Genomic DNA, 144,179 nt, shown 5'->3' with positions numbered 1-144,179 from the left:
TTCTGAGGTTCCAATTGGGGATAAAAACGTCGTATATACCCCGGCAGTTTCCCGAATATATACTGACATCTCTGTGTTGTTATCCAATCACAAACCTCGAAACATGTGTAATCCGTAATATTGGGTTATATCATAGTGCTCTCTTAGAATTTCGAAGCAGTTAACATTTTGGCGGAAAGAGTATTTCCTGGCTTTATCAAATGATCTTAGTTTTATCAAGAAATTCATAGAAATTAATATAGGTTTTATTTTAAGACAAAAATGTAGAACATTATAACAAGCCCTTGCATACATTTGATAGACGAATTTAAACATATTAAAAATACACTGCTTTACAAACCTTTTAATGCATTGTCTAGGAATATAAAGATGTAATATAGATACAATATGATAACAATTGAAATTATCAGAATCCCGGATTGTTTACTGAATACTTATTTAATGAATGGCTGTTATTTATTTTAAATTTATTGAACCATAAAATTAATTTTTGACTCTTCACATTGAATAATCCGCGAAGCGGATTATGTTAAATGTGAAGAGTCAAAAATTAATTTTATGGTTCAATAAATTCAAAATAAATTATTGCCATTCATTATAAATAAATTTCTATAAAAAAATAAGGCTCAAATATATACATTAATATGAATAACAACGTACACAGATGTTTGCGTATGAATACACAACGTTAGAGTGGGCGTGTCTTCATAAAAATTAATAACATTGAAAATAAAGCTAATTATTTTAACCAATCAGAAGACAGTAAATACACCAAATTTATTTATTAGACTTTAAAAAGTTAGAAAACGAAAATACCAGTCTCCAAGGAAAATTCAAAATCCCTTATCAAATGTCAAACCTTCAAGTGTTAATGGTCATGGTTACAATATATTTCACAATAAATACACCAGGAACTAGGTTTGATCTTAAATGGCCATTTTGATCTCACTATAATTGACGCGCGTATAGTGTGAACATGCTCATACGTATTAACTTAGATATGAAAACGCCATACGATGCTATGGAACAGAGGGTGTGTTCCTACTGAAAATTAGAAATTAACAATCTGAAAGTCAAAATAATCACGTTTGTCATATATTCTAAAAACATTTTAATTATGTCATCTTTGGTAAATTTGTTCTTCACAAAGCAAGACATTAAACAAGAAAAAGTCCTACTTAAAGAAAAGGTGATGTCGATCTTTCAAACGAGCACGGTGGTGAAAATTGAAAGGACTTGCAATTACCAGGTACGGGACATGGGGACGAATTACATTGCAATGTTATGCATTATATTACAATTACTTTGACAAAACCATGCATCCAATTATAATTATTTATCTAAGTAATGCATTATATTACAATTACTTTTGCAAAGTAATGCAATGAACTACACATTACATTTGTAAATGTTATCATTAAGTGAAACAAATCAATTATTTTGAAGAAGAAAAATGAAGTCACAAAAGATTCTAGCATATGCAAAAACTGTTCCGTATACATATCGAATTTAAGAATCAAGTAAAATGTCTATTCAATACAACTATTACGTTTGACCATCATTGGGGTTTCAATGTATACATTTCTGTGTTTTTTCTAATGAGAAGTTATAGGGATAAAGTTTACATTCACGGCGATGTTTTTCTTGCAAAAATGAAAGAGTACTCCCATGAGATCGTTTGTGAGAAACCAAAAGAATTACAAAGTTGAAGAGCATCGAGGATCCAAAATTAAAAAAGAGTTGTGCCAAAGAAGACTAAGGTAATCTATGTTTGGGAAGAGAAATTCCTTGGTATTTCGAATAATTCATACTTTATAAACAACAAATTTATAAAAGTTACTAAATAATTGACATTCATGTAAACACCGAAGTGACGAAACCTGGCTGGGGTTACCCTTTGGGACGAAACGTCCAACATCAGTGGCATCGACCAAGTAATGTAAATATTCATCAATGGTACCAGGATTCAATATAATTTGATTCGTCAGACCTGCGTTTCGTATACATAAGACTAATCTTTGTCGTTACAACGGCCATCATACGTCTGACCAATCTATGACTTATCCACGGAAACATTCGGTCAATTCAGTTATCGGTAGTTTTTTTTTTATTTTTCGTCATTCAACTTTTCGTTAATTTATGCCTTTTATTAGCCTCAATGTTATTTCCCTCTTCCTAACAATGGCTTACTATAACAATAAAAAATTATGTTTCATATGGACACGAATAATGAGTAATGGAGATTGTGTCCTTCATTGAACTAAAAGTATTATTATTATTTCAATAGATATTTTTTAACGAAAGCTTTAGTAATATGTTTTTTCTAAAGCTATGATACGGATTTTTCTTCTTTAATTAGTCATAAAATAAATAACCTCGAAATAAAATAAACAATCGTCATTCAAAAAACTAAAATACATTATCAGCTTATAAGGATTAGATATATCTTTGATTTTTATGATTTTTAAAGTCATATTTTATGAGGAAACAATTCCTGTTTAGAAAGAAAAGATTAATTTCTGTAACTTCATACTGTGTATGTATGTGTAGTAATTTGCTACTTTTTGGATTTAGGTTGGATATTTTTGTATTAAAGCGAAAAGTTTTTATGTGTAGGATTGAAATAACCTATTCTTTACACCACTTTGACCTGTACTTCTTCCGCCACAAGCCAATGCTTCTGTCCTGACCACTACAATTTATTCAACTGAATTGTCCTTTCAGTTTTTATATAAATGCATACGTTTCCATATGTTTTAGTTATCAAATTTGTTGAACTTTCTGAAAGTTTATTTTCAATAGTATCTAACAACAACAATACTTGTTGTGTTACATGGGAAGCAAAATTTGCATACTCTTTCGAAGAACGTTACATAAAAAATTATTTATCCATCAGGTAGGTTATGTGTTCTGTAAGACAATAACATTCAAAACCAAGGAGTAACCAAAGACTCACAAAAATGGCTAGCCAAACCTACCGCTTTCGTGTAAATATTCCGTTTGTGTCCAAATTCCTATCGTGGCATTTTTCGCATTACGAGCGATGAAAACATAGTAGGAGATACTTGGAGCATCTGTAAATTAAGGCAACAGTGTTATACCGCTATTCGAAAGTCATAAATCGATTGAGAGAAAACAAATCCAGGTTTCAACTAGACAACCACAGTACACATGACACAACATAGAAAACTAAATATTAAGCAACACGAACCTCACCTAAAAATTTGGGATGATATCAGCTGCTCAGGAAGGGTAGGCAGATCCTGCTCCACATGTGGCACCCATCGTGTTGCTCATGTTATAACAAATCCGGTAAATAGTTTAATTCTGAAGGTCGCATTCATGAAAGGGAAGGGGATTGTTGTAACGACGTAAGGAACAAATCCGATATCATCTGTGAAACGGGTTTACCATAATGGTCAACCAGCTCGTGATGGCGTCCGTAAAATTTACGAAGGAATGATTTCAACTTCACCATTTGAAAATATTGGTTCAATAGCTTTCTTGTGGGCAGCAACCCTCTATCAAGAAAATCATGATAGGAAATACAAGCACGGAAATATCAGGAAATATATATACCCCGTATGCAGGTGCAGCTAGAATATTGCTTAGAAATGGAAAGTTCACAATTAGAAAGCCGAAATCATCTCTTTTGTTTTCAATCGACCCTCATTGTCAATTTCAAGACTAAGTCAAGATATGACGCCGACTGAACTGTATATGTTGTATCCTTTACTTTGACTTATGACAAGATCTTCCCCAAAGAAGTGTACAGATAAATAAAAAAAACTTGATAAAAAATTACATGGCATAACATAAAAATGTTATATAATAAGAAATTAATGTTTCTTTTAGTAATTTATTTGGTTGTTAGAGTGTTGATCGTACACAAATGGAAAGAATGAAGCGCTTCCTCATACACAAAGTGTTTATAAACTGAAATAGTTAACAAAGGTACCAGGATTATAATTTAGTACGCCAGGCGCGCGTTTCGTCTTCATAAGACTCATCAGTGACGCTCATATCAAAATATTTATAAAGCCTAACAAGTTCAAAGTTGAAGAGCATTGAGGATCCAAAACTAAGACTCGAATTATAAACTGTTTTTCTCAGATCAGAAGTTCAGGTTTTTGAACAACCATATTTTTGGTGCTTTCTTACATGCATTATTTTTAAATAAAGTCACATATGCTTGTTATATATATATCGCCTCTTGTCTGCAACGGAAATGTACAAGAATCAAACATATATTTTGATATGAGCGTCACTGATGAGTCTTATGTAGACGAAACGCGCGTCTGACGTACTAAATTATTATCCTGATACCTTTGATACCTATTTGAACAACCATATTTTCGGTGCTTTCCTACATGCACTGTTTTTAAATAATGTCACATATGCTGGTTATAAGATATCGCCTCTTGTCTGCAACGGAAATGTACAAGAATCAACTACAATATAGAAGACAAACTTAACTAGGCGATATGGGTTCTACTTAGTGTTGTGTTGAAGAGGGACGAAAGATACCAGAGGAACAGTCAAACTTAACTAGGCGATATGGGTTCTACTCAGTTTTGTGTTGAAGAGGGACGAAAGATACCAGAGGAACAGTCAAACTCATAAAAAAAAACTGAAAACGTCATGGCTAAAAATAAAAAAGACACGCAGACAAATAATAGTACACAAGACACAACATAGACAACTAGACTAAGCAACACGAACATTACCAAAACAAAATTGGTCTCTTGTGGGGAGTTGTCTCATTGGCAATCATACCACATATTCTTTTTTTTTATTTAAAATAGTATAAAACATTAAACAAAAAATTAATAAACAACATAATTGACTAAATAAGAGATCTACCAAAAAGGCAGGACTGAACAGCGTAAAAAATAAAAAAAGGCAGGACCAAATAGAGTGAAAAATAAAAAGGCAGGACCAAATAGAGTGAAAAATAAAAAGACAGGACAGCATTTTTCATCCTAGTTCTATATAAAAGTTAAATGAAAGCTCCCTTAATCATAGAAATATCGATCGTCCGTCTTTCTTCCTGGTTCATTCTATCCATCTTCAAACTGAATTAAAAGTCAACCTAAGTATCATTATACGAAATTTGATTTCTTAAAACAATGATAGTCCTGGTGAAGACGTAACATTATAACACTGTCTGGCGTATTTACAAAATTTAGTCCTGGTATCTGTGATGAGTTTATTATAACAGACTGTCTGAGGATACATAGATTGGGATTTAAAGGTGAAACTAATGAACTAGTATAAATCTTATATGTTTGTTTGGTCGCATTAGCAGATCTTAGCAATGGATGTCTTTTTCAGGTTTTGCGTTGTTCATTTGTTCAGTTTTCTTGCTTGCTTCAAATTCACCCGATCTCAAGTATTTTCCTTGGTTCATGCGTTTTCCTCGGTTATTTTCTTTCCATTTTTTAAGTTCAAAATGAATTATCAATCTTCTGTTGTGATATTGCTAGTATCTGTCTGCGATGATTTACTGGCGCGTTTTCTTTTCCCTGAATCTGGAAAAGTCCTTAGAAAAGCGCGTGTCGTGTGCAATTTGATCGTTTTTATGGGTATGTAGCTATACAAATTAGTAATACTTAAAAATAAAGCAACTTTTCGAAGCACCTGAAATGTTTTTTGTTTGGTTTGTTTATCACAATTTTTGTATTGATCCTGCATAATAATAAATGTTTGTCTTTGACTTTAGTGGCACCTAAGGTGCTGTTACTTTTTTTTAAAATATGATGATGAAATATGTTTTTCTTTTTGTTTCAGAATATAACACCTTTATAACCATTATGCTCAACATAGTATATATTTTTTAAAGGTTTTCGTGGATGAAATTGTTAATATGATTAATTAGTCTCCACAATGATTTCTTCATTTCGCTTAAACAATGTCTGTCAAGATTTATTAAGTACATGCAGTATCAATGACTAATAATGAGGAAAAAAAAGTCAATCTGATATGATTTCCGTTGTATTACTCCCTTTTCTGGAAGAAACCTTCAGCAGGTACGCTCAAACTAAAAGAACTAATCTTAATAAACATCCTGTTCTGTCTCAAATATCACATAATTTGCTGCTTTTATAGTTCCTGGTTTCTATGTCTTTTGAAAGGTTAGGAATTAAATGTGATCATTGTGAATTAATCTGTTTGCCAGAAGAAGAAAGAATTGTTAGCTAAAAATTATTAAGGTTAAAGTTATCTAATTAGAGCACAATTCTCCTTGAAATGTTTAATCTTGAAGTTTAGAGGATTCAGCGTTTCGTTTTTGTCGTGTTTTTTTCGTCTTACAGAAGATGTGTTTCCCTCCGTTTTAGTAGGTACACCGGATTTGTTTTCTCCTAATCAATTTATGACTTTTGAACAGTGGTATACTACTGTTGCCTTTCTATATTCTATAAATGTGCGAGTTTTTCATCTGAAAATAACTTCTCAATGGAACAAAACTGCTTCACTTTCCTAATCACCTGACTTTGTACACGATGTTTATCATTTAGCGATATGTGCACTCAAAAGTCATAACTCAAACACATAAGAATACAACATTATGGCCAAAATCATCATGTGAAATTTTTTTGAAGACCTACATTGTACCTATTTTATTTATTAATAATTATTAAATAAACTCATCACAGATACCAGGATCAAATTTAGCATACTAGTATACGCCAGACGCGCGTTTCATCTACTTAAGGTAGATTGATGGTATACCGCCATCTTGGATTGTACAATCACAGTACAATATCGGTCTAGTTATTTGCCTAAATCTGCAAGAGACAGATTTGCAATTCAATAGTTAGACTGATTTTTCTATTTGAAGAAAACCTGTTAATTAATCGTATAATACAAAATATTTTAACAAATATCATTTTTTCTTTGTTTTAAAATCATTTTATACAAATGAGCCATTTAAGGGGAGATAACTCTTTTAGTACAAAATTTATACTGGACTAATAGGGATTTTTTTTATTTTTACTTGTAGCAAGAAAACAAGTTCGGTGACACCATGTTTTCTTCTTATTTTCATAAAACATATTATGAAACCTTTCTTCTCAGAATTTATTTCAAAATTCTATCTCATGGAAATTTTTTTATGCACACTAATGTGTTTTTTCATGAACAAACTAACCAAATTTTGGCAATTTTCAACGACTCATTGTTTGAAAAATAGCACGGTGACCCATATTTTTTATTTAATTTTTGAAAAGAGCATAGTAAAATCTTCATTTTGGCAAATTATAAAAAAATTCTTTCTCAAAAAATATATACTGGTGATCTACCTTAAGACTCATCAGTGACGCTCGAATCCGAAAAAGTTAAAAAGGTCAAATAAAGTACGAAGTTGAAGAGCATTGAGGACCAAAATTCCTAAAAGTTTTGCCAATACAGCTTAGTTAAATTATGCCTGCGATAAAAGATTTTTGTACTAATTGTGTATTAAATATCTACCGCTGAATTTAGAGCAAGCAAAAAATTGAACAAATGAACAACGCAAAAACAGAAAACGACATGCATTGCTAAGATCTGCAAATGCGACCAAACAAACATATAAGATTTAAACTAGTTCATTAGTTTCATCTTTAAATTCCAATCTAAATATACTCAGACAGTGTTATAATGTTACGTCTTCACCAGGACTATCATTGTTGTAAAAAATCAAATTTCGTATAATGATACTTATGTTGACTTTTTAATTCAGTTTGAAGATGGATAAAATGAACCAGGAAGAAAGACGGACGATCAATATTTCTATGATTAAGGAAGCTACCATTTAATTTTTATGTGGGGCTAGGATGAAAAATGCTGTTCTGTGTTGGATCGAAATGTAACACACACAGAAAGGTATAAGCAGTAGACAAAATCCTATGAGAATAACAAATATAACATTATATTATAGTTCGTTTATGTATGTTACATTTTAACGTTGTGTTTCCGTTGTGTCGTTTATTTTCTCTTATATTTGATTGTGAATTCACATTACTATAAGACGTGTCACGGTACTTTTCTATCCCAAATTGAAGTATTTGGTTTTGATGTTATATTTGTTATTCTCATCGGATGTTCTCTTATGCTTAGTCCGTTTTTGTGTTTGTTACATTTTAATGTTGTGTCGTTGTTCTCCTCTTATATTTTATGCTTTTCCATCAGTTTTAGTTTGTTATCCCGATTTTGGTTTTTGTCCATAGATTTACGAGTTTTGAACAGCGATATACTACTGTTGCCTTTCTTTATACATTATATAAAAAATACTGCATGTGAATCATAGTGACCAATATGAGACTTTTCCCATTATAACCAGTTCTAATCATTGTTAATATAACATAATTATGGTTGGATAAGTCTTGTTTCTCAATGGGTTTAAGAGTTGTTCACGTGTTTTCAATATATATTTTATATTTTTTATTTATCTATTTTTTTATAACTTATTTGGACATACTGATTCAAGGGTACTATTTTTAGAAATGTAGAAGTGTTTTTTCGTGGCACCCGTCTGATGTATGCCCAATGCTTCATGATTATATCCATTTATAGCATTTGTCTCATTTTCCCTGCTTGACATTGGCATTTCTGTCTTCTTGATGTACATCCTACATTTTTCTTGACGGGATGACACTTTCATCTTTGTATCTCAGCATCCCCTTAGTGTGTTTCACACTCTGGTCATCACAGATATATTATCAGATTAGCAACAATTTGGTGAAAAATCAGAACTCAATATCCATCGTCTCAACAAGTGTTAATTGTTGATGATTTGTATGTGTTGATCAGTAGGCGGTTACAACAAATTCAAAAACACTTGAAATTAAGCTTTGTCATCAGTACAGATACAAGTACATTCTACTTACAAAATAAGTAAAGAAGATAAAATTGAGAATGGAAATGGGGAATGTGCCAAGGAGACAACAACCCGACCATAGAACAGACAACAGCAGAAGGTCACCAACAGGTCTTCAATGCAACGAGAAATTCCCGCACCCGCAGTCGTCCTTCAGCTGGTCCCTAAATAAATATATATACTAGTTCAGTGATAATGAACGCCATACTAAACTCCAAATTGTACACAAGAAACTAAAAGTTAAAATAATACAAGACTAACAAAAGACCAGAGGCTCCTGACTTGGGACAGGCGCAAAAATGCGGCGGAGCTAAACATGTTTGTGAGATCTCAACCATCCCCCTATACCTGTAGCCAATGCAGAAAAGAAAACGCATAACAATACGAGTATGTTATACAAACGTGTGTTATGATACAAGCAACAACGAACGAAGCTAGTGAAAATAAATCAAAACGTTAAAAAAAGAAAAAGAAAAGATAAAGAATATAAATGAATATATAGTAAATCAGGAGTCCTTTCCCCCAAGCGCCTGTGGTTTATTTGTAGATATATTGGTCACACGAAACGACAACGTTCATTAGAATTAAAACACCTTCAAATATAGCTTTAAGTAAGATGGCATCTGTTATGTTACACAAATCATTCGGATAATGATGAAATAAGGACCATAAATAGAATGTTTATTTTCCATCGTGTAACTTTATTTAGTTGTTTTCGCCACGATAAAAAAATAATCCAATGGGTTGTGTACTGAAACAAATCGGATGCCGATCAGAGGTGTTCTGCTTTTTTCAGGAAATACACAGCTACTTTTTCATAGGTACTATTTTTGTACCAAAAATCTGTGGTACTGGAAATCTCCTTTTAATACTCAGTACTATTTTGTTACTTAAGAATTTTTGTAATATTTAGGTACCTATATTTTATAATACTTGATTTGTACTTGGAATTTAAGTACTACAGATTGTTGGTTGCACGGTTACATTTTTAGCATTTTGAAAGTTTGTCTTTTTTCAAATCTCATAAAGTTATGATCTTCAAACATGTAATACTGTGATCATTGTTGGTATTATTTTTGTACTAATACTTTAAGTACAAATCAAGTACTGAAAAATACAAGTACTTAATTATTACAATAATTCTAAAGTAAAGAATTAGTACTTAATATTAAAAGTAAATTTCCATTACTATTGATTTCAAGTACTGAAATAGTACCTATGCAAAAGTAGTTGTATAGTTTATAACTCCATCGGAAAACCCAAAGGCCTTGTTTATATATATATTTGTTTAGTTATTTCTATTTAGTGTCGCATGTAAAATATTAATCAATTGTCCTATGATTTATCCGAGTTTGTCTAGGACACGAGGCTTCATTGTCACGTGGTAGTATCGACTCTTATATCTGTCATTCGTGTATTGTTGGACTTGTTCAGGGAGAAGATGATAGATTAGATTGATTGTCAATCCCGTATCTCTGCGAAAAGTTAAATCACAAAAATACTGAACTCCGATGAAAAATCAAAACGGAAAGTCCTTAATCAATTGGCAAAATCAAAACCACATCAAACGAATAGATAAGAACTGTCATATTCTGGACTTGGTACAGGCATTTTTATGGTTTTATAGCTAGCTAAACCTCTCACTTATGTGAAATTCGGCGCATCAAATTCCATTCTATTGACAACGATGCGTGAACAAAATAAAGAGATATAATGGTAAAAATGGTCAAAAATAGGTATACAGCAGTCATCATGTTTTATTATTTTAATCGCTAAAAAACGAACACATATGTAACAAAGAAACACACAATGGATAAAGACCAAACATATTCTCTAAATTAAAGACAAGCATACACAAATAAACCATATACAAGTACAGAGCCACCTCGTATATGTATCAAAGAAACATAAAAATGCTTTATAGACAAAGTACCTAGCAAAAATGAAAGACAAGCATACAAACATGTTTTACAATAGCACAATAACGGGATATATAACTACAGAACCACGCTATGTGTATTGAAATAACACCAAAAGGCATATGGAAAGATGTTTTTACATATGTGTACATGAAATTGAGAAATAGGAAATGAGTCAAAGAGACAACAACCCGACAAAAGAACAGAAAACAGCACATGGCCACCAATATTGAGTCTTCAACACAGCGAGAAAATCCAACACCAGGAATATCTGTAATCTGTAGAAAATGCCATTTGATTTTATGTTAATATTGAAATATAAAACATTCTCTGTTTTAGTTTTAAATCCTCTTTACCCTCTTTCTATCTTTGGCTGAGTAGTCAAAGAGACGAAGACCCTGAATTTTTTTCCTTAAAAGGAGGCCAGGTGGTGTTGAATAATCTTAAGTTATTCGTACTTTATTTGGCCTTTTCAACTTTTCTGGATTCGAGCGTCACTGATGAGTCTTTTTTAGACGAAACGCGCGTCTGGCGTATATGCTAAATTTAGTCGTGGTATATATGATGAGTTTGTTTATAACAAACCTAATGAAAATAATGAGGTGATAGTTCGAAGAGTGTAAAGACAATATATGGTTTCATGTTAGTATTATATTAGTATTCCTGATATCTGAATAAACTATTTCGTCTAATTTGAATTTTTCGAATAAAAATAAGGATTTTCTTATCCAAGGTATAGATTACCTTAGGCGTACTTTGCAAAACGTTTTGGAATTTTGGGTCCTCAATGCTCTTCAACATTGTACTTGTTTGGCTATAAACCTATTTTTATCTTAGCGTCACTGATGAGGTTTATGTATCTACGCAACGCGCGTCTGGCGTATTAAATTATAATCCTGGTACCTATTGCATAGAAGTAATAACAGTAATGAATAAATAATATATTTTTTTTTCTTTCTAAAACTGTTGTTTTGCTCTTTGTATCTGCGTGTATTACTTCGTAAAAAATTGATATATATTCCAATGACTAATAGACTTCTTTGTATTAACGGATGAAAAGTAGGGGGAACCCACACACAGCTTTGAAATTTGATGCAGGAAAATGTTCGCTTTGCTACTCTAACCACTGCGCCACTAATAGAGTAATAACATTTTCACAACGCATCTTAAACTGGAGAAAAACATGTAATCAAACATATCGTTATATTAATTCTTCAGTTTAAAACGGTTAAAGTCGTCCTAAATATATACATGCAATATTTTCCACTGGACGTGTTGTACGAAACAATCTTGAGCATGCTTACATTAAATATTACTAACAAGATAAACATCAGTCACGTTTTTATGTCACAATGTTTCGATGACCACAAGTTCATGTAATACATAAAATATTTTGTCCATATCTATATAAAATAAAATGTTGTAATAATGGTCATTGTTAACTCATGCAGGTAAAATATGCGATTAAATCTGTACCTCAAAGAAAATAGTCCATAACTGACCATCGTGGCCGGAGAAAATGAATGTCCATGTGTCAAAAGACATGACAAGAGAGGTCAGCTTACATGATAACTACTAATATTAAACTTTTCCGCCAAGTCATATTAAATCATAGCTTACCATTGGTCATTTTTACATCAAAGACAAAAAATGGTGTAAGGATGTGTATTCAGGTCGCCTATTAATTCTTAATGATAAATATATTGCCATTTAGACGTTCGGACGCCATGAATTTTAGTTTAATGTGACAACTGGACAAATGTAATATTTTATAATTATCTGTTTGGTAATAACATGTATGTTTTGCCTTTCCTAAAGCCGTACTCTTCAAGGACATCATGACGGACCGTGAATGTTTATATTACATTATATAAGTACAGTTATGTCAAAGGGACTCGAGTTCACAGTTTACTGGTGTCTTTTCACTTACAATAAGTTCTAGACAAAGTTTAATCCAGAGGCGGATTTAGGAGAAGGAGAGGAGTCTCAAACCGCCCACCTCTTTTTAGAATATCAGAATATGATTATATTATACATATTGGTGGATTCTTAAGTTTAAAAAAAATGGTTGAAAATATATGGAATCACTAAAGCAGGTCTGTAGCGGGACCCCCTATAATGGCAGTCAGTGACTTCCCGAACCCTTTTTCTAAAAGGTTCTCGATTCGCCACAGTTACAATGCATAGAACTTTTACAAATCCTACCTCTAACACCGGTTATTGTGTTCGTAGGTTCTCCCTTTTTCAGAATCCTGGATCCGCATCTACATGCATGGAATCATATTCATGCATGCATTTGGGTAAATTCGTGAATAGGTATATTGGTATTTGGGACGAACTGGACTGTCAGACTGCCGTGCTATAGACTTCCATTATCAATTTGATGAATAGTTAAGAGTACATTGTAAAGTATACAGATTTGATGTAATTGTGGTCGACAACCTATAATTGGGTTTCCTGTTTATTCGGAAGGGGAGAAACATTTATTGTGATTTCCGTACGCAAGCCATTGTTTACAAACAACAATATATATGTTCAATGATTTTTATTTCGTATTACATGTTGACTGAACCATAAACTTATTTATCTGAAGAAAAAAACCCTGGCGAAAGTCAATAATATCAGAAGAAGTTAACACATGAAATAAATAAATCAACTTCATTATTCATATTTAATATATATCTATAGTTTGAACATGTAAGCCTCGTTGCATCTAGTAGTTTTGTCATTTCGTGTCGCAGTCTTTTATAGCTGACTATGTGGTATGGGCTTTGCTCATTGTTGAAGGCCATACGGTGACCTATAGTTGCTAATGTCTGTGTCATTTTGATCTTTTGTGGATAGTTGTCTCATTGGCAATCATACCACATCTTCTTTTTTATATTTTGTAGCTGACTTTACGTTTTGTGTTTCTGTAAGCGTTTTATGTGGTTCGGTGTCCTAAAGTTGCTTAAACTCGTTTGTTATATCATAGTCTCAATGCTGATCTTATAGCATATATCTCTTCATTTTTATATTGGTGGACAATTTGCATAAAACTCAGTTTAGCCAGGAAAGTCTGTTTCAAAGACCTGATGTCATCCCAGTTGATTTTATGTGGAAAACATTGAGTAGGTTTTCGACTTTTTTCATATTTTTTGTGTTTTGGGATGTAAACTCATAGTCGTTTAATCCGCCTTATTTTTTCCGTTATCCTGACATCTTCAGTACATCATCACACCCACAACCTTTTTATACCTCTAAATTTGTACATACTGTGTCTGTTAGTTTTGTTCACGCATTGTTGTCAACATATTTGAAGCGACTGTCATATAAGTGAGAGGTTTAGCTAGCCATAAAACCAGGTTCAATCCACCAGTTTCTACATGGGAAAATGCCTGTACCAAGTCAGGAATATGACAGTTGTTACCCATACGTTTGATGTGATTGAGCTTTTGATTTTCAATCATTTTGCCATTTGATTAAGGACTTTCTTTTTTGAATTTTCCACAGAGTTCAGTATTTTTAAGGTCTTTCCCCTACGTGAGGAAAGACCTTATTGTTAAGGTCTTTCCTCTCCGTGAGGAAAGACCTTATTGTTTTTCGCATGTTTTTTTTTTTTTTTTTTCATCCAGCATTTGTTTGACATGGCCTCCCCTCGTTTCTATTGGAGTTATCAAAACCAAATATGGACCATCGGTAGACCTCATTATGAAGTATTACCAGATGAGGCTGTGTAGGATTTCATCATCCCCTTTAGAAGTTATCTCCCTTTTATTGATTTTTTTCAACATGACCCCCCCTCGTTGTTTTTAAAGATATCATGATCTTATTTTTACAATAGGTACATCTCATCATGATGTATTACCATATGAGGCTGCATAGAATTTCATCATCCCCTTTGAGAGTTATTTCCCCTTGAAACAATTTCTTTCCTTTGCTCATTTCTCAAAAAATGTTAGAGATAGAATCGATTTGAAAACGGCAACATGTACAGGAACAGATGGCAATGTTAATGAACATATACAATCATTTTGTTATTAACCCTTATAAGGAGTTATTCCCCTTGAAAAATTGTATACAATTTTAGAAAAAATCTATTGCAAGAACTGGAAGTCGTAGAGACTTGGGACCTTCACCAATAATCTTTAATTCATGTGACCTTCAATATGCACCCAAGGTCAAAGGTCACAGAGTGCAAAAAAAAATTACGCTGCAATTTCAAGCTTACATATTAGGAAAACGATAAGACTTTGCTGCCTACATACAGCGTATAAAATGTTCCTCTCGACGAACTCTACAATTTATGTAATAAGCCCAAAAATGTCCGACCGTCTGTTCAAAAGTTACAACGGGATGATTATTAAAAGTATAGTATTTTGTGTATATCTTTTTAAAGGTAACAGATATCAACCTACTATAAACTTAAAAGATGATCAGTAGTTCAAGACCTTCAATTTGAGGTCAATGTCAGGTCATGATGAAATTTCACCTTGACCTTCACATTATACTATGACCTTGACCTTGTGATATTTAAAAGGTCAAGTGGTCCTGAGTTGAATGGTGATAGTCCCATGTCTTTACGACTTCCGGTTCTCAAGTTTTGTATTGCATCATATATTTGATGATTAATTGTGACCTTAGTGAACTTTAAAATTGTCTTAATTCTTTTTCTATAATGTTGTCCTTTAACTGTAGATCATTTATCATTTAACAGATTTGAGATATCTATTGTCGTTTTAGAGATAATGCAGTTTTAAGTTTTGCGAGCGGAGGCATGTATTTCTGAATCATCAAGAGCTTACCACTTAAAATGTTTAAGAAATTGAAGAGGTTGACATAGTTATATGTTTGACAAAATACCAAAAACATTCCATTTAAAAAAACACTAAAAAATTCAATTTGAAATTTTCATGTTTTGCATTGACTTTGTAAGTTTCATAATTTCTATTTATATAGTTGATATTGCATCATTATTTGCACTTTGTCAAATGGGGTCATCTGATATATCAAATTGAAGGTCTTAATAAACTCTACTTAAAAATGAAAATTTGAAACCCCCTTTTCATCCAAGGGAGACGGGTGGGGTCATTTAGTGCAAACATTCAAATTTCTCAGATGGTAAGGTTGTCGCATATCAAATGAAAGAACATAAAGCGAACATTTCAAATTTCAAATTGACGTCTCCCAAAAATGAGTTGGATGGGGTCATTGAGTGCAAAAAATAAATGTTCTTTTAAGGTAGGGTTGTTGTATATCAAATGAAAGGTCATTATGTGTACATTTCAAATAGCAAATTCCTGACCTTCAAAAATTAGTAAGATAGGGTTATTGAGTGCAAAAATCAAACTTTCTAGAATATGGCGTTGTCGCATATCAAATGAAAGCTCATCTACTCTATGTTACATATATAATAATTCCGATATCAAAAATGTAGGCGGATGAGGTCATTAAGTGATAAAAGTAAAAAGTTTCAGAAGGTATGCTTGTCGTATATCAAACGAAAGGTCGTACAAAGTACATTATGAAAGCATCACTTTTACAGGAAAGACCTTTCAATTGTTTTACAAACAATTGAGATACTAGTTAAGGTCTTTCCTCTCCGCGAGGAAAGACCTTATTGTTTTTCGCATGTTTTTTTTTTAAGGTCTTTCCTCTCCGCGAGGAAAGACCTTATTGTTTTTCGCATGTTTTTTTTTTTTTTTTTCATCCAGCATTTGTTTGACATGGCCTCCCCTCGTTTCTATTGGAGTTATCAAAACCAAATATGGACCATTGGTAGACCTCATTATGAAGTATTACCAGATGAGGCTGTGTAGGATTTCATCATCCCCTTTAGAAGTTATCTCCCTTTTATTGATTTTTTTCAACATGGCCCCCCCTCGTTGTTTTTAAAGATATCATGATCTTATTTGGACAATAGGTACATCTCATCATGATGTATTACCATATGAGGCTGCATAGAATTTCATCATCCCCTTTGAGAGTTATTTCCCCTTGAAACAATTTCTTTCCTTTGCTCATTTCTCAAAACATGTTAGAGATAGAATCGATTTGAAAACGGCAACATGTACAGGAACAGATGGCAATGTTAATGAACATATACAATCGTTTTGTTATTAACCCTTATAAGGAGTTATTCCCCTTGAAAAATTGTATACAATTTTAGAAAAAATTTATTTCAAGAACTGGAAGTCGTAGAGACTTGGGACCTTCACCAATAATCTTAAATTCATGTGACCTTCAATATGCACCCAAGGTCAAAGGTCACAGAGTGCAAAAAAAAATTACGCTGCAATTTCAAGCTTACATATTAGGAAAACGATAAGACTTTGCTGCCTACATACAGCGTATAAAATGTTCCTCTCGACGTACTCTACATTTTATATAATAAGCCCAAAAATGTCCGACCGTCTGTTCAAAAGTTACAACGGGATGATTATTAAAAGTATAGTATTTTGTGTATATCTTTTTTAAGGTAACAGATATCAACCTACTATAAACTGAAAAGATGATCAGTAATTCAAGACCTTCAATTTGAGGTCAATGTCAGGTCATGATGAAATTTCACCTTGACCTTCACATTATACTATGACCTTGACCTTGTGATATTTGAAAGGTCAAGTGGTCTTGAGTTGAATGGTGATAGTCCGATGTCTCTACGACTTCCGGTTCTCAAGTTTGGTATTGCATCATATATTTGATGATTAATTGTGACCTTGGTGAACATTGAAATTGTCCCAATTCTTTTTCTATGATGTTGTCCTTTAACTGTAGATCATTTACCATTTAACAGATTTGAGATATCTGCTGTCGTTTTAGAGATAATGCAGTTTGAAATTTTGCGAGGGGCAGCATGTATTTCTGAATCAACAACAGCTTACCACTTAAAATGTTTAAGAAATTGAAGAGGTTGGCATAGTTATATGTTTGACCAAATACCAAAAACATTCCATGGGAAAAAACACCAAAAAAATCATTTTGAATTTTTCATGTTTTGCATCAACTTTGTAAGTTTCATAACTTCTATTTATATCGTTGATATTGCATCATTTTTGACACTTTGCCAAATGGGGTCAACTGATATATCAAATTGAAGGTCTCAATAAACTCTGCTTAAAAATGAAAATTTTAAACCTCTTTTTCATCCCAGGAGGAAGGGTGGGGTCATTTAGTGCAAACATTCAAATTTTTCAGATGGTAAGGTTGTCGCATATCAAATGAAAGAACATAAAGCGTACATTTCAAATTTCAAATTCACGTCCCCCGAAAATTGGTTGGATGCATGGGGTCATTGAGTGCAAAAAATATTTTTTTTTTACGATAGGGTTGTTGTATATCAAATGAAAGGTCATGATGTGTACATTTGAAATATCAAATTCCCGACCTCCAAAAATTAGTTGGATGGGGTTATTGAGTGCAAAAATCAAACTTTCTAGGACATGGCGTTGTCGCATATCAAATTAAATCTCATCTACCCTGTGTTACATATATCATACTTCCGATCTCAAAAATGTCGGCGGATGAGGTCATTAAGTGTAAAAAGCGAAAAGTTTCAGAAGGTATGCTTGTCGTATATCAAACGAAAGGTCATACAAAGTACATTACAAAAACATCACTTTTACAGGAAAGACCTTTCAATTGTTTTACAAACAATTGAGATACTAGTTTTTTTTTGTTTTTTTTTTTTTTCATCCAGCATTTGTTTGACATGGCCTCCCCTCGTTTCTATTGGAGTTATCAAAACCAAATATGGACCATCGGTAGACCTCATTATGAAGTATTACCAGATGAGGCTGTGTAGGATTTCATCATCCCCTTTAGAAGTTATCTCCCTTTTATTGATTTTTTTCAACATGGCCCCCCCTCGTTGTTTTTAAAGATATCATGATCTTATTTGGACAATAGGTACATCTCATCATGATGTATTACCATATGAGGCTGCATAGAATTTCATCATCCCCTTTGAGAGTTATTTCCCCTTGAAACAATTTCTTTCCTTTGCTCATTTCTCAAAAAATGTTAGAAATAGAATCGATTTGAAAACGGCAACATGTACAGGAACAGATGGCAATGTTAATGAACATATACAATCATTTTGTTATTAACCCTTATAAGGAGTTATTCCCCTTGAAAAATTGTATACAATTTTAGAAAAAATCTATTTCAAGAACTGGAAGTCGTAGAGACTTGGGACCTTCACCAATAATCTTTAATTCATGTGACCTTCAATATGCACCCAAGGTCAAAGGTCAAAGAGTGCAAAAAAAAATTACGCTGCAATTTCAAGCTTACATAATAGGAAAACGATAAGACTTTGCTGCCTACATACAGCGTATAAAATGTTCCTCTCGACGAACTCTACATTTTATATAATAAGCCCAAAAATGTCCGACCGTCTGTTCAAAAGTTACAACAGGATGATTAATAAAAGTATAGTATTTTGTGTATATCTTTTTAAAGGTAACAGATATCAACCTACTATAAACTGAAAAGATGATCAGTAATTCAAGACCTTCAATTTGAGGTCAATGTCAGGTCATGATGAAATTTCACCTTGACCTTCACAGTATACTATGACCTTGACCTTGTGATATTTGAAAGGTCAAGTGGTCCTGAGTTGAAAGGTGGTAGTCCCATGTCTCCACGGCTTCCGGTTCTTAAGTTCGGTATTGCATCATATATTTGATGATTAATTGTGACCTTGGTGAACTTTGAAATTGTCCCATTTCTTTTTCTATAGTGTTGTCCTTTAACTGCAGATCATTTACCATTTAACAGATTTGAGATATCTATTGTCGTTTTAGAGATAATGCAGTTTGAAATTTTTCGAGCGGCGGCAAGTATTTCTGAAACAACAACAGCTAACCACTTTAAATGTTTAAGAAATTGAAGAGATTGACATAGTTATATGTTTAACCAAATACCAAAAACATTCCATGGAAAAAAAAACACCCAAAAATAAATTTGAAATTTTCATGTTTTGCATTGACTTTGTGAGTTTCATAACTTCTATTTATATAGTTGATATTGCATCATTTTTTGCACTTTGTCAAATGGGGTCATCTGATATATCAAATTGAAGGTCCCAATAAACTCTACTTAAAAATGAAAATTTTAAACCTCTTTTTCATCCCAGGTGGAAGGATGGGGTCATTTAGTGCAAAAATTCAAATTTCTCAGATGGTAAGGTTGTCGCATATCAAATGAAAGAACATAAAGCGTACATTTCAAATTTCAAATTGACGTCCCCCAAAAATTAGTTGGATGGGGTCATTGAGTGCAAAAAAAATAATTTCTTTTACAATAGGGTTGTTGTATATCAAATGAAAGGTCATGATGTGTACATTTGAAATATCAAATTCCCAACCTCCAAAAATTGGTTGGATGGGGTTATTAAGTGCAAAATTTAAACTTTTTAGAACTTGGCGTTGTCGCATATCAAATGAAAGCTCATCTACTATGTGTTTCATATATCATACTTCCGATCTCAAAAATGAAGGCGGATGAGGTCATTAAGTGTAAAAAGCGAAAAGTTTCAGAAGGTATGCTTGTCGCATATCAAACGAAAGGTCGTACAAAGAACATAACGAAAACATCACTTTTACAGGAAAGACCTTTCAATTGTTTTACAAACAATTGAGATACTAGTTAAGGTCTTTCCTCTCCGTGAGGAAAGACCTTATTGTTTTTCTAATGTTTTTAAGGTCTTTCCTCTCCGTGAGGAAAGACCTTATTGTTTTTCTAATGTTTTTTTTTCTTTTTTTTCTTCCAGCATTTGTTTGGCTCGCCCTCCTACCGCTTCTATTGGAGTTATCAATACCAAAATTAAACCATCAATAGACCTCAACATGAACTTTTACCAGATGAACTTTTGTAGAATTTCACCTTCCCCTTAAGAAGTTATCTCCCTTTTGTTGATTTTTTTCAACATGGTCCCCCCAAAATGTGTTAAAAGATATCACGACTTTATTTGGACAAAAGGTAGATCTCATCATAATGTATTACCATATGAGGCTGCATAGGATTTCATCATCTACTTTGAGAGTTATATCCCCTTGAATCAATTTCTTTTATTTGCATTTTTTTCAAAAAGTATTAGAGATAGAATTTAATTGAAAATGACAGCATGTATTAGAACAGATGGCAATGTTTATAAACATAAACAATTTATTTGTTATTAACCCTTATAAGGAGTTATTTCCCTTTAGAAATTAAAAATATATTTTCAAAAATTTATATTCGAGAACCGGAAGTCATAGAGACTTGTAACCTTCACCAATAATCTTAAATTCATATGACCTTTAATATGCACCCAAGGTCAAAGGTCACCGAGTGCAAACAAAAATTACGCTGCAATTTCAAGCTTACATATTAGGAAAACGATAAGACTTTGCTGCATACATACAGCGTATGAAATGTTCTTCTCGACAAGCTCTACATTTTATACAATAAGCCCAAAAATGTCCGACCGTCTGTTCAAAAGTTACAACGGGATGATTCTTAAAAGTATAGTATTGTGTGAATATCTTTTTAAAGGTAACAGATATCAACCTACTATAAACTGCAAAGATGATCAGTAGTTCGAGACCTTCAATTTGAGGTCAATGTCAGGTCATGATGAAATTTCACCTTGACCTTCACATTATACTATGACCTTGACCTTGTGATATTTAAAAGATTAAGTGGTCCTGAGTTGAATGGTGCTAGTCCCATGTTTCTACGACTTCCGGTTCTTAAGTTTAGTATTGCATCATATATTTGATGATAAATTGTGACCTTTATGAACTTTGAAATTGTCCCAATTCTTTTTCTATAATGTTGTTGTTCAACTGTATATCGTTTATCATTTAACATATTTGAAATATCTATAGTCCTTTTAGAGATAATGCAGTTTGAAGTTTTGCGAGCGGAGGCATGTATTTCTGAATCATCAAGAGTTTACCACTTAAATTGTCTTAGAAATTGAAGAGGTTGACATAGTTATATGTTTGACCAAATACCAAAAACATTCCATGGAAAAAAACACCAAAAAATCAATTTGAAATTTTCAAGTTTTGCATTGACTTTGTAAGTTTCATAACTTCTATTTATATAGTTGATATTGCATCATTATTTGTACTTTGTCAAATGGGGTCATCTGATATATCAAATTGAAGGTCTCAATAAACTCTACTTAAAAATGAAAATTTTAAACCTCCTTTTCATCCCAGGGGGACGGGTGGGGTCATTTAGTGCAAACATTCAAATTTCTCAGATGGTAAGGTTGTTGCATATCAAATGAAAGAACATAAAGCGTACATTTCAAATTTCAAATTGACGTCTCCAAAAAATTGGTTGGATGGGGTCATTGAGTGCAAAAAATAAATGTTCTTTTAAGGTAGGGTTGTTGTATATCAAATGAAAGGTCATTATGTGTACATTTCAAATAGCAAATTCCTGACCTTCAAAAATTAGTAAGATAGGGTTATTGAGTGCAAAAATCAAACTTTCTAGAATATGGCGTTGTCGCATATCAAATGAAAGCTCATCTACTCTATGTTACATATATAATAATTCCGATATCAAAAATGTAGGCGGATGAGGTCATTAAGTGATAAAAGTAAAAAGTTTCAGAAGGTATGCTTGTCGTATATCAAACGAAAGGTCGTACAAAGTACATTATGAAAGCATCACTTTTACAGGAAAGACCTTTCAATTGTTTTACAAACAATTGAGATACTAGTTTTTTCTTTTTTTTCTTCCAGCATTTGTTTGGCTCGCCCTCCTACCGCTTCTATTGGAGTTATCAATACCAAAATTAAACCATCAATAGACCTCAACATGAACTTTTACCAGATGAACTTTTGTAGGATTTCACCTTCCCCTTAAGAAGTTATCTCCCTTTTGTTGATTTTTTTCAACATGGTCCCCCCAAAATGTGTTAAAAGATATCACGACTTTATTTGGACAAAAGGTAGATCTCATCATAATGTATTACCATATGAGGCTGCATAGGATTTCATCATCTACTTTGAGAGTTATATCCCCTTGAATCAATTTCTTTTATTTGCATTTTTTTCAAAAAGTATTAGAGATAGAATTTAATTGAAAATGACAGCATGTATTAGAACAGATGGCAATGTTTATAAACATAAACAATTTATTTGTTATTAACCCTTATAAGGAGTTATTTCCCTTTAGAAATTAAAAATATATTTTCAAAAATTTATATTCGAGAACCGGAAGTCATAGAGACTTGTAACCTTCACCAATAATCTTAAATTCATATGACCTTTAATATGCACCCAAGGTCAAAGGTCACCGAGTGCAAACAAAAATTACGCTGCAATTTCAAGCTTACATATTAGGAAAACGATAAGACTTTGCTGCATACATACAGCGTATGAAATGTTCTTCTCGACAAGCTCTACATTTTATACAATAAGCCCAAAAATGTCCGACCGTCTGTTCAAAAGTTACAACGGGATGATTCTTAAAAGTATAGTATTGTGTGAATATCTTTTTAAAGGTCACAGATATCAACCTACTATAAACTGCAAAGATGATCAGTAGTTCGAGACCTTCAATTTGAGGTCAATGTCAGGTCATGATGAAATTTCACCTTGACCTTCACAGTATACTATGACCTTGACCTTGTGATAGTTGAAAGGTTAAGTGGTCCTGAGTTGAATGGTGCTAGTCCCATGTTTCTACGACTTCCGGTTCTTAAGTTTAGTATTGCATCATATATTTGATGATAAATTGTGACCTTTATGAACTTTGAAATTGTCCCAATTCTTTTTCTATAATGTTGTTGTTCAACTGTATATCGTTTATCATTTAACATATTTGAAATATCTATAGTCCTTTAAGGAATAATGACGTTTGAAGTTTTGCGAGCGGAGGCATGTATTTCTGAATCATCAAGAGTTTACCACTTAAAATGTCTTAGAAATTGAAGAGGTTGACATAGTTATATGTTTGACCAAATACCAAAAACATTCCATGGAAAAAAACACCAAAAAATCAATTTGAAATTTTCAAGTTTTGCATTGACTTTGTAAGTTTCATAACTTCTATTTATATAGTTGATATTGCATCATTATTTGCACTTTGTCAAATGGGGTCATCTGATATATCAAATTGAAGGTCTCAATAAACTCTACTTAAAAATGAAAATTTTAAACCTCCTTTTCATCCCAGGGGGACGGGTGGGGTCATTTAGTGCAAACATTCAAATTTCTCAGATGGTAAGGTTGTTGCATATCAAATGAAAGAACATAAAGCGTACATTTCAAATTTCAAATTGACGTCTCCAAAAAATTGGTTGGATGGGGTCATTGAGTGCAAAAAATAAATTTTCTTTTAAGGTAGGGTTGTTGTATATCAAATGAAAGGTCATGATGTGTACATTTGATATATCAAATTCCCGACCTCCAAAAATTAGTTGGATAGGGTTATTAAGTGCAAAAGTCAAACTTTTTAGAACATGGTGTTGTCGCATATCAAAAGAAAGCTCATCTACTCTGTTCCATGTATCATAATTCCGATCTCAAAAATGTAGGCGGATGAGGTCATTTAGGGTAAAAAGCGAAAAGTTTCAGAAGGTATGCTGTCTTATATCAAACGAAAGGTCGTACAAATTACAATACGAAAACATCACTTTTACAGGAAAGACCTTTCAATTGTTTTACAAACAATTGAGATACTAGTCTTTTTCTTTTTTTTCTTCCAACATTTGTTTGACATGGCCTCCTCCCCTTTCTATTGAAGTTATCAAGACCAAATATGGACCATCGATAGACCTCATCATGAACTTTTACAAGATGAACTTTTGTAGGATTTCATCATCCCCTTTAGAAGTTATCTCCCTTTTATTGATTTTTTTCAACATGGCCCCCCTTAAATGTTTTAAAAGATATCAAGACCTTATTTGGACAATAGCTAGATCTTATCATGATGTGTAACCATATGAGGCTGCTAAGGATTTCATCATCCCTTATGAGAGTTATGTCCCCTTGAATCAATTTGTTTCTTTTACATTTTTCTCAAAAAGTATTCAAGCTAGAATCGATTTGAAAACAGCAACATGTACAAGAACAGATGGCAATGTTAATGAACATGTACAATCATTTTGTCATTAATCCTTATAAGGAGTTATTCCACTTGAAAAAATGTACATAATTTTAGAAAAACTGTATTTCGAGAACCAGAAGTCGTAGAGACTGGGGACCTTCACCAATAATCTTTAATTCATGTGACCTTTAATATACAATCAAGGTCAAAGGTCACTGAGTGCAAAAAAAAATTACGCTGCAAATTCAAGCTTACATATTAGTAAAACGATAAGACTTTGCTGCATACATATAGCATGTAAATTGTTCCTCTCGACGAGCTCTACATTTTATACAATAAGCCCAATAATGTCCGACCGTCTGTTCAAAAGTTACAACGGGATGATTCTTAAAAGTATAGTATTTTGTGTATATCTGTTAAAAGGTAACATATATCAACCTACTATCAACTGCAAAGATGATCAGTATTTCAAGACCTTCAATTTGAGGTCAATGTCAGGTCATGATGAAATTTCACCTTGACCTTCACAGTATACTATGACCTTGACCTTGTGATATTTGAAAGGTCAAGTGGTCCTGAGTTGGATGGTGGTAGTCCCATGTCTCCACGGCTTCCGGTTCTTAAGTTTGGTATTGCATCATATATTTGATGATTAATTGTGACCTTGGTGAACTTTGAAATTGTCCCATTTCTTTTTCTATGTGTTGTCCTTTAACTGCAGATTATTTATCATTTAACAGATTTTAGATATCTATTGTCGTTTTAGAGATAATGCAGTTTGAAATTTTTCGAGCTGCGGCAAGTATTTCTGAAACAACAACAGCTAACCACTTAAAATGTTTAAGAAATTGAAGAGATTGACATAGTTATATGTTTAACCAAATACCAAAAACATTCCATGGAAAAAAAACACCCAAAAATAAATTTGAAATTTTCATGTTTTGCATTGACTTTGTGAGTTTCATAACTTCTATTTATATAGTTGATATTGCATCATTTTTTGCACTTTGTCAAATGGGGTCATCTGATATATCAAATTGAAGATCTCAATAAACTCTACTTAAAAATGAAAATTTTAAACCTCTTTTTCATCCCAGGTGGAAGGGTGGGGTCATTTAGTGCAAAAATTCAAATTTCTCAGATGGTAAGGTTGTCGCATATCAAATGAAAGAACATAAAGCGTACATTTCAAATTTCAAATTGACGTCCCCCAAAAATTGGTTGGATGGGGTCATTGAGTGCAAAAAAATTAATTTCTTTTACAATAGGGTTGTTGTATATCAAATGAAAGGTCATGATGTGTACATTTGAAATATCAAATTCCCAACCTCCAAAAATTGGTTGGATGGGGTTATTAAGTCCAAAATTTAAATTTTTTAGAACATGGCGTTGTCGCATATCAAATGAAAGCTCATCTACCATGTGTTACATATATCATACTTCCGATCTCAAAAATGTAGGCGGATGAGGTCATTAAGTGTAAAAAGCGAAAAGTTTCAGAAGGTATGCTTGTGGTATATCAAACGAAAGGTCGTACAAAGAACATAACGAAAACATCACTTTTACAGGAAAGACCTTTCAATTGTTTTACAAACAATTGAGATACTAGTTAAGGTCTTTCCTCTCCGTGAGGAAAGACCTTATTGTTTTTCGCATGTTTTTTTAAGGTCTTTCCCCTACGTGAGGAAAGACCTTATTGTTTTTCTAATGTTTTTTTTTCTTTTTTTTCCTTTTTTTCTTCCAACATTTTTTTGACATGCCCGCCTCTTGTTTCTGTTGAAGTTATTAGGACCAAATATGGACCATAGCTAGACCTCACCAAGATGTATTACCAAATGACCCTGTTAAGGATTTCATCATCCCCTTTAGGAGTTATCTTCCTTTTATTGATTTTTTTCAACATGACCCCCCCTCGTTGGTTTTAAAGATATCATGACCTTAATTTGACATAATGTAGATCTCATAATGGTGTATTACCATGTGAGGCTGATTAAGATTTCAGCGTCCCCTATGAGAGTTATACCCCCTTGAAACAATTTCTTTCTTTTGCATTTTTCACATAAAGTATAAGAGATAGAATCGATTTGAAAACGGCAACATGTACATGAACAGATGGCAATGCTAATAAACATGTACACTCGTTTTGTTATTAACCCTTATAAGGAGTTATTCCACTTGAAAAAATGTACATAATTTTAGAAAAACTGTATTTCGAGAACCAGAAGTCGTAGAGACTGGGGATCTTCACCAATAATCTTTAATTCATGTGACCTTTAATATACAATCAAGGTTAAAGGTCATTGAGTGCAAAAAAAAATTACGCTGCAATTTCAAGCTTACATATTAGTAAAACGATAAGACATTGCTGCATACATATAGCATGTAAATTGTTCCTCTCGACGAGCTCTACATTTTATACAATAAGCCCAATAATGTCCGACCGTCTGTTCAAAAGTTACAACGGGATGATTCTTAAAAGATAGTATTTTGTGTATATCTTTTACAAGGTAACATATATCAACCTACTATCAACTGCAAAGATGATCAGTATTTCAAGACCTTCAATTTGAGGTCAATGTCAGGTCATGATGAAATTTCACCTTGACCTTCACAGTATACTATGACCTTGACCTTGTGATATTTGAAAGGTCAAGTGGTCCTGAGTTGAATGGTGGTAGTCCCATGTCTCCACGGCTTCCGGTTCTTAAGTTTGGTATTGCATCATATATTTGATGATTAATTGTGACCTTGGTGAACTTTGAAATTGTCCCATTTCTTTTTCTATAGTGTTGTCCTTTAACTCAGATCATTTACCATTTAACAGATTTGAGATATCTATTGTCGTTTTAGAAATAATACAGTTTGAAATTTTTCGAGCGGCGGCAAGTATTTCTGAAACAACAACAGCTAACCACTTAAAATGTTTAAGAAATTGAAGAGATTGACATAGTTATATGTTTAACCAAATACCAAAAACATTCCATGGAAAAAAAACACCCAAAAATAAATTTGAAATTTTCATGTTTTGCATTGACTTTGTGAGTTTCATAACTTCTATTTATATAGTTGATATTGCATCATTTTTTGCACTTTGTCAAATGGGGTCATCTGATATATCAAATTGAAGGTCTCAATAAACTCTACTTAAAAATGAAAATTTTAAACCTCTTTTTCATCCCAGGTGGAAGGGTGGGGTCATTTAGTGCAAAAATTCAAATTTCTCAGATGGTAAGGTTGTCGCATATCAAATGAAAGAACATAAAGCGTACATTTCAAATTTCAAATTGACGTCCCCCAAAAATTGGTTGGATGGGGTCATTGAGTGCAAAAAAAATAATTTCTTTTACAATAGGGTTGTTGTATATCAAATGAAAGGTCATGATGTGTACATTTGAAATATCAAATTCCCAACCTCCAAAAATTGGTTGGATGGGGTTATTAAGTGCAAAATTTAAACTTTTTAGAACATGGCGTTGTCGCATATCAAATGAAAGCTCATCTACCATGTGTTACATATATCATACTTCCGATCTCAAAAATGTAGGCGGATGAGGTCATTAAGTGTAAAAAGCGAAAAGTTTCAGAAGGTATGCTTGTCGTATATCAAACGAAAGGTCGTACAAAAAACACTAGTATCTCAATTGTTTGTAAAACAATTGAAAGGTCTTTCCTGTAAAAGTGATGCTTTCATAATGTACTTTGTACGACCTTTCGTTTGATATACGACAAGCATACCTTCTGAAACTTTTTACTTTTATCACTTAATGACCTCATCCGCCTACATTTTTGAGATCGGAATTATTATATATGTAACATAGAGTAGATGAGCTTTCATTTGATATGCGACAACGCCATATTCTAGAAAGTTTGATTTTTGCACTCAATAACCCTATCTTACTAATTTTTGAAGGTCAGGAATTTGCTATTTGAAATGTACACATCATGACCTTTCATTTGATATACAACAACCCTACCTTAAAAGAACATTTCTTTTTTGCACTCAATGACCCCATCCAACTCATTTTTGGGAGACGTCAATTTGAAATTTGAAATGTTCGCTTTATGTTCTTTCATTTGATATGCGACAACCTTACCATTTGAGAAATTTGAATGTTTGCACTAAATGACCCCACCCGTCTCCCTTGGATGAAAGGGGGTTTCAAATTTTCATTTTTAAGTAGAGTTTATTAAGACCTTCAATTTGATATATCAGATGACCCCATTTGACAAAGTGCAAATAATGATGCAATATCAACTATATAAATAGAAATTATGAAACTTACAAAGTCAATGCAAAACATGAAAATTTCAAATTGAATTTCTTAGTGTTTTTTTAAATGGAATGTTTTTGGTATTTTGTCAAACATATAACTATGTCAACCTCTTCAATTTCTTAAACATTTTAAGTGGTAAGCTCTTGATGATTCAGAAATACATGCCTCCGCTCGCAAAACTTAAAACTGCATTATCTCTTAAACGACAATAGATATCTCAAATCTGTTAAATGATAAATGATCTACAGTTAAAGGACAACATTATAGAAAAAGAATTAAGACAATTTTAAAGTTCACTAAGGTCACAATTAATCATCAAATATATGATGCAATACAAAACTTGAGAACCGGAAGTCGTAAAGACATGGGACTATCACCATTCAACTCAGGACCACTTGACCTTTTAAATATCACAAGGTCAAGGTCATAGTATAATGTGAAGGTCAAGGTGAAATTTCATCATGACCTGACATTGACCTCAAATTGAAGGTCTTGAACTACTGATCATCTTTTAAGTTTATAGTGGGTTGATATCTGTTACCTTTAAAAAGATATACACAAAATACTATACTTTTAAGAATCATCCCGTTGTAACTTTTGAACAGACGGTCGGACATTTTTGGGCTTATTATATAAATTGTAGAGTTCGTCGAGAGGAACATTTTATACGCTGTATGTAGGCAGCAAAGTCTTATCGTTTTCCTAATATGTAAGCTTGAAATTGCAGCGTAATTTTTTTTTGCACTCTGTGACCTTTGACCTTGGGTGCATATTGAAGGTCACATGAATTAAAGATTATTGGTGAAGGTCCCAAGTCTCTACGACTTCAGGTTCTTGCAATAGATTTTTTCTAAAATTGTATACAATTTTTCAAGGGGAATAACTCCTTATAAGGGTTAATAACAAAATGATTGTATATGTTCATTAACATTGCCATCTGTTCCTGTACATGTTGCCGTTTTCAAATCGATTCTATCTCTAACATTTTTTGAGAAATGAGCAAAGGAAAGAAATTGTTTCAAGGGGAAATAACTCTCAAAGGGGATGATGAAATTCTATGCAGCCTCATATGGTAATACATCATGATGAGATGTACCTATTGTCCAAATAAGATCATGATATCTTTAAAAACAACGAGGGGGGGTCATGTTGAAAAAAATCAATAAAAGGGAGATAACTTCTAAAGGGGATGATGAAATCCTACACAGCCTCATCTGGTAATACTTCATAATGAGGTCTACCGATGGTCCATATTTGGTTTTGATAACTTCAATAGAAACGAGGGGAGGCCATGTCAAACAAATGCTGGATGAAAAAAAAAAAAAAAACTAGTATCTCAATTGTTTGTAAAACAATTGAAAGGTCTTTCCTGTAAAAGTGATGTTTTCGTTATGTACTTTGTACGACCTTTCGTTTGATATACGACAAGCATACCTTTTCAAACTTTTCGCTTTTAACACTTAATGACCTCATCCGCTTACAGTTTTGAGATCGGAAGTATGATATATGTAATACAGAGTAGATGAGCTTTCATTTGATATGCGACAACGCCATTGTCTAGAAAGTTTGATTTTTGCACTTAATAACCCTATCCAACTAATTTTTTGAGGTCGGGAATTTGATATTTTAAATGTACACATCATGACCTTTCATTTGATATACAACAACCCTATCTTTAAAGAAAATTTATATTTTGCACTCAATGACCCCATCCAACCCATTTTTGGGAGACGTCAATTTGAAATTTGAAATGTACGCTTTATGTTCTTTCATTTGATATGCGACAACCTTACCATCTGAGAAATTTGAATGTTTGCACTAAATGAACCCACCCTGCCCACTGGGATGAAAAGGGGGTTCAAAATTTTCATTTTTAGGTAGAGTTTATTTAGACCTTCAATTTGATATATCAGATGACCCCATTTGACAAAGTACAAATAATGATGCAATATCAACTATATAAATAGAAGTTATGAAACTTACAAAGTCAATGCAAAACTTGAAAATTTCAAAATGATTTTTTGGTGTATTTTTCCATGGAATGTTTTTGGTATTTGGTCAAACATATAACTATGTCAACCTCTTCAATTTCTTAAACATTTTAAGTGGTAAGCTCTTGTTGATTCAGAAATACATGCCTCCGCTCGCAAAACTTTAAACTGCAGTATCTCTATAACGACAATAGATATCTCAAATCTGTTAAATGATAAATGATCTACAGTTGAAGGACAACATTATAGAAAAAGAATTGGGACAATTTCAAAGTTCACCAAGGTCACAATTAATCATCAAATATATGATGCAATACCAAACTTGAGAACCGGAAGTCATAGAGACATGGGACTATCACCATTCAACTCAGGACCACTTGACCTTTCAGAGATCACAATGTCAAGGTCATAGTATAATGTGAAGGTCAAGGTGAAATTGCATCATGACGTAACATTGACCTCAAATTGAAGGTCTTGAATTACTGATCATCTTTGCAGTATATAGTAGGTTGATATCTGTTACCTTAAAAAAGATATACACAAAATACTAGATTTTTAAGAATCATCCCGTTGTAACTTTTGAACAGACGGTCGGACATTTTTCGGTTAATAATATAAAATGTAGAGCTCGTCGAGAGGAACATTTTATACGCTGTATGTATGCAGCAAAGTCTTATCGTTTTCCTAATATGTAAGCTTGAAATTGCAGCGTAATTTTTTTTTGCACTCAGTGACCTTTGACCTTGGGTGCATATTCAAGGTCACATGAATTACAGATTATTGGTGCAGGTCCCAAGTCTCTACGACTTCCGGTTCTGAAAATAAAAAAATTCTAAAACTGTTTACAATTTTTCAAGGGGAATAACTCCTTATAAGGGTTAATAACAAAATGATTGTATATGTTCAATAACATTGCCATCTGTTCTTGTACATGTTACCGTTTTCAAATCGATTCTGTCTTGAATACTTTTTGCTAAAAATGTAAAAGAAAGAAATTGCTTCAAGGGGACATAACTCTCATAAGGGATGATGAAATCCTTAGCAGCCTCATATGGTAACATATCATGATAAGATCTAGCTATTGTCCAAATAAGGTCATGATATCTTTTAAAACATTTAAGGGGGGCCATGTTGAAAAAAATCAATAAAAGGGAGATAACTTCTAAAGGGGATGATGAAATCCTACAAAAGTTCATCTTGTAAAAGTTCATGATGAGGTCTATCGATGGTCCATATTTGGTCTTGATAACTTCAACAGAAAGGGGAGGAGGCCTTGTCAAACAAATGTTGGAAGAAAAAAAAGAAAAAGAAAAAGAAACTAGTATCTCAATTGTTTGTAAAACAATTGAAAGGTCTTTCCTGTAAAAGTGATGCTTTCATAATGTACTTTGTACGACCTTTCGTTTGATATACGACAAGCATACCTTCTGAAACTTTTTACTTTTATCACTTAATGACCTCATCCGCCTACATTTTTGAGATCGGAATTATTATATATGTAACATAGAGTAGATGAGCTTTCATTTGATATGCGACAACGCCATATTCTAGAAAGTTTGATTTTTGCACTCAATAACCCTATCTTACTAATTTTTGAAGGTCAGGAATTTGCTATTTGAAATGTACACATCATGACCTTTCATTTGATATACAACAACCCTACCTTAAAAGAACATTTATTTTTTGCACTCAATGACCCCATCCAACTCATTTTTGGGAGACGTCAATTTGAAATTTGAAATGTTCGCTTTATGTTCTTTCATTTGATATGCGACAACCTTACCATCTGAAAAATTTGAATGTTTGCACTAAATGACCCCACCCGTCTCCCTTGGATGAAAAGAGGGTTTCAAATTTTCATTTTTAAGTAGAGTTTATTAAGACCTTCAATTTGATATATCAGATGACCCCATTTGACAAAGTGCAAATAATGATGCAATATCAACTATATAAATAGAAATTATGAAACTTACAAAGTCAATGCAAAACATGAAAATTTCAAATTGAATTTTTTAGTGTTTTTTTAAATGGAATGTTTTTGGTATTTTGTCAAACATATAACTATGTCAACCTCTTCAATTTCTTAAACATTTTAAGTGGTAAGCTCTTGATGATTCAGAAATACATGCCTCCGCTCGCAAAACTTAAAACTGCATTATCTCTAAAACGACAATAGATATCTCAAATCTGTTAAATGATAAATGATCTACAGTTAAAGGACAACATAATAGAAAAAGAATTAAGACAATTTTAAAGTTCACTAAGGTCACAATTAATCATCAAATATATGATGCAATACAAAACTTGAGAACCGGAAGTCGTAAAGACATGGGACTACCACCATTCAACTCAGGACCACTTGACCTTTTAAATATCACAAGGTCAAGGTCATAGTATAATGTGAAGGTCAAGGTGAAATTTCATCATGACCTGACATTGACCTCAAATTGAAGGTCTTGAACTACTGATCATCTTTTAAGTTTATAGTAGGTTGATATCTGTTACCTTTAAAAAGATATACACAAAATACTATACTTTTAATAATCATCCCGTTGTAACTTTTGAACAGACGGTCGGACATTTTTGGGCTTATTATATAAATTGTAGAGTTCGTCGAGAGGAACATTTTATACGCTGTATGTAGGCAGCAAAGTCTTATCGTTTTCCTAATATGTAAGCTTGAAATTGCAGCGTAATTTTTTTTTGCACTCTGTGACCTTTGACCTTTGGTGCATATTGAAGGTCACATGAATTAAAGATTATTGGTGAAGGTCCCAAGTCTCTACGACTTCCAGTTCTTGCAATAGATTTTTTCTAAAATTGTATACAATTTTTCAAGGGGAATAACTCCTTATAAGGGTTAATAACAAAATGATTGTATATGTTCATTAACATTGCCATCTGTTCCTGTACATGTTGCCGTTTTCAAATCGATTCTATCTCTAACATTTTTTGAGAAATGAGCAAAGGAAAGAAATTGTTTCAAGGGGATATAACTCTCAAAGTAGATGATGAAATCCTATGCAGCCTCATATGGTAATACATCATTGTGAGATCTACCTATTGTCCAAATAAAGTCATGATATCTTTAAACACATTTTGGGGGGACCATGTTGAAAAAAATTAATAAAAGGGAGATAACTTCTTAAGGGGCAGGTGAAATCCTACAAAAGTTCATCTGGTAAAAGTTCATGTTGAGGTCTATCGATGGTTCAATTTTGGGATTGATAACTCCAATAGAAGCGGTAGGAGGGCGTGCCAAAAAAATGCTGGAAGAAAAAAAAGAAAAAAAAACATTAGAAAAACAATAAGGTCTTTCCCATGTAGGGGAAAGACCTTAAAAAAAAAAAACATTAGAAAAACAATAAGGTCTTTCCTCACGTAGGGGAAAGACCTTAAAAAAACATGCGAAAAACAATAAGGTCTTTCCTCGCGGAGAGGAAAGACCTTAACTAGTATCTCAATTGTTTGTAAAACAATTGAAAGGTCTTTCCTGTAAAAGTGAAGTTTTCGTATTGTACTTTGTACGACCTTTCGTTTGATATATGACAAGCATACCTTCTGAAACTTTTCGCTTTTTACACTTAATGACCTCATCCGCCTACATTTTTGAGATCGGAATTATGATATATGGAACAGAGTAGAAGAGCTTTCATTTGATATGCGACAACACCATGTTCTATAAAGTTTGATTTTTGCACTTAATAACCCTATCCAACTAATTTTTTGAGGTCGGGAATTTGATATTTCAAATGTACACATCATGACCTTTCATTTAATATACAACAACCCTACATTAAAAGAACATTTATATTTTGCACTCAATGACCCCATCCAACCCATTTGTGGGAGATGTCAATTTGAAATTTGAAATGTACGCTTTATGTTCTTTCATTTGATATGCGACAACCTTACCATCTGAGAAATTTGAATGTTTGCACTAAATGACCCCACCCGTCCCCCTGGGATGAAAAGGGGGTTTAAAATTTTCATTTTTAAGTAGAGTTTATTGAGACCTTTAATTTGATATATCAGATGACCCCATTTGACAAAGTGCAAATAATGATGCAATATCAACTATATAAATAGAAGTTATGAAACTTACAAAGTCAATGCAAAACTTGAAAATTTCAAATTGATTTTTTGGTGTTTTTTTCCATGGAATGTTTTTGGTATTTGGGCAAACATATAACTATGCCAACCTCTTCAATTTCTTAAACATTTTAAGTGGTAAGCTGTTGTTGATTCAGAAATACATGCCGCCGCTCGCAAAATTTCAAACTGCATTATCTCTAAAACGACAGCAGATATCTCAAATCTGTTAAATGGTAAATGATCTACATTTAAAGGACAACATCATAGAAAAAGAATTGGGACAATTTCAATGTTCACCAAGGTCACAATTAATCATGAAATATATGATGCAATACCAAACTTGAGAACCGGAAGTCGTAAAGACATGGGACTACCACCATTCAACTCAGGACCACTTGACCTTTTAAATATCACAAGGTCAAGGTCATAGTATAATGTGAAGGTCAAGGTGAAATTTCATCATGACCTGACATTGACCTCAAATTGAAGGTCTTGAACTACTGATCATCTTTTAAGTTTATAGTAGGTTGATATCTGTTACCTTTAAAAAGATATACACAAAATACTATACTTTTAATAATCATCCCGTTGTAACTTTTGAACAGACGGTCGGACATTTTTGGGCTTATTATATAAATTGTAGAGTTCGTCGAGAGGAACATTTTATACGCTGTATGTAGGCAGCAAAGTCTTATCGTTTTCCTAATATGTAAGCTTGAAATTGCAGCGTAATTTTTTTTTGCACTCTGTGACCTTTGACCTTTGGTGCATATTGAAGGTCACATGAATTAAAGATTATTGGTGAAGGTCCCAAGTCTCTACGACTTCCAGTTCTTGCAATAGATTTTTTCTAAAATTGTATACAATTTTTCAAGGGGAATAACTCCTTATAAGGGTTAATAACAAAATGATTGTATATGTTCATTAACATTGCCATCTGTTCCTGTACATGTTGCCGTTTTCAAATCGATTCTATCTCTAACATTTTTTGAGAAATGAGCAAAGGAAAGAAATTGTTTCAAGGGGATATAACTCTCAAAGTAGATGATGAAATCCTATGCAGCCTCATATGGTAATACATCATTGTGAGATCTACCTATTGTCCAAATAAAGTCATGATATCTTTAAACACATTTTGGGGGGACCATGTTGAAAAAAATTAATAAAAGGGAGATAACTTCTTAAGGGGCAGGTGAAATCCTACAAAAGTTCATCTGGTAAAAGTTCATGTTGAGGTCTATCGATGGTTCAATTTTGGGATTGATAACTCCAATAGAAGCGGTAGGAGGGCGTGCCAAAAAAATGCTGGAAGAAAAAAAAGAAAAAAAAACATTAGAAAAACAATAAGGTCTTTCCCATGTAGGGGAAAGACCTTAAAAAAAAAAAACATTAGAAAAACAATAAGGTCTTTCCTCACGTAGGGGAAAGACCTTAAAAAAACATGCGAAAAACAATAAGGTCTTTCCTCACGGAGAGGAAAGACCTTAACTAGTATCTCAATTGTTTGTAAAACAATTGAAAGGTCTTTCCTGTAAAAGTGAAGTTTTCGTATTGTACTTTGTACGACCTTTCGTTTGATATATGACAAGCATACCTTCTGAAACTTTTCGCTTTTTACACTTAATGACCTCATCCGCCTACATTTTTGAGATCGGAATTATGATATATGGAACAGAGTAGAAGAGCTTTCATTTGATATGCGACAACACCATGTTCTATAAAGTTTGATTTTTGCACTTAATAACCCTATCCAACTAATTTTTTGAGGTCGGGAATTTGATATTTCAAATGTACACATCATGACCTTTCATTTAATATACAACAACCCTACATTAAAAGAACATTTATATTTTGCACTCAATGACCCCATCCAACCCATTTGTGGGAGATGTCAATTTGAAATTTGAAATGTACGCTTTATGTTCTTTCATTTGATATGCGACAACCTTACCATCTGAGAAATTTGAATGTTTGCACTAAATGACCCCACCCGTCCCCCTGGGATGAAAAGGGGGTTTAAAATTTTCATTTTTAAGTAGAGTTTATTGAGACCTTTAATTTGATATATCAGATGACCCCATTTGACAAAGTGCAAATAATGATGCAATATCAACTATATAAATAGAAGTTATGAAACTTACAAAGTCAATGCAAAACTTGAAAATTTCAAATTGATTTTTTGGTGTTTTTTTCCATGGAATGTTTTTGGTATTTGGGCAAACATATAACTATGCCAACCTCTTCAATTTCTTAAACATTTTAAGTGGTAAGCTGTTGTTGATTCAGAAATACATGCCGCCGCTCGCAAAATTTCAAACTGCATTATCTCTAAAACGACAGCAGATATCTCAAATCTGTTAAATGGTAAATGATCTACATTTAAAGGACAACATCATAGAAAAAGAATTGGGACAATTTCAATGTTCACCAAGGTCACAATTAATCATGAAATATATGATGCAATACCAAACTTGAAAACCGGAAGTCGTAGAGACATGGGACTATCACCATTCAACTCAAGACCACTTGACCTTTCAAATATCACAAGGTCAAGGTCAAAGTACAATGTGAAGGTCAAGGTGAAATTTCATCATGACCTGATATTGACCTCAAATTGAAGGTCTTGAATTACTGATCATCTTTTCAGTTTATAGTAGGTTGATATCTGTTACCTTTAAAAAGATATACACAAAATACTATACTTTTAAGAATCATCCCGTTGTAACTTTTGAACAGACGGTCGGACATTTTTGGGCTTATTATATAAAATGTAGAGTTCGTCGAGAGGAACATTTTATGCGCTGTATGTAGGCAGCAAAGTCTTATCGTTTTCCTAATATGTAAGCTTGAAATTGCAGCGTAATTTTTTTTTGCACTCTGTGACCTTTGACTTTGGGTGCATATTGAAGGTCACATGAATTAAAGATTATTGGTGAAGGTCCCAAGTCTCTACGACTTCCAGTTCTCGAAATAGATTTTTTCTAAAATTGTATACAATTTTTCAAGGGGAATAACTCCTTATAAGGGTTTATAACAAAATGATTGTATATGTTCATTAACATTGCTATCTGTTCCTGTACATGTTGCCGTTTTGAAATCGATTCTATCTCTAACATTTTTTGAGAAATGAGCAAAGGAAAGAAATTGTTTCAAGGGGCAATAACTCTCAAAGGGGATGATGAAATTCTATGCAGCCTCATATGGTAATACATCATGATGAGATGTATCTATTGTCCAAATAAGATCATGATATCTTCAAAAACAACGAGGGGGGGGCCATGTTGAAAAAAATCAATAAAAGGGAGATAACTTCTAAAGGGGATGATGAAATCCTACACAGCCTCATCTGGTAATACTTCATAATGAGGTCTACCGATGGTCTATATTTGGGTTTGATAACTCCAATAGAAACGAGGGGAGGCCATGTCAAACAAATGCTGGATGAAAAAAAAAAAAAAAAACTTTTCGCTTTTAACACTTAATGACCTCATCCGCCTACAGTTTTGAGATCGGAAGTATGATATATGTAATACAGAGTAGATGAGCTTTCATTTGATATGCGACAACGCCATTTTCTAGAAAGTTTGATTTTTGCACTTAATAACCCTATCCAACTAATTTTTTGAGGTCGGGAATTTGATATTTTAAATGTACACATCATGACCTTTCATTTGATATACAACAACCCTATCTTTAAAGAAAATTTATATTTTGCACTCAATTACCCCATCCAACCCATTTTTGGGAGACGTCAATTTGAAATTTGAAATGTACGCTTTATGTTCTTTCATTTGATATGCAACAACCTTACCATCTGAGAAATTTGAATGTTTGCACTAAATGAACCCACCCTGCCCACTGGGATGAAAAGGGGGTTCAAAATTTTCATTTTTAGGTAGAGTTTATTTAGACCTTCAATTTGATATATCAGATGACCCCATTTGACAAAGTACAAATAATGATGCAATATCAACTATATAAATAGAAGTTATGAAACTTACAAAGTCAATGCAAAACTTGAAAATTTCAAAATGATTTTTTGGTGTATTTTTCCATGGAATGTTTTTGGTATTTGGTCAAACATATAACTATGTCAACCTCTTCAATTTCTTAAACATTTTAAGTGGTAAGCTCTTGTTGATTCAGAAATACATGCCTCCGCTCGCAAAACTTTAAACTGTAGTATCTCTATAACGACAATAGATATCTCAAATCTGTTAAATGATAAATGATCTACAGTTGAAGGACAACATTATAGAAAAAGAATTGGGACAATTTCAAAGTTCACCAAGGTCACAATTAATCATCAAATATATGATGCAATACCAAACTTGAGAACCGGAAGTCATAGAGACATGGGACTATCACCATTCAACTCAGGACCACTTGACCTTTCAGAGATCACAATGTCAAGGTCATAGTATAATGTGAAGGTCAAGGTGAAATTGCATCATGACGTAACATTGACCTCAAATTGAAGGTCTTGAATTACTGATCATCTTTGCAGTATATAGTAGGTTGATATCTGTTACCTTAAAAAAGATATACACAAAATACTAGATTTTTAAGAATCATCCCGTTGTAACTTTTGAACAGACGGTCGGACATTTTTCGGTTAATAATATAAAATGTAGAGCTCGTCGAGAGGAACATTTTATACGCTGTATGTATGCAGCAAAGTCTTATCGTTTTCCTAATATGTAAGCTTGAAATTGCAGCGTAATTTTTTTTTGCACTCAGTGACCTTTGACCTTGGGTGCATATTCAAGGTCACATGAATTACAGATTATTGGTGCAGGTCCCAAGTCTCTACGACTTCCGGTTCTGAAAATAAAAAAATTCTAAAACTGTTCACAATTTTTCAAGGGGAATAACTCCTTATAAGGGTTAATAACAAAATGATTGTATATGTTCAATAACATTGCCATCTGTTCTTGTACATGTTACCGTTTTCAAATCGATTCTGTCTTGAATACTTTTTGCTAAAAATGTAAAAGAAAGAAATTGCTTCAAGGGGACATAACTCTCATAAGGGATGATGAAATCCTTAGCAGCCTCATATGGTAACATATCATGATAAGATCTAGCTATTGTCCAAATAAGGTCATGATATCTTTTAAAACATTTAAGGGGGGCCATGTTGAAAAAAATCAATAAAAGGGAGATAACTTCTAAAGGGGATGATGAAATCCTACAAAAGTTCATCTTGTAAAAGTTCATGATGAGGTCTATCGATGGTCCATATTTGGTCTTGATAACTTCAACAGAAAGGGGAGGAGGCCTTGTCAAACAAATGTTGGAAGAAAAAAAAGAAAAAGAAAAAGAAACTAGTATCTCAATTGTTTGTAAAACAATTGAAAGGTCTTTCCTGTAAAAGTGATGTTTTCGTATTGTAATTTGTACGACCTTTCGTTTGATATAAGACAGCATACCTTCTGAAACTTTTCGCTTTTTACACTTAATGACCTCATCCGCCTACATTTTTGAGATCGGAATTATGATACATGGAACAGAGTAGATGAGCTTTCTTTTGATATGCGACAACACCATGTTCTAAAAAGTTTGATTTTTGCACTTAATAACCCTATCCAACTAATTTTTGGAGGTCGGGAATTTGATATATCAAATGTACACATCATGACCTTTCATTTGATATACAACAACCCTACCTTAAAAGAAAATTTATTTTTTGCACTCAATGACCCCATCCAACCAATTTTTTGGAGACGTCAATTTGAAATTTGAAATGTACGCTTTATGTTCTTTCATTTGATATGCAACAACCTTACCATCTGAGAAATTTGAATGTTTGCACTAAATGACCCCACCCGTCCCCCTGGGATGAAAAGGAGGTTTAAAATTTTCATTTTTAAGTAGAGTTTATTGAGACCTTCAATTTGATATATCAGATGACCCCATTTGACAAAGTGCAAATAATGATGCAATATCAACTATATAAATAGAAGTTATGAAACTTACAAAGTCAATGCAAAACTTGAAAATTTCAAATTGATTTTTTGGTGTTTTTTTCCATGGAATGTTTTTGGTATTTGGTCAAACATATAACTATGTCAACCTCTTCAATTTCTAAGACATTTTAAGTGGTAAACTCTTGATGATTCAGAAATACATGCCTCCGCTCGCAAAACTTCAAACTGCATTATCTCTAAAAGGACTATAGATATTTCAAATATGTTAAATGATAAACGATATACAGTTGAACAACAACAACATTATAGAAAAAGAATTGGGACAATTTCAAAGTTCATAAAGGTCACAATTTATCATCAAATATATGATGCAATACTAAACTTAAGAACCGGAAGTCGTAGAAACATGGGACTAGCACCATTCAACTCAGGACCACTTAACCTTTCAACTATCACAAGGTCAAGGTCATAGTATACTGTGAAGGTCAAGGTGAAATTTCATCATGACCTGACATTGACCTCAAATTGAAGGTCTCGAACTACTGATCATCTTTGCAGTTTATAGTAGGTTGATATCTGTTACCTTTAAAAAGATATTCACACAATACTATACTTTTAAGAATCATCCCGTTGTAACTTTTGAACAGACGGTCGGACATTTTTGGGCTTATTGTATAAAATGTAGAGCTTGTCGAGAAGAACATTTCATACGCTGTATGTATGCAGCAAAGTCTTATCGTTTTCCTAATATGTAAGCTTGAAATTGCAGCGTAATTTTTGTTTGCACTCGGTGACCTTTGACCTTGGGTGCATATTAAAGGTCATATGAATTTAAGATTATTGGTGAAGGTTACAAGTCTCTATGACTTCCGGTTCTCGAATATAAATTTTTGAAAATATATTTTTAATTTCTAAAGGGAAATAACTCCTTATAAGGGTTAATAACAAATAAATTGTTTATGTTTATAAACATTGCCATCTGTTCTAATACATGCTGTCATTTTCAATTAAATTCTATCTCTTATACTTTTTGAAAAAAATGCAAATAAAAGAAATTGATTCAAGGGGATATAACTCTCAAAGTAGATGATGAAATCCTATGCAGCCTCATATGGTAATACATTATGATGAGATCTACCTTTTGTCCAAATAAAGTCGTGATATCTTTTAACACATTTTGGGGGGACCATGTTGAAAAAAATCAACAAAAGGGAGATAACTTCTTAAGGGGAAGGTGAAATCCTACAAAAGTTCATCTGGTAAAAGTTCATGTTGAGGTCTATTGATGGTTTAATTTTGGTATTGATAACTCCAATAGAAGCGGTAGGAGGGCGAGCCAAACAAATGCTGGAAGAAAAAAAAGAAAAAAAAACATTAGAAAAACAATAAGGTCTTTCCTCACGGAGAGGAAAGACCTTAAAAAAACATTAGAAAAACAATAAGGTCTTTCCTCACGTAGGGGAAAGACCTTAAAAACATGCGAAAAACAATAAGGTCTTTCCTCACCTAGGGGAAAGACCTTAATAACGAAAACATCACTTTTACAGGAAAGACCTTTCAATTGTTTTACAAACAATTGAGATACTAGTTAAGGTCTTTCCCCTACATGGGAAAGACCTTATTGTTTTTCTAATGTTTTTTTTTCTTTTTTTTCTTCCAGCATTTTTTTGGCACGCCCTCCTACCGCTTCTATTGGAGTTATCAATCCCAAAATTGAACCATCGATAGACCTCAACATGAACTTTTACCAGATGAACTTTTGTAGGATTTCACCTGCCCCTTAAGAAGTTATCTCCCTTTTATTAATTTTTTTCAACATGGTCCCCCCAAAATGTGTTTAAAGATATCATGACTTTATTTGGACAATAGGTAGATCTCACAATGATGTATTACCATATGAGGCTGCATAGGATTTCATCATCTACTTTGAGAGTTATATCCCCTTGAAGCAATTTCTTTTATTTGCATTTTTTTCAAAAAGTATCAGAGATAGAATTTAATTGAAAATGACAGCATGTATTAGAACAGAAGGCAATGTTTATAAACATAAACAATTAATTTGTTACTAACCCTTATAAGGAGTTATTTCCCTTTAAAAATTAAAAAAAATAATTCAAAAATTTTATTTCGAGAACCGGAAGTCATAGAGACTTTGAACCTTCACCAATAATCTTAAATTCATATGACCTTTAATATGCACTCAAGGTCAAAGTTCACCGAGTGCAAAAAAAAATACGCTGCAATTTGAAGCTTACATATTAGGAAAACGATAAGACTTTGCTGCATACATACAGCGTATAAAATGTTCCTCTCGACGAGCTCTACATTTTATATTATTAACCGAAAAATGTCCGACTGTCTGTTCAAAAGTTACAACGGGATGATTCTTAAAAATCTAGTATTTTGTGTATATCTTTTTTAAGGTAACAGATATCAACCTACTATATACTGCAAAGATGATCAGTAATTCAAGACCTTCAATTTGAGGTCAATGTTACGTCATGATGCAATTTCACCTTGACCTTCACATTATACTATGACCTTGACATTGTGATCTCTGAAAGGTCAAGTGGTCCTGAGTTGAATGGTGATAGTCCCATGTCTCTATGACTTCCGGTTCTCAAGTTTGGTATTGCATCATATATTTGATGATTAATTGTGACCTTGGTGAACTTTGAAATTGTCCCAATTCTTTTTCTATAATGTTGTCCTTCAACTGTAGATCATTTATCATTTAACAGATTTGAGATATCTATTGTCGTTATAGAGATACTGCAGTTTAAAGTTTTGCGAGCGGAGGCATGTATTTCTGAATCAACAAGAGCTTACCACTTAAAATGTTTAAGAAATTGAAGAGGTTGACATAGTTATATGTTTGACCAAATACCAAAAACATTCCATGGAAAAATACACCAAAAAATCATTTTGAAATTTTCAAGTTTTGCATTGACTTTGTAAGTTTCATAACTTCTATTTATATAGTTGATATTGCATCATTATTTGTACTTTGTCAAATGGGGTCATCTGATATATCAAATTGAAGGTCTAAATAAACTCTACCTAAAAATGAAAATTTTGAACCCCCTTTTCATCCCAGTGGGCAGGGTGGGTTCATTTAGTGCAAACATTCAAATTTCTCAGATGGTAAGGTTGTCGCATATCAAATGAAAGAACATAAAGCGTACATTTCAAATTTCAAATTGACGTCTCCCAAAAATGGGTTGGATGGGGTCATTGAGTGCAAAATATAAATTTTCTTTAAAGATAGGGTTGTTGTATATCAAATGAAAGGTCATGATGTGTACATTTAAAATATCAAATTCCCGACCTCAAAAAATTAGTTGGATAGGGTTATTAAGTGCAAAAATCAAACTTTCTAGAAAATGGCGTTGTCGCATATCAAATGAAAGCTCATCTACTCTGTATTACATATATCATACTTCCGATCTCAAAACTGTAGGCGGATGAGGTCATTAAGCGTTAAAAGCGAAAAGTTTGAAAAGGTATGCTTGTCGTATATCAAACGAAAGGTCGTACAAAGTACATAACGAAAACATCACTTTTACAGGAAAGACCTTTCAATTGTTTTACAAACAATTGAGATACTAGTTTTTTTTTTTTTTCATCCAGCATTTGTTTGACATGGCCTCCCCTCGTTTCTATTGGAGTTATCAAAACCAAATATGGACCATCGGTAGACCTCATTATGAAGTATTACCAGATGAGGCTGTGTAGGATTTCATCATCCCCTTTAGAAGTTATCTCCCTTTTATTGATTTTTTTCAACATGGCCTCCCCTCGTTGTTTTTAAAGATATCATGATCTTATTTGGACAATAGGTACATCTCATCATGATGTATAACCATATGAGGCTGCATAGAATTTCATCATCCCCTTTGAGAGTTATTTCCCCTTGAAACAATTTCTTTCCTTTGCTCATTTCTCAAAAAATGTTAGAGATAGAATCGATTTGAAAACGGCAACATGTACAGGAACAGATGGCAATGTTAATGAACATATACAATCATTTTGTTATTAACCCTTATAAGGAGTTATTCCCCTTGAAAAAGTGTATATAATTTTAGAAAAAATCTATTTCAAGAACTGGAAGTCGTAGAGACTTGGGACCTTTACCAATAATCTTTAATTCATGTGACCTTCAATATGCACCCAAGGTCAAAGGTCACAGAGTGCAAAAAAAAATTACGCTGCAATTTCAAGCTTACATATTAGGAAAACGATAAGACTTTGCTGCATACTTACAGCGTATAAAATGTTCCTCTCGACGAGCTCTACATTTTATATAATAAGCTCAAAAATGTCTGACCGTCTGTTCAAAAGTTACAACGGGATGATTATTAAAAGTATAGTATTTTGTGTATATCTTTTTAAAGGTAACAGATATCAACCTACTATAAACTGAAAAGATGATCAGTAGTTCAAGACCTTCAATTTGAGGTCAATGTCAGGTCATGATGAAATTTCACCTTGACCTTCACATTTTACTATGACCTTGACCTTGTGATATTTGAATGGTCAAGTGGTCCTGAGTTGAATGGTGATAGTCCCATGTCTCTACGACTTCCGGTTCTCAAGTTTTGTATTGCATCATATATTTGATGATTAATTGTGACCTTGGTGAACTTTGAAATTGTCCCAATTCTTTTTCTATAATGTTGTCCTTTAACTGTAGATCATTTATCATTTGACAGATTTGAGATATCTATTGTCGTTTTAGAGATAATGCAGTTCGAAGTTTTGCGAGCGGCGGCATGTATTTCTGAATCAACACCAGCTTACCACTTAAAATGTTTTAGAAATTGAAGAGGTTAACCTAGTTATATGATTGACCAAATACCAAAAACATTCCATTGAGAAAAACACCAAAAAATCATTTTGAAATTTTCATGTTTTGCATTGACTTTGTAAGTTTCATAACTTCTATTTATATCGTTGATATTGCATCATTTTTGGAACTTTGTCAAATGGGGTCATCTGATATATCAAATTGAAGGTCTCAATAAACTCTACTTAAAAATGAAAATTTTAAACCTCTTTTTCATCCCAGGTGGAAGGGTGGGGTCATTTAGTGCAAGAATTCAAATTTCTCAGATGGTAAGGTTGTCGCATATCAAATGAAAGAACATAAAGCGTACATTTCAAATTTCAAATTGACGTCCCCAAAAAATTGTTGGATGGGGTCATTGAGTGCAAAAAATGATTTTTTTTTACGATAGGGTTGTTGTATATCAAATGAAAGGTCATGATGTGTACATTTGAAATATGAAATTCCCAACCTCCAAAAATTGATTGGATGGGGTTATTAAGTGCAAAAATCAAACTTTTTAGAACATGGCGTTGTCGCATATCAAATGAAAGCTCATCTACCCTGTGTTACATATTTCATACTTCCGATCTCAAAAATGTAGGCGGATGGGGTCATTAAGTGTAAAAAGCGAAAAGTTTCAGAAGGTATGCTTGTCGTATATCAAACGAAAGGTCATACAAAGAACATAACGAAAACATCACTTTTACAGGAAAGACCTTTCAATTGTTTTACAAACAATTGAGATACTAGTTTTTTAAGGTCTTTCCCCTACGTGAGGAAAGACCTTATTGTTTTTCTAATGTTTTTTTTTCTTTTTTTTTTTCTTCCAGCATTTTTTTGGCAAGCCCTCCTACCGCTTCTATTGCAGTTATCAATACCAAATTTGAACCATCGATAGACCTCATCATGAAGTTGTACCAGATGAACTTTTGAAGGATTTCATCATCCCCTTCAGAAGTTATCTCCCTTATATTGATTTTTTTCAACATGGCCCCCCCTCGTTGTTTTTAAAGATATCATGACTTTATTTGGACAATAGGTAGATCTAATCATGATGTATTACCATATGAGGCTGCAAAAGATTTCATCATCCCCTATGAGAGTTATATCCCCTTGAAACAATTTCTTTCCTTTGCATTTTTCTCAAAAAGTATAAGAGATAGAATCGATTTGAAATCGGCAACATGTACAGGAACAGATGGCAATGTTTATAAACATGTACAATCATTTTGTTATTAACCCTTATAAGGAGTTATTCCCCTTGAAAAATTGTACATAATTTTTGAAAAATTGTATTTCGAGAACCAGAAGTCGTAGAGACTTGGGACCTTCACCAATACTCTTTAATTCAAGTGACCTTTAATATGCAGTCAAGGTCAAAGGTCACTGAGTGCAAAAAAAAATTACGCTGCAATTTTAAGCTTACATATTAGAAAAACGATAAGACTTTGCTGCATACTTACAGTGTATAAAATGTTCCTCTCGACGAGCTCTACATTTTATACACTGAGCTCAAAAGATTCCGACTGTCTGTTCAAAAGTTACGACGGGATGATTCTTAAAATAATAGTATTGTGTGTATATCTTTTTAAAGGTAACAGATATCAACCTACTATAAACTGCAAAGATGATCAGTATTTCAAGACCTTCAATTTGAGGCCAATGTCAGGTCATGATGAAATTTCACCTTGACCTTCACAGTATACTATGACCTTGACCTTGTGATATTTGAAAGGTCAAGTGGTCCTGAGTTGAATGGTGGTAGTCCCATGTCTCCACGGCTTCCGGTTCTTAAGTTTGGTATTGCATCATATATTTGATGATTAATTGTGACCTTGGTGAACTTTGAAATTGTCCACATTCTTTTTTTATAATGTTGTCCTTCAACTGTAGATCATTTATCATTTAACAGATTTGAGATATCTATTGTCGTTTTAGAGATAATGCAGTTTGAAGTTTTGCGAGCGGAGGCATGTATTTCTGAATCATCAAGAGCTTACCACGAAAAATGTTTTAGAAATTGAAGAGGTGGACATAGTTATGTGTTTGACCAAATACCAAAAACATTCCATGGAAAAAAACACCAAAAAATCAATTTGAAATTTTCATGTTTTGCATTGACTTTGTAAGTTTCATAACTTCTATTTATATAGTTGATATTGCATCATTATTTGCACTTTGTCAAATGGGGTCATCTGATATATCAAATTGAAGGTCTTAATAAACTCTACTTAAAAAATGAAAATTTTAACCCCCCTTTTCATCCCAGGGGGAAGGGTGGGGTCATTTAGTGCAAACATTCAAATTTCTCAAATGGTAAGGTTGTCGCATATCAAATGAAAGAACATAAAGCGTACATTTCAAATTTCAAATTGACGTCCCCCAAAAATTGGTTGGATGGGGTCATTGAGTGCAAAAAATAAATTTTCTTTTACGATAGGGTTGTTGTATATCAAATGAAAGGTCATGATGTATACATTTGAAATATCAAATTCCCAACCTCCAAAAATTGGTTGGATGAGGTTATTAAGTGCAACAATCAAACTTTTTAAAACATGGCGTTGTCGCATATCAAATGAAAGCTCATCTACCCTGTGTTACGTATATCATACTTCCGATCTAAAAAATGTAGGCGGATGAGGTCATTAAGTGTAAAAAGCGAAAAGTTACAGAAGGTATGCTTGTCGTATATCGAACGAAAGGTCGTACAAAGAACATTACGAAAACATCACTTTTACAGGAAAGACCTTTCAATTGTTTTACAAACAATTGAGATACTAGTTTTTTTTTTTTTTTTTTTTTTTCATCCAGCATTTGTTTGACATGGCCTCCCCTCGTTTCTATTGGAGTTATCAAAACCAAATATGGACCATCGGTAGACCTCATTATGAAGTATTACCAGATGAGGCTGTGTAGGATTTCATCATCTCCTTTAGAAGTTATCTCCCTTTTATTGATTTTTTTCAACATGACCCCCCCTCGTTGTTTTTAAAGATATCATGATCTTATTTTTACAATAGGTACATCTCATCATGATGTATTACCATATGAGGCTGCATAGAATTTCATCATCCCCTTTGAGAGTTATTTCCCCTTGAAACAATTTCTTTCCTTTGCTCATTTCTCAAAAAATGTTAGAGATAGAATCGATTTGAAAACGGCAACATGTACAGGAACAGATGGCAATGTTAATGAACATATACAATCATTTTGTTATTAACCCTTATAAGGAGTTATTCCCCTTGAAAAATTGTATACAATTTTAGAAAAAATCTATTGCAAGAACTGGAAGTCGTAGAGACTTGGGACCTTCACCAATAATCTTTAATTCATGTGACCTTCAATATGCACCCAAGGTCAAAGGTCACAGAGTGCAAAAAAAAATTACGCTGCAATTTCAAGCTTACATATTAGGAAAACGATAAGACTTTGCTGCCTACATACAGCGTATAAAATGTTCCTCTCGACGAACTCTACAATTTATGTAATAAGCCCAAAAATGTCCGACCGTCTGTTCAAAAGTTACAACGGGATGATTATTAAAAGTATAGTATTTTGTGTATATCTTTTTAAAGGTAACAGATATCAACCTACTATAAACTTAAAAGATGATCAGTAGTTCAAGACCTTCAATTTGAGGTCAATGTCAGGTCATGATGAAATTTCACCTTGACCTTCACATTATACTATGACCTTGACCTTGTGATATTTAAAAGGTCAAGTGGTCCTGAGTTGAATGGTGATAGTCCCATGTCTTTACGACTTCCGGTTCTCAAGTTTTGTATTGCATCATATGTTTGATGATTAATTGTGACCTTAGTGAACTTTAAAATTGTCTTAATTCTTTTTCTATAATGTTGTCATTTAACTGTAGATCATTTATCATTTAACAGATTTGAGATATCTATTGTCGTTTTAGAGATAATGCAGTGTTAAATTTTGCGAGCGGAGGCATGTATTTCTGAATCATCAAGAGCTTACCACTTAAAATGTTTAAGAAATTGAAGAGGTTGACATAGTTATATGTTTGACCAAATACCAAAAACATTCCATGGAAAAAAACACCAAAAATTCAATTTGAAATTTTCATGTTTTGCATTGACTTTGTAAGTTTCATAATTTCTATTTATATAGTTGATATTGCATCATTTTTTGCACTTTGTCAAATGGGGTCATCTAATATATCAAATTGAAGGTCTTACTAAACTCTGCTTAAAAATGAAAATTGTAAACCCCTTTTTCATCCAAGGGGGAAGGGTGGGGTCATTTAGTGCAAAAATTCAAATTTATCAGATGGTAAGGTTGTCGCATATCAAATGAAAGAACATAAAGAGTACATTTCAAATTTCAAATTGACGTCCCCAAAAAAATGGTTGGGTGGGGTCATTGAGTGCAAAACATAAATTTTCTTTTAAGATAGGGTTTTTGTATATCAAATGAAAGGTCATGATGTGTACATTTGAAATATCAAATTCACGACCTCCAAAAATTAGTTGGACGGGGTTATTAAGTGCAACAATCAAACTTTTTAGAACATTGCGTTGTCGCATATCAAATGAAAGCTCATCTACCCTGTGTTACATATATCATACTACCGATCTCAAAAATGCAGGCCGATGAGGTCAATAAGTGTAAAAAGTGAAAAGTTTCGGAAGGTATGCTAGTCGTATATCAAACGAAAGGTCGTACAAAGAACATTACGAAAACATCACTTTTACAGGAAAGACCTTTCAATTGTTTTACAAACAATTGAGATACTAGTTCTAATGTTTTTTCTTTTTCTTTTTTTTCTTCCAACATTTGTTTGACAAGGCCTCCTCCCCTTTCTGTTGAAGTTATCAAGACCAAATATGGACCATCGATAGACCTCATCATGAACTTTTACAAGATGAACTTTTGTAGGATTTCATCATCCCCTTTAGAAGTTATCTCCCTTTTATTGATTTTTTTCAACATGGCCCCCCTTAAATGTTTTAAAAGATATCATGACCTTATTTGGACAATAGCTAGATCTTATCATGATATGTTACCATATGAGGCTGCTAAGGATTTCATCATCCCTTATGAGAGTTATGTCCCCTTGAAGCAATTTCTTTCTTTTACATTTTTAGCAAAAAGTATTCAAGACAGAATCGATTTGAAAACGGTAACATGTACAAGAACAGATGGCAATGTTATTGAACATATACAATCATTTTGTTATTAACCCTTATAAGGAGTTATTCCCCTTGAAAAATTGTGAACAGTTTTAGAATTTTTTTATTTTCAGAACCGGAAGTCGTAGAGACTTGGGACCTGCACCAATAATCTGTAATTCATGTGACCTTGAATATGCACCCAAGGTCAAAGGTCACTGAGTGCAAAAAAAAATTACGCTGCAATTTCAAGCTTACATATTAGGAAAACGATAAGACTTTGCTGCATACATACAGCGTATAAAATGTTCCTCTCGACGAGCTCTACATTTTATATAATTAACCGAAAAATGTCCGACTGTCTGTTCAAAAGTTACAACGGGATGATTCTTAAAAATCTAGTATTTTGTGTATATCTTTTTTAAGGTAACAGATATCAACCTACTATATACTGCAAAGATGATCAGTAATTCAAGACCTTCAATTTGAGGTCAATGTTACGTCATGATGCAATTTCACCTTGACCTTCACATTATACTATGACTTTGACATTGTGATCTCTGAAAGGTCAAGTGGTCCTGAGTTGAATGGTGATAGTCCCATGTCTCTATGACTTCCGGTTCTCAAGTTTGGTATTGCATCATATATTTGATGATTAATTGTGACCTTGGTGAACTTTGGAATTGTCCCAATTTTCTATAATGTTGTCCTTCAACTGTAGATCATTTATCATTTAACAGATTTGAGATATCTATTGTCGTTATAGAGATACTGCAGTTTAAAGTTTTGCGAGCGGAGGCATGTATTTCTGAATCAACAAGAGCTTACCACTTAAAATGTTTAAGAAATTGAAGAGGTTGACATAGTTATATGTTTGACCAAATACCAAAAACATTCCACGGAAAAATACACCAAAAAATCATTTTGAAATTTTCAAGTTTTGCATTGACTTTGTAAGTTTCATAACTTCTATTTATATAGTTGATATTGCATCATTATTTGTACTTTGTTAAATGGGGTCATCTGATATATCAAATTGAAGGTCTAAATAAACTCTACCTAAAAATGAAAATTTTGAACCCCCTTTTCATCCCAGTGGGCAGGGTGGGTTCATTTAGTGCAAACATTCAAATTTCTCAGATGGTAAGGTTGTCGCATATCAAATGAAAGAACATAAAGCGTACATTTCAAATTTCAAATTGACGTCTCCCAAAAATGGGTTGGATGGGGTCATTGAGTGCAAAATATAAATTTTCTTTAAAGATAGGGTTGTTGTATATCAAATGAAAGGTCATGATGTGTACATTTAAAATATCAAATTCCCGACCTCAAAAAATTAGTTGGATAGGGTTATTAAGTGCAAAAATCAAACTTTCTAGAAAATGGCGTTGTCGCATATCAAATGAAAGCTCATCTACTCTGTATTACATATATCATACTTCCGATCTCAAAACTGTAGGCGGATGAGGTCATTAAGTGTTAAAAGCGAAAAGTTTGAAAAGGTATGCTTGTCGTATATCAAACGAAAGGTCGTACAAAGTACATAACGAAAACATCACTTTTACAGGAAAGACCTTTCAATTGTTTTACAAACAATTGAGATACTAGTTGTGATTTTACTTTTTGGACGCCGTAGTTTTCTTATCCTTACACCATCACCACCGCAATTATTGAGACGCCTTACTTTTTCCATTCGTACACCCTCGGTACACCACAGTGAGAGAGAATGTAAACGTTTGTGAGGTGCTTCTATATAACTATTTCTAGCTCTATATATAGACATTTACTAATTTGCGCTGAGGAAGACAGAATCTGTCGTCTGAAAGCAATGTGGCATACATTCTAACGGAAAATCGGTCTAGAAATACTGCAGGAGTTATTTGACGTAAAAAAAAGTCCAAGGACATAAAGAAATATCAGTTTAATCCGACTTTAATTGTATCGATTCCATTAATTTTATTTCTATATATGTCTCTTGTCGACAACATCTTATAACAAATTACAATGTTTACGAAACCAGAGATATGATTGTGGTAAACAAAAACATGGCGCAATGTTCGCTTAATCTTACAACTTTCTTTCAGAACAACAACATTAATACAAGAAAAAGAAAAAAAATAGATTGTTTTCTATTTTCTATATTTGTATTATTGTGACATTGTATTATTATTACATTTCATCATTCATTTGTTACATATTGTTTACGTTAAATTTTCATTAGTTATAAACAGTTTAAGTGGCAGCTGAGACTTATGCGTGGAGTAGGAGTGGACTGGATAGTGGAGAAGCAGACGACAAAATTTATGAATGTAACAAGTATTTTTGTCCATCTGATGAGTTAAGCCTTTTTCAACTGACTTTTATAGTTCGTTCTTATGTTGTACTGTTATACCACTGTGCAAGGTTAGGGAAGGGTTGGGATCCCGCTAACATGTTTAACCCTTGCCACATTATTTATGTATGTGCCTGTCCCAAGTCAGGAGCCTGTAATTCAGTGGTTGTAGTTTGTTTATGTGTTACATATTTGTTTTTCGTTCATTTTTTTACATAAATAAGGCTGTCAGTTTTTCATTTGAATTGTTTTACATTGTTTCATCGGGGCCTTTTATAGCTGCCATGCGGTATGGGCTTTGCTCATTGTTGAAGTCCGTACGATGAACTATAGTTGTTAATGTCTGTGTCATTTTGATCTTTTGTGGATAGTTGTCACAATGGCAATCATACCACATCTTCTTTTTTATATAAACATGTCCCCAAACATGTTTTTTTATTTATTCCGGAGGTCTTCTATCGTAACTGACTGTCAGTATTATTTTTAACGAAAAAAAAACCCAAACTTTTCAATCTTACTAAAAACATGAGAAAACCTTTAACATAGCATATCCGAATAAAATTATAATTTATAAAGACATACGCTATATATATATATAAATTTTTCTGTGTGTTTTTTTGTTGTTGCGTGCATAATGTTATTGAAAACATATGTACCTGACAAACAAAAACACACAAAAAAAGGAAATAATTAAAAATGTGATACCCTAACGTAATAATACTATATCTATTTTCGCCTAACTCGGAAGTAAAGCACTACTCGGTAAATATTTGTTTTCTGTGGATTTTTATATATTTCTGCGTGTATTGATTAACTGAAAGGTCTAGCTTTATTTTTTTAATCACAAAAAAAATCAGGAACTAATTAAAAATGTCACAATCAACCTAAATAATTAGTCAATGTTCGCTTTACGCTTGAGTGGAGCACGACTTGTAGAGACAAAAAAATACCCGGTACTTTTGAACGTCTTTGATACTTTGTTTTACAAATTTTTGATACTTTGTTTTACAAATTATGAGGAACAAAAGTGTTCATATAGGATTAGTAAGACACTATTGTTATGCGTTTACTTTTCTAAATTGGCTAGAGGTATAGGGAGGGGGGTTGAGATCTCACAAACATGTTTAACCCCGCCGCATTTTTGCGCCTGTCCCAAGTCGGGAGCCTCTGGCCTTTGTAAGTCTTGTATTATTTTAATTTTGGTTTCTTGTGTACAATTTGGAAATTAGTATGGCGTTCATTATCACTGAACTAGTATATATTTGTTTAGGGCCAGCTGAAGGACATCTTTGGGTGCGGGAATTTCTATCTACATTGAAGACCTGCTGGTGACATTCTGCTGTTGTTTTTTTTCTTTGGTCGGGTTGTTGTCTCTTTGGCACATTCCCCATTTTCATTCTCAATTTTACTAGTATTACAAATTGAGAAACATCTGATGTATTTTGCTGGTACATTTTTTGTATTTATTTTCAATGCAAATAAATGAATGTATGTAGGTATGGTTTTAAATGTCAAATAGATTTCCTATTTCAAGAATTATGCAATGCCCACCTATCGCGAATGATCACCAAATACGTCGAACTTGCATTTTAACATACTTTATATTTTTTTTTTCGAGAAAATATGCTTAATTTATCCCTTGGTGTAAAATTTACGGAAAATGGAAAATTTACAGAAAGTGTCTATGCTAAACTTGCCAGTTTTCGAATGATCAACCTGGGGTAGGTATATAACAGCATATCAGAAAACAACTTCAACAGAAATGTGTTCATAGTACACGGATGCCCTATCCGCACCGTCAGTTGTAATGTTCAATGGACGATGAAATTAGGATCAAAACTCTGATTTGGCATTAAAATTAGACAGGTTAAATCATTGGGTAAAATGTGTACTAAGTTTACATTTAATTGAGCTTCAACTCCATCAAAACCTACTTTGACCAAACACTTTTTTTAACTGAAGCGGGACAGACAAACGAACGAACCGACGTTTGGACGAGCAAACAGATGCACAGACCAACAAACATAATGTCAATAGGTGGTGCATAAAAAAAAAACGTTTAAAAAGGGATTGACAGGAATATATGATGTCTTCCCACACTAAAATATCAATCAGTACACCTTCAAAAGACAAAGTGTGAAGACGTCTTTAGAAGTCAAGTTGTGAAAGCATGCCCTTTGTATGCACGTGTCAATCAGGCCCAAGACATTAAACGTTCGTAAACGGATAGCAACGCATTTTAGTTCTGCATTAAACTTCTGAAAATAAAACCAAAGTTTTTATCAATAAAGTCAAAATATTCAAAGATCATATGATTACAGTATCACAACTTTATAGTTGTTAATGTTTGTGTCATTTTGGTCTTTTGTGGATAGTTGTCTCATTGGCAATCATACCACATCCTATTTTTTATATTTACGTGGATTATATCTTATTCTACGAGCTCTTTAAACATCATTAACGTGAACATTAAAGTGACCGTGTGATCTTCCGTTTATAAATTTCTATTGCATGTTCAGCCAAACGCGTTTTACTTTACCAAATCTTTGTATCGACGAAGGTGTATACTAGTAAAGAATTCAAGTAATTTAAGGAAACAAATTCTACAGCTTATTATTTTACCAGTTTTACACAATATGATTAAAATCAGATGTTTCACTCTGTCCTTGTCATGACAAACAAATCTAATGAAGCAAAATGAAAGATCTGGTTTAAATCAGATTATAGTCGGATCTTTCTTGCCGAGACAAACAGAGTAGAAGATCTGATTGTTATACATAGATTACGTTCATACAAATCCTGATATAATTTCACAACTTAGAAATCAGAATCGAAAAAGAACGGAAAATTAAAAACTAACAAAAAGTAAAAGGAATCACAGTTTAACTACCAAAAATAGTAAAAGTTCTCAATCAATGACAGTCATATTTGGGTGTAGCAAACTCTTTCATTGTTTTTACCTTGAATTTTTTTAAAACAATAAGCGGTCACAACTTTATAAAAACATTTTAGTCTCTATAAGCATATCATAGTAGTCAATACTTTCACTCTGTTTTTAACACATAATTATATACTATTTTTTGAACATCTTTTATCCTTAAAAAAAATAAACAGGGGATTTAGAAACATAGATTTAATCTATGATGGCCTTAAACGAAGTCTGCTTCGCGAATAATTACAATTCTTCAACTATAAATCGAAGTTTTTAGTCGTTTCTACAAAAAAACATGGTTGATATTAGGAAACCTTATCTAAATCATTGACAATTTAATCAGACGGGAATTACAGATCATTTTCTTTTAATTTGAATCTGCTGACAGAGTATTACTACGTCTGGTATTGATTCCGTAAATAAAATTAACTAAAAAAAAAACTCGTTAGATGTTAAGAAATAAAATGATAATGACCTTTCATTGACGATTTTTTTTTCTAAACTTAAATATTAGATTATCATGATTATTATATTTACAAAACAAGTAACAGTTCAAAAGATTATAGGTTCGAGGACGTTAAGTGTTTAAACTCAAATGGCATATTGTCCAGTGGTAAGTATTTCATTGATAAAGTCAGGGCTAGAATAGACAATAAAATAAAATTGGGTATGTTATGCAAGGATGTCCTGGTAGGCAAATTTTCCACTGCTACTTCAAAAAAGGAGAAAGAATACACATTTTGCCTTTCAATAGTTATTGGAAATAGTAAATGTTCTTTACAAAATAAGATGTGATATAATGCCAAGGTGACAACTTTCCTTCATTAACCATCATTATATGACGGTCGACCTTTGCTTTATTGAAGTTAAAAATTTACCACATACTTCATTGGTGGATCCAGGATGGGGTCCGGGGGTGGTGGATGGAACCCCCCTTTTTTTGGGCCGATCAATGCATTTGAATTGGAGCATATAATTGGAACTCCTCCTTTACTCTGGGTAGGGACCCCCCCCCCCCCCCCCCCTTCAAAATGGCTGGATCCGCCCCTGTACTTCCATCTTATCAATTAGGGTAAAAGATTTAAAAGCTGTCTCAATAAAATCGATTCCGTTGCACTGTACACTGTAAAATGGCCCAAGCGCAACCAACCGGATTGAAATGACCAAGACTGATTCATATTTCAATCAACAAAACACAAAAAATTCAAACATTTAAGTGGCTCAGGAAGAACTAAAAACTCTGAATACTTTGAATGGTAAATATGTTCCTGTTCCAGCTGATTAAGATGCCAACAACAATGATATCAGTACCTGACTATCAGTATGAATGGACGTTTGAAGAACATTAGGTTTACTTAGACATAACTTTACATATAGAGCTTACATTCCTTCCAAGGGGCCAATTCACTATTCATTTGTTTATAGATAAGATAAAAAATCGGAAAGCTTGGAACCCTATTGAAGTTGGATAACTATAGGCTTTAACTTTTAACATACTAATAATTCTATAAATAGAGCAATGCAAAGATATTTGAGACCATGTCGATACAGTACTCCATATTACATCTTTATATTGGATGTATACCAAGGGCAAGGGAGATAAACCTTAAAGTCTATAAAAATAAAATGTGATTGCTATTGAGACAACTCTCCACAAGAGTATAAATCATTAATGACACAGAAATTAACAACTATAGGTCACTGTATGGCCTTCAACAATGAAGCAAAGCCCATACCGCATAGTCAGCTATAAAAGCTCCAAAAACGACAAATGCAAAATTTTTGAAAAATAATTTCAATGAGAAAACTTATGTATCTATAATTCTCCCAAATTATTTCCTCAATAATAAATAATCATAATAACAGATTATTTTATTTCTGTATCTGTCCAATGTTTAATAAGGTTACAAAACTGCTTGTAAAGACCTAACTGATTTAAACATATCTCCAATAAACAACACAATAAATATAAAAAAGAAGATGTGGTATGATTGCCAATGAGACAACTATCCAAAAGAGACCAAAATGACACAGACATTAACAACTATAGGTCACCGTACGGCCTTCAAAAGTGAACAAAGCCCATATTGCATAGTCAGCTTTAAAGGCCCAGACATGACAATGTAAAACAATTCAAAAGAGAAAACTAACGGCCTTATTTGTATTATGAAACGAATGAAAAAAAAAAACAAATATGTAACAAATAAACACATGACAACCACTGAATAACAGGCTCCTGACTTGGGACAGGCACATACATAAATAATGTGGCAGGGTTAACCATGTAAAGCAAGACCTTTAAGACATTGTTATAATTTTAGTTACTTGGTAATCCAGTAGGAACTAATTATATATTAATACTGGTCAAGGTGTTCTTGTACTTATGAAGAAGAATTTATATTAGGCCTTCTTTTAAAAGTTAACAATACATCGGACAAACTACATCTATTCCACTTTTTGGTATATAAATGATGGGAAAAATGACTTAAAAAATAAAAAATATGGAAATGGCAGCCCAACCCTACCTTAATATTCTGATGATGGTCTTTAGGAGTCAGTGTACAGCTGACCAGTGTACAGTGCCAGTTGAAGGGCGCCTCTGGGTGCAGGAATTTCTAGCTACAGAAGACCTGTTGCTGACCTTCTGCTGTTGTCTTTTCTATGGTTGGGTTGTTGTCTCTTTGACACATTCCCAATTTCTGTTCTCAATTTTTCAATAATTTGTTAAAAGTTTCTGGTAAATTACAATGTACCTGGAATTGTAAAATTTCACTTCTAGGACAAAAAAGAATGTGTCCAAATTATACGGATGCCCCACCCGCATTATCATTTTCCATGTTCACTGGACCGTGAAATTGGGTAACCAATAGGGTCATATCATAAGGAACATGTGTATTAAGTTTCAAGTTGATTGGACTTCAGCTTCATCAAAAACTACCTTGACCAAAAACTTTAACCTGAAGTGAGACGAACGGACGGAAAGACAAACTAATGAACGGACAGACAAATTGACAGATGGAAGGATGCACAGACCAGAAAACATAATGCCCCTCTTCTATTGTAGGTGGGGCATAAAAAGTGAGTTTAAAAAATCAGGTGAGAGAAAAAGGTTAGCAAATCCTTTATAAAGTTTAATTGATCCTGGTACTGAGCATCATCAGCAAGACCTGCTGGTGACCTTCTGCTGCTGCCTGTTCTATGGTTTCAGGGGCGTAGCTTGGGTCTAATTATAGTGAGGCAATTCGCCGAGCGAAGCGAGGCGAATTTTTTTTTAGGGGTGTTTGAGGGCCTGAAACGCGTTTTCCTGGATTTAAATGTATGATTTGTGATCACAACCTAATGCCATATCGCCATATCGCAACATATCTATATGAGGAAAGTTAGTCTTGATACAACACTGTCTTTTGGGATGACAAGTACTAAATATTAAATAAATAGTGTATTCGTCTCGAAAGTATACCTCTTATGCATTGTATGGGATTCTCTTTTCACATGTAAATAATATGACAGTGTACTATTTTTTGCAATTTTAATAAGTTAACACCTGTGTACAAGTACATGTAGTTATCAAATTATCATTAATGTTAGAAAGGCGACGTTTTTTGGTTTCATCAAATATTCTCATAATCTTCTCTCTACAAACGGTGATATCTCTATGTATGAAGAGACTAGCCAGTCCAGAAAGTCGGTCTTCGGTCATCGTAGATCTGCTCCAATGTTTTAATCGTCTCATCGCAGAGAAAGACCTCTCACAGGGCACGGATCCTACAGGCATTGTGAGCAGCACTCTAAATACTGCATGAACATTGGGATAATAATTGGGGTCTGCAAGTTGAATTGCCGTTTCCAAAGACTGATTACCGGTATCTTTATCTCTGTTTTGGAGTCCGGAACAGAAAATTTTCCACCGTTCAAGTTCTCTAACAAACCCTGGAGTCTGGCATATCCTCCTCATATCTGACTTGGATAACGGCAATTTCCTCCTCAGTTATGTTCTGAAGGCGACATGGCAGCAACTGAAACGCCAAGAAAGATGGGCGTGTTTGTTCAGGAAATCGTTCATTCAACTCATTCAAACAATGATCGACAAACGGAAAGTATGCGTTCACTCTATAATAGCCGTGTACCGAATCGTCGGAAAATGCAGCATTAGCCCGATGACGCATTCGCCCAACTGTTCTTGGTTTACCGAGCTCGATGTCTATGCTCTCGGCGTACGCAGCTGCTTTCATCCATATACATCTGTTGAACACTTCGTCCGACCTTTGATCAGCAACTACCTTTTTACATGTCTGAGCATCTGTGAAGGCCTTGAACACATCACATTTTGCATTCTGCAATGCAAGACTTAAGGGCTTTGTATAACTTAAAATATGATGGGCAATTACTATTGCAACAACAAAAGTGCTCTTCTTCATCATATGTATAAATGCAGTGGCTTTTGTGCGAGCTTCGGTTGCCGTATTCTCCTTTCTTACATCTTCAAGAGATGCAAGAACTGCCTTGTATTTAGCCAAAATAACGGACAGTGTGTCAACTCTAGCAGACCATCTTGTTTCACACAATTTCGGAAGCAAACTCTTGGAAAATGCATTTGCAATATTGATGTTACTCTCAACTTTCTCGTCATCGGTATCCCCTACTAAATAATCAACATGTTTTGCAACGGGCAAGTGTCGCTTAAGAATTGCTGTTCTCTTTGGACTGCCACCAAGGAACCACGTTAATTGATTAACATCATCAAATACGGTTTTTATCATATCAACACTTCTACATGATGACGAAATAACCAAATTTAACGCATGTGCTCTACAATGATGGTATTCTGCACGGGGTCGTAGTTCTTTAATACGGGCACTTACACCAGATTTTAACCCAGACATCACGCTTGCTCCGTCATATCCCTGACCCCGTAAATTTCGCAAATCTAATTTGACGGGCGACAATGTATGTTTCCGTAAAAAAGCTTCACAGAAAAAGACGATGATCTAGTATTTTCTTATTTGAAATAAAACTAAGTGTCAAGTACATGAAAATATTTCATATTTATTTTTTTTTGCCAAAAAAAAAAATAGTGAGGCAGTTGCCTCATTGCCTCAATGGAAGCTACGCCACTGGGTTTGGTTGTTGTTTCTTTGACACATTCCCCATTTCCATTCTCAAAGAAATCTGAATAATACTATTTTTCAATCTTCACATCTTTCTCCCCATATAGATCATAGTAAAGTGTATCAGTAAATTGTTTCCTTACACTCTTGTTCATAAAACTATCATATCAAGTGACATATACTGTGGATTCATTATTATTCATGAGATACCAATTTTCTTGAGATACCAATTTTCGTGGATTTCCAGGGTGAAGATGAACCATGAATTCAAATGGACAAAGAAGTAAAAATCTTCTACAGATTTGTGTTCAGACTTTTGCAAAACCATGAAATTAAATATCTACAAAAAAGAGATTTTCATTTAATCAACTGCAGGTCCTAATTCAAATGCATTGACTGGAACCCCCCCCCCCCCCCCCCCTCTGGATCCGCGCCTGCAAACCAATGTTAACCCTTTAAGGTTTAATTAAGTTTATATTGTATGACTTGATAATTAACATCTTAGCCAGATTTTTCTAATAAAATATAGTAATGGTTCAGTCAAAATGACCATCTTACAAACAGTGATTTACTCAATGATTATAAATGCCATTTTGAAAGTTAATTTGGTTGTTTTGTATCAAAATAGGTTATTACAGTTTAAAAAAAAAACTATTTCCCTTTTAAACTGTCATAACCTTTTGATATTTTAACAAGATTTAAAAAAAATATGGTTGTTTATAACAGATTTATTTTTAAAACTATTTCCTTTTTATGCTGTTAAAATCTTTTGATATTTTAACAAGATTTAAAAACAGTATGTTTGTTTATAACAGATTTATTTTGAAAACTATTACCTTTTTATGTTGTCAAAATCTTTTGATATTTTAACAAGATTTTGTAAATAAGAACTGAAATAGTATGTTTTTAAAACTTTATTACGTAAACAAAAAAATTTGTTCAAGACTGAATCTCAATTTGATTCTTCTGTCATGTGATGTGTTATCTTTAAAAAGCTGCTTTCACTGCCATAACTGTAGCTATGACGATGACCTTGAGAATTTGACTTGTCATATTATGATTTTCCAGTGACATAACTAACTCCTCTTGTTGGAGTTGATGATTTAAAGTCTGATGAAACTCCATGACTGTGCCCGTGACCATGGCTATGACCATGACCTTGTCCATGACTATGACCATGACCTTGACTGTGACTATGTCCATGACCTTCAACATTTGACCTATATCCAGTGTCTAATATTGGTGATGGCCCACGTTGTTGATATTGTCCTGGTGTTAAATTTTGTGAGAATGCTGGACTACCTAACACACTAAAACCAGAAGCCCTTGTCCAATCATCTTTGAATATTTGAATGGTCAACATACTGACCATGCTAGATAGCCTGCTATAGACATGAGCCAGGACCATCTGTTCATCAGCGTCACGTCTTACTCTAACTTGTACTGATCCAGCCTGTAATGGATAATGAAAAAACTTATCACTTTTGCTAGAGTAGATGTGATTAAACCAAACAAAAAATGTAAGAGCTACAATGAAAAACTTTTTCCCCTTCCAGAGAACATCAGTTGACCCCCAGTTTAAGGTGTGGTTTATGTTGCTCATGCTTTGTTTATTTATGTACAGTTTTGTAGATTCGTTCCTTGTCTCATCACTTTTGTTGTTTTTTTTGCCATTGGGTTGTCAGTTTTTCTTTTCCCTTAGGACAGTCTTCACACTGAGTGGCAGCCCAGGCAGTCCAGGCTTTTAAAATTGCTCTTGTGCCTGTAAAAATCATATCTACAAGCCTACAGCATCTAACTAAAAATTTTCAAAAGTTGAGCTCCGGGGCCTGTAGATTTAACATTTCATCGTAAAGGAGTTTCAACATCCAGTATGCATCTTCTGTCATTTATTTAGATGATAAAACAATGTTTTTCTCTAACTGGGGTTAAAATTTAAAAGCCTAATGTCATAAACCCTGAAAAATGGTATCTTTAATGATAAATCACTCATCATCTTTAGTCTGGCTACCATCATGACTCAAATGCACAATGACACTTTTATTAGTTATTCCATAGGTGTGTAGAGAAACTTATTATTGAAAGAAATTTGAAGCAACAGCATTCAGGATTTTTTTTTAAGAACAATTTGAAAATAATATCTGGAAGGAATTTAATCTCATTCCAGAAGATTGTATTTTAATGTCTGAGTATATGTACGGCAGCAATATTGATAAAATAAAATACAAAAGTAAACATATAAACCCAATATAAAACTCTGACCATATCATGTGAGCTATTATTATAGGTGGATCCAGGGGGACCCCCCCCCCCTTTCATGGGAAAAATTTAGTTAATTATATGGGGAATCACTGAAACCTGACTGGACCTCCCCCCCCCTTTTAGGTCAGTCAGCCGGCCCCCCCTTATGAAAAGTTCTGGATCCGCCACTGATTTTTATTAAGGGATGACATCAAAAGATCGATGTAGGATAAAAAACTTAAATCAAATCAGTGAAAAAACTATGTGAATTAAGTTTTTTTTTATCCTACATTGAACTTTTGATGTCATGCCTAAATAGGATGCAAAACTAAACATCAAACTATTATAAGAGTCTCACCAGTGTTCCAAATGATAAGGTCCAGAAATGTTCATGTCTGAACTCTAAGACACCATCTAAAGTGGAGGCTTCACGTATGATTTTGTCTAACTGACTCAGTAAGTGGGAGGGGGTTGTCTGAAAAATAAATAAAACTGATAATCATTCAAATAAATTTTCTATAAATGAATAAAACTCTAACAGATCTGTAAAAAGCATGTGTTGTATTATGAGAACATCACTGGTTTGGACATTCTGATTGGTCAAAATGTTGTGTAGCATTATGGGAATCATCATTGCTTTTTGATGTTCTGATTTGCCATGATGATATGTTATATTATTGGAAACATTTCCGGTTTTATAAAAAAGACTGAATTACTGAATGTTACCTTATACAATTGAGGCTTTACCACTTGTTTATTTACGTGGATTCATTTGTTTTCATCTAGACTAATTTTCCTGGATCTTGCTTTTTCAAGGATATTTTCTGTTTTTTAAACATGAAAGTTATGATTATCTAGTTAAAAAAAACCATACTGAACCTCCAAATGTAATATAAAACAAACACAATTCATCATATTGATATTCTTCTATAATTTAATTTTGGATGTAACAGATCTTCCGATTGGCTGACATTATTGTGTTCTCAGCCCATAGATATAATGTAGTCATGTGACCGTGACGTCAACAACGTTTTTTCATTGACTTCTAAGGTTTAAAATTAAATTAGAAGAAATGTCTGTAATATTGTTTCTGTCTATTCGAAATAACATAAAAAATGTGATGCACTGTTAAATAACCCGCGTTATTCAGTGTGCACCAAATTTTTTATGTTATTTCTTCATAGACAGAAAACATATTACAGTCATTCCTTTAAGATCTTACCTGCAGAAGAATTTTCCCTGTGTATGCACTCATTGGAAACATAGTACCACATGTCATAATAGCTATAGATACAGCTGCCCAAGTGTCGGCTGAGTGATACAATCTATAAATAGAAATCATATCATATGATATCATACAAAACCATATCTAGAGGAAGACCAGCTAAATTACCAAAAAAGATATAATTTAAGTTGTTTGAACATATTTTTGGATGAATAAGGTATTGTTGGATAAACAAAAAATCTTATTTCATTTAAATAAATAATAATTATTTTCTTATAATCTAAAATAATAATGCTGAACACATTACTTTTGGTTTTTATATTGTATTGTGGGAGAGCTGTTTCATAAATATTTGTTCTTTGTCCAAAACCCCATTATATTCATATAAATTCAATTATTATATAACATGAACTGATAACCAAAGAATCAGGATAATTTGTTTTAACCTTGTTTTATTATGTCTAGAGAATAAATATAGAATAACGATAGTTTCGTTTTTGATACTGACTATATCATGTGGAATATCTAGACAAGCCCATTAGGCGAGTTAAGATATTCCACATGATATAGTCAGTATCAAAAACGAAACTACATATTATTCTGTTTATAAGTAATTATGATGTCACACAATGTCTTGCCTAATATTTTCAGTGATACAGCCAGTAGTTGATACTCAAAAATATTAGGCAGTAAGATCAAAGGGAAAATGAATTACCGATAATCCAGCTTACTTACTTTGTATCAATAAGTATATGTGTTATAATAACTGCTATTCCTCCAGTAAACCTGGGTACTTACTTTGTATCAATAAGTATATGTGTTATAATAACTGCTATTCCTCCAGTAAACCTGGGTACTTACTTTGTATCAATAAGTATATGTGTTATAATAACTGCTATTCCTCCAGTAAACCTGGGTACTTACTTTGTATCAATAAGTATATGTGTTATAATAACTGCTATTCCTCCAGTAAACCTGGGTACTTACTTTGTATCAATAAGTATATGTGTTATAATAACTGCTATTCCTCCAGTAAACCTGGGTACTTACTTTGTATCAATAAGTATATGTGTTATAATAACTGCTATTCCTCCTATAAAACCAATCAGAGCCATTGGGTTAATCCTTGGTAACAACAGTTTACTTACTTTGTATCAATAAGTATATGAGTTATAATAACTGCTATTCCACCAGTAAAACCAATCAGAGCCATAGGGTTAATCCTTGGTAACAACAGTTTACTTACTTTGTATCAATAAGTATATGTGTTATAATAACTTCTATTCCACCAGTAAAACCAATCAGAGCCATAGGGTTAATCCTTGGTAACAACAGTTTACTTACTTTGTGTCAATAAGTATATGTGTTATAATAACTGCTATTCCACCAGTAAAACCAATCAGAGCCATTGGGTTAATCCTTGGTAACAACAGTTTACTTACTTTGTATCAATAAGTATGTGTGTTATAATAACTGCTATTCCTCCAGTAAAACCAATCAGAGCCATTGGATTAATCCTTGGTAACAACAGTTTACTTACTTTGTATCAATAAGTATATGTGTTATAATAACTGCTATTCCACCAGTAAAACCAATCAGAGCCATTGGGTTAATCCGTGGTAACAACAGTTTACTTACTTTGTATCAATAAGTATATGTGTTATAATAACTGCTATTCCTCCAGTAAAACCAATCAGGGCCATTGGATTAATCCTTGGTAACAACAGTTTACTTACTTTGTATCAATAAGTATATGTGTTATAATAACTGCTATTCCTCCAGTAAAACCAATCAGAGCCATTGGATTAATCCTTGGTAACAACAGTTTACTTACTTTGTATCAATAAGTATATGTGTTATAATAACTGCTATTCCTCCAGTAAAACCAATCAGAGCCATTGGATTAATCCTTGGTAACAACAGTTTACTTACTTTGTATCAATAAGTATATGTGTTATAATAACTGCTATTCCTCCAGTAAAACCAATCAGAGCCATTGGATTAATCCTTGGTAACAACAGTTTACTTACTTTGTATCAATAAGTATATGTGTTATAATAACTGCTATTCCTCCAGTAAAACCAATCAGAGCCATTGGGTTAATCCTTGGTAACAACAGCTTACTTACTTTGTATCAATAAGTATATGTGTTATAATAACTGCTATTCCACCAGTAAAACCAATCAGAGCCATTGGGTTAATCCTTGGTAACAACAGTTTACTTACTTTGTATCAATAAGTATATGTGTTATAATAACTGCTATTCCTCCAGTAAAACCAATCAGAGCCATTGGGTTTATCCGTGGTAACAACAGTTTACTTACTTTGTATCAATAAGTATATGTGTTATAATAACTGCTATTCCTCCAGTAAAACCAATCAGAGCCATTGGATTAATCCTTGGTAACAACAGCTTACTTACTTTGTATCAATAAGTATATGTGTTATAATAACTGCTATTCCTCCAGTAAAACCAATCAGAGCCATAGGGTTAATCCTTGGTAACAACAGTTTACTTACTTTGTATCAATAAGTATATGTGTTATAATAACTGCTATTCCACCAGTAAAACCAATCAGAGCCATTGGGTTAATCCTTGGTAACAACAGTTTACTTACTTTGTATCAATAAGTATATGTGTTATAATAACTGCTATTCCTCCAGTAAAACCAATCAGAGCCATTGGGTTAATCCTTGGTAACAACAGTTTACTTACTTTGTATCAATAAGTATATGTGTTATAATAACTGCTATTCCTCCAGTAAAACCAATCAGAGCCATTGGATTAATCCTTGGTAACAACAGCTTACTTACTTTGTATCAATAAGTATATGTGTTATAATAACTGCTATTCCTCCAGTAAAACCAATCAGAGCCATAGGGTTAATCCTTGGTAACAACAGTTTACTTACTTTGTATCAATAAGTATATGTGTTATAATAACTGCTATTCCACCAGTAAAACCAATCAGAGCCATTGGATTAATCCTTGGTAACAACAGTTTACTTACTTTGTATCAATAAGTATATGTGTTATAATAAGTGCTATTCCTCCAGTAAAACCAATCAGAGCCATTGGGTTGATCCTGGGTAACAACAGTTTACTTACTTTGTATCAATAAGTATATGTGTTATAATAACTGCTATTCCTCCAGTAAAACCAATCAGAGCCATTGGGTTAATCCTTGGTAACAACAGTTTACTTACTTTGTATCAATAAGTATATGTGTTATAATAACTGCTATTCCACCAGTAAAACCAATCAGAGCCATTGGGTTAATCCTTGGTAACAACAGTTTACTTACTTTGTGTCAATAAGTATATGTGTTATAATAACTGCTATTCCTCCAGTAAAACCAATCAGAGCCATTGGGTTGATCCTTGGTAATAACAGTTTACTTACTTTGTATCAATAAGTATATGTGTTATAATAACTGCTATTCCTCCAGTAAAACCAATCAGAGCCATTGGGTTAATCCTGGGTAACAACAGTTTACTTACTTTGTATCAATAAGTATATGTGTTATAATAACTGCTATTCCTCCAGTAAAACCAATCAGAGCCATTGGATTAATCCTTGGTAACAACAGTTTACTTACTTTGTATCAATAAGTATATGTGTTATAATAACTGCTATTCCTCCAGTAAAACCAATCAGAGCCATTGGATTAATCCTTGGTAACAACAGTTTACTTACTTTGTATCAATAAGTATATGTGTTATAATAACTGCTATTCCTCCAGTAAAACCAATCAGAGCCATTGGGTTGATCCTTGGTAACAACAGCTTACTTACTTTGTATCAATAAGTATGTGTGTTATAATAACTGCTATTCCACCAGTAAAACCAATCAGAGCCATTGGATTAATCCTTGGTAACAACAGTTTACTTACTTTGTGTCAATAAGTATGTGAGTTATAATAACTGCTATTCCTCCAGTAAAACCAATCAGGGCCATTGGATTAATCCTTGGTAACAACAGTTTACTTACTTTGTATCAATAAGTATATGTGTTATAATAACTGCTATTCCTCCAGTAAAACCAATCAGAGCCATTGGGTTAATCCTTGGTAACAACAGTTTACTTACTTTGTATCAATAAGTATATGTGTTATAATAACTGCTATTCCTCCTGTAAAACCAATCAGAGCCATTGGGTTAATCCTTGGTAACAACAGTTTACTTACTTTGTATCAATAAGTATATGTGTTATAATAACTGCTATTCCTCCAGTAAAACCAATCAGAGCCATAGGATTAATCCTTGGTAACAACAGTTTACTTACTTTGTATCAATAAGTATATGTGTTATAATAACTGCTATTCCTCCAGTAAAACCAATCAGAGCCATTGGGTTAATCCTTGGTAACAACAGTTTACTTACTTTGTATCAATAAGTATATGTGTTATAATAACTGCTATTCCTCCTGTAAAACCAATCAGAGCCATTGGATTAATCCTTGGTAACAACAGTTTACTTACTTTGTGTCAATAAGTATGTGTGTTATAATAACTGCTATTCCTCCAGTAAAACCAATCAGAGCCATTGGATTAATCCTTGGTAACAACAGTTTACTTACTTTGTATCAATAAGTATATGTGTTATAATAACTGCTATTCCTCCAGTAAAACCAATCAGGGCCATTGGATTAATCCTTGGTAATAACAGTTTACTTACTTTGTATCAATAAGTATATGTGTTATAATAACTGCTATTCCTCCTGTAAAACCAATCAGAGCCATTGGGTTAATCCTTGGTAACAACAGTTTACTTACTTTGTATCAATAAGTATATGTGTTATAATAACTGCTATTCCTCCAGTAAAACCAATCAGGGCCATTGGATTAATCCTTGGTAACAACAGTTTACTTACTTTGTATCAATAAGTATATGTGTTATAATAACTGCTATTCCTCCAGTAAAACCAATCAGGGCCATTGGATTAATCCTTGGTAACAACAGTTTACTTACTTTGTATCAATAAGTATATGTGTTATAATAACTGCTATTCCTCCAGTAAAACCAATCAGAGCCATTGGGTTAATCCTTGGTAACAACAGCTTACTTACTTTGTGTCAATAAGTATATGTGTTATAATAACTGCTATTCCACCAGTAAAACCAATCAGAGCCATTGGGTTAATCCTTGGTAACAACAGTTTACTTACTTTGTGTCAATAAGTATATGTGTTATAATAACTGCTATTCCACCAGTAAAACCAATCAGAGCCATTGGGTTAATCCGTGGTAACAACAGTTTACTTACTTTGTATCAATAAGTATATGTGTTATAATAACTGCTATTCCTCCAGTAAAACCAATCAGGGCCATTGGATTAATCCTTGGTAACAACAGTTTACTTACTTTGTATCAATAAGTATATGTGTTATAATAACTGCTATTCCTCCAGTAAAACCAATCAGAGCCATTGGGTTAATCCTTGGTAACAACAGTTTACTTACTTTGTGTCAATAAGTATGTGTGTTATAATAACTGCTATTCCTCCAGTAAAACCAATCAGAGCCATTGGGTTAATCCTTGGTAACAACAGTTTACTTACTTTGTATCAATAAGTATATGAGTTATAATAACTGCTATTCCTCCTGTAAAACCAATCAGAGCCATTGGATTAATCCTTGGTAACAACAGTTTACTTACTTTGTATCAATAAGTATGTGTGTTATAATAACTGCTATTCCTCCAGTAAAACCAATCAGAGCCATTGGATTAATCCTTGGTAACAACAGTTTACTTACTTTGTATCAATAAGTATATGTGTTATAATAACTGCTATTCCTCCAGTAAAACCAATCAGGGCCATTGGGTTAATCCTTGGTAACAACAGTTTACTTACTTTGTATCAATAAGTATATGTGTTATAATAACTGCTATTCCACCAGTAAAACCAATCAGAGCCATTGGGTTAATCCTTGGTAACAACAGCTTACTTACTTTGTATCAATAAGTATATGTGTTATAATAACTGCTATTCCTCCAGTAAAACCAATCAGAGCCATTGGGTTAATCCGTGGTAACAACAGTTTACTTACTTTGTATCAATTAGTATATGTGTTATAATAACTGCTATTCCTCCAGTAAAACCAATCAGGGCCATTGGATTAATCCTTGGTAACAACAGTTTACTTACTTTGTATCAATAAGTATATGTGTTATAATAACTGCTATTCCTCCAGTAAAACCAATCAGAGCCATTGGATTAATCCTTGGTAACAACAGCTTACTTACTTTGTGTCAATAAGTATATGTGTTATAATAACTGCTATTCCTCCAGTAAAACCAATCAGGGCCATTGGATTAATCCTTGGTAACAACAGCTTACTTACTTTGTGTCAATAAGTATGTGTGTTATAATAACTGCTATTCCTCCAGTAAAACCAATCAGAGCCATTGGATTAATCCTTGGTAACAACAGCTTACGTACTTTGTGTCAATAAGTATGTGTGTTATAATAACTGCTATTCCTCCAGTAAAACCAATCAGAGCCATTGGATTAATCCTTGGTAACAACAGTTTACTTACTTTGTGTCAATAAGTATATGTGTTATAATAACTGCTATTCCTCCAGTAAAACCAATCAGAGCCATTGGGTTAATCCTTGGTAACAACAGTTTACTTACTTTGTATCAATAAGTATATGTGTTATAATAACTGCTATTCCTCCAGTAAAACCAATCAGAGCCATTGGGTTAATCCTTGGTAACAACAGTTTACTTACTTTGTATCAATTAGTATATGTGTTATAATAACTGCTATTCCTCCAGTAAAACCAATCAGGGCCATTGGATTAATCCTTGGTAACAACAGTTTACTTACTTTGTATCAATAAGTATATGTGTTATAATAACTGCTATTCCTCCAGTAAAACCAATCAGGGCCATTGGATTAATCCTTGGTAACAACAGTTTACTTACTTTGTATCAATAAGTATATGTGTTATAATAACTGCTATTCCTCCAGTAAAACCAATCAGAGCCATTGGGTTAATCCTTGGTAACAACAGTTTACTTACTTTGTATCAATAAGTATATGTGTTATAATAACTGCTATTCCTCCAGTAAAACCAATCAGAGCCATTGGATTAATCCTTGGTAACAACAGTTTACTTACTTTGTATCAATAAGTATATGTGTTATAATAACTGCTATTCCACCAGTAAAACCAATCAGAGCCATTGGGTTAATCCTTGGTAACAACAGTTTACTTACTTTGTATCAATAAGTATATGTGTTATAATAACTGCTATTCCACCAGTAAAACCAATCAGAGCCATTGGGTTAATCCTTGGTAACAACAGTTTACTTACTTTGTATCAATAAGTATGTGTGTTATAATAACTGCTATTCCACCAGTAAAACCAATCAGAGCCATTGGGTTAATCCTTGGTAACAACAGTTTACTTACTTTGTATCAATAAGTATATGTGTTATAATAACTGCTATTCCTCCAGTAAAACCAATCAGAGCCATTGGGTTGATCCTTGGTAACAACAGTTTACTTACTTTGTATCAATAAGTATATGTGTTATAATAACTGCTATCCCTCCAGTAAAACCAATCAGAGCCATTGGATTAATCCGTGGTAACAACAGTTTACTTACTTTGTATCAATAAGTATGTGAGTTATAATAACTGCTATCCCTCCAGTAAAACCAATCAGAGCCATTGGGTTAATCCTTGGTAACAACAGTTTACTTACTTTGTATCAATAAGTATATGTGTTATAATAACTTGTATTCCACCAGTAAAACCAATCAGAGCCATTGGGTTAATCCTTGGTAACAACAGTTTACTTACTTTGTATCAATAAGTATGTGTGTTATAATAACTGCTATTCCACCAGTAAAACCAATCAGAGCCATTGGGTTAATCCTTGGTAACAACAGTTTACTTACTTTGTATCAATAAGTATATGTGTTATAATAACTGCTATTCCTCCAGTAAAACCAATCAGAGCCATTGGGTTGATCCTTGGTAACAACAGTTTACTTACTTTGTATCAATAAGTATATGTGTTATAATAACTGCTATCCCTCCAGTAAAACCAATCAGAGCCATTGGATTAATCCGTGGTAACAACAGTTTACTTACTTTGTATCAATAAGTATGTGAGTTATAATAACTGCTATCCCTCCAGTAAAACCAATCAGAGCCATTGGGTTTATCCTTGGTAACAACAGTTTACTTACTTTGTATCAATAAGTATATGTGTTATAATAACTGCTATTCCACCAGTAAAACCAATCAGAGCCATTGGGTTAATCCTTGGTAACAACAGTTTACTTACTTTGTATCAATAAGTATATGTGTTATAATAACTGCTATCCCTCCAGTAAAACCAATCAGAGCCATTGGATTAATCCGTGGTAACAACAGTTTACTTACTTTGTATCAATAAGTATGTGAGTTATAATAACTGCTATCCCTCCAGTAAAACCAATCAGAGCCATTGGGTTTATCCTTGGTAACAACAGTTTACTTACTTTGTATCAATAAGTATATGTGTTATAATAACTGCTATTCCACCAGTAAAACCAATCAGAGCCATTGGGTTAATCCTTGGTAACAACAGTTTACTTACTTTGTATCAATAAGTATATGTGTTATAATAACTGCTATCCCTCCAGTAAAACCAATCAGAGCCATTGGGTTTATCCTTGGTAACAACAGTTTACTTACTTTGTATCAATAAGTATATGTGTTATAATAACTGCTATTCCACCAGTAAAACCAATCAGAGCCATTGGGTTAATCCTTGGTAACAACAGTTTACTTACTTTGTATCAATAAGTATGTGAGTTATAATAACTGCTATCCCTCCAGTAAAACCAATCAGAGCCATTGGGTTTATCCTTGGTAACAACAGTTTACTTACTTTGTATCAATAAGTATATGTGTTATAATAACTGCTATTCCACCAGTAAAACCAATCAGAGCCATTGGGTTAATCCTTGGTAACAACAGTTTACTTACTTTGTATCAATAAGTATATGTGTTATAATAACTGCTATTCCACCAGTAAAACCAATCAGAGCCATTGGGTTTATCCTTGGTAACAACAGTTTACTTACTTTGTATCAATAAGTATATGTGTTATAATAACTGCTATTCCACCAGTAAAACCAATCAGAGCCATTGGGTTAATCCTTGGTAACAACAGTTTACTTACTTTGTATCAATAAGTATATGTGTTATAATAACTGCTATTCCACCAGTAAAACCAATCAGAGCCATTGGGTTAATCCTTGGTAACAACAGTTTACTCAATCCAGGTATTATATGACACACACTAAAAAACAGAAGGTAATACTTAAAGTAGGTATTACAGAAATGTATGGCTACTCATCTCTCTGACATATGTCATGTGTTCTATTAAACAACTTAAACCTGACAAATTAACAACAAGGCTCATATCTACTCACTCCATGACAAGTCTGTTGTGTGTTTCTGTAACCAACTAGAACTACATGAATTCATGATATGTCTCATAGCTACTCAATTCTAAGATGTACACATTTTCAATGTGTTCCCTTTACCTAGTAGAACTATATGCATATGGGTCCATAACATACCTGTAATGTGTTCCTGCACTAACTAGAACTATTGGCATCCTGAACATGGCTCATAGCTACTCACCTCTCTGACATATCTGTCATGTGTTCTTGTAACCAGCTAGAACTGGAAGCATCCACCACATGGTTCATTGCTCTATTGTTTATGCTGTATGTAAGGGTAAAATGGACAAAGAAGGCAAACAAAGTACCTATCAACAGTCGACCTCTGAAATAAAAAGAAGACACTTATTTAAACAAAAGAATTTCTAAATACATATCCATTTGTTTTAAACTTCTTTTCTTTTATTTGGCTACAGCATATATTTTAGCTGTGTTAAAAAAATTAATATGATTGTAAGTCAATATACTGTGAAAGCTGTACTAACAGATTTCACATTATTATTTTATTCTTTCATACTTGTTCAACTTTTAATACAAATATTTTATTTTGCAGCAGCATATAAAAGGTGCTCAAAGTCATACAACTGTTATAATTTCTTAAACATACATATATATATACGTAGGGATTAAAAATTAGTTTTTTTGGGGGTTCAACACTTCAAAGGGTATCATAGTAACACTTAACAGTAATTGTATGAATTGTATGAAAACAGTATATAAAAGGCCAATGTCAGGAAAATATAATTTTTGTTATCAACAGGAACATACTGAGGGGCATAGTGAACATTGCTCTTTCTTAATTTCTAAATATCAAATAAACAGATGATGGCATTGCCTTTATATTGTATACATATGAAGTCATCTAGAAAAACAAACACCAAGGACTTGTATGTGTTTATGTGTGGGTTAAAGTACTAAATCAAGGACTTGTGTGGGTTAAAGTACTAAATCAAGGACTTGTGTGGGTATAAGTACTAAATCAAAGACTTACGTGTGAATATCAGGTTGTATAAACATTCGTTCTATACTGAAAATAGAAATATTTGTGATTTTCGTTTTCAATTTGCATAATCAAAATAAATAATTAATAATTTAAACTTTCTGCTGAACTTGTATTTCAAAGTAATGAACAGGATTGTACAGTGTGGTTACTCAGTTGAATGGGTTTTATTGAAAACTGCATGTAGAACTATAGCTGCTTACATAGAATAAATTTTATCTCTGGTTGATAGTTTTATCAAAGGCAATCATACCTCATCTCCTTATTTTCCTTTCATTTTCATGTAGGGTATGGCTCTTCATTCAAATTATACGACACTATCCCATTCCAGATACTTGATTTACAAGGATTTTTATGTTGTTTGTCATTTCTAAATTGTTTATTTCCCCTCCCTCAAGCAAAGTTGAGCTATTTTTAGGTAGTTTTGTCATATAGATCTTCAATTGTTTAGGTTCTTAATAAACCTTCTTATACAATTTTGGCTTTCAAATATTTGGCTTTGAGCATTCCTGATGAAGATAAACCACGAAAAGTACTTTGGACACATAGAATTATTTAATATGTTGTTTTCATTAACTCCCCCCCCCCCCCCCCCCCATACATACACTATTCACAAATATGTATAACCAATGCATGGAACCTATGATTCACACATTACACTCACTAATATCGTTGGTTTTTTTATGGCACAACAGATTTTTTTTAGTTTGACACCAAGCCACCAACCTTTCTTTTAATATAAACAAGGATCCTAACTGTGCCAGCATGGTACTGGCAAATACTCCTAATACCTCATACCTCTCATATCTGTAAAACAAAACGAACAAGTTGTCAACCATACCATACTAATAAGATAGTGTTCTCCCCAGGTATTTTTAGCATCATGATTCATGGTTTATATGTGATGCTTTATGGTTAGAATGTGATGCTATCTGAAATGAGTTTCTTGTAGATAGTGTTATGGCGGGGTTTTGGCATGCCACAAAACCAGGTTCAACTCACCATTTTTGTTCATAAAATGCCCTGTACCAAGTCAGGAAAATTGCCATTGTTACATTATAGTTCGTTTCTCTGTGTGTTACTTTTGGTGTTGTGCCGTAGTAAGGCTCTCTTATATTTGATCGTTTCCCTCAGTTTTAGTTTGTAACCCGGATTTGTTTTTTCTCAATCGATTTATGAATTTTGAACAGCCGTATACTACTGTTGCCTTAATTTATGGATGTGATGCTTTTATTTTTAGAAATAAGATGGTATTTCATAACTTCCTGTTTACTAGGATGATATCAGAAATTTGTAAGGAGAACACTACCATTGCCTTTCTAGCTCAAATATATCATGTGACAAATGTTGATTAAAAATTACGGGCTTATTGGCATTCGTTTTACACAAGGGAGTATTTGATACTAGACAAATAAGAAATTACTACCCTTTTTGAATCATCATTTTCATCCTATGAAAAAAAAGTTGTGTTGGGATTTGTGATGAAATACAATATAAACTACTATTTCATACCCAAATGAATATGTTGATGTAGGTTTCTGCATCTGCACCCATAATGTTAGCAGACATACCAATAAACTGAAAATATAAAACATATTTTTTTATGATTTTATGTTTTTTGTTTCTGTGAAAATGTACCTGTTTAGGCTGTTAATATATATATATCAACAAATAACTGTTATAAATGACAAACACATAAATGATGAATATTTCTTAAATATATTTCTTTCATAATTTGATCCTTTAAATAGAAAAAGTTTACATTCTATTTAGATTCTTCTAAACAAAAGAAACTGTTTAAAGTTTTTACAGTTTGAAACATTTAAAATAAAAGGGGAAAATAACATGAACTTTAATACAAAAAAATAACAAAATTAAACCAAAGACAAAAGTTTAGAATAGATGAGAAGGATAACCACAGTATAACAACCAATCAGTGAGCAGAGATTGAGGATAACCACAGTATAACAACCAATCAGTGAGCAGAGATTGAAGGGATAATACCATAGATTAAAGTTCATGGTCACCTTTTTTTAGATGTTTATTCCAAACTGTAAATATCTTCCCAGTTTTAACCAGTTTTTGTTGTTTAGAAACATAAATAAATAATAATGTATGTGAAAAACATACCAGATAAAAATATTTGAATGATGTAAATACACATGTAACATATAAAACAAAGTTTTTTTTTTCAAGAATTAGCATTTTCGTAATAATATATATATATATATAAAGAACATCAAAATTTTTTCTACAATAACTGTGCAAAATTTCATCAGCCTCTTACCTATACTTTTGAGATTTTTTAAAACAAAACAAGATATTTTTCCCAAAATTTAAAAGTTGAATTTAAACATACATGTTGACATAATACATAATATATTATATAGTTTTTTTTGGGTTTTTTTCCTGTTTGATCTAAAACGAAACTATATGAAATCTGGGAGAAAATATTTTCATATAAAAAATCTTTTCATTCTTTTTGAAATTTGTAATATTATGATAATGTATCTGATATTGTATGTTATTATAGATTATCGTTGAACATCTCAACAAGTTTGATTTTCTCGCTTGAGCCGGGACGGCGAAAGCGAGAACAGAAATCGAGTTGAGATTACCAATGATAATCTGTTTATTGCTATTTTCCTATAGCAACGCCATGTGCTTCCATAGTTTCTAGCGATAATTTTCCATCTCAAGCGAGAAGCATAATATGAAAAATTATCACAGAAAAAGATCAAAGAAAAAACGCACAAAATAGGGATAATACATTTTAATGAGTGATTGTTCATGATCTTTGTGTTTTCTTGTGTAAATATGTCCTGCTCTTTCCAGTCAGGAAGTTAGATTTCATAATTTTCATAATTTTGATATTTAAGTGGGTTTTTGTTTGTTACACAAGTTTTTATTTTATTGACATTCTAAACAACAAATAATAAACAGGCGTCAACAGGGAGATTATTTACAGTTATAAACAGACGTCAACAGTGGAGATTATTTACAGATTTGAACCATACATAATAAAAGTGAAAATTAACATGAACTTTAATCTACAAAATAATAGAAAATTGCAATGAACTTTAATATACCGAAGTAGCAAAAACTACCATGATCTTTCGTCTTATGCAAGTGTTATTAACAAGACCAGGAAATAACACCTATAATTAGGTGCCATTTCATACCACTAAAAGTGAAAATTAAGGTCTTACACAAGACCAGGAAATAACACCTATAATAAGGTGCGATTTCATTCACACTTTTAACTTAGCAGTTTTAATGTGAAAATTAATGACTTCTAAATTTTGTAGAACGTACATGTTAAGTGAAAATTAAAATGAACTTTAGTCTACAAAATAATCTTAAATTGCATTGTAAAAAAGTCAGGATAAGCTAAGAAAAAAAAGGCAGGACCGAATAGACTGAAAAATAAAAAGGCAGGACAGAGATTACAACTAAAAAAAAAGCAGGACAAAACTTTTCATTCTAGCCCCCCCCCCCCCCCCCCCCCCCTAAAAATCAACTGGTAGCTCCCTAATTTACAAAATAATCTAAATTGAGTCTACCATGATTTTAATAGTCTTACGCAAGAGTAAATTACAAGAAATAGGAAATAACAACTATTATATGGTTCAATTTCCACCTGCTGTGATAATACACATTTTCTTAATCATTTGCTGACCTTTTTTGTACTGGTAGGTTGAATGTGAACTTCACTTTTTTTCTGCCTACCATTCTTAACGCCATCAGTCTATAGTCTTCTATGTAGTGTTTATGGACTTGTCTTTTTTATATTTTTTTATATTACATTTTGGACCCAGGACCTCAAATCAAGAAGGCATAAAACTTTACTCAGTGCTCTGAGCACAAAAGTCATGCTCGCAACATGAAATCCAGCAATTTGATTGGTTGATTTTCGAGTCTGAGTACAATAATCATGCTCGAAAGTTTTAAGACTGTGAGGCTAGGTCTCTATAACTGAATTGACTATGAGATATAAATAAATGAAGGGAAATAACTCTTATATGGAGTGTTCAGATCCCTTTTCTCACTGCCTTGTTAGTTTTTATTAGACTTGAGAGTTTTTATCAACAAGACCAGGAAATAACAACTATATCAGGGTGCAATTTCAGAATGAAGTGTAAATGAACAATATACCTTATCAAATTGTTGACCTTCTAATGTAGGTTGATCATGAACTTAACTTTATCTGCCTAACATTTTAGACAATCTCAGTCTCTAGTGTTTTTGTGCTATTTTCTGTTTTTGGCCGTTGCACTGACAATTTTTTTTTCACCTCATGAATTTAGAAAGTCCTCTTGCTATTGTCTGCATCTTTTTTCCAGAAAATTAATTTAACATTTTGGGATTTGAGCGTCACTGTCACTCACTGATGAGTCTTTAGTAGACGAAACGCGTGTTTGGCGATTATACTAAACTTAGTCCTGGTATCTAGGATGATGTCTTCATAAACAACATCCTCATATACATGTACCAACAGTAAAATATTAGAAAAATAATAAATGACAATAAACCAACAACTTACCTTAAAAAGTCGAACATTGTGAGATAGGTGTAGGCTGTTAAGGCTAGAAAAATAAAGAAAAACAACTTTTCAACAGATCATTATTTCTTTTCCTTGTTAAAAAATGCATATTACCTAATAATGTCTGTTTTGGATAACTTTCGTATCTTTTCATGTGTTAAGTTTTTGTTATAGAATTGATTAGTGAGTTTATTCAGTGGTTGTCGTTTGTTTATGTGTTACATATTTGTGTTTCGTTAATTTTTTGAAATAAATAAGGCCGTTAGTTTTCTCGTTTGAATTGTTTTACATTGTCTTGTCAGGCCTTTTACAGCTGACTATGCGGTATGGGCTTTGCTCATTGTTCAAGGCCGTACAGTTACCTATAGTTGTTAATGTTTGTGTCATTTTGGTCTTTTGTTGATAGTTGTCTCATTTGTAATAATACCACATCTTCTTTTTTATATTATTGGTAATTTATAGAATGTGAAATCAAGTGACCTTCACATTTTGCATAATGAGTGGAAGCCCTTCTTGCTAAATTGTGATCATGGCTTGCTTTCGTCTCTTATAAATTAAACACAGCATTCAGTATTTATATTTACAGTTATCCGAAATGAAAATGTATTTGTTATTTAACATCTTGAATCTATAAGAAAAACATAACAGACAAAACTTTGACAGACATTGTCCATTGACATGATATCAGGGTCAATCAAAGTGAAATCAACAAAAGTTCATAAAGTTAAAATTTGCAAATTGAAGATGATAGGATACATGTAGCTCCAAAAATATTCCTCAATCAATGATTATTAGCAAATATTTCTATGAATTTTTCATATATAAAATATATAGGGGGTCTCATTGGGGGGTTCCGATCCCGGATCCCGCTTACTGTTTTGTCAGATTCCCGTATCCCGCTTACACTATGTACGTAAGCAATTCTCATTTTTTTGTCATTTCCCGGGTCCCGCAAGACCTCATTTCCCGTTTTCATGACACAATAATTTGAATTTCACGTTTCCCGCTTACGACAAATCGGCAATCCCGCGTCACGCTTAGACCCCAATGAGACCCACTATATATACATGTATAACCAATGTAAAAATATGAAAATTGAAATACTTACCCATACTGTTGGTTGTGTGACACCATATTAACAACACAAACGTACAAATAAAATTAAATACTAAAAATGTTAGTATCTTTTTACTCTGAAAGGAAAAAAAAGATAACAACATATAATACAAATATTTACCATGCATGCAATGTACTATACATATTAGTATAAAATTTACAATAATTTCTTCATTCACAGTATTTACTTTTTTATTTTGTAGTACTTTTGAGTTTTGTCTTAATTGATAGAGGAGTAGGTCCGGTAAGGACCAATTTTGGCCTCAAATTTCATGCTCATCTAACAAAACATTTTGACCACTTTTTAAACACTTACTGTAGTTAAGGTGTGTAGTTAAGACTTTTCTCTTAGGAGAACCAGTTTTACAAGTCTCATGTTTTAGAGATATTATGTGTGTGTAATTTATAACTTTACTGATTTTTTTTATAAGAAAATTCTGTAATTTTTACTTGTCATGTTTATTATCATGGTACTATAAATATCTTTTCTCTAACATAACTGAGTATGTGCAGCATTGTGACAAGGGAAATAACTCTATTTAGATATTTGGATATCCAACAAAAATAACTGTAATTAGCTCCCTTGAATATGACAGAATTTAAAAGTTACTACACGTTTAATAGTTTCACAAATTGAAAGACAGCTTATGAAAAAATAAAAAGATGGATAAGAGTTTTCTATTTAGTATAAATAGTTTGAGTGAAAAGGAAATAGTTTTACATGATCCATTCACAATTGAAACTGTTAAAAGGTATTTTTATTTAGAAGTATACATTTACCTGTTGAAGTCTTGTTACATTAGATATTTCTTTCAGAACTGTTTTGAAGAAAGATTTCTGTGTGGCTAAAGGGTAAATTGTTCCCTGAAATAAAATACAAATATATGCATACAATGTACAATTATTTGAGTAACTATCAAAAGATATTCATTCATATTTTTGTCATCAATAAAAGAATAGAAATTAAAATCATGCTTTTTAAAAAGAAAATGCCTGTACCAGGAATATGACAGTTGTTGTCTATTCGTTTGAAGTGTTTTTTCTTTTGATTTTGCAATTTTTGGATTTGAATTTTTCCCCGGAGTTCAGTATTTTTGTGATTTTACTTTTTATTTCATTTATAATAAAAAATATTACACATTACTGATTATTATGTATTTGGAGAAAAAAAATCAATTTTGACAGTTATTAAAGTTCTTTTGTTTGCATAGTGAATTGGTTTTCTTTGTTTTGAATTAAGATGGTATTTTGTTGTTTTTTTATGGAAGGGGGTTGCTGAGTCTGAGGCGAGGTCTTGCATTTATGATACTAATTAGTAGTGAATACTTACAGAAGTGTAATATTTTGTTCTCTCTCTACTAAATTGACCATCTGCAAATAAAAAAAAATTATATATTAGCTTCAAGTATCTGTGCCTGAACTGGAAAAAAACCCAAAACATTCTAGAACTTATATCACATTAGAACCACAAATTTAAAGAGGGGTAACATGGGCACAGCTGTTAAATTATAAAAGAAAATATAATAAAACAATCAAATAGAATAAAGATCCTGTGTTCTTCAGTTGTTACAAAGACAAGGCAGGTTTTTTTTATTCAAAAGGGACTTTTGTACTTCAAGGAGACACGTTCTGAAGACAGCTAAAACTGCGGGGGTCAATCAACATTTTGATATCAGAAATTGAATACACCTTATTGCTAATACTGGTTGACTGGCTGCTTGAACATTTGACGCATACAACAATCACTTTTTGATTGTGGCGTCAGATAGTTTGTTTTATAACATCAAAATTTTGCAGGAACCAGTGTGAGATATCCAGTATTGGCGGGCAATTGCAATAAGGGTAGGGTAGATGGATAAAATAGCAAAATAAGGGGAGAGAATGCAATTATGGGTGAACAGACCAGGATTCAAGACTGACAAATAGAACCTGAGTAAACTTAGGTTGATAACACACTTTTTTTTATAAAATGTAAAAAAAAACCACAAAAAAACAATTCTGGAACATTATTGTAATACAAATGTAATCATACTGGTATTTGGAAAAGCTAAATATAGCAGATTCTCTTGTGTTATTTCATACCATCTAAATCTAACGAAACACTGCTTTGTATGATATCAGGGACAGAGTGGAAAGTACTCATTTCTGTGCATGGATTTGTTTACGTTTCACAATCTGGGTCAATAGACGCTTGAAAGTTTCCACTAAAACACTTCATTTCAAGCAAACGCACGAATGATTGAGATGAAATTAGGATTATTTTTTGGGTGCTTGCAAAAGAAAACACAAGCTTATAAAACATTAAAATTTAACGAGTTATGTATAAGAAGGGACCACTGGTATTTTATGTAAATGGTAAAAAGGTAAGAAACATTTTAAATTAGTTCACACTTTGTAATGACATTGTTGCTGAATAATTTAATGAGAAAAAAGTTTTAAATCTGTGTAAAAAGTCCGTAAAAAGTACACCTTGGGCTGTCATTTGCAGTGTCCTAAAATGGGAACAATACCTGTATGCACTACCACTATGCAAATTTTTTTTGTTTTTGTTTATTACCACTAATTTGTTATATTTCACTGTATATATGTCTTCACAAAGCAATGCGCAATACAAGTGACATAAACTTCAATGTGTTGAAGGCAGTCATTATATTAGTAGAAGTAGAATGCCAAACACTGTTGAGGCCAAACACCTTTCCTAAAGCTCTTGAACTATTTAAAGGAGTTTAAACAATGCACTGACATAATTTCAATTTTCCTATAATAATAAGTTTTTCTCTTTTCTATAACTCCTGTTAGTACATGCACAAAATGTAGTTGCCTACTGATATTATTTGAAATGACATTGGAGCTGAATGATTGTAGAGTGCATGGCATATTATGTTGAATTAGTAGTTCCATAGTTTCATTTAATAAGTTGTTATTTTGGTGACTTTAACTCTTATTCCAAAGTCAAGAATTTCTCATTTTCTTAAAAAATATTTAAAAGTTGGTCCATACCTGCCAACTTTTCAAAATGCCCATGGGGGTTTTGCGTGCAAAATGGCTGACTTAGTCCTAGAAAACCTTCAAGGGGGTCTTCAAATACATTTTAATGATGTTTTTTGGATTCTTCATATTATTACCAGCCTACCACCATTGTAAAATTAATTGTTTTGTTTAAAATTGTGGACAAAATTGCTCTTTCAAAATTTCAGTTTGGGAATCTCCATGGGGGAAATCCCCCGCAAATAGTGACAGTTGGCAGGTATGTTGGTCATGTATTTTATTTCTTGGTATGCTAAGGGGATGACCATTTAATATTCTGAGGGGGAGCTGGAGAATTTTATGGGTCAGAATATATTTTTCACTTTTTTTGTAAGATACACCAAAAATGTAAAACAAAATAAGAAGTCAAAAGGAGGTCTAGAATATATCATCTTCTTATCTTCTTATTTTTATATATACTTAAGTACCATGAAGAAATGAAAGCATTACAATCAGGATGCCCCCGATGGATCCAAAGTTCTAGGAAAGAGGGGTATTATGTATCATGATCATGACTATATTTATGCAATCTTTCCTAAAACTGCACAAAAAAATAGGAAATAGGTGAGGTTTATCTCTACATGTCAACAGTTTATCTTATATTTTTGGATAATTTTGCAAAATTGAAACATCATGAACATGGAATTATGAAAAAGCAGCACCTTTATTAATTTAAAGCTTTAGGTGTTACAGCATTCTATTTGAAATATGATGGCTGCAGTCCATTGAAAAGGGAAACTATTTTGTGGTAAATCATTTTTAAAAGTTTTTGTTGATCGACAAATAGAATACTTTTTTTTACGTTCCTTTATCTATTTTCTAAAATGTAGCATAACTTCCTTCTTTAAGATCTAGATATATACATGTACATGTAAATAACTGGAGATTTTTAAGCCTTGAATACAACACATGTTCGTCTTCTTTAATGATTAATTTGATACACATATCAATTTCTTGTGTTATTTGATAACCATCTTGATTTTTGTCAAGTACATCTAAGACTAGTTTTAATTATTATGTGGAATATATATAACATATTCTTCCTCATAGCTTTTCATAGGATAATCCCAACATATTAAAATTCTGAACTCAATTTCTGACAACCAAAAATTTTATTTATTATAATACATGTATATTAAAAACAGTTTAATTTAGTTTCTGATAAAGTTAACCTTTAGCAATTTATGTAAATAAAAGATTTTGTTATTTATCGTGTGTATAAATTTCATTTATAAAGGGAAATTTAATTTTTCAATACCAAACCACTATAAACATGATAAACACAAGAATAAACATCAAAAAGATCTACTTACAACATGAGACAATTGGCTGATACATTCACCATGTTCACAAGGAAATAAGTGAATGGTTGAAGTTGCTAGCTGGTGCTTTGTGACAGGTTATTTAATTCAGGTTTTAAGGTGGCTCGGGACTATTCGACTGCGCATAATTTCATGCATGAATTACAAAATTATTTGTCGTAAATTCGACATAATTTTTTTTAATATTTTTGATTGATTAGACAGGTTAAATCATTGTAGTTATGTAACTAATAGAATATTTTCAATATTTTTCGTATTTGTTAAAGGGTCAAAATGAAAGTTCACCCATTTTCCCGGCAAAATATGGGTTTTAAGGCAAAATTTTTTTATTCCTTATCGGTGACTTATGTTTTTTATTTGCTCATTCTTTGAAGCTATATTTTAGCTTTTCATATTACATTTTTGGACCAAGTCTCATAGAACGTTTTATTATATTCCGATAAAAATATGTCAATACCTCTATTTTCCCTATTATTGCATTGAAAAATGGTCCCTTTTACATACCTATTTAAGATTAAAATTTTGAGCTTAAATGGTCCATGACCCCTTAATTTTTTTTTACCAATTTGATTCACCTTCTGTAAAGAATAAAATAACAAAAATACAGCACTTCTGATAGAAATTTCGAATAGGCCCGAGCCACCTTAACAGCAACTGTAATTATTGATCTTCTGAGTTTATTGGCTGAAATTGTTTTCGGTTAAAAAAAGTCCAATGACTACATTTGTACCAGTCAGAAATTCTTTTCTATATATACATTGAACATGTTCATGATGTTGAAGGCCTATAACTGTTTACTTTTATAAATTGTTATTTGGATGAACATGATGAAGAGATGTCTCATTGGCACTCACACCACCTCTTCCTATATCTATGATATATGGATGAAAATGAGTTCATTCTCTGAAACAATGATATAATATCAACTCCAATTATAAATACTTACAATTCAAATTGCGAATAAATAAACCTTGGGACTCAAAAAATCTTTTTTTGTCACTTTTTTTCTTATATTAAAGATTGGAACCTTAGATGGCCATTGTTTTACTCAATTAGTAATTTATCTTTTGATATTGATAAACTGGTAAGTTGTTGTCTCATTGGGCTATACCCCAACTACTTCTTATATGATAGAACTGTCAAAATTATATGTTTATCAATTTCCCAAAACTGTTGTTCCACAATATTATTACAGAAAATCACACATTTTTATTACAGGTAGAAGATCCTGATCCTGATCCAAGTTATACTTTACTGTACTACCTCAGAAAGAAATGTATCCTTTTAAAATATACACTAAAGCTCTGTAAGTTTTAGGGTAAAGATTGCATGAAATTCTATCACAACTCTTATGGTATTGATCTGATATTTATATCTTCCACCCCTATCCCAGCAGGGATGACTTGGGAAAAGAAATATGGTCACTGAGGTCTTTTTCAGACGAACAGTAAATACCTTATCTGTTTGGCTGTGTTGAATGTACAAGTTTGCAGCAAGGTCTAATGAAAAAAAGGACGTTAACTTTTATGATTCATGTAAACAGAGTGCCACTCTCTTTGTACACTTGCAACAGCTCTGATAGATTTTTTCTTGATAATTGTTAAAAAAACGTTGAAAGAGAGGAGAAAAGGCCAGTATATGAACGATAAACTGGTTATTAGGTTTTCTACTATCTCTAAAACAATACAATGGGAAACTTTTGTGCTTGATTGCCAAAAAAAGTACTCAAATATTGCTGGAGGCTGATATTTTACAGTATTGAGTAACAATATGAAGACAACCTGATAACCTATATATAGATATAGGAAGATGTGGTGTGAATGCCAATGAGACAACTCTCCATCCAAATAACAATTTAAAAATTAAACCATTATAGGTTAAAGTACGGCCTTCAACAAGGAGCCTTGGCTCACACCGAACAACAAGCTATAAAGGGCCCCAAAATTACTAGTGTAAAACCATTCAAACGGGAAAACCAACGGTCTAATCTATATAAACAAAACGAGAAACGAGAAACATGTATATATATATAAGTGATGTACAAATGGTTCATGGCTTTTGTAAGATTACTGATATCAATTTGTATCATAGAATTAGATCAGAATATTTTTACCTATTAGACTAACCTGTTATGAACTGAATGATCATGCATATATTTATCATTTGTGATTATCTAATTATTAATAAGTATGAAAACAAATAATGTGATATAAAAGCCAATGAGACAGCTCTCTGTTAAAGTCATGATGTATAAGTAACAGTTATAGATCAAAGTACTGCCTTCAACACAGAGCCATGGCTCTCTCCGATAGCAAGCTATGAAGGGTCTCAAAAAGAATTAAGTTTAAATTAATTCAAACAGGACAACCAACTGTCTAATCTATATTAAAAACAAGAAACACTTATGAACCACACCAACAAATGACAACCACTGAGTAACATGTTCATGACTTAGGACAGGTGTATACAAATGCAACAGATTTTAACGTATTAACAGGCTCCAACCTTTACCCTCATATGAGATAGTAGTATAACAAAACAACATAAAAAGACACACAATAAAATATCAATTAAAATGGCTTAACTCTATTAATAGACATTAATACAAATACAAATAAACATACATTGAAAGAATAAGTTTGATCTACATGCTTGATTGCTAGTGATTATATCAGTAAAGAAGAACTGCTATTAATGATATGATAAAGCTTTTTTTATCAGGGGCAGATCCAGCAATTTTACATGTGTGTGTGTTGGGGGGGGGGCTTTCAACCAGACGTCCCTATTCAAATACATTTATTGTTCAACATATAGGTTAACATAAGATGTATTCAAGTTGATATTTTACAATATCAATATGTGAACAACTTGATAACCTATATATATAAGGGAAGTTAAAATTATTAAGGCTTTTGTAATATTATTGATATCAATGTTTATCATAGATTATATTATTTTAACCTACTATTTATGACTAAATCATTATTCATGTTGTGGCCTCTGTGGCCAAGTGGTTTTAGTATTTACTACTGTAATCACTAGCCAGTCAACACTGTGGTTGTGAGTTTGAACCCCACTTGTGCAGGTGCACTCGACTCCAATCTTAATTAACTATTATTGTCAATTTTCCTATCAACCATCATGTTTTTTTCCAGGCACTCCGACTGCCTAAATCAATAAAAACTAACTGCAACCAAAAAGCCCAATAGCAAAGCTTAAAAGTGGTGTTAAACTATAGAAAATCAAATCAGAAAATCAAATCAGTTGTGTTTATCTTTATTTATTAGTAATAATTATGTAAGCAGATACTTTCATACTTGTCTAATTAAATGTATGTACATTATTACATTTATATATCTCAACTTTTTATTGTTGTGTCTAAACAAAGTTGTGAGGGGTATACTTAAGTAAGCAGTATCTTGCTTTTTTGGCAGTCACAGTGACTTCACAAGATGTGGGTTGAGTGCCAATGAGATAATTCACCATCCAAGTCACAATTTGTAAAAGTAAACCATTACATGTCAAAATATGGCCTTTAACAGGGATCCTTGGCTCACACTGAACAGCAAGATATACTAGTTTAAGAAGAACCACTAATGGTATGTTCTTGCTATTCCTATGCAGTTGAAGTAGCCGATGAACATTTCATTTCTATGGAGATAATTATACCTCCCCGTTTTAGTCATGGTTTATTGATGTTGAAACTTAGTTTAAATCTGCTCTTGTTAGTCATGGTTTATTCATTTTAAAACTTAAAGTCTCCAATTGGGTCAGTTTGAGGGAAATCACTGATAGTGTGTAGTTGTATAAGTACACACGTATTACTTCAATGAATATCCATGAAGATGATTTAACCTGGGATCGGCATTTATAGTCTATTAACTTCATTATTGTTTACTTTAAGTTGTGATTAGGTCATATTAAGGGAAACGTCTTATTGTGGGTCAACTATATTTGGAATGTAACAGTAGTATAGATTATTGGGTTTCTACACATTGTTATCGAAAATATCAGCTGTGAGCCACAATGTGAACCTTTTTGGCGAGTGAGCGTAGTGAGCGAGCGGCTGATATTTCATGATATCAATGTGTAGAGAATCCGATAATCTATACTACTGTTATGAAGGACGATAATTAGTATTATCATGTCTCATACCCATGTAGATTACATGGCCTTTGCCATTCATTAATGTTCCATCAAGTTGGATATTTTGTACTTATTTATGTAGTTGAAATTGTAGAATCCTTAACACAATTATAGTATGTCTGACTGGGACAAAGCTTGGTTGTGGAGAAGGGGGGTGTGGTGCATGTACTGTCATGGTATCAAAATATCTACCGGACACTAAAACTGTCAAGTAAGTGTTAACTGTGTAATACATGTAGTATGTAATGTCATAGAAATTGAGAACAGAAAATTGGACGTGTGTCAAAAAGAAAACAATGGAAACCAAAGGGCAGAAAAAACCCAATGTCCAACAGTGGGTCTTCAACACAGTGAGAAAATCCTGCACCCAAACGTACACTTCAGCTGTCCCCTTAACACAAATGTGTACTAGTTTGGCATAAATGGACGCCATACTAAACTCAGAAACATATAAGGATCCAAAATTTAAAAAAAAACCATACAAAACTAACAGAGGACAGAGGCTGCAAACTTCGGATAGTTATAAAAATGTGTTAAGTGTTTATTGTACATTCCAGTACTTTTAAAATTTGATTGCTTTAATTTTCCAAATATAAAATCCTTGGATCCTTTGTGTTGTGTGTTAAAATTTCTGGTTGCATAATGAATGTTTTAATTTTGAAGTGTTTAAATTTTGTACTTTCATAAAAAGGCAATATTAAACAAAATATAACCATGACAAAGTTCATAATAAGCATATTAAAGATTTCAGGTAAGTTTGAAACCAAAACAAGACAGAAAAAAACCCAAGATAAAATAAACATATCAGAATATATTGGTTATCCAATGGACCATCAACACAGTAAAATATCTCAGTGGGCTTCTGCTAGCCTTAAATAATAATGTATACTAGTTCAGCAAAAATAAACACCACACTAAATACCTGTTACATAATTTTTATTGGTCATGGTGGTCCTGCTTTAACTTTGACATCTATTTGTTTAGTGTTGATGTCAACTAATAAAATCTAATACATTCCACTGCTGTAATTTCCATCTCAAAACAACCATTAATAAAAAAAGATAAGGACTATATATGTCAGTGAGACAACAACTTGATGAAAATGATGGAAAGAAACTTCCACAAAGAGTTCATTACAAATATTTGATTTTGACTGTTAATCACTGTAACAAATACTGACAGTCTTTTGATTCATCTTTTACAATTTTCACACTAAGACAAAACATATAGGTGACTATTTGGTATGGGCTTTGTTCATTGTTGAAGGCCGTACAGTGACCTATAGTTGTTAATGTTTGTGTCATTTTGGTAAAATTTACGAAGAGATGATTTCAAACTTATATGATAGAAGAGATAAGAAAAGGAGAGAGGTCTTATGTTTTGGGGTCATAGGTCAAAGCTTAAGGGCAAGGTCTGTTAAAAAATAGAAGGAAAAAATGTAAAAGGGTTTTTAGCATATGGAGATAGTTACAAATTAGAAATTGGTTAAACATTCAATCAATTATTGAAAGAAATTGAACATATTGAAAGGACTGCTTAAGGAGTATATTGACTTTTTATTTGTAGACATTTTTCTGCTAATGCTTGCCTTATTCCAATATGTTCTCTACATGGGATGGCTGTCACCACTGTGGAGGGAATTGGCAGCATACAGAATGGACTTCACCCAGTTCAGGTAATATGGGTCAGATTGAACAACCTTATGTACAGAAAAAAGAGTCATACACAACTGTTAACAACAGAGGCAAAAGATACCAAAGAGACATTTCAGCTCACAAATTGAAAACAAATTGACAACCCTTTTGCTCAAAAAGACAAAACACAATATGGAATTCCCTAATTTTAAAAAATAAATCTGTGAAATGAAAATTTTGTATAAATCATGTTTACCTAATTTTGATGATGTGTGAGAACCTAGAAAATTGATATATATATAACATACCATTACTGTGACTTTAAAATATAATTTCAAGATTAAAATGAAGAAATAAAATTATTATATTAAAATAAGGGAATGTGGTATGATTGCCAATGAGACAACTATCAGTCAATTTCAGAGTCTAAATGATTTTATGTATAATATTTACTTGGTGTAGTGTTTTTGTCTAACGGGTACAATCTCTTGATATTTCATGACAACTGTTTAACATTTATTTTATAGGAGAGAATAGCCAAGTCACATGGGTCACAGTGTGGTTTCTGTACTCCTGGAATTGTCATGTCCATGTACACACTGCTAAGAAATAACCCACAACCTACTGGAGCAGAAATGGAAAATGCCTTTGAAGGTATATTTTGTTTTTTAGATACTTACAACAGAATGTGTAGGTAAAGGTAATATTTTTGATTAGCTGGCTTGTAAGCTGAACCGTGAACATATTATTAGGTTAGGTAAACTGCCCTCCTTTAAGAGTAGACTAGTTCAACAGATAGCCAATCAATCAGCCTGTAGGACTATTCTACTTCGAAAGGAGTTTAGTATACCTAACCTTATAATGACTTCATTGTTCAGCTGGCAAGCAAGCTAACCAAAGATTCTACCTTTATCTACATGCTCGATGCATTAAGCTGTAATAGTACAAGTTTTATAATGTTCGTACGACAGAACATTGATATATATCCTTTCCAAGGTTTGAATGATAATGGGGAAAAAAAGAAAAAAGGTTTTATATATATTACTGCATCTTTCATAGCAGAAAATACAAAGAAGCGCTTTTAAGACTTTAAGGAATACATTATAATGATTAATGGCATATAAGACAGTATACATGGTATATATTGTTATATACCACAGGTAATAAAAATTTTATTTACAAAAATAGTTCAATGTATCTTCATTCTATATAAAAGGAATAGGTCCAGTAAGACCCCTTTTTGGCCCCAAAATATAGCAGTTTTACAAAATTATTAAAATGTCAACTGTTAGTTATTTATTGGAAAGTAAAATACTTCTGCTACAAAAAAAGGGTTATTTTTTACAATACAATGCACATATATCGGGTACTAGCAACATTAACTCATGCCAAATTACTGAAATTTCAAACAGGTAAATCAGAGATGATTTACAATATTGTTTTGATCTTCGTAATAATTAAGTAAGAAAATGACGTTATCGTTATGCGTTACATTTCACACGAAACAGAAGTCCAGTTATTTATAAAAATTGTTTTTGTCCTTAAGTTCTAATCATTTCCGGTCATACGTGAAACATGTGACTAACATGTGATAACGCCATTACGGCCGGATGTACGAAATACTAGGTCTAAACATTGTTTTTGTTTCCAACAGGATGTTAGCAAACATAATCTGTAGACTTGTTTCGTCTTGTTTAAAAGAGGAAAATACAATTGACAAAGAGATTGCGCCGGTGGTCTATTATTTTTCCTATGTGCGTAATGTTACATACGATCCTGTGTGAAAATAAATGCCCAATGACTTGACAAAATCGATTTCATATTTGACAGACGTTAGAACACACTTCGTTTCCCAATAATGACGTGAAGAGTCCTTGGAAAAATCAATCGAAATTACGTCTCTTATCATTGTACCAATGCTCGTTGGATTGATTTAACTTCAGCAGTAAATATTACTGGATATTTTAGGTGAATAAATATAATTTAATAAAAAATACATGTTAATATACCGTTACACTTGGAATGTACAAAGTTGGCATCTTTGTCACAGTTTTTAATTAATATTTTTTATTCATGTTCTGCAAACACTTATCAGAGGAGAAGTAAACTTTTACCATGCATGACTTGAAAGGAAGAACTTTATTGATTTTAGCCCACTAAAGTAGGTTAAAATGTGGAAACCATGTAGATGGTGTACAGGTCACAAGTATCACATTGTGCCTATTTTAAAGATTTTAATTCCAAGTTAAAAGTTTTTTTCTTTACTGGATTTAAAGAATGTTACATTGCCAATGATTTGGAATAAATTGTATATAACTGGAATATCAAAACCAAATATAAATACATTTTTTTGGCTTAAACATCAAGATACAAAGATTATGGTATCCTGTATCAATGAAGAAAATATGGAAAATTCTGAATAAATTGTACTAATTGTTATCAAAACAAGCACATATTTAGGAGTTTTATAATACTGTTACATTTCAGATGGATTTTAAGAAAAAGTATACTGTTCATATTATTTTAAGCAGATTTTGCAGTAAAATAAAACTATGGTTTCCTGTCAGGTTTAAAAAAAAATTTAATATAACATTGAAAATAGATTTTAAATGTTAACATGAAGCAAGTAACACTAGTAATGGTGTTTATTTATGCCTTTTGAATTATATTGTGCAAAATAAAGATTGGTTTCCTGTTTGGTTTCATGTCACGTAAACGGTGAATCAAAATGTATTAATTTTTTCTCGAAAAACTCAATTGTTCCATTCATACTATTCTAACACCAACACAACCCACAAAATAAAAGTTAAAATTTTAGAACTTATAAAAAAGGATACAAAAAGAAACCAAAGGCTGAATACCAAATTATGGTCCATATTTAAAGATTTTTCATATTTAAGCTTGAATCAGAGCGTTTTTAATGACTAAATCAGTACAAATCTGTTACACATTAACTAATTAAATCAACTGAAATAGACACTTATGTGTATGAAAGTGTCCTAAATTTTTTCGTCAGAGGAATTTGAAATTTGATAATCGGCCCTTACTGGACATACTCCTTTATTAAAATAAAAATGTTACCATGGTTACCATACTTCATTTTGAGAAATGTTAGTTTGATTTGAATATTTAATGTTGATTTCATAGAAAGAAATAATTATTATTAGTTTAATTTAAGATACTAAAATTATGATACTATTTGATGATCTACTTGCATTTTCAAGGAGATATTTTTATGGCCCATTTATGGGCATTATGTTTTCATGTATGTGCATCCATTCATCTGTCTGTCTGTCTGTTCGTTCGTCTGTCAGTCTGGCTTCAGGTTGAATTTTTGGTCAAGGTAGTATTTGGTTAAGTTGAAGTCCTATCAACTTGAAACTTACTACACATGTTCCCTATGATATGACCTTTCTGATTTTAACTCCAAATTAGAGTTTTTACCCCAATTTCATGGTCAACTAAACATAGAAATGATAGTGCGAGTAGGTCATCCATGGATACATTCTTGTTTTAATCAATCCCAAGTAAAAAATTAAAATGGGTTCTAGTTGTGTATTCATGATATTTACAGAAACAGAAGTTATATCTGTTAAATTATCTCCCCCTGAACTGAATGAAATTGTTGGGTTTTTATTGCTGAAAAATCTAACATTTTCTTAACACTGTCAATGCTGGGATACAATCTAAAGACATTATAATGTTTATATACTTACAGGTAATCTATGTAGATGTACTGGTTACAGACCTATACTGGAAGGATTTAAATCATTTACAAAGGTACGTATGTAGATGTACTGGCTACAGACCTATACTGGAAGGATTTAAATCATTTACAAAGGTACGTATGTAGATGTACAGGCTACAGACCTATACTGGAAGGATTTAAATCATTTACAAAGGTACGTATGTAGATGTACTGGCTACAGACCTATACTGGAAGGATTTAAATCATTTACAAAGGTACGTATGTAGATGTACTGGTTACAGACCTATACTGGAAGGATTTAAATCATTTACAAAGGTACGTATGTAGATGTACTGGTTACAGACCTATACTGGAAGGATTTAAATCATTTACAAAGGTACGTATGTAGATGTACTGGTTACAGACCTATACTGGAAGGATTTAAATCATTTACAAAGGTACGTATGTAGATGTACAGGCTACAGACCTATACTGGAAGGATTTAAATCATTTACAAAGGTACGTATGTAGATGTACAGGCTACAGACCTATACTGGAAGGATTTAAATCATTTACAAAGGTACGTATGTAGATGTACTGGCTACAGACCTATACTGGAAGGATTTAAATCATTTACAAAGGTACGTATGTAGATGTACTGGCTACAGACCTATACTGGAAGGATTTAAATCATTTACAAAGGTACGTATGTAGATGTACAGGCTACAGACCTATACTGGAAGGATTTAAATCATTTACAAAGGTACGTATGTAGATGTACAGGCTACAGACCTATACTGGAAGGATTTAAATCATTTACAAAGGTACGTATGTAGATGTACAGGCTACAGACCTATACTGGAAGGATTTAAATCATTTACAAAGGTACGTATGTAGATGTACTGGCTACAGACCTATACTGGAAGGATTTAAATCATTTACAAAGGTACGTATGTAGATGTACAGGCTACAGACCTATACTGGAAGGATTTAAATCATTTACAAAGGTACGTATGTAGATGTACAGGCTACAGACCTATACTGGAAGGATTTAAATCATTTACAAAGGTACGTATGTAGATGTACAGGCTACAGACCTATACTGGAAGGATTTAAATCATTTACAAAGGTACGTATGTAGATGTACAGGCTACAGACCTATACTGGAAGGATTTAAATCATTTACAAAGGTACGTATGTAGATGTACAGGCTACAGACCTATACTGGAAGGATTTAAATCATTTACAAAGGTACGTATGTAGATGTACAGGCTACAGACCTATACTGGAAGGATTTAAATCATTTACAAAGGTACGTATGTAGATGTACAGGTTACAGACCTATACTGGAAGGATTTAAATCATTTACAAAGGTACGTATGTAGATGTACAGGCTACAGACCTATACTGGAAGGATTTAAATCATTTACAAAGGTACGTATGTAGATGTACAGGCTACAGACCTATACTGGAAGGATTTAAATCATTTACAAAGGTACGTATGTAGATGTACAGGCTACAGACCTATACTGGAAGGATTTAAATCATTCACAAAGGTACGTATGTAGATGTACAGGCTACAGACCTATACTGGAAGGATTTAAATCATTTACAAAGGTACGTATGTAGATGTACAGGCTACAGACCTATACTGGAAGGATTTAAATCATTTACAAAGGTACGTATGTAGATGTACTGGTTACAGACCTATACTGGAAGGATTTAAATCATTTACAAAGGTACGTATGTAGATGTACAGGCTACAGACCTATACTGGAAGGATTTAAATCATTTACAAAGGTACGTATGTAGATGTACAGGCTACAGACCTATACTGGAAGGATTTAAATCATTTACAAAGGTACGTATGTAGATGTACTGGTTACAGACCTATACTGGAAGGATTTAAATCATTTACAAAGGTACGTATGTAGATGTACTGGTTACAGACCTATACTGGAAGGATTTAAATCATTTACAAAGGTACGTATGTAGATGTACTGGTTACAGACCTATACTGGAAGGATTTAAATCATTTACAAAGGTACGTATGTAGATGTACTGGTTACAGACCTATACTGGAAGGATTTAAATCATTTACAAAGGTACGTATGTAGATGTACTGGTTACAGACCTATACTGGAAGGATTTAAATCATTTACAAAGGTACGTATGTAGATGTACTGGTTACAGACCTATACTGGAAGGATTTAAATCATTTACAAAGGTACGTATGTAGATGTACTGGTTACAGACCTATACTGGAAGGATTTAAATCATTTACAAAGGTACGTATGTAGATGTACAGGCTACAGACCTATACTGGAAGGATTTAAATCATTTACAAAGGTACGTATGTAGATGTACTGGTTACAGACCTATACTGGAAGGATTTAAATCATTTACAAAGGTACGTATGTAGATGTACTGGTTACAGACCTATACTGGAAGGATTTAAATCATTTACAAAGGTACGTATGTAGATGTACAGGCTACAGACCTATACTGGAAGGATTTAAATCATTTACAAAGGTACGTATGTAGATGTACAGGCTACAGACCTATACTGGAAGGATTTAAATCATTTACAAAGGTACGTATGTAGATGTACTGGTTACAGACCTATACTGGAAGGATTTAAATCATTTACAAAGGTACGTATGTAGATGTACTGGTTACAGACCTATACTGGAAGGATTTAAATCATTTACAAAGGTACGTATGTAGATGTACTGGCTACAGACCTATACTGGAAGGATTTAAATCATTTACAAAGGTACGTATGTAGATGTACAGGCTACAGACCTATACTGGAAGGATTTAAATCATTTACAAAGGTACGTATGTAGATGTACAGGCTACAGACCTATACTGGAAGGATTTAAATCATTTACAAAGGTACGTATGTAGATGTACTGGCTACAGACCTATACTGGAAGGATTTAAATCATTTACAAAGGTACGTATGTAGATGTACAGGTTACAGACCTATACTGGAAGGATTTAAATCATTTACAAAGGTACGTATGTAGATGTACTGGTTACAGACCTATACTGGAAGGATTTAAATCATTTACAAAGGTACGTATGTAGATGTACTGGTTACAGACCTATACTGGAAGGATTTAAATCATTTACAAAGGTACGTATGTAGATGTACTGGTTACAGACCTATACTGGAAGGATTTAAATCATTTACAAAGGTACGTATGTAGATGTACTGGTTACAGAATGTACAGGCTACAGACCTATACTGGAAGGATTTAAATCATTTACAAAGGTACGTATGTAGATGTACTGGTTACAGACCTATACTGGAAGGATTTAAATCATTTACAAAGGTACGTATGTAGATGTACTGGCTACAGACCTATACTGGAAGGATTTAAATCATTTACAAAGGTACGTATGTAGATGTACTGGCTACAGACCTATACTGGAAGGATTTAAATCATTTACAAAGGTACGTATGTAGATGCACAGGCTACAGACCTATACTGGAAGGATTTAAATCATTTACAAAGGTACGTATGTAGATGCACAGGCTACAGACCTATACTGGAAGGATTTAAATCATTTACAAAGGTACGTATGTAGATGTACAGGCTACAGACCTATACTCGAAGGATTTAAATCATTTACAAAGGTACGTATGTAGATGTACTGGTTACAGACCTATACTGGAAGGATTTAAATCATTTACAAAGGTACGTATGTAGATGTACAGGCTACAGACCTATACTGGAAGGATTTAAATCATTTACAAAGGTACGTATGTAGATGTACTGGTTACAGACCTATACTGGAAGGATTTAAATCATTTACAAAGGTACGTATGTAGATGTACTGGTTACAGACCTATACTGGAAGGATTTAAATCATTTACAAAGGTACGTATGTAGATGTACTGGTTACAGACCTATACTGGAAGGATTTAAATCATTTACAAAGGTACGTATGTAGATGTACTGGTTACAGACCTATACTGGAAGGATTTAAATCATTTACAAAGGTACGTATGTAGATGTACTGGTTACAGACCTATACTGGAAGGATTTAAATCATTTACAAAGGTACGTATGTAGATGTACTGGTTACAGACCTATACTGGAAGGATTTAAATCATTTACAAAGGTACGTATGTAGATGTACTGGTTACAGACCTATACTGGAAGGATTTAAATCATTTACAAAGGTACGTATTTAGATGTACTGGTTACAGACCTATACTGGAAGGATTTAAATCATTTACAAAGATACGTATGTAGATGTACTGGTTACAGACCTATACTGGAAGGATTTAAATCATTTACAAAGGTACGTATGTAGATGTACTGGTTGCAGACCTATACTGGAAGGATTTAAATCATTTACAAAGGTACGTATGTAGATGTACTGGCTACAGACCTATACTGGAAGGATTTAAATCATTTACAAAGGTACGTATGTAGATGTACTGGTTACAGACCTATACTGGAAGGATTTAAATCATTTACAAAGGTACGTATGTAGATGTACAGGCTACAGACCTATACTGGAAGGATTTAAATCATTTACAAAGGTACGTATGTAGATGTACTGGTTACAGACCTATACTGGAAGGATTTAAATCATTTACAAAGGTACGTATGTAGATGTACTGGTTACAGACCTATACTGGAAGGATTTAAATCATTTACAAAGGTACGTAGGTAGATGTACTGGTTACAGACCTATACTGGAAGGATTTAAATCATTTACAAAGGTACAGTTTAGCGGCTGAAAATGTTGATTTCAGATGTCTTATAATGAAATAACTATATAGTCAATTTGAATGTTATGGTTGTTCTAGTTTAAACACTTGAGGTACACAGCAAAAAGTGCCAAGCATGCTTTAAGCATGGTAAAGAAAGCGTGTGTAAAACATGTGTGGCACTTTTTCCTGTATACAGCGCTCTTTTTATGCCCCTGTCCTTTGGTCTTTCACTGTTTCCATCCATAAATTGATTTACATTCCCTTATTATAGTTTGCTTTAGAAAAAAGTTATGAAAATTATGCACAAATGAATTTTAACAACAATATTGTCCAAATGTTATAATTGGATATAAGATATAGTATTACTTGTGAAAAAAAATATGCAAATCTGAACTTAAGATTGATTTTCCTGCTGCACAAGGTGCATAGATCCACATGAAAATTAATTTCATATTGCATTGCTATTCAAAAAGTATTGTTTAAAAAATAAAAAAACTAGAGTTAATTACTGAGAATGTTGATAAAGAAGAGGTATGTAAATTTTGTGTATTTTTTTATTGATAGGAATTTTGCCAGATGGGAGAAAATTGTTGTAAAAACACTGGAAAATGTTCTAATGGTGTTGTAGAAAATGGAGTAAGTATAACCTGTCTAAAGTTCCTATTTAGAATTTTTCATCATATATTTCTCAAATACCACAGATCAGATTTAATTCATACTAGGCTAGCATCTCAAAAGTTATGAGTTATATAAACGTATGCACAGTTTTAAGATCTATTAGACATCTTCACTTTATATTATGAAAAATTGAGCATTTTTGTTTGCAGCAGTTACTTGAAAATCCTTTTGGCATTTGACAAAACACAAAGTTAAAGAATAGTTCCTTTTCTGCACACCAAAGTAGAAGTGAGGCCTTCAACCCAGAGCAAAAGGTTACATTTGATTGCAAGCTCAGGACAGTGTGTACATTTATTTGAGCCCAATAATTTGCTAGACATTGATAATAATTTAACACATACAATTGATAAATCTATGCATCGGAATATAAAAAAGAGGGTGTGGTGTGATTGCCAATGGACAACACTTCACAAGAGACCAAATGACACATTAACATTATTAGGAACACTCAAATCCAAATATTTAATTGCCAAGGATGTATAAGAATTGAAACCTTTGAAGAACTATGTGACTAAAATGGACCTAAAAATTAATCCAGTAGCCAAATTTTTCAACTTTGACTAAAGAAGTTTGAACTTCAGTACCTTAATAATTTCAAAATTTATAATTGGACAATTTAAGAAAATATATCATAAATCAGTACTGAAGCATTGACTAATAAACTAATGATACCTACAGAGACTACTATAAATTCAGAAATTATTTCATGTATTTATTATTGTGATTCACGAAGAATAGACAAAATTTGTGAGATTATTTATCCAGATATATGTATAAGATAAAAGATTGTGAATTCAAATTATTGAGATACCCACCAAGTAGCATTAGATATAATTATTGCACTAATAAAAACCTAGCTTCAATTTTTGAATTTACAATAATAGTCAACCACCGACTGTTTTAACCCTGGTGAAAAAATAAAATCTATTATTTTTTGTTATAACAGACAGAGAATGGAGAAACAAGTGAATATCTACCGTTAGATTCTACACAGGATCCTATTTTCCCTCCAGAATTACGGGTAAAAATCTGATATTGAATTTTATCATATACTTAGATTAAATAACATATGATTTTTACCGTATGATAATAGCATTAAATTAAAGTATTTTCCATATTTTTCAAATTGGTGCTTAGCGGGCTGATATGAAAAGTTTATCACATGCTTCGATTGTTATCACATGCCTTTCCGTAACGTTATCACATGGCATTCCGGTGATACTCGGCAAATTCCGGAAAATACACCTCAATGCTACGTTTTCAGTGAAAAACATTACAAAGTAGTGTACAAAACAATTATTTGAATACTGGAAAGTATATTGTGTAAAATAATTAAATTAAATTAAAAAAAAAAAAAAAAAATATTAAATAAATGCATTTTTTAAAAGTTTTTCTGAAACATAATTTAAAAAGTTACTTTAAAAAAGTTGACTTTTCAAAACAATGTTCATTATGTATATTGTTGAATTATTTTCTTTGTCGATTCGTCCATATAAAAATGTGTTTTTTTTCTCTGTTGAGGCATATGATAGAAAGATTTCATATTGAATGTATCAAATCATTTTTGGTCCGACGTCAGTGAACTTTTTACTCTTTCAACTTCTTTACTGGAACCAAGTAAAAGGATCAATATATGAATCTGTTATTTTTCTCTTCTGTTGAAGCATATGATAAAAAGATCGGCTCTTGGGCTGATATTGAACCTAGGGCTGATAATACATGCGATATGAAAAATGCCATGTAATAATCTGATAATAAATAATCGGCGTATTTGAATATCAAAAATAAGACAACGCGTGACCGAACGACGCATGGATTAAACGAGTTTACTTTTCCAAACAACTTGTTAATTATGTATATTGATGAATTATTTTTTGTCGTTCCGTCCATATTAAAATATTTTTCTTTTCTGTTGCGGTATATGATAGAAAGATTTCATAAAGACTGTACTAAATTTGGGGTCCATTGTGCGTGACCTTTTCAATCTTTGAACTTCTATTTGGGAACCACGTAAAAGGATCAATATATGAAACTGTTATTTTTCTCCATTGTTGAAGCATATGATAAAAAGATCATAACATGTCATTTTTCATATCGCATGTTTTATCAGCCCTCGGTCAATATCAGCCCTCGAGCCATGCAGCTCTTGGGCTGATATTGAACCTAGGGCTGATAATACATGCGATATGAAAAATGCCATGTAATAATCTGATAATATCATGCTACTCGCTAGAAACTAATGAGACATGTGGCATTACTAATGAAATTGACAACGTCGTCATAGGTAAAATAGCGATAAACAGATTCTCATTGGTCATATCAACTCAATTGCTTTTCTCACTTTCGCCTTACTGGCTGAACTGAGAAAATCAATTTTGTTGAGATTATCAAAGATAATCTATAAATACACAACATTGTATCTTTCTTCTAGAAATAAGATATTATATAAACCACAATCAAGTCTTATTTTAGCTCACCAAAGATTTATTGTCACAGTATTGTAATTTTTAAACTTTTCATCAGTTACATTAATTTGTTGTTTATATTTATTTTTTTCTTCTTCAGACTGACCAATTTGATGTAGAAACTATTTCCTTCAAAGGAGAGAAGGTAGAATGGTACAGACCAACAACACTTAAACAACTACTAGAACTAAAAGCTAAACACCCTCAAGCCAAACTAGTCATAGGAAATACAGAAGTTGGTATGTAATTACAAAAATTTCACTATCAATATGTATTTCAACTTACAAAAATTTCACAGAAAATGGTCAACTTAACCTTATCTACTTAATCCTTTTTTTCAACCAGAAGTAAAAAAAGAGAGATTTTAAGTTTATTTAAATTTGACAGCAAGCCAACAACTTATAAATGATAGAACTTGTCTTCTTGATTGAATTATTGAATTTTTTTATATAAACCACTGTCTTTCTTTCCTTAGGAACATATGGAAGGAAATTCTGGAAGACAACTACCTGAGACATGTTTTTGAAAGCAGGGTCAATGTGTGCTTTTGATCTTTTTGAAAAGCACCAAGATAATGACAAAACTTATGTTTGCATTTCAATGAGTTTACATATGTGAATAAAGCATCAGTAGGGGTTAACCCATCTTAAATTACAGTGTCAGTTTGTTTTCAAAATCAAAAGCAGCATGTGCTATAAAGCTGTCTGTTTTCCTCTTACTGAAAATGTATTGTTTTGTTTTCACAGGTTTAGAAGTCAAGTTAAAGAATATGAATTACCCAGTTATAATCGGCTGTACTCACATACCAGAACTCAACCAAATTACAAAACTTGACAATGGGGTCAAGTTTGGGTCATCTGTAACTCTTACTGATATAGAGAATACATTAAAGACACTCATAAAGGAGCTGCCAGGTAATATAGGGTCAAGAGTTACCTGATAAGATAATTCAGCAAGTTTGTGCTGTCGTTTATTAATGGGGGAAAACGTGCGATTAATTAGATATAAAAGGTTAAGGATTTTAAATCACGAATTATGCTATCAGAAGCAAGTTTTTTGTGGGGTATTTCTCATTATCTCTTTTTCATTCACATAAAACATCACAAAAACTCTGAAATAACTGCTTCCATTTGAATCATAGAATACTTTAGGTATTGAGGTTAAAGGTTGTATTTTGATATTCACATTTGATCCATCTGTATAAACTTCAAAGAAATAGAATACACATTAAAAGCATGTATATTAATAATTTTAGAGAAAAAAAATAATTATACAGTTATAGATAATTTGAATGGTAAAAACATATCTGAAATGAAATCTTTTCTTTTAATTACAAGTAAGTTATATGATATCACTTTACTAACTCGTTTGTTTTTCTATAACTTGACTGACAGAAAGTGATCAAAACTGAATAGCTATAATTTAGTCATTTAAGTTTATTTATTTGTCATTCATATTCTTAAAATGTCCTCAATTTCTGTAAAAATAAAATTGAGAATGGAAATGGGGAATGTGTCAAAGAGACAACAACCCGACCAAATAAAAAACAACAGCAGAAGGTCACCAACAGGTCTTCAATGTAGCGAGAAATTCCCGCACCCGAAGGCGTCCTTCAGCTGGCCCCTAAACAAATATATACTAGTTCAGTGATAATGAACGCCATACTAATTTCCAAATTGTACACAAGAAACTAAAATTAAAATAATACAAGACTAACAAAGGCCAGAGGCTCCTAGACTTGGACCAGGCTCAAAAAAGCGTTGGGGTGAAACATGTTTATGAGATCTACATGTTTTGTTTTCATTCCATTACAGATTACCAGACCAGAGTTTTCCAAGCGATTGTGGAAATATTGCGATGGTTTGCTGGACACCAAATCAGGAATGTAGCAGTAAGTTTGTGTTAAAATAAACCAGAAGTAACCTGACAAGAATATTTACACGGCCAGTATTGTGAGAAATAGTAATGGAATTATAAATTATACCAATTTTAACAAATTTCCCCAAATTTCCCCAAATAAATAATCTAAACAAATAATTTTCTTCCTTTGTCCACAATCATTGTATAGTCACTGAATAAATAAATATCTGAGAAAAAATTTCTTAGCTAATATGTTTATGCAAAATACATGAATATTTGAATGATTTATTATAATGGTCTAGTGTTCAAATGTTCTTCTTGATGTATTTTAGGCTGTTGGAGGGAACATTATAACAGCTAGTCCTATATCAGATCTAAACCCACTGTTTCTTGCTGCTGGTGCTGTCCTCGAGGTGGAGTCTGCAGGTAACCAGTTTTTATAAAATGAAAATTTCTATACATGATAGATGCTAAAGCAATAGTTTCAAAATGTCAAAATTTCGAGTCTCCATTTTATAGACAACCTTGTGACTTAGACAACATTAGGAACAATACTAGGCTAGGAATGATATTAAAACAAACATTGTTATGTGTTTACTTTTTTACATTGGTTAGAGGTATAGGGGGAGGGTTGAGATCTCACAAACATTGTTATGTGTTTACTTTTCTACATTGGTTAGAGGTATAGGGGGAGGGTTGAGATCTCACAAACATGTTTAACCCCGCCACATTTTTGCACCTGTCCCAAGTCAGGAGCCTCTGGCCTTTGTTAGTCTTGTATTATTTTAATTTTAGTTTCTTGTGTACAATTTGGAAATTAGTATGGCGTTCATTATCACTGAACTAGTATATATTTGTTTAGGGGCCAGCTGAAGGACGCCTCCGGGTGCGGGAATTTCCCGCTACATTGAAGACCTGTTGGTGACCTTCTGCTGTTGTTTTTTTATTTGGTCGGGTTGTTGTCTCTTTGACACATTCCCCATTTCCATTCTCAATTTTATACAAAGAATACTTTCCAGTTACTAAATATGAAGATGACTCACTCACCTTTACAAAACAAATAGGGGTGAATTCAATTGTTCTGGATTTCTGCTTCTTAAGAAATTTGATAAACCTGTCCATTATTCATCTTATCTGCTTTTAATAACTTTCTGAAAATGACAAAGCATATAATTGGAAGATTCTAAAACCATGAAACTAAAAAAATTATAACATCATGACCACGACATAAAATAGACAAACAACAGTCCACAAAACTTTACCGAAATGTAAAAATATGATTTAATGGAATAGCTATCCATATTATCATTACCAGCTATAGATTTCTGTAATTTTAATGCTCAACATATAGTTTTGATCTTTTGACAGTAACTGTAAACATTATCATGAGATAAACCTTGTTTGTTTGTGTTGCACCTGTATTTGTGTTCCTCATATTTTCACTTATTCAAAATAAATTATATTTTCAGATGGTTCTAAGAGAAACATAACAATGAATGATAAGTTTTTCCTGGGATACAGAAAGACAGCTTTAAAATCAGATGAGGTTTTACTCAATGTTACTATACCATTTACTAGGAAAGTAAGTATACTGCATACCTGCCAACTTTACAAAATCTGCATGGGGATTTGACATGTTTGAAGCACAAGAGGACCTTATATTGTAATAAGTTTTCTTAATATAATACTATAATTTCAATGAATAGATATGTGCTTAAATACCCTTTCAATTCATTTGAGTGCTCATGTTGTGGTCATCAATTTATATAATAAAGAATTTCACAAAACAGGTAATACCTTTCATGGGGATGCTCCTTGTAAAATTTGGATAGTTGGCAGGTCTTGTAAAGGTAACCACATTTGTTAGATTTCTGATTGATAGCGTTCCATGTTTTCTGATTTCTCACAGTCAAGGTCAAAATGAAAAAAGCTTCAAATGTGTTTTTTTTCCATAAAATTTTGAAACTTGTATACATTTTATTCAAAATAAAAACTTTTATATCTTAGAAGATAAAAGGTGAAGACGAAATTATGATTTTAGAAACAAATATACTGTAGACAATTTTGTGTCTCCTTCAACATATGGTTTGATAAAATCCAACCATGATTGCCTTTCAAATGTTTTTTTTGCCCCATGTCATAAGCCGTAAGGAGCATTAAATGTTATGCTTGAATGTCAGTCCTTCCTTCTCTGTATGTCCTATTATCTTTGCAAAGTTTGAGCTGGGGCATTTGTGTTATCAGACAAATTATATTCTATTTTAAATGTGTTATTTTATGAAATATTGGAAACCAATATTTTAATAAAAACTGTACACTGAATATTTTTCAAATGATAATTTTACAGAATGAATACTTTGGAGGGTACAAACAAGCCAACAGAAGAGAAGATGATATAGCTATAGTCAACGCTGGCTTCAGAGTTCTGTTTGAGGACAATACTTATGTTATTAAGGAGATGGCCATGGCGTTTGGAGGAATGGCACCCACAACAGTAATGGCTGTCAAGGCTATGAAGGAGGTGGTTGGAAGGTACTGTGTTTTGTAGGAAGGTTTTGTAGGGGTTATTATAAAAAAAAGAAGATGTGGTATGATTGCTAATGAGAAAACAATCCACGTGAGCAAAGCCGTACCACATAGTAAGCTTTAAAGGCTCTGAAATGACAATGTAAACCAATCAAACGAGAAAATTAACAGACTAAATTATATACAAAAAATGAACAAAACTTGTCTCATCAAGGCATTTTGTTTAGTTTTGCTCTCAGCATCCTATTTTCATGATTTTCTTACTTACTAGATGTATACTATAGGGATTATCAAAGTTTAAAATATGATTGGCCATTTTATTTCTTTTTTTTTATCAATTTTATAAATAATTGCTTAAAAAATGAGTTGGTTTACAATAAGGACACAAAGAAGTGGCTAAAGTTCAGCTAAAGGATAAGGTATATATTCGTGTTTGATAATTGATTGATTGCTGACCACCATTCAGTTTGACCCAAAAGCTGTAAGCTAACAATAAGTTTTATTTCTTTTTAACAGGAAGTGGGATGAAAGTTTGATAGATGATGTCTGTCATCTGATGGCTGATGACCTTCAGTTGACCCCTGGTGCTCCTGGTGGGATGGTAGAATACAGACGAACACTTACAACAAGCTTTTTCTTCAAGTTTTATTTAACAACACAGTTACAACTTCAACAACAGGTACAGTAGACTTTTTAAGAATCATATAATTATATAATTGATGAATTTATTTTCTGTATTTGTCTATAATATAAAAAAAGAAGATGTGGTATGATTGCCAATGAGACAACTATCCACAAAAGACCAAAATGACACAAACATTAACAACTATAGTATAACAATAGATTCATGGGATTATACAGACATTTGCATTCTACATTCCTGCTAAGTGTCCTCTGTATTATGTGAATAGTTGTCTCAATGAAAGTTATCTATCCCCTTATTTAATATTTCATCTATTAGAACTATTTTCAATTTTACGATATTCAACATAGAATTTCTTCAAATGTTTAGATAATTTTTATTATAGAAGTCAGGACCAAGTAAGAAAGTGCCAAAGTCGTTTACAAGTGCAACACCTAATTTCCATCGAGAGGCTAGTAAAGGTTCACAAATCTATGAGGAAGTCGCACCTGGGCAGCTGCCACAAGATGCTGTTGGACGACCTTTGACCCATTTGTCTGCCATGAAACAAGCCACAGGAGAAGCTATTTATGTGGATGATATGCCATCAATTGAAGGTATATTATCTTTTGTAATATAGTATCAAATACTGCTTGTTGATCTCCATGGAAAAGCAATATTTGACAATAGTTTTACTTGTTGTCTAGCCTGCGACTTTTGTCGCAGAAAGCTCGACATAGGGATAGTGATCCAGAGGCGGCGGTGTTAGCTCACTTCTTAAAAGCTTTATATTTTAGGTGGGAGACCTGGATGCTTCATACTTTGAATATGGATGCCTCATGTTACGAAATTCCGCCAGTCACATGTCCAATATCCTTGACCTCATTTTCATGGTTCAGTGACTACTTGAAAAAAAAGTTAATATTTTTTGTAATGTTATTTCTCTCTTATTATAAGTAATAGGATAACTTTATTTGGTATGTGCGTACCTTGCAAGGTCCTTTTGCCAGTCAGACAGTTTTCACCTGACCTTGACTTCATTTCATGGATCAGTGAACAAGGTTAAGTTTTGGTGGTCAAGTCCATATCTCAGATACCATAAGCAATAGGTCTTTTATATTCGTTGTATGGAAGCACTGTAAGGTGTACATGTCCAACTGGCAGGTGTCATCTGACCTTGACCTCATTTTCATGGTTCAGTGGTTATAGTTGAGTTTTTGTGTTTTGGTCTGTTTTTCTTATACTGTATGCAATAGGTCTTCTATATTTTGTGTATGGAATGGTTGTAAGGTGTACAGGTCTACCTGGCAGGTGTCATATGACCTTGACCTCATTTTCATAGTTCAGTGGTCAAAGTTAAGTTTTTGGGTTTTTGGTCTTTTTTCTAATACTATATTCAAAAGGTCAACTATATTTGGTGTATGGAAATATTTTATGATCTACATGTTAGTCGCGCAGGTTTTATTTGACCTTGACCTCATTTTTAAGGTTCATTGCTCAGTGTTTAGCTTTTGTGTTTTGGTCTGTTTTCTTAAACTATAAGCAATAAGTCAATTGTATTTGTCGTATAGAAGAATTGTTAGCTGTACATGCCTACCTGGCATGGTTCATCTGACCTTGACCTCATTTTCATGGTTCAAAGGTCAATGTTTAGTTTTCTTGGTTTATGTTAAGTTTATGTGACAGTTGTAATAAAGCTTTATTATTAGGACTATCAACATAATATCAATGATTAGTAAAGAAGGCGAGGAATTTCAGTGTGTGCACTCTTGTCTTCTTTTATTAAACTAATAGACTTAAAAAAGACCATTTCTGATGTTCTAAAATTATTGCTATCCATGCATTCTCTTTAAACTAAGGTTTTGAGTAAAACAAAATCTACATGCAAGAAAAATGAGAAAAACTAGATGGTGAAAATGGAAGCACCAGAACTGTATGAATTGGACAAACTATCATCAGTGTTACTGTGTAGCTGAAATATTTGGTTCTGTAATATGAAATGGTTCTTATTTATTGGCAATTTTTGGATTTCCAGTCTTCCTGCCAAAGGTTGTGGTTCTCTCATGGTACCAATATATCCAAGTGGCATTTATTATCAACTCAAATAATCATTTAATCACTTAAGAAAAAAGAAGATCTCTACATGCAATTTAACTTTAATTTAAAGATAGCAGTTTTTGAATAACTACAAAATTCATAAAAATGGTTCATAAATAGGGAAGAAATTTATTTCAACTGTATTTATATTTTCTTTGCAGGAGAGTTATATTTAGCCTTAGTTACCAGTACACAGGCTCATGCTAAATTACTGAAGGTTGATCCTACTAAGGCATTGTCAATGACAGGAGTGGTTGATTTTATCTCTCACAAAGATGTTCCAGGACATAATACTTGGGGAATTATTCCTGAGGAGTCATTTGCTACCACTGAGGTAACTATGAATAACTTACACTAACCCCTTGAAAATTATCTTGTATTTGTTATGTCAAAGTGTAGGTATTTGTAGAAAAAATCAATAGTTTTATTAAAACAAATTTATAAATTCTAGCAACACTGTGATGAAGAACTCAAATATCCAGGAATATGCAATTGTTCCTCATTCCACAAAAATCAATTAATCAACAGTTTTGCTATTTCTCTTTATTGTTCTGGATTGTTGTTTTGTGTATGTCTACTTTCCCCCTTTACCTAACCAATCACTCCAACTCACACACCTGTGTATTATCATGTTTTTATTAGATAGAAATGTAGACTATAATTGTGTCAATATTGTCTGTTTGTAGGTGTTGTGTATTGGACATATAATTGGAGCTGTTATAGCCGATACACAAGCTCATGCTCAGGCTGCTGCTAAAGCTGTGCATATTGAATATGAAAAACTTGAAAGTATAATTACTATTAAGGTAAGACATTATATAAATAACACATAGCTGAGAGGGTGATAGAGCAGATTTGTACCCCGAGAAAACATTGTCAACCGCGGCGAAGCCAAGGTTGACAATGCCTTTTCGAGGGGTTCCAATCTGCTCTATCACCCTCTCAGCTATGTGTTATTTAATTTATTATACTGAATGTTCTGTTATTACTGTCGATTAAATTTAAAATTCAAAGTAATAAACTATGACATCTTGTACATAACCATCCATATTTAATAAAGGGCACATTTGATCAAGCGTCTCTGTGAAGGGTGATAGAGTATTTGCCATAGGATAGAGTCGTATTTAATAAAGCGCACACTTGAGCAAGCGTCTCAATGAAGGGTAATAGAGTAAAATGAACTTGGAACTTAGTACACATGTTCCCTATGATATGATCTTTCTAATTTTAATGCCAAATTAGAGATTTTACCCCATTTTCACAGTGCACTGAACATAGAAAATTTGTAAGTGTTCCGCGGAACCCAGTGTCTCGCCTATTTTTGCTGTAAATCGCAGGCTCAACAACAATGAGGAAAAAAATCAATAAAAATATTCCTCTTGTTACTATTTTATGATTGTAAGAAAATCTAAGTCCATTTAAAAGTAAATTACAGAAAAAACAGAGTAATCTTTTTACAAACTTTACTTCTGGATACAATCTTATGATCATGAATAAGCTTCCGTCCAAGTTTGGTACAAACCCAGGATAGTTTAAGAAAGTTATTAAAATTTAAAAAACTTTAACCACAGAGTGAATGTAATGGTTCCCTGCAGAAAAACTAAGTCCATTTATAAGTAAAATATGGAAAAAATGGAATTTTATTTTTACAAAATTTACTTCTGGATATTATCTTATGATAATAAACAAGCTTCTGTCCAAGTTTGGTACAAACCCAGGATAGTTTGAGAAAGTCATTAAAATTCTAAAAACTATAACCACAGAGTGAATGTTTTGTTTCACCGCAGAAAAAAGTAAGTCCATTTATAGTAAAATACGGAAAAAATGGAATTTTATTTTTACAAAATTTACTTCTGGATACTATCTTATGATCATAAACAAGCTTCTGTCAAAGTTTGGTAGAAATCCAGTATAGTTTAAGAAAGTTATTAAATTTCAAAAACTTTAACCACAGAGTGAATATTTGTTGACGCCGCCAACGACGACGACGGAATGTAGGATTGCTTAGTCTCGCTTTTTCGACTAAAGTCGAAGGCTCGACAAAAATGATAGTGTGGATGGGGCATTGGTGTACTGGGGAAACATTCTTGTTGGAAATCAAATAATTCAGTTTACAATTTGTAGGAGCAGATGCATATATCTATTTTCATTACAATTTAAGCCCTTTGTTTTCATCTGATTTGCCATAACATTATAATTAAACAATTCATCGTGTAACAAAAGTTGTAGAAAAGAGGTAAAAGATACCTAAGGGAAATTCAAACTCAAAATCAAAAATAAATTAACAACACCATGGCTAAAAAAAAAAGCGCGAAAGAGAAACAACAGTATAAAAACATGACATAGAAAACTAAAACCTTGGCAACATAAAACCCACAATAAACTGGTGGTGATCTTAGAAGCTGTGGAAAGGTAGGCAGATCTTGCTCTACATGTGGAACCCATCATGTAGCTCATTTAGTCGATATTAAAATTCCAGAAATTAATTTTCAATTTTTTTTTATTTCACTTAAAATTGTAGGAAGCTATAGCCAAGAATTCTTACTGGACTGAAGCTAAAACTATTAACTGTGGAGACATTGTGAAAGGATTTGAACAAGCTGATCATGTGATAGAAGGAGAGGTACATGTAGGGGGACAGGAACACTTTTATCTAGAAACAAATGCCACCCTGGCTATACCTAAGAATGAGGACAGGGAAATGGAATTATTTGTGTCAACACAAAACCCTACAGAAACACAGGTAGGTGGGATCTGTAATTTTGTTAATGCCAAATATTTCATTAATTTTGACACTTTAGGGCAAGGCTTTTTAATACCGATATATTTAACTTGCCTTTTTGTAAGGTTTACATGTCTGTCTGTTTGTTGGAAAACACTCTTGTTAAAACTTGATGGGTGGTGGTTATTTTAGATGGATAGCCTTAACATTTATATGAAATAATCTATTTAAAAAATGTTATGTATGGCAGGGTTGATAAGAAAGTGCCCATCAATAGCCCTTTCATTAAAAACGTAATTATTGAGCTCCCTACAGCCTCATATGTGTTTGTCTTTCCGCTTGTCACTCTTGGCATATTTGTTTTGCAGATGGTAGTTGCTGAGACCTTAGGTGTAGCAGCTAATAAAATCCTTGTTCGAGTTAAAAGATTAGGTAAGTATTATTCTGTTCCATACAAGCAACAAGTGATATGTTTACAGATATAAGAAGATTTGGTGTGAGTGCCAATGAGACAACTCTCCATCCAAGTCACAATTTATAAAAGTAAACCATTATCTGTCAAAGAACAGTCTACAACGTGGGTCTCATTGAGGTCTAAGGGTTATGCGGGATTGCCGATTTTTTGTAAGCGTGACACATGAAAGTCAAATTAAAATGGGAAATGAGGTTTTGCGGGACGCTAGAAATGACCAAAAAAAATGAGAATTGCTTACATACATAGTGTAAGCGGGATACAGGAATCTGACAAAACAGTAAGCGTGAGATCTGGGATCGGAACCCCCCAATGAGACCCCCTTCAACATGGTCTCTTGGCTCACACAGAACAGCAAGCTATAAAGAGCCCCAAAAATAACTAGTGTAAAACCATTCAAACGGGAAAATCAGCGGTCTAATCTATATAGGAAAGGCGAAATGTAAGGATTTCAATATTTACAAGACTGCAACATCAGGTCAGTACATTAGTACTACTATATTAATTCCTTAAGAAAAATATAAAGTCAACATAAAATTTACAATTCTCGCTGGGTTTTTTTTTCATATCCAGCAATTTTCTGATATATCATTTTAATTTTATCTCTTCTTATTGTCCTTTCACCTTAATGAAACAGAAGGTAAAGTAAAGAACAAATTAAAAATAAAAATATGCACTTTGTTCACCAACCATGGATCATTGCTTGTTTAAAATTTCATACAAAGATTACAATGATTTTTGAATACACCAGAGAAATAAAAATGAAAGGGGAGATAAAAAGTGTATGTGATGGGATTTAAGATAATATTTTTGTGACTGGTTACATTTTAGGTGGAGGATTTGGAGGAAAAGAAACCAGATCCATCTGCCTGACTACACCAGTGGCTCTAGCAGCTCATAAGTAAGTTTTATCGAGTGTCACAGTTACTGTACATGTATGATAAATACCTTGTAATCAAATAATAATAAAATAATACCTTCATTTGTATGCCCCCACCACATTGGAAGAGGTATTACATGCAACTTATACACAATGCTTATTATCATAAACACAGATCAAGTCACTTTCACTATTTTCTATTTATGTCCCTTTATAACTTTATATACAAGCCGTGAAGCAGGAGCGTTCATCTGTGTCACATGGCCAGCTGAAGGACGCCTATGGGTGCGGGAATTTCTCGCTACATTTAAGACCTGTTGGTGACCTTCTGCTGTTGTTTTTTTATTTGGTCGGGTTATTGTCTCTTTGACACATTCCCCATTTCCATTCTCAATTTTATCACATAATTCATTTATTTCACAATATTGGTTGAAAGTCTGAATGCAGCATTGATATATATTTCTTATCAGTAAATATTAAATAACGTATTTTACAGGTTAAAAAAGCCAGTGCGTTGTATGTTGGACAGAGATGAGGATATGTTGATTACAGGGACAAGACATCCATTCTTAGGACAATATAAGGTATTAAAGTTCATAAGAGAAGCACCTATAATTTGTTATTTTGTATTTGCTATTTATATGTTCACATTTGCATGTAGAAAAATAACGCAAATATAAATCCTCATGAATATGTGTAGAAAGGGAATTATATACTGGCTGATTCAGTATTAGCCATGGTATAGATTCTCAATCAGCTGTATTCACCTTCATCCCTTAGGATGTATATGCTAACAGCAAATCTATACCAATACAGAAATGGCTAGGCAGTGACACTTAATAGAAACTATGATTTTTGTTCCCATTTATAAAGGAAATTAGTTACTGCAGAAATTTATCTGTATATCAAAATTTTATTTGAGTTTTAACAAAAGTAAAATAACGAAAATACTGAACTCTGAGGAAAATTCAAAACATTAATTCTATAATCAAATGACAAATCAAAGGATAAAACACATCAAACAAATGGACAACAACTGTCATATTCCTTACTTGTTAAAAGGGAATAATCATTATAAATTTTTGATTTCAGGTTGGATTTACAAAGGAAGGGAAAGTTGTTGCTGCAGAAGTTAATCTGTATAACAATGCTGGTTGTACATTTGATTTGTCAGGAGCTGTAAGTATCAGATATACTATATATATTTAGTGTTATTTGGTCTCTAATTGAGAGTTGTCCCATTGGCAATCATACCACATCTTCTTATTTTAATATATATAACATGTAAAAGAGAGAGAAAATACCAAGGTGATATTCAAAACTAAAAAAGTGGAGATAAACTAACAACACCATGGCAAGAAATTAAAAGAGACAAAATAACAAAAGACCTCAAAACACTACATCAAAGAATTATAGATTGAGATAAAATGATCCCAAACAAAAACTGGTAGTGATCTCAGGTGCTCTAGAAGAGAAAGCATATATATCTTGTGTTATTTGGTCTCTAATTGAGAGTTGTCTCATTGGCAATCATACCACATCTTCTTATTTTAATATATATAACATTTAAAAGAGAGAGAAACTAATAAAGTGGAGATGAACTACAAACCGCATGGCAAGAAATTAAAAGAGATAAAATAGCAAAGTCCCCAAAACACTACATCAAAGAATTATAAATTGAGATAAAACGATCCCGAACAAAAACTGGTAGGGATCTCAGGTGCTCTAGAAGGGTAAGCAGATCATGCTTCACTATTGGCACTCAGATAAAATTTAAGATATTTTGAAGAATAATTGTTTCTTTCATTATTACATGATAATTTAATCTTGGATGTAACCTGTCTTCTGATTGGCTGACATTGTTATGTTTATCAGCTCATAGACATAATTTTGTCATGTGACCCTGACGTCATCAACGTTTTTTCATGGTTAACTCCGGTTTAAAATGGAATTTATCATTAAATTATAAGAAATGACTGTAATATCTTTTCTGTCTATTGAAAAAAACATAAAAATGTGGTGCACACTTCAAAATAACACACTATTTTGAAATAGTCCTAATGTTTTTTAATATTATAAAACTATTGATAGATTTGTGACATTTTATGATTTTCAGATTTAAGAGCAAAGTAATGTGTATGCATAGTAAAATGTATTTTAAATTGTGTATGCCTATAAATATGTATTTTGAGTTATGTATGCATATGAGTGTATATTTTATTTATATATACTAATCTGTCATTGTAAACAAACACACTGTTGAAAGTACTTATTCTTGTATACATCAATTTTTTTCATCTATTTTAATACATAATGATCTTTGTAACCTTGATTCTGATTGGTTGTATTTAAAAATTGCAAAGCTAAAATCCATCATATGATGTAGGATTAGAAACACACACTATAAAGCTCAAGTCAATTAAATATTTACTAGCCAAAGGTAGAAAAAGGGCACATTACTTAGAAACCCAGTGCTAGTGCTTATAACAATGTCTTTTATTGTCATCATACTTAAGATAGAAATGAAAATCTACCTGAGCTGTTATAATGTGAAATGATTCCTGTAGATTTATTCAAAATTATTACTTCTGAGGATGAAAAAAAAATTGTAAACCAACTAATATTCACCAACAATTTATTTATACTCTCAACTTGAATGGTAGTTTTGAATATGCTAAAATTTCTATCTTTTTGTCGAGCCTTCGACTTAAGTCGAAAAAGCGAGACATAGCGATCCTACATTCCGTCGGCGTTGGCGGCGGCGGCGGCGTCAGCAAATATTCACTCTGTGGTTAAAGTTTTTGAAATTTTAATAAGTTTCTTAAACTAAACTGGATTTCTACCAAACTTGGACAGAAGCTTGTTTATGTTCATAAGATAGTATGCAGAAGTAAATTTTGTAAAAATAAAACTCCATTTTTTCGGTATTTTACTTATAAATGGACTTAGTTTTTCTGCCAGGAAACATAACACTCACTCTGTGGTTAAAGTTTTTGAAATTTTAATAACTTTCTTAAACTATACTGTATTTGTACCAAACTTATACAGAAGCTTGTTTATGATCATAAGATAGTATCCAGAAGGAAATTTTGGAAAAATAAAATTCCATTTTTTCCGTATTTTACTTATAAATGGACTTAGTTTTTCTGCCAGGAAACATAACATTCACTCTGTGGTTAAAGTTTTGAAATTTTAATATCTTTCTTAAATTATCCTGGGTTTGTACCAAACTTAGACAATAGCTTGTTTATGATCAAAACATAGTATCCAGAAGTAAATTTTGTTAACAAAAAAATCCATTTTTTTGTGCATTTTACTTTTATATGGACTTAGATTTTCTGCCAGGAAACAACGCATTCACTCTGTGGTTAAAGTTTTTAAAATTCTAATAACTTTCTTATACTTTTTTGGACCTGTACCAAACTTGGACAGAAGCTTGTTTAGGATCAAAAGCTAGTATCTATAAGAAAATTTTGTTAAAATTTTGTACCTGTGTATCTGTATTTTACTTATAAATGGTTATAAATCTTCCAGTTTACATAACAGACAGTCTGCAGTTAAAGTTTTTAAAACATACTGTATTTTTACCAAACTTGGACAGAAGCTTCTTAGAATCATAAGATAGTATCAACAGGAATATTTTCAAACATACTGTATTTTTACCAAACTTGAACAGAAGCTTCTTAGAATCATAAGATAGTATCAAGAGGAATATTTTCATTGATTTTATTCCTCTTTTGTTGAGCCTGCGATTAACAGCATATTAAAGTAGGCGAGGCACTGGGTTCCGCGGAACCCTTAAGAATTTTTTATATGAATATATGAAAAATTATGAATACAAACTGCTGCTAAATCAGATAACAAGGGCTTTTAGCGTATAAAAAGGTATCATTGAAAGTAAGTTGGTTTACAGTATTTTGTTTATTTATTAAAGGAAGTAAAAGAATTATTTTTTCATTTCCAAATTGTTTGTCTGCTCACCTTTAAATTCTGCATCATCCACCATAACACAGATTTCGAATCCTAGACTTACATTACTTAACAATATTGGTTTTCCATCCCCATGGCTGATATTTAAACAGTAAACTTTTATTTTCATGTAGGAATGTTATCATTAATTCGCTGTTTCAGAAACTCCTTCATTCTGCGTAATAATTTCAAAAAATGTACACCAAAACGTTGGGATTGGTTCAAAAGGTACCAAACAATGTAAATTCAACCAATGATGAAAAAGTTTTTTTATTTTGGTGTATAAATAATGAGATTACCCATAATCCTTTAGATTCTAAAGAGGTGAATTGAGTTCTGTTACTACAGGACATAGTTATGAGTAGAAATTAGGATATCTCATAAATAATTATTTCACAGTCAAAGGAGTAGGTCCAGTAAGACCCCTTTTTGGCCCCAAAATATGGTGGTTTTACAAAATTGTTAAAATGTAAACTTTTAGTTATTTATTGGATAGTAGAATGGTTCTGCTACATAAATATGGGCTGTTTTAGACAATACAATGCACATATATTGGGTACTAGCACCATTGAGTCATGCTAAATTACTGAAATCTTAACAATTCCAGCATTTTACTTAAATTTTAGACGGTTTCCGTGTAAAACGAAAGTGGCCGCATTCCTGTTCATCCAAAATATTGAAATGGAAGTTGTATTTGATGATAATACATAACATATATAAAGACTGAGGATGAACACGGATGCGGCCACTTTCGTTTTTGACAAAAACCATCTGAAAAGTGACATTTTTTCGCATATTTGGTAGATTTTTCATATTCGAGCTTAAATCGGACCGTTTTAAATGACGAAATAAGTTAAAATCTTTCACATAAATTAATTGAATCATATGAAATAGACACTTAAGTGTTTAAAAAGTGGTCAAAATCTTTCGTCAGATGAAACTGAAATTTGAGGCCAAAATCGGTCCTTACCGGACTTACTCCTTTTCATAAAATAAAAAGAATTCTTCGCAGGTTATCTGTTTCTTTTTTAAACTTTTTATCTGTATAAATACAGGTGGTAGAAAAATGTTTGCTACTATTTGACTATTGCTACAAAATAGAGAACCTTGGACTTGTTGGCTATGCTTGTAAAACTAACATTTCATCTAATACTGCTTTCCGAGGATTTGGAGGACCTCAGGGTATGCTGATTATGGAAACTATTATGGATGAAGTTTCTACATTTCTTAATTTAGATCCAGATTCGGTAAAGCCATGTAAAATGCTTATGATTAAGCTAGAGTTGCTTCCCTTTATTTAATCAGAATGATCTTTCTACCAATGTCATAGCTTTGTCATATTTATCTCCCTTTTCCCACCACTTGCTTAGAACCACCCCCTTTGTATATACATTGTTTTCATTTAGGTACTTGAGCAGGCCTTGTTGATGTTTGAAAATTGTTACAATATTGAGAACGTGAAACTGACTGGTTACGTGTGTAAAACTAACATCCCTTCAAATACAGCTTTCCGGGGGTTTGGAACACCTCAGAGTAACCTGGTCACTGAAACATTCATGGATGAAATATCTGGTTCCCTTGAACTTTCACCTGAACAGGTAACTTTGTCACAGAAGACATGAAATGGCTTCAGCTTACAGGTCAATCACTAACACATTGTGAGAAACAATCATCCCTAATTTTGTTAGTGTTAAACAGTAACGTGTTACGCTTATTTCTTTTTTGCTATAGGTGCTTGAGCATGCCTTATTGATGTTTGATAGTTGTTATAAATTGAGAATGTGAGACTGAGGCGATAACTATATTGTATTTTAAGCTCATACAGTATTAATTGGTGATTTGATGGTTACAGATCTAGCTAGAATAATTTTACTGGTGACATGTAAGTGGAACCATCAAATCACCAAATGATGTCGCCTGAGCTTAAAATACAATATTGTAATCTCCCTTCAAATGACATTGACAGAATATAACGTCAAAACATACATTTAATATCTGCAATATGTTGTCTGCCCGTGCTTTTCATAGCATCAATTGTGACTGGTAATAACTAACATCTCTTCAAATACAGCTTTCCGGGAGTTGGGAACACCTCAGAGTCTGCTGTTTACTGAAAAATTACTGATGAAATATCTGGTTCCCTGACCATTCACCTGAACAGGAAAATTAGTAGCAGAAGACAGCTTGTGGCTTCAGCTTACAGCTTTCAGCTCAATCTCTCACTCATTACTGTAAAGTCAAAAACTTTAGCCAGGGGTTTTTGTTTTCTGATTTTGTAATCAAGAGAAATATTTATTCCCTTAAGTGGAAGGCAATTTAATTAAAGTTAGTCCTCCACACTTGCTTGTTAATGCATATATGTCGCAAGTGCGACCCTAGACATAACCCTCAAACTCTAACGCATGGCATATAAAAAATTAGGAACAAGTGCAGCAAACTAATTTTAATGAGAAAAACAAAAAACGACTAAATGAGAAACAACAGACTTCAAAAAACAACATAGAAACTTAATTTAAATGATCCAGAATGGTAAGTAAATTCTGTAAAGTTGCCAGATATCTCTTTCCATGAATGTGTTCTTTAAGGAACATCTGAATAACAGACAAGTTGAAGCCAAAAATTAGCTCATATGAACTAACTCACTTAGGTAGGGACTGTACAAAATTTATGCTCATATAACCTCACGATCAGGTACTGCACAAAATTTAAGCACATATTACCTCACCAACAGGTACTGAACAAAATTTAAGTTCATATTACCTCACCAACAGGTACTGAACAAAATTTAAGTTCATATTACCTCACCACCAGGTACTACAAGTATGAAGCTCATATAACCTCATGATCTGGTTCTGCATAAAATTTAAGCTCATATAACCTCATTATCAGGTTCAGGTAGCAATAAACAGTTAGGAAAAAATACTAAAATTTGCCCTTATGAATTTTACCATTCCCTTTTCATTGCTTTCTTGCAATATCAAGCTTACTGTTTGTGTCATATATGGGCATATGTATGTAATCAGAATCTTCCATAGATTTTATTTCCAGTATATAAAATGGTAAAATATAATTTCTTTTTGGTGTATCCATGGCAACAATCTGCATTTATTTGTTATGAAATATTGCAAAAAGGCGGGGAAAGATGTCGCATATTTCCCCAAAATTTGGCTAAAAGTAGAATTTCAATCGCTTGAAGTAATACCTTTTCTGAAACTGTGTAGATATATCATTCAGCAAATCCAATGAAAATCATATGTCTTTCGTCTCATTTTTTTGTAAAATTGCGTCAAAAACTTCGTGTAGAAAAAGAGTGTTTGTAAACAGTACATTAATTTCTGGACCGATGGCCGGTTTAGCTATGAAAATACGGACTGTCAAACAGAAAACAGCCCATAAAACATGTAAAAAATAATCTTGATGCTCTTATAAACCATCTTTGAAGGCTAAATTAGCACTCATCTGTCTAAAAATGAATTTTATTACACAATAACTTTCCTATTTGAAAAATCCACAAAGCCATAATGCGAAACTAAACTCCTAACTGTGTATTGCTACCTTAATAGTAAATATTTTTTTCAAATTCTCCCTTTTAACTTATTTTCTGAGTTCTGCTAGCTAAAACGAGTAAAATGGCCTTTTATTTTTGAAAATTGGTTGAGTAATGAATATTTTATGAAGGTTAGCAGTTGACACTGAAACGCGACAAAAACTGATTTAAAGAAAGGTGCCAAGTCAAAGTGTGAAATCTTGTCTCTACCTAAATTTTTAGCCATATCTTAAAAATTGTACCTCTTTTGTCAGTTTTTTAATGTTGAATATCATAATAAGATCTCTGATGATGCAACATTGTACAAAATTAAGCAATTTTAAGCATAAAAATGTTAATCTTTATGCTTATTGCATACAACAGACTTGATTAAAAAAATTGGTTATAGGGAATCAATTTCTTACATCTGATTTAACTATACATTTAATATATGCCAAAATGTAACATAAAATCTTGATAAAAACAATAATTTGATATATTCGCAAGAAAAAAACCAACGCGTTCAATACTTTGGCTACTACATGCAGCCCAATCCACCAGAAGCAAGCGTTAAGCCGATAGAATACAAATATAAGCCTAGTGTCAAAATGTCTAATTTTGGTTGCTAAGGACTGTAAACAATAAAATTGACACATATTGTCATTGTTAAACACTTAATTTACTCAACAGTTGATTTTGAATCTAAATATCAATAGATTTGTGGCATGAAAAGTCTAAAATTATACAATTCTGAGCTTGGTAAGTATGCCATAAGGTAGCAATAAACAGTTAGGAAAAAATACTAAAATTTGCCCTTATGAATTTTACCATTCCCTTTTCATTGCTTTCTTGCAATATCAAGCTTACTGTTTGTGTCATATATGGGCATATGTATGTAATCAGAATCTTCCATAGATTTTATTTCCAGTATATAAAATGGTAAAATATAATTTCTTTTTGGTGTATCCATGGCAACAATCTGCATTTATTTGTTATGAAATATTGCAAAAGGCGGGGAAAGATGTCGCATATTTCCCCAAAATTTGGCTAAAAGTAGAATTTCAATCGCTTGAAGTAATACCTTTTCTGAAACTGTGTAGATATATCATTCAGCAAATCCAATGAAAATCATATGTCTTTCGTCTCATTTTTTTGTAAAATTGCGTCAAAAACTTCGTGTAGAAAAAGAGTGTTTGTAAACAGTACATTAATTTCTGGACCGATGGCCGGTCTAGCTATGAAAATACGGACTGTCAAACAGAAAACAGCCCATAAAACATGTAAAAAATAATCTTGATGCTCTTATAAACCATCTTTGAAGGCTAAATTAGCACTCATCTGTCTAAAAATGAATTTTATTACACAATAACTTTCCTATTTGAAAAATCCACAGGGGCCATAATGCGAAACTAAACTCCTAACTGTGTATTGCTACCTCAGCACACAATTTTGGATCTTATTACTAATCTCTTGTACTTTGACCTTATTACTAACCTCTGGTACTTTGACCTTATTACTAACCTCTGGTATTTGACCTTATTACTATCCTCAGGTGCTCAGACACTGCTATAAACCTCAGGTGGTATGCCCTTATTACTAACCTAAGGTAAAGTGACCTTATTGCTATCCTCAGGTGCTCAGACACTGCTATAAACCTCAGGTGGTATGCCCTTATTACTAACCTAAGGTAAAGTGACCTTATTGCTATCCTCAGGTGCTCAGACACTACTTTAAACTTCAGGTGATATGCCCTAATTACTAACCTTATGTAATGATCCTACTACTTACTGTGAAATTGCCATTTGTGAGATACTGGCCTCTTCTTGAATTCTGTTTCTACTGATAGAGAAAGCTAAAATTAGGTCTTATAGAACCACCAATTCTGCAATTCATGAAAACAAGGTTTTTCAATTTAAATTTTTTAAAAGCTAGTGTTTACAATTACAAGTACTTTCACAGTGGAGAGGCATCTTTTACTTCTCTGGTATATATTTAATAAATTGAAAGCATATTCTATTTCAAATTGTTTTTTTTTACTTCCATGTTTATCAAATTGAAAAAAAAATAAACATGTAGAAAATAAATGTTTTGTTTTCTTAAATTTTTGTTTTCAAATTTTTTTCTTTTTATACTTTTTTCTTTATTTTTCTTTTTGTTTGTTGAAAGGAGCTGGATTTAAAGCAAAAGCAGTTATCTTTTCTTTTGAACCATAGAAGTAAAATATGCTTAGATATAAAAAAAAAAAATCTGCATGCCTATCCATCATACAAACATACATCAATTCTTTTTGACAAAGGTATTAGACCGAGGTTTGTTTCACTTAGACAATGCCTATAAGATTGCCAATATTAAAGCAGTCGGCAGGACATGTAAGACCAATATTCCCTCAAATACTGCATTCAGAGGTTTTGGTGGACCGCAGGGAATGGTTGTTGCAGAAACATTCATAGATGAAGTAGCTACTTATCTAAATTTCTGCCCAAGTCGGGTAGGTATTATTTATTGTTGCAAAGGTTGCGATGCAATCAAAACCCTTATGGTACTGGTTTAATAGTTTTTTACAAGGTTTTATTAATACTTTTGAAACAATAAAGTGCAGTATGGTGAAAATTCCTTAGAGTGGGTCTCATTAGGGTCTAGGCATAATTTTGTTGTAAGCCTGACACTTGTTAGTTAAATTATTGTAGATGATAACAGGAAACAAAGTCAGGCAGGTCATTTTAAATTACAAATGTTGTTATTACAATGATATGTAGTATACAAGAATTCCGACAAAACAGTAAGCAGGATTTTGGATCAGACCCCCCTTAGAATTCCGACAAAACAGTAAGCAGGATTTTGGATCAGACCCCCCTTAGAATTCCAATCAAACAGTAAACAGGATTTTGGATCAGACCCCCCTTAGAATTCCAATCAAACAGTAAACAGGATTTTGGATCAGACCCCCCTTAGAATTCCGACAAAACAGTAAGCAGGATTTTGGATCAGACCCCCCTTAGAATTCCGACAAAACAGTAAGCAGGATTTTGGATCAGACCCCCCTTAGAATTCCAATCAAACAAAACAGTAAGCAGGATTTTGGATCAGACCCCCCTTAGAATTCCAATCAAACAAATTTTATACAATGTATCTATATCACTGGGGTAAAGCTGATGACCGTAACTGCATTTACGGTCATCCCAAGATGTCAGCTGAAAAATAAGGTCAGTATTTTTATTGTCTGTTAAGGTGTTTGTACATCATTTTCTTTACAAAGCATACCTTGATACGATGTAAATTTATAAAAGATTCACACGGAAGTCGCAAATCTCTACCGAGAAACGTGTATAAAACGGGAATTTGGATTTGAAAAATTCGCTAGGATGACCGTAAATCGTAATCGAGATGACCGTAACAGGATTAGCGATTCATAACAAGGCTGACCGTAATTGGTTCAAAGATGACCGTAAATTGTTAAGGATGACCGTAATTTATAAAGAATGACTAAATTTAAAAGGATGACCGTCAATAGACCACTTTCGAGTTCATCCGTCACCGGAAAAAACTCGTCAATTATACGCGCCTTTATCACCGTCATTATTGCATTTAGGGGCGTCGTCACTTCCTTCCAATGTTGAGCGAGTGGTTGGAAAACAATAATTCTATATTGTACGAATTATTCGGCAAATTGAATTCTCAAAATTGACAATCAACACTGCTGTCATTAGGGAATTGTCAGTTAGTACCTACAGAGCAACCATTATTTCTAGTTTATCCTGCACAAAGACGATCACTAAGACGCTTGATGAACGTAAATAGTGCAGGGATACAGGCGAGCCCCTCTATCTGGTAAATGACGTCATAAAGGCGTGCATAATTGACGAGTTTTTGCCGGTGACGGATGAACTCGAAAGTGGTCTATTGAAAGAAATAACCATATTTGTATGCATTGTTATGTTGAGTTTGTCGCATTAGGGGCTCGGTTAGTTCTTTATAACTATTTGGCGTATTTTGAGTTTATATGAAAATGATAGTAAATAGTATAATCGATGTTGTGAGTAGTTTTGATTTAAATGGACACTAGAAACAATAGACACTGCAAACAATAGGTGATTTTAACTGTGTAACTGAGTGGACCGTATCAAATGAAACTCGTATGTCTGTTTATTTTGCTATCTTCTGCATATTTAAAAAAATGCAACTGAAAAACCAGGTAAGTTAGTTTTTTTTTCTCAAACATAGACTTAATATAACTTTTACATATCTGAAGGGTTCTGCCATGCTTAAAGGTTTATGTACCCTTCTGTAGCCATTTTTGTACGATTTTTTTTTTAATCATCAATTGTATCAAAACTACAGATATAATGAATAATAGATACAGTCCATTTTAAACATATACTTGATGCAAAGCATTATTATTTACTGTTGCATTGCATTTAATTGAAAAAGAGTACTTTGTGGCAAATTAACCAAGATTTTTATAGAAAATTCACAGCCTTTAATAAAGAGATTTTTGTTATAAAATTTGAAACATAGATTACTCACTTGCTTTTCTATGCTGTGCTAGTGTTTATTTTTTACAAAAAGTTCTAACCAACCTGTAAATTTCAAAATACCTCGTGCAGAGTAATTAAAGTCGAGCGCACCCAAAAAGCTGTACTTGATTTGGTCCATATTTTTATTTGTTCTAACCAATAACTACATTAATAAACTTGTTTTAAGGAAATCAATGCTAGCACTGCATGCAATAATCCTATATCTATCGGTCATCAAATTGCCAAATATGATAGAACAAGGATAAAGGCTGTGGATTTTCTATAAAATTTCCATATGTTTAGCATTGAAGCAACACAAGGGTACATAATCCTTAATAAAATCTTGATTTGTCTACATTAGATGAGGTGAACTTGCAAGTGGAAAATTGATAACACATGTACGTATCTGAAATTAAAAAAAAACTAACATCTGCAATGGTAGTTGAAACGATATAATATAAATGGACCATTTGGCTGTACATCCATTGTCTTTTTGGCATTTTTAAAAAGCTGTATTTATTATATAAAGTTAATAGGAATCTCAGAAATAAAAAAAATCCTTTGGCTTGTAGTTGGATGATACATGTGACGAACCATGTATTTGAAGCACGTCTTATTTTTGTCTACCATTATGATAATGTTTTATAAATACGTCTTACACCAACACGATTAATTATTGATACAAAAAAGGTAATACAAATACGGATATTTCTTAGAAATGACGGTTTTACTATGAAAGTTACGGTCATCCTTTATAAATTACGGTCATCCTTTCGAAATTACGGTCATCATTTCACCAATCACGGTCATCCTTATTATATGTTACGGTCATCTTGAAAATATTTTAAAGATGATTTACGGTCATCTTAACGAATTTTTCAAATCCAATTTCCCGTTCTATACACGTTCCTCGGTAGAGATTTGTGACTTCCGTGTGAGTCTTTTATAGATTTACATCGTACCAATGTATGCTTTGTAAAGAAAATGATGTAGAAACACCTTAACAGACAATACAAATACTGACCTAATTTTTCGTCCGACATCTTGGGATGACCGTGAATGCAGTTACGGTCATCAGCTTTACCCCAGTGTATATGTTAAACTCATATTCAAGTTACAAATGTATGAAGTTTTAAAACTAAAGTCAAACTCTGCTAATACTGTCAACGAATATTTGTTCCGCCGAACAGAAGTATATCATGAAGGAACTTCTATTCCGTGACAATACTAGTATTCTAGAAAATAATTTGTTGACTTTTTCAAAGTTGTCATGTAAGAGAGAGACATTATAATTGGAATCAAATGGTAACAATGTATTTTATTATGGTATATTGCACTTGCTTTACACGTAACCTAACAGCCCTTCATCAGCAATGATATTTTAAGATTATAAATCTATTCCCTTATAAAACATGAATTCTAATATAATGTTATGTTTTTGCTTTGGAAACAAAGCTATTTTCTTATTCCAATAAAACATTGTGTGCATGTGATTGATGTCACAATTGAAATTTCAAAGTCAGTTCACCTCAGTTGTATTTTAAACAATACCAGAGATAAAAATGACAATTTGTGTTGGTGTTGCTCATTTGGATTTTAAATGAAATTTTCTAAAAGTAAGTTTTAATCATGTATATGTTATTTTTTTATCCTTAAACTGTTGATTTTTTTCTTTATTGTTTTGGCTTCATCAAATTGAAATGGCTGCCTTTCAAACACAAATAGGTCTGCTTCAAAGTATAAAATCTAAATTTTCATATTAGAATCAAAACAGTTATATCATGCCTTGCTCTATGCTCATTGTTACATGGATCTATAGGCATTATATTTGTAAACATTTTACACCTTTGTTTTCACTCGGTATAAAGATATTGACAAATATAATGTCTACCCTTGTTTAAATTAGCATAGATCTTTAAAAGAATTATTTCTTTATTAGTCCTATGATGTTATATGGAACAATTTTATATTGATGCATAGACAAATCTTATAATATCATATATGAAATTAAATGATCAATAACTATTTAATTAAATTTTAAGTTCATTAATAAATTCAACAATATTTGTTTATACCATCAAATATTTTGTTTATACCATCAAATATTTTGTTTATACCATCAAAATTGGAATACTTTTTTTTCAAATTTCAGTCTGATATATTAAAACAATTAGGATAATATTTTATTTACTTTTAAAATAGGTAAATCATGAAATCTTTCTTAAATATTTATTATTTATTTCACAATCAAGTTCTCAAAATTAAAACTATATCTAAAATCAATTAAGTCTTAATTTAATGTTGAAATTTTGATAACTTGAAAATCTTCTAAACTATCAATTATTATACTATTAGGTTCGTAAACTAAACATGTACAACGAAGGAGATCTGACCCACTTTGGACAGGTAATGGAAGACTGCAACGTGAGAAAATGTTGGGAGGAATGCAAAGACAGAAGTGAATTTATAAAGAGAAAAAGGGATGTGGAAATATTCAACAGGTCAGTTATTTTTTTGGATGAAGTGTATTCATATAATGTTTCATGATTTGCATTTAATGAATGGATTTTTAGTACTAAGAGTAAGTATTGATTATTGTATTATATTTCTTCATTCTTTTCTTTTTATACATTATATTAGAATTTTGAAATTGTAAAGACCTAAAAATACCTTAAAAAAGAATTATTGATATCTTGCTGCAAATTTGCTACTTGTTTTCTATGTTCTCCCATTGTAGGAGCATCATATGTAAGAAAAGGATAAAGAAAGGGGAACCTTAGAATGAGGGAGGGAATTAGTGGGTAGGGATGGAAGTGTGGAGGGAAATGGGAGTAGAATGGGTGTTGAAAAAAAAGAAAAGACTGGAGGGGGACAGATTAACAAGTAATTCCATAAGCTCAGAATATATTTAATATATTGATCAAAAGTTATTGGGAATAGGGGAGTGGGAATCTGCTAGTTACGTTTGGTCCCACTGTGCTATGGTAGTAACAAGTGAGCCACTTTAGCACCATTATTTGTATTCAGAGATACACCTTGGGAAGATCTGACTTATTTTGTCTCTCTTTTCAGTGAAAACCGATGGAAGAAAAGAGGGATCTGTATGATTCCTACAAAATTTGGTATTGCTTATACAGCAACTTTCTTAAATCAGGTTTGTTTAAAAGATCTGTTTAAATGCTCCATGTAATAAAAATGCTGTGCTGTTGGTCACATATTTAGTACCTAAAAGAATTTTATCCATGTTTGGGATATTTAAAGTATATAAACTATTGAAATTTGTTTTGTTAAACAGATATTTGAGTTTTACATCCAATTAATGGAAAGTTACATTAGCAGATTAGTAGATTAATGAATAAATTACTGTAAATAAAACTGTAATCAGAGAAAACAGATATCTGCTAATAATGCAATGTACAGGTATAACCCAGAAACAAGAAAAACAATTTTCGTCAGATAAATCTCCTGGTTTATTTGATGACTAACCTGTTTTTGCTGTTACAAAAAAGATGAATATTAGATAGATAAGTTTGATAAGACAATCATAACTCAAATAGTTCAATTGTTCTCCATGTCTGATTTTCTCCTACTCAAATGCAGCCATCTTAGATCAGCAGAATATAATGACAATCAAACAGAAATTTCTGGTCATTTTTATTTTCATTAATTTTATTAATATTTTGATTTGTACTTAAACAATATTGTGAAAGGTAGAATTTTAAAACTGAAAATTTCTGTAATGTTTTGGACATGTTATAACAATTTTATTTTTTTGTGTGTTACAGGCAGGAGCTTTAGTTATGGTGTACAGAGACGGGTCAGTATTGGTCACTCACGGAGGGGTAGAAATGGGACAAGGACTTCACACTAAAATGATACAGGTATGAATCATTAAGAAGTTCCTCAATAGAGGTTCCATTGAGAAACAGAAATGTAACAAGGTCTTCACATTCAAGGCTTTCCTTTGGGTTTGGCATGACAGAGAGAATAAAATAGCCTGGTAGAGAAAAAGTAAAAGTTAAATTGATATAGGTTTACTTGGATGAGGTCCTGTCTAAACATGAAACATGATATTTACAAATTATCATACTTTACTTAAATGCTTAACAAACTTCTTGATAATTTTACTATCTAGTATACATTTTGCAAACAACAAGATATATAAGATAATAAAACAAGAAAAAAGCGGGAATATACCTTTAAATGACCAATCAAAAGTTTTAAGATGGAAGTAAAACATAGAGCTCTATAGCCAAAACACCTCACGGGGCTGATGAAGATGATAGTTTTAGGCATAAAGTTGGTATTCATGCACTATTCAAACAATTCTATGTAATTTAAGTATGATAATTATTGACAAAATGTGAGTCAAGTGAGATTCTGATGGTTTCCCCTTGTACTGCTCAGGAGTGATGGGCCTTGCTCTAACCTTAACACTATAAATGTAACTATATGGTCATGTTGCATGTTTATTTTTTAGGTTGCCAGTAGAGTTCTGAAAATTCCAACTTCAAAAATACACATCAGTGAGACAAGTACAAACACTGTTCCTAATACTTCAGCCACAGCAGCTAGTGCAAGCTCTGATATTAATGGAATGGCGGTTAAGGTAAGGCTAATGGCTTTTGTGTAATTGAAAGATTTGTTGTTAAATGATATTTTTGTTACTTTATGCTAAAGGATTGTTAAACAAGCATTTATCTGTGCTTCATGGAATAAACCTACAACCACAGTGCCTACAACTCATTTCATAAAAAATATCTTCTTAGAAAAAATACTTGAAAGTCATGAACATTTAAGCATCACTGATGAGTCTTATGCAGACAAAACGTGTGTTTGTGGTATTTAATTATAATCCTAGTACCTTTGATACCTATTAGGTAATACCTAAGATCCATTTAAATCTTAAGATGTTTTGAGAAATGATCCCTATGTTCCTAATTCAAAATTAAATTTTAATTTATGAGCATTTCATTTTTTTTTCAAATACGGTCAAAATAAAAGTTTCATTGCCTTTTTGATGCTTTACCAGTAAGTAAACACTTCATTTGCAGGCAGGTTACAGGTATGATGCATATGTGCTTATTTTATATGTTTTTCATGCTTGCAAGTTATGTTAATATATCTAATGTTTGTAAGAAATATTTTATAATAATATTATTATCTACTTTAATCTAGATAAAAAGGTGTAAACATAAAAAAAATATTTGTATAATCTACTCAGTATGCTGTAAAAGAAATGTGTTTAGTTTGACTTATTGAATATTATAATTTTAGGTTGCCTGCCAGACAATCTTAGAAAGAATAGAACCCTACATCAATGCCAACCCTAAAGGGACCTGGGAAGATTGGGTAAGACAAATAATAAGTTCCTTCTTATTCTGTCCAGATTTTCAGAAAATCACTAACTATAAATTTACAAAATAAAAACCAGACAATATTTCAGTTTTATCCAGAGTTAGTTCCCTTGTCATTAGCAACACATTAGGTACCACTAGTTCATTCTTTTTGAAGCTCATGAGTTCACCCAAAATTTTAGCTGGAATTTAATGTTTTGATTTAATTTAATTTTTTGTAAACTTTATTATTTTTATTTTTTTTAAACTTTTAAACTTTTTATACGACCGCAAAATTTGAAAAATTTTTCGTCGTATATTGCTATCATACTGGCGTCGTCGTCGTCGTCCGAATACTTTTAGTTTTCGCACTCTTAACTTTAGTAAAAGTGAATAGAAATCTATAAAATTTTATCACAAGGTTGATGACCACAAAAGGAAGGTTGGGATTGATTTTGGGAGTTTTGGTCCCAACATTTTAGGAATTAGGGGCCAAAAAGGGCCCAAATAAGCATTTTCTTGGTTTTCGCACTACAACTTTAGTTTAAGTTAATAGAAATCTATGAAATTTTGACACAAGGTTTATGACCACAAAAGAAAGGTTGGGATTGATTTTGGGAGTTTTGGTTTCAATAGTGTAGGAATTAGGGGCCAAAAAAGGGCCCAAATAAGCATTATTCTTGGTTTTCGCACAATAACTTTAGTTTAAGTAAATAGAAAATAATGAAATTTAAACACAATGTTTATGACCACAAAAGGAAGGTTGGTATTGATTTTGGGAGTTTAGGTCCCAACAGTTTAGGAATTAGGGGCCAAAAAGGGACCTAAATAAGCATTTTTCTTGGTTTTCGCACCATAACTTTAGTATAAGTAAATAGAAATCTATGAAATTTAAACACAAGGTTTATGACCATAAAAGAAAGGTTGGTAATGATTTTTGGAGTTTTGGTCCCAACAGTTTAGGAAAAAGGGGCCCAAAGGGTCCAAAATTAAACTTTGTTTGATTTCATCAAAATTGAATAATTGGGGTTCTTTGATATGCCGAATCTAACTGTGTATGTAGATTTTTAACTTTTGGTCCCGTTTTCAAATTGGTCTACATTAAGGTCCAAAGGGTCCAAAATTAAATTTCGTTTGATTTTGACAAAAAATTAATAGGTTGGGTTCTTTGATATGCTGAATCTAAAAATGTACTTAGATTCTTGATTATCGGCCCAGTTTTCAAGTTGGTCCAAATCGGGGTCCAAAATTAAACTTTGTTTGATTTCATCAAAAATTGAATAAATGGGGTTCTTTGATATGCCAAATCTAACTGTGTATGTAGATTCCTCATTTTTGGTCTTGTTTTCAAATTGGTCTACATTAAAGTCCAAAGGGTCCAAAATTAAACTTAGTTTGATTTTAACAAAAATTAAAATCTTGGGGTTCTTTGATATGCTGAATCCAAACATGTACTTAGATTTTTGATTCTGGGCCCAGTTTTCAAGTTGGTCCTAATCAGGATCTAAAATTATTATATTAAGTTTTGTGCAATAGCAAGTCTTTTCAATTGCACAGTATTGCGCAATGGCAAGAAATATCTTATTGCAAAATATTGTGAAATAGCAATTTTGTTTTTAATTAGAGTTATCTTTCTTTGTCCAGAATAGTAAGCAAGAAATATCTAATTGTAAGAATTTTTTTTTTATTTGGAGTTATCTTTCTTTGTCCAGAATCAACTTAAATCTTTGTTATATATACAATATACAATGTATATTCACTTTTTACTACCAACTGATAAATTAAAATAATCTTTACCATTCAGTGATAACAAGCAGTTTTTTTACATCTTAATATTTTATGATGTATTTAAATGAGTAGTAATTGTTGCAAACTCCATTAGAAATTTTAATTGAGATTTGTTTTGGAATAAGGGAAAGGGGGATGTGATTAAAAAAATTAGGTTAAATTTTCTCATTTGAAATTTCATAAATAAAAAGAAAATTTCTTCAAACATTTTTTTGAGAGGAATAATATTCAACAGCATAGTGAATTGCTCTAAGAGAAAACAAAAATTTTAATTTCATTAGAACACATTCATTCTGTGTCAGAAACCTATGCTGTGTCAACTATTTAATCACAATCCAAATTTAGAGCTGAATCCAGCTTGAATGTTGTGTCCATACTTGCCCCAACCGTTCCGGGTTCAACCTCTGCGGTCGTATAAAGCTACGCCCTGCGGAGCATCTGGTTAAATTTTTTTTATCAGAATTGTCTTTCCATTTTCATGTTGTGATGTTTACGTTCTTCAATGTTTTCTGTTTACACTACACCAGTGATTTTTTTCTATGATTATTTTTTCCAGTCATACTATTTTTACCAGTAACTATCTGATCAGATTTTTATTTACTTTCCAGGTGAATTCCGCCTACTTTGACAGAGTCAGTTTATCATCCACAGGATTTTATAAGTAAGTAAATATATAAAGTAGTAAGTTGATGAAGAGGATGTGGCAGTGATGTGCCAATGTCTAAAAATTTATCATTATAGGTCAAGGTACAGCCTTCATCACAAAGCCTTGGCTCACACAGAACAGCAAGCCATAAAGGGCCTCACAATGATTAGTGTAAAACAATTTAAACAGGAAAACCAAAAAAATCAGTAGATTTGGTAGGTTAATTTTAGAAACTTTGGTTATTCATTGAGTATACATGGTTTATATTTGTTTACAGAACACCTGGTATAACAGCATTTGACTTTGAGAAACAGGAAGGACGACCATTTAATTATTTCACTTTTGGTGCCAGTTGTTCAGAAGTTGAAATTGATTGTTTAACTGGAGACCACCAGGTGAGAATTAAATAAATTGCCTCCTGTTAATTATAAATTTCTATCAAAAGAATATAATGGCTCATACTGTAATTTACTGAATTAATTTGCACAAGAAATCAACAGTAGTTTGTTCATTTGCCAAGAAGCTAACAATTTTACATCATGTTGGTGAATCCAATATGGCATCTGCTTATGGAATATATACTTACATTGGAAATTTCAGATTAATTAATTCTTTAAAGAAGTTTTTTTTTTGGTAGAAAACATTTATCAGATTTTATATGAATTATTGGAAGAATTCACTTAGATGATTTAAAAAAGGGCATGGTGTCATCAAACTAAATAAGAAACCTTGAAATTGATTTGCATGATTTATTTTATATTAAAGTTAATACCAGAGATTTCACTTGAATTTAGAAACTGCATTATATTTATGTTTAGCATCAGCAATGATCAAGCTTATACCTCAGAGCAAAAGGGGAAAACTGATTTAGTACCCCAAGAGTACTGAACTTCTAAATAGATTTGAAAAAGGGGAGATAAACCAAATATGTCTTACAATTTTATAACAAGCAATCCTTTTAAAACAGGTATTAAGAACAGATATTGTGATGGATGTTGGTTGTAGTTTAAACCCTGCTATAGACATAGGGCAAATTGAAGGAGGCTTCATGCAGGTATGGCATCTAACATATTTTGTTTCAAATAATTATTTTATTTTTTTTTACTTAACATTCAAATGTAAGAAATCTTTTTCGTTTCATAATAAAACGGTGCTATAAAAAGATTTTGGACATACAACCCAACAATGAAAAAAAGAACAAAGAGCAAAAAAAGAGAAAAAATAAAAAATACTTCAAAAAGGTAAACTGATGTCTATAACAAATTTATAGATTAAAGTTGATCATCTCAAGGAGTTTGATTTTCTCCGGGACGGCTAAAGCGAGAAAGGCAATCAAGTTGAGATGACCAATGATAATCTGTTTATCGCCATTTTACCTATGACCACGTTGTCAATTTCATGTCAATTTTGTTAGCAACACCACATGCCTGGATAGTTTCTATCGATGATTTTCCATCTCAAGCGAGAAGCATGATATGAAGAATTATCACAAAAAAAGATCAAAGGAAAAAGGCAAAAGATAGGGATAAAACAAGTTATAGGTTATAATGAATTCCATATGACAAAAACTTATACTTTACCTTTAGACAGCTTTTGACAAGATAACTTATATAGAATATGTACATTAACAGATCTGGAGTTCCATTCATAAAAAATTCAAGCACAATTTATACAGTACTCAAGACTCAGGAATCAAGCAATCAAAAAACTGTATTTGGTATTTCAAGTACAAATTTTTTACTCCTAAGTATTGAGTAAAGATTTATGACCGACGACCTTGCAATCAACATAAAATTTATTTAAATGACAATGGTTTTCTTTTTCTTTTGAACAGGGCTATGGTATGATGTTACTAGAACAACAGAAGATATCCCCTGATGGTTTCCTGTTTACTAGAGGCCCATCTAACTACAAGATACCAGGATTTGGAGATATTCCAGTAGAATTTAATGTATCTCTTCTAAAAGGCAGTAAGAATCAAAAGGCAGTATATTCTTCCAAGGTTGGTTTATGTTCTATAAGTAAAAGCTCTATAGTATTGTATAACAAATAATTCTAACAAACATTTTTTGTGATTATAAAAATAAAACCAATACCATAGTCAAGAATGTATCAAACTTGGACCTTTCAATATAAATGAATACCAAAGAATTGATAAAAACCAAAACAGAATAATACAAAATTGTCTAGAAATCGTTCAATGAGAGGGAAAAATGTTCTTCTTTGATAAAGCAGAAAAGACAGTTGTCTCAGTTCCTTATCACTAGTATTGTACAGTAACCCTCCTCGTAAAAATCCAGTGATCTCAATACGCATGGATCTGTCATTGAAATAAACAAATATCTGATTAAACGTGTTAAACACGTGCTCAATACCCATGCTTTTTGTGATTTGTTAACTATAAGGTGACAATCGGTAAAACTCAGCTTCAAAACACGGCATTTAATGAGCAGCCATATTTGTTAAATTATAACAAACAGAGAGAAAAAAACATGATGATTATATGATATTTTTGCGAAAATAATGATAAATCGTGCACAGAGGACTAAGTTTATGATATATACATGCATTGGTTCAAGAATTGGATAAACATTATTTTTCACCACTCACTGGTTTCATATGACTTTAAATGATGTTTTCATCATTTTGTCAATTTACTATTTTCTAGGCCATTGGAGAACCACCATTGTTTTTATCAGCAGCAGTATTTTTTGCTGTCAAAGATGCTATTAGATCAGCTAGAGTCGATTCCAAACAAGACATTAACTTTACTCTACATAGTCCTGCTACTGCAGAGCGGATCCGAATGGCTTGTAAAGATCAATTCACAGAACAGGTACTTATTTCTTTAATTCTAACTTGATTTATCCCTTTCGTATCATGTTGATTACTGGTTTTTTCAATCAATGTGTGGTTCATTTGATCTTAGTTCTTTATTGTGGTAATTGAACAGATTTACCATTACTTATTTGTTTGTGGGTGGCATTTTACCCTAAAATTTAGCTTAAGCAAATATTTTATTGTTTGTTTGTAAAAGACTGTGAAATGCGATGAGAAACACAGCAAATATTTAACTGAACTTCTTGGTCTCAAAACTCAAAAATAACCATTGATGTGGTCTTATAACAGGAACGGTCTTGCTTGAAAGGGGTAGTTATTCAAACTTTAGTATATGTTTCTCAATAATGCATTTACAGTAAGTTAGTCATTTCTATGAGTTCATTACAAAAAGGGGACGAAAGATACCAGAGGGACAGTCAAACTCATAAATCGAAAATAAACTGACAACACCATGGCTAAAAATGAAAATGACAAACAGACAATAATAATACACATGACACAACATAGAAAACTAAAGAATAAACAATACGATCCCCACCAAAAACTAGGGGTGATCTCATGTGCTCCGGAAGGGTAATGTTTATACAAATTATGTTTGTATTTTTAGTTTCCTGAACCTGAAGAAGGGAGTTATAAACCATGGTTTGTGAATCTCTGAGGACTGCTGATTAGTGGATGACCATGGTCTGTTAATCTTTTAGGACCGATAATTGTGGACTCATTATAAACCATGGTTTGAGATTTCAAAATTACTTCAAATTGATGGATAACTGACTCATTATAAACTATGGTTTGTGAACCCGTAAAGACTTCAATCTGGTGAATTATTTTTGACTTATTTGTAAATCTAGGATACATAACAACTTTACATAGATTTTTGTACAGAAGAATAACAATGTTATTGCATTCTACCATCACAATTTATAGAGCTTTAATATCGGTATTATTGTTCATATTTACTGTAAATTCAGAAATTGATGCAAGGTTTTTATTATTGCGAAAATGTGACTGAGTTGTAAACGCAATAATTTAAATTCGCATTTTGAAATATTTTATGTGAATTTAACAGGACTATTCTCAAAATCGTAAAAAAATAAAATCGCATTTAAGTCTAAAATGACAAAATTGCAATAATAAATGCACGCAATAATTTCTGAATTTACAGTACTGTAAATTCAGATATTATTGCGAGGTTTTTATTATAGCGAATAATGCGACTGAGTTGTAAACGCAATAATTAAAACTTGCATTTTGTAATATTTTAACTGAATTAAGCATGACTTTTCTCAAAATCGTAAAAATTACAATCACATTCAAGTGTAAAATGACAAAATCGCAATAATAAGTGCACGCAATAATTTCTGAATTTACAGTATACTTTAATTTACTTTTATTTCATTATAAGTTGTTTCAAGTCAATATTTTAAGGTTGTTAACCTGTTATCATTGTATGATATAAGAAATGATAAATTTTATTTTTTTTAAATGAAAATAATTATATTTCTCGAAGATTTTCAATGTATATTTGTTAATGCCCCAGCCACTCATCAGAATGGAACATAAACTGTGTAAAATCTTGTTTGTCATTCTGAAACCAATTGTTGTCCAAATGGTTTTTTTTTCTGTTTAGACTGTTAAGACTTTATATTGAGTTATTTTTTTAGTGTTTAATATTGTATAACAGATTATGTTTGTTTTAAGTCAGATGTCATTCCTTTTATGAATTAGAACTAGGTAAATGGTCAACCATGTTTCAACAGTCAGGGGCATTAGAATACAGCTAGCAATATATTTTCTTGTAAATGTTATGTGATGGGATTAAGCTAAATATAGTATTGATATAGACAGTTATTTTTAAATTGATAATAATAATTATTAAAATTTACCAGTTTTCAGGGACCAATTTATGCATTTCTTTTTATCTTTCTCGATGTTTTTGAAAGATGATAATCATGAGCATATAAATATAGATATTGGAGACCCTTCAAGTGTTTTTTAGAGTCCGTCAATCAGGCTCTATGACATCAGTCAAGATTTGAGAAAGTTCTGAATTTAAGGCATGAAGTCAAAATTTTAAATGTGTAAAAAGTTTGCATAAAGTACAAATCACCATTGAAATCATCCAACATTATCTTTTTTCATGTCCTTATTCCATAAGGGGAAATAACTAAACTTAATTGGGAGCATCTTTCAGATTTTTATGGAATTTTATAATCTTTTTTGATATATCCTGCTTTCTATATCTATGATGAAGTCAAATTGTCTGGCTGGCAGCTTCAAAGGTGCTTTGATTTGTGTGTTACGGATGCATACAATTAACATAACATGAAATGTATACCCTACATCTCTTTTTACTCAATTTTTTCAAACTGCAAGTTGAAATAGTTTTTTGAGGTTAAATTGTACATATTTATAATAATGAAATGCAAAATCGTAACAATTTTATTTGTAAAACTTTTTGAGATTACATGACCAGAATTGAACAATCAATGAATATTATTTTACAGACTTGTTCTCAAGAAAACAAGTTTAATGACTGGAATTTTTAACTATTTTACAGTTATGACCATTCTGTCCTTATGACCATTCTGTCCTAAATTGTTTTCGCTGACCAATTCGTCATAAAGATATGTAACAATTTATCCGTCTATTATGTTTTTCTAGTCTGTTTAATTAATTTATATTAATGTGTTTTACTACAATAAGTTATAAGTTCAGCTAACAGCATTTTACACCAGGTTTAAAAATAACATTGAAAGTGTATTATCCCAATAAGATATATAAAAATAATAGCCAATCATAATCCTAGTCAAATTGAACAGGTTTTGAATTGTCAATTATTATTTATTATGTTTTCTTCGATAACCTTAGTTTTTTCTGTTTTTTGTTGTTGAAAGGACTGGCAAAAATTATAATCACACTAACTTGTCTGTAATTAGGTAGTTCTTTTTCAATGATATTTTTAATCAGGGTGTACATATATATAGCATAATATACACAGAACAATATATAAACCTTGCTTGAAGTTGTATTACATATACTTAAACTAGCAAACAAATTTTATTCTTAAATGGTCATTTTTAATTTGACATCATCTGAAAATCTGAATAAATTATTCAGTCAAGTCCAGTAAATTTTCAGGTGGTACCTAACACTTTCACTATAAAAATTAATTTGACTCTTTTAATTTTCATAAAATTTTAACAATATATTTATTTTGACCCTTTAACAAAAATATAAAAATTTCAAAAATTTGGAACCAACCATTTAGTCAGAAAAATTACACTGGTTATATAGCAGTTTGACAAACACCGATTTTTATAATTGAGAAGCTTAATAGTCCCTTTACAACACAAGGTTATTAAAACGTTTATCTGACTTTACAGAGTTATCTCCCTGTAGTGTTAGGTACCACCTTAACTAATACAGAAAATTCAGCACTGTTCAAACATTTTGCTAGAAGTCAATCGAGTACTGTTCATTAGCCTAACTTAAACTGAACAAATCTTAATTGACTGCAAGCGATCAAATAGACCACTTGCGAGTTCATCCGTCACCGGAAAAAACTCGTCAATTATACGCGCCTTTATGACAACATTTACCAGATAGAGGGGGTCGCCTGTATCCCTGCACTATTTACGTTCATCAAGCGTCTTAGTGATCGTCATTGTGCAGGATAAACTAGAAATAATGGTTGTCCTGTAGGTACTTAATGACAATTCCCTAATGACATCAATGCTGATTGTCAATTTTGAGAATTCAATTTGCCTAATAATTCGTACAATATAGAATTATAGTTTTCCAACCACTCGCTCAACATCGGAATGGAAGTGACGACACCCCTAAATGCACAAATGACGTTCACTAAAACCAGAGTTTTTGACGGAAATGCATGGAACTCGAAAGTTGTCTATTGTCTGAAGTGTTTAAGATGTAACATTTAAAATGTTGACTTATCTCCAACTGTGGTATTTTCAGCAGACGACATACAATCAAAGTGTGAAATTTGGAATTGATCCATTAATATCAAACTTAATAAGTTTAATTTTGTTTCCTTGGTTTTTGTAGATTACTTTATAAAATAAATATGAAGCTTATGTATATGCTGAAAGATATTAAGCAGGAGAATTTATATCTATATAGTGTTGGCTTTTCTTTTGGCAGTTGTATCTGTTTACACTCACTTGTAACATTGTTATATTTGTGTTACTCTATTTCATTTTTGCAGGATAATAAATTTTCTGTAATAACATTAATTAAAGCCTTAGAACAAAATCCAATATTTAATAAGTTTGTCATTCATAACAAAATATTAGACAGCCATGTCAAAATTTGATATATAAACTACTGTGGATTCAATCGTAAAAGATCGTGGATGTTTAATATCTTGGTTTTGGCAAAGTCTACATACATTCCTTAAGAAAACTTTCATCGAACTTTGAAATTTGTGGCTCTTCTATACCCATGAAATTCACAAAAATTGGTATCCCATGAATTATAATGAATCCACAGTAATACTATTTTGAACTCCATTCATATTTTTGTACATTCAAACAAAGTTCTTATTGTCATAGATGTTTATAGAGAGAAAATTTTATTAAAGGGCAAGTTTTTTTCAAACTCACTCAAAGGTATTTGGTCTTTTTGGCTATTCCAAAATCTCAGGAGATAGTACTTGGACTGTTCCATTGATATTTATAGGGTTTATTTATCAGTTACTGACTGTGCAAGGGCTGTATATCCAGTCAAGGTCATTAAAACCTTCAATTGTTGTTTTATATCAGTTTTGGTCTTAGAAAGAAGTCATTATGGTCACTTGAAAAACACCGATATCACTCAGATTACATTTCTACCTTGACAGGTAAGTTTGTATTTAGCCTATGAAATACTTATTTAGCCTTGAGAATTGAAAGGTCAGTTTATCCCATTCATACAATAGAAGTTTACCTATGAGGGTCAGAATGGGGTTTACAGAATAGAGAATACATGTAATAGCAACAAAAAAATAGAGAAAAGAGAAAATGAACAATAAAATAAAATATAGAGAATACTGTGGTGCAAAAGTATAAATAATAAATGTGCAAAATAACTTGAAAAGGTAACTTTAGTAACTGTAATGCAATACTGATAATATAATGATCAATGTACATAATTGATAAATAATCTTGTAACAAAAAGACTATATAATAAAATCATTTTCATGAACATTTTACAGAATGAGAGTTATTTTTAAGGCTATTAAACATGTTAAAAGGAAAATGCCATAAAAATTTAAAGAATACAGATATTAAAAAACCCATGCGGGTCCTCATGTCATTAACATTGTCAATATATAAGACACAACTAGTCAAACTGGTTTTAAACTAAACATCTGGTCAACATATAACTGATAGTTTCTTGCCCTAGTTGTATATTTCACAGTGACCTTATGTGTTTGTGCTAAGAGTACATTGTAGTGTCATATTTATTGATTTTCTGTTGGGACATGACCTAAATTGTAAACATAAAAAACAGTGGCTTGAGATTTCAACTGATATTAGTATGATAAACAATGATAAATTAATATTTGGAATTTTATATCCTGGTTGATGATGTTTTTTTGGGACCAAGATGTTTCTTCATTCTAGTTTATATGATTATTTTAACCTTCAACATTGTTCAATGCACATTTAAAATTTCAGGTCTCATTTAAAATATTTTGCAACTAAATAATAATTTGTCAGATTTGGTGTAAACTAAAGACAAGACAGTGTAATAGATAACCTGCAATCATAGTCTATTTCTATAACTGTCAAGCAGATAGTTTTTTTTTAATATCTGAAAAAAAACTACCATGTAAAGAAATATGCAATTTAATATAACCTTAAATAACCCCTAAAACTCAACATTAACAGATTTTTAAGAATTAAAACAAGATGCACAAAGTTTTAAGTATTGGTCAGAATATAGGGTTCTTTTGTACTTTAACAATATCACAATAACAATAAAGTGACCTTAATTTTGGACAAGGTAAATGGCATGAAGCCAAATTTATCAACTTCTATTGTATGAATGGGAAACTGACCTTTCAATTCTCAAGGCTAAATAAGTATTTAATAGGCTAAATACAAACTTAGATGTGAAGGTAGAATTGTAATCTGAGTGATACAGGTGTTATTCAACTCACCATAAGTGAATATAGCTTTACATAAAATATATTTATTTTTGATAGCTTCAATATACACAAAGGTCAAAGTTGAATATATATGCGGGTTACTACAATCAAAATTTGTGTAGACTATGATGAAGTATATACATGTATATGTAGCATTTATAACCTTGTTTTGAGATTGATTGATATATTGATATACTCCATAGCTTGTATAGATGATTTGTTTGTTTGTTATGCTTTACTATGTATTTTAGGAATAAAAAATTGACCATGCTTTTATATTGTGCTGTTTCGACTTGTTTCACTGGTTATGAGGAGGGTTGAGTGCTTTCAAACATCTTCAACCTACCACATTGTATAGGTTGCATAATATGTTAATATAGACAATGCAATGTTCCATAGGAACTCCCTTTGCCGTTAAAACTGTAACACTTTTACTATAAAGTTTCATGAAAAATAATATTCCAGAACCAAAAGTTTATATGCACTTTTATTTTATTCAAAGGTTAAAATATAGGGCTGTGCAGCATGTTCTCAATGTTTATATGCCCTGAACTTCTAAGAGTTTAATCTTGTACTAAAATCCTATACTACCCTTACCTCCATTTTGGACCTCCTAAGAATTAAAATTTGGTGCTACCATATTTTTCTATACTGGTTACATTCCTAAGTGATGTCTCTATGAGATGAAACACAGAGATCATTTATGGGAACAAGTAAAATATTTCAACATCAAATGTACAGACGTTGGACAAAAGTGAGTTCCCAGTCAAAAATAGTCCTATCATTTCAACTAAAATTGATATTTTTCAAAAATTATTATGAAGTAACTGTATGAGCGATTTTCTAAATATATATACCAAAAGATGTAGAAATGTCTGAAGTTTAAATGTTTATTTGGTTATAATATTATTTCTGCTCATTTTAATTTTCTGACAAGATGAAGACAAAGAAAAATATATCTTGAAAAGTTTGCTATTATTCTAACCAAATTAAAATCGTAAAAATTTGCATTTGTGTTTAACTGATCAGATGATGGAAACAAAACTCAAGAAAATATAAATAAACAATACAACTTCAAACATTTTAACATCTTTTGGTATCTATTTTATAAAAATCGCTCATACAGTTACTTGGTAATATTTTTTTGAAAAATATTGATTTTAGTTGAAATGATAGGACATTTTTTGAGTGAGAACTCACTTTTGTCCCATGACTGTATTGCACCTGACCTACTTTTCAAACTTCAACGACTCCAATAACTTCAGTTGTATAAGGTTAAAGTCCAGTCATAAGAAATACATAACACAAGCACAGTTTAAAAATTTGTTTCTTTAATAAATAAATGTACACAAAACCATGTACAAATTTTAATATATATTATTCAAAGTAACAACGATTTATAAGTAGAAATCCCTCATAACAAATTGTCACAAAGTGACACAAATATACTCACATATTAGTAATAGAAATACCCACAGATGTCACATAAAAAGATGTA

The 144,179-nt window shown here is 32.3% G+C and overlaps 3 protein-coding genes across 4 annotated transcripts; 1 reads left to right on the top strand and 2 right to left on the bottom strand.

Moving 5' to 3' along the window:
* Positions 1–60,250: 60,250 nt before the first annotated feature.
* LOC134709898 (52 kDa repressor of the inhibitor of the protein kinase-like) lies at positions 60,251–61,213 on the bottom strand. The gene has a single exon (XM_063570025.1). It carries the CDS (start codon positions 61,211–61,213, stop codon positions 60,251–60,253), a length of 963 nt encoding a protein of 320 aa, XP_063426095.1.
* A 1,164-nt stretch (positions 61,214–62,377) lies between these two features.
* On the bottom strand, positions 62,378–83,250 carry LOC134710029 (zinc transporter 6-A-like). 2 transcript variants are annotated; one of them, XM_063570178.1, is made up of 13 exons: positions 83,116–83,250; positions 82,364–82,404; positions 81,814–81,897; positions 81,026–81,110; positions 79,918–79,960; positions 76,887–76,952; positions 76,101–76,181; positions 75,366–75,401; positions 74,556–74,699; positions 74,089–74,208; positions 64,902–65,004; positions 64,038–64,154; positions 62,378–62,891 (listed from the first exon to the last, which is right to left on the bottom strand). In XM_063570178.1, exons 1-13 carry the CDS (start codon positions 83,174–83,176, stop codon positions 62,493–62,495), a joined length of 1,380 nt encoding a protein of 459 aa, XP_063426248.1. In that variant the 5' UTR covers positions 83,177–83,250; the 3' UTR covers positions 62,378–62,492. The 2 variants fall into 2 exon arrangements, with proteins under 2 accessions (XP_063426248.1, XP_063426249.1); XM_063570179.1 differs by lacking the exon at positions 74,089–74,208.
* A 12-nt stretch (positions 83,251–83,262) lies between these two features.
* On the top strand, positions 83,263–141,105 carry LOC134710030 (xanthine dehydrogenase/oxidase-like). Its single transcript, XM_063570181.1, has 35 exons — positions 83,263–83,396; positions 86,601–86,658; positions 89,643–89,739; positions 91,095–91,203; positions 91,690–91,816; positions 94,881–94,942; positions 100,150–100,221; positions 101,210–101,284; positions 102,829–102,967; positions 103,475–103,642; positions 104,543–104,619; positions 104,921–105,014; positions 106,058–106,170; positions 106,936–107,120; positions 107,631–107,793; positions 108,143–108,353; positions 109,995–110,167; positions 110,520–110,639; positions 112,355–112,576; positions 112,924–112,987; positions 113,859–113,928; positions 114,404–114,491; positions 115,000–115,086; positions 123,699–123,890; positions 128,272–128,417; positions 128,989–129,070; positions 129,702–129,797; positions 130,397–130,525; positions 131,194–131,268; positions 133,649–133,701; positions 133,964–134,081; positions 134,654–134,740; positions 135,521–135,688; positions 136,355–136,522; positions 137,135–141,105. Exons 1-35 carry the CDS (start codon positions 83,352–83,354, stop codon positions 137,183–137,185), a joined length of 3,984 nt encoding a protein of 1,327 aa, XP_063426251.1. The 5' UTR covers positions 83,263–83,351; the 3' UTR covers positions 137,186–141,105.
* Positions 141,106–144,179: the final 3,074 nt, after the last annotated feature.

The sequence above is a fragment of the Mytilus trossulus genome, chromosome 3, assembly GCF_036588685.1.
Source record: "Mytilus trossulus isolate FHL-02 chromosome 3, PNRI_Mtr1.1.1.hap1, whole genome shotgun sequence".
Classification (NCBI taxonomy): Eukaryota; Metazoa; Mollusca; class Bivalvia; order Mytilida; family Mytilidae; genus Mytilus; species Mytilus trossulus.
This window is presented reverse-complemented; position numbering and strand designations above follow the sequence as displayed.

Bases quoted from the DNA above. Each gene is read 5' to 3' on its own strand.
- LOC134709898 (XM_063570025.1), bottom strand. From the start codon at position 61,213: ATGTCTGGGTTAAAATCTGGTGTAAGTGCCCGTATTAAAGAACTACGA.
- LOC134710029 (XM_063570178.1), bottom strand. From the start codon at position 83,176: ATGAGTACTTTCCACTCTGTCCCTGATATCATACAAAGCAGTGTTTCG. The intron at 82,405-83,115 runs GTATGAAATAAC...TTTTATTTGCAG, and splicing joins TGTTTCGTTAGATTTAGATG to ATGGTCAATTTAGTAGAGAG. The intron at 74,209-74,555 runs GTGAGTAGCTAT...TCTGTTTTTTAG, and splicing joins ATGACAGATATGTCAGAGAG to TGTGTGTCATATAATACCTG.
- LOC134710030 (XM_063570181.1), top strand. From the start codon at position 83,352: ATGTATAAGAAGGGACCACTGGTATTTTATGTAAATGGTAAAAAG. The intron at 83,397-86,600 runs GTAAGAAACATT...TTTTTATTACAG, and splicing joins TTTATGTAAATGGTAAAAAG to GTAGAAGATCCTGATCCTGA. The intron at 104,620-104,920 runs GTAAGTTTGTGT...GATGTATTTTAG, and splicing joins ACCAAATCAGGAATGTAGCA to GCTGTTGGAGGGAACATTAT.